This window comes from Euprymna scolopes, chromosome 19, assembly GCF_053919585.1.
Source record: "Euprymna scolopes isolate OS-2025 chromosome 19, ASM5391958v1, whole genome shotgun sequence".
In the NCBI taxonomy this organism is placed as follows: Eukaryota; Metazoa; Mollusca; class Cephalopoda; order Sepiida; family Sepiolidae; genus Euprymna; species Euprymna scolopes.
Window position 1 is genome coordinate 36,042,430 of NC_136500.1, and position 138,181 is coordinate 36,180,610.

General features: G+C 36.5%; 3 protein-coding genes across 4 annotated transcripts in view; 1 reads left to right on the plus strand and 2 right to left on the minus strand.

Moving 5' to 3' along the window:
- The window catches only part of LOC145303524 (uncharacterized), a 96,585-nt gene extending 89,968 nt beyond the window's left edge, over positions 1-6,617 (minus strand). The window contains exon 1 of one of the 2 annotated variants that reach the window (XM_080144976.1): positions 6,387-6,617. In XM_080144976.1, the coding sequence (XP_080001102.1) occupies positions 6,387-6,447 (61 nt within the window). In that variant the 5' untranslated portion in view covers positions 6,448-6,617. The remainder of the gene's footprint in view (positions 1-6,386) is intronic. The other variant, XM_080144977.1, reaches the window with a different exon arrangement.
- Positions 6,618-32,315: 25,698 nt separating this feature from the next.
- LOC145303525 (metaxin-1-like) lies at positions 32,316-103,689 on the plus strand. Its single transcript, XM_080144978.1, has 8 exons — positions 32,316-32,469; positions 54,669-54,738; positions 61,585-61,661; positions 64,154-64,246; positions 70,980-71,156; positions 75,540-75,616; positions 82,621-82,778; positions 102,971-103,689. Exons 1-8 carry the CDS (start codon positions 32,389-32,391, stop codon positions 103,255-103,257), a joined length of 1,020 nt encoding a protein of 339 aa, XP_080001104.1. The 5' UTR covers positions 32,316-32,388; the 3' UTR covers positions 103,258-103,689.
- Positions 103,690-132,012: 28,323 nt separating this feature from the next.
- The window catches only part of LOC145303526 (QRFP-like peptide receptor), a 103,415-nt gene continuing 97,246 nt past the window's right edge, over positions 132,013-138,181 (minus strand). The window contains exon 3 of the mRNA XM_080144979.1: positions 132,013-133,385. Coding sequence (XP_080001105.1) covers positions 132,685-133,385 — 701 coding nt within the window. The 3' untranslated portion in view covers positions 132,013-132,684. The remainder of the gene's footprint in view (positions 133,386-138,181) is intronic.

The following is a 138,181-nucleotide window of genomic DNA, read 5'->3' on the forward strand; positions in this document are numbered from 1 at the left end:
TAAAAAGAAACGTAACGTTCCTTTTGCAGGAGTAGAAAAAAAGTAACGAAGAATTTGATAGATTGGAAAAAATCGGAATTATATCGAAAGTAGAAACCAATTCGTGGGCTGATCTGATTGTGTACATCAAAAAGAAATCAAACCAAATCAGTCTGCACTGACTTTTCGACAGGTTTGAACTCGGTGATTAATGATTACAATTACCCGTTGCCGAGTCCAGAGGATAGTTTTAACAAGCTAAATGGCGGATATATATTTTTAAAAATCGACTTATCGGACGTCCATCTCCAAATTCCCGCCAAAGAGGAATGTTTGAAGTCACTAGGGATAAACACCCATAGAGGGTTATTCAAATTCAACAAACTTCCGTTGAATGATTTGGACCCACTTAGACAAGATCATAGTAAGGAACGTAACAGTCGACGAACATCTAGAGCATCTCATTCAAGTATTCAAAAATGTTCGGGACTTTGGGTTTAAAGTCAAAGAGTCAAAGTGTGAATTTGGTTTGGAAGAAATTAAATATTTAGCACACATAATCAAAAAGAATAGCAGACTTCTAGATCCGGACAGGTCCATTGCAATTAGAGACATGCCAGCGCCCACTAATGTGGCAACTCTACAATGTTTTCTCAGGCTCGCTAATTACTATCAAGCATTCATTAAAGAAATGCACAATCTTGGAGCTCCATTGAATGACTTCTTGAAACAAGACAAGGCATGGGAATGGACAGTATAGTGTCAGAAGCCTTTGATGAAATCAAGAAAATGCTTCCAACCTCTTTTTAACCCATTACAATCCAAAACTGGATATTGTAGTGGCAAGTGACGCCAGTTCATATGGTGTAGGAGCGTGTATCCAACACATAATGCCAGATGGTTCAAAACTAATTGCACACGCTTCTAGAACACTACTTCCAGCAGAGAGAAGTTATTTACAGATCGAAAAAGAGGCTCTGAGTATCATTTTCGCCAAAATGAAATTTCATAGATACATTTATTGTAGGCACCTTATGCTAGAAACGGATCATAAACTTCTGATCACAATCTTTGCGTCGAAGAAAGGTTTACCCGTTTATACGGCAAATCGATTGTTGAGATGTGGTACCATTCTTCTCAATTATAACTTTCACATAAAGCATCTATCATCTAAAAACATAGCAGCAAAGGTATACAAACCATAGCCCAAGACGGATCATCCGTGGATACGAGTACACATCGATTTCACTGGTCCAGCAGAAGAATATTACTACTTAATAGTAGTAGATAGTTTTACAAAATGGCAAAATGAACTCTTTGCTCTGTTCGGTGTGCCAGAGTGTATTGTGAGTGGCAATTCACTTCTGAGTTTAAGGATTTCTGTGAATTATACCAAATTAACCACATAACAACCGCCGTATCATCCGAGATCCAACAAGCTCGCAGAAAATTTTTTCGACATCTTAAAGCGCGTTCTGAAAAAAGGCTCAGGAGTTCCAATGGACAAGGCACTCCAGCAGTTCCTACAAGTGTACAGGATTACACTGAACCAGAGAACACTCTTAAACCTGTTACCAACTGAACTAATGTTCGCCAGAAAAGTTAAGTCAGTGTTTGACAAACTCTTGCCGAAACAGAGTATAGTAAGGAATACTAGGCATACATCTAGAAAACGATTCATCTCTGGAGAGAAGGTACTTTTCAAGTGCTACAAAAACAATGTTGCGTTCTGGGAGCGAGGCATAGTGGATAAGAGAATCGGGGACCTGCTTTACATAATTAAAGTGCCGCAAAATACTCATAAAAAGCGCAAGAACCAACCGAAAAATGTTACTTACAAGAGCATGAAGAGAGTATACCAGATGAGGACGAAGATCCCATAGAATTAATTTATAAAACTTTCGTATAAAGTATGCAAATGGGACCTATGACAAAAATATTCCATAATCATCATCCCATATATGAAGCCATTTTGAAATCCAAAAGGGACTCCAAGGCTTGGGAGGAGGGGGGGTGTTCTGGTAGGATCCACTTAATTAACATACGTGGAGTGTCAACCATATAAATATGGATGGTACCATAAAGACGGAAGAAACCCAACGAGAGACTCAACGAGAGACTCAAAGAGACAACAAGATCGAGAGTCGACGACTATCCAGCTGGCACCTTCTCTAGGGACGGTCTCCCCATGACTATACCAATGGACGCTATGTAAATACGGTATTTACTTTTTTGCTCTCAATATATCTGTTCTATTTTACTTTTGTGTTGTAGTTATTTATTTCTATGTGTTCAGTCGAGTTTCAACAGTTGTGCAGAAACAAGTTTAGATATTTTGATTTTGGATACAAAGTGTCCAAAATTAAACATTGGCGCTAAACATTGTAAACATTGGTGCTACAGAAGCAAGAGTTACACAGCTGCCGAAAGTAAACCAAAGATCCATGGTCTTATTTCACAATAAAATATTATCATTTTAAAATCTATTGGACGTCTGTGCAACTTTACTTTAGAAGCCGCTTTTTAACTCTTAAATTAATTAGATTTTAATGGCCGGCATTTTATTAAAAAGTTGTGTGAATATTATTGCAATCAGTGTAAAGTTAACATTGACTGTATTTTATAAGTGTAAAAAAAGTAATAGTGTACCATGTAAATAAATGAATTTGTCAGTATTTAAAAGGTTTTTTTTTTTTTTATTATTTGGATTATTATTATTATTATTATTATTATTATTATTATTATTATTATTATTATATTGAATGTTATTTGCACAACATTTCAGTTGATGTAACTTCTGACCTTCTTCGACCTTCTTGTGGAACTCAGAAATTTTTTTGCCAAACTCAGGAATCTGCGCGGAATTTCGAACAGAACCCTTTATTAATCCACAAAAATGTGTGGCATAGTAGTAAAAGGTAAAATGCAGTTGTAAGTTACACTCTTCTGGAGGTTGAAAGTTCAATCCTTAGTGTGGGTGACACTCAAAAATACAATTGCAAATTATTAAGGACCTCTACCCAGTCATGGCTGATAGAACGAGTACATACTACCACTGTGCATTAAATACAAGGTTCTGTTTTAAATTCCATGCAGATTTCTGAGTTTGGCAGAAAGATTTCCGAGTTTGATAAGATACACCTGATGAAGACAGGAGGTTACATTGACTGAAACATTGTGAGAATAACATTCAAGACAAGAACAGTAGTCTGAATAATCCAAATAATATGAATTATCAGTCCTCGTCTGAGAAATTCAGAAAAATAAAAGCTTTTGTATTTAAATTTAGACATTGAATGAATTCCCTGGCTTTTTGTAGAGTTATAATTCGATAAATTATGCAGATAGTAAATAGGTGCATCTAATAATTTTATAAATAGACATTAAAACAACATTATCTAAACAGAATTATAATTTTACAACAAATTGGTTCAATTAATAATAATAATAATAATAATAATAATAATAATAATAATAATAATAACCACAATGACAACAATAATAATAAAATTAGAAATCTTGGGAGATTGTTGTCATCCAGATTTTAGGGAACACCACCGGTTGTTGTCAGTGAGTAATCTCTGATGATGACCTGTGTGAGAACTCCTGGTGAGTGCATATAATTATCGCAGGAGAACTAGGAATAGTTTTGAAAAACATGAAAAAAGGCTATGAGAAATAGAAACTAAAGGGAAGATTGAAACTATATAGTCGATAGCAATAATGAAAACAGCTGAAATCTTAAAGAAAATCCTTGAATGTGAAAACTAACTCACATAAGCCACAGATAATAACCAGTGACAGGGACATTGTAGCAGTAATAAAATAAATACAAGGAAGGAACACCACATGAAACCAAGGAAATTGAAACTGATATAAATATTATAAACTGTGACCCTACCCCTCTCAATCCCCAAAATGATTTCAGTCAAGGCTGACATCACACAAAATAAGCGTGAATTATCAAGGAGGATGGAAAGACCAAGAAGAAAGAGCGCTAACCAGACCTCTACTGGATGAGTGTAGAGAGTACTGGGACCCTGAAAGGCTTATTACCATCCAAATCCCAGAAAAGACCAACCATCATTGTCATAGAGAAATCAATGGTAAGCGACTGTTGCGATGATGTAAAGTCGTTTTCAATAGTTATCGAAAGATGGTGTGAGTATTGGAAATCTGGAGAGACTTGTTGTCACACAGACTCCAGGGAACACCACCGGTTATAATCAATGAGTAATCACTGATGATGACTTGTTTGATAACTCCTGGTGAATCATCATCATCATCATCATCATCATCATAGTTGTCATTGTCATAATTGGAGTCTTTAAAGAATCGACTACCAAACTGTCTTATCTCTGGCAAGGTCTTTGTTTATCCCTTTTTCTCCCAATTCCATCCTTATCACTTTCTCTCATGTTTTCCTTTGTCTTCTCCTGCCAACTGACCCTACTACCTCAACTGTTCTACATTTACTAACTGAAGAACTCTCATCTGATATGCAGGTTTGAATGTAACATAAACGAATATCTTGTTAATCTTTCCTAAACATGGCCCCCAAACAGTAGCCCCTTACGTTCAAGTGGTGATATGCTTGGCAGGGGGGGAACATGAGTATAAAAAAAAAACCCAAAATACACTCTCATCCAATCTTTTAATCCTAACCCTAATCAATGAAGCATCCTTTGCACACTTCTCCCTTTACTGTTAGATTTTATCTTCCTTTGAGATCATCAGATCAAAAACACCTTAATCTATAAAATAAAACAGTAAATGCATGTGTGTGTGTGTAAATATTTAACTGATAAACTCTTAAACTACTGGTTACATAACACTGAAATTCCATAAAGTTAGGTACAAGTGTATGTTGATATATTTCTCTGTATAGAATTATTTCTAAACTAATTAACCGATCATCATGAACTTTGAAACACAGTTCCTAGGCGTAAGGGTGGGTAATGTGGGCTGTAAGTTAGTTCAGTTTAGGTTTATCCAAAGAGAGTAAATAAGGAGCGGAAGCTCTACATAAAAATTCAATTTCGATTTTTGTGAACTTTTAATAATAGGTATTAGGCATCAACTGATAAATGTTCCATGAATTTCAGTCTCTTTGGAATATTTTAAAGAATTTTAGAAGGGAATAGTATGAACACATCCTCCTATTCGAAAATTCAAATATTTCAGATTTGCATTAAATTTCACCCAGAGTTATTAGACGCCAATTGAGTAAGATTTCCTGAATTTTGATTTTTTTCTTGAAATCCCTTCAAATTTTAGGCATTATTTAGAATCAAAAATCATGTTATGGATTTTGATCAAAATTAGAATGAAGATTCTAAACGTAAGGTTTAGTATCATTATGTCTTGATTTTATTCTTTTTCGGGGGACATAAAAATCATGCAAAACCGTACTATTCAAGAAATTAATTTTACCCGTTCTGGGACGGGTATTCTTCTAGTTACGTGATAATATTATGCATGTTAAATATTTTTTAAATGACGTCAGCGTAAACTATTTTTTGCTTCGTACGCCTAAACTTTAATAAACTAAAATATTCTGGACGTTTTGTACTGTCATAGTTTCCCAGACACAAACAAAATGGTGGCAGCTACTATGTAGTAACTAGACTTTTTAATCCATTAAAAACCGGCAAAAGTTATACTCCATTGTTAGTATGAGTGCTTTATGGTTGAATATGGTAAAAATTGTGCTCATTTTTGCATTAAATACTAACCCCTAGTAATCCCTATTTATCTGTGCATCGAATGGATACCACAATACTTAGTTTGCTGCACCTTATCATAAGAAGAATCCATACAAAATTTCAGCCAGATTGATTTAGTAGTTTCTGAGAAAAAGTGGAACAGATAGACGGATAAACTGACAGACTAACAAACTAAGAAGAATAAAATATAGCCTGGGTAAATTTTTTAATATATTTTTATATATTGAAATCATTTATTTACTATCGAAATAGCCGTGGGTTTTAAAAGTTTGTGACTAATGTAGTAACCGTTATCCTTCCACTCCTACCCCATTCACCCTCCATAATGAATTATTTAAAAATGAGACATCTTTTTCATAGCAGAATTTCTATTTGTTTGTCTCCCCACGAGGGTAGAGATAGACATAAGACCAGTTTTTAATATGGGTAAAATCCAAATCTCCAAAAAGAGACACTTTGGATTGGGATAAAAATTAAAATTACCTCAGTCTAGAAGAATCTCTCCCACACTGATCGATGACAAAACTGATGAACTATAGTATCAAAACAGATACTACCCTTTATTTCTAGCCAAAGAAACAGATAGTATTCTGTTCATGTTTTTTTTTTTTTTAATTTTCCAAATTTAAATGAGGGAAGCACATTCTGTAGAGTGAATAGATAAATAAATTAATCGCTTACCGGTCAATGCCATTCCAATTGCTGCCCAAAGTAATGTTAATCTCAGGGCATTGCCAAACATTGTTGCTTCTCTGTCAGGTCAGCAGTCCATAGAAAACCAAAGAATTTTTTTTTTTTTTTTTTTGTTACAAAAACAAGTGCTCTAGTCAGTGAGTGAGTATGGTTTGCAGCTATGCTGGGCGTTGCTGACAAAATGGCTTCGTCTGTTGACGAGAAAAGAGTCAAGTGGATGACGGCCACTAGTTGGACATTTGAAAAGGAAGGGAAGAAAAGATGACCCTAATTTAAAGAGAGGAAGCATTTTTATATTGTTTCCTTTTTACTTCGATATGTCTTCAAGAGTACCTGCTTGCTTGGTGCGACATTCACTGTGAGCAGATTGATTTGATTTCCTCCGAAGGAATAAGTTTCTTTGGAATATTAGATCCATAAGAAATCATCGGTTGCATGCATGTCTCAGTCAGGAGAAATCATTTTGACTATAATTCTTACAGTTTTACTTTATAACTCAAACAAATATGGAAAATACTATTAGAGTAGAAGGCTTTTCGGCATCTAGGGACTCCAACAGTGAAGAGGAGGGATTTTGTTGCTTATCGGTTTAATTGGAAGTATGTACGTCGGGAGGGGGCACAAGTAGTATGAGTTCGTTGGTACACATTCCACTAAAATACTTGTAAAACACAGATATGCAACATTGCAACAGGGGTTGGAGCTTGGCCGATAGTGCAGAACCTGTTAGATTTGAGACTCTTTTTTGAACCCTGTCTAAAAGTGTAAGACTAATGGTAGATTCCCAGCCAGATGTGGCAAAGATGCATGGAGTAATTATGATTTTGTAAAGGTATAGGATACTCTCTGGTATAAGTAATTTTCTAGCATTATAAGGGGAGCCCATCTTCTTTGCAGCAACTTTGTTCAAATTCGTATTGGATAGGTTCTCGGGTACAGTGTTATTTGTTATGGCAGTCAGTGATTGAGAAGGTTTTATATTTGTTAAAGAAAAAAAGCTAAGTCTAGGTAGCATTAAATGTTACGGTGCCATTACACGGAACACAGAAGGTCATTTTCTAGGGTTTCTGCTATTACCTTGTATATGTATACATTCGTTTTGCCCTCATGTCTGTCATAGAGTGTGGTGTCATCAACAAATATATCCATCTCGGCCACAATCATATCATAGAGGCCATTTATGAATATCAGGAATAATAAAGGTTCAGATTGAACTCTGAGGCACATCTGCATTAATATCATGTTTAGATGTGTTTAAAACGATCAAAAAGAGAAGAATGATCTCGTCTGTGTTAGTTAATGAAAGATTTGGAGTGTGAACAGACTCATGGTATGAGAGCCGTTCCAAAAGTAATGCCTCCCATTTTTTATTCCGCCTGAATGTATCAGAGAGGATTTTAAATTGCATTGTTATGATGATTTAACTTATGCATTCGTGACTTGAAAGTTTCATCTCTCTATTGAAGATATTGACAGTGTGAGACTCTAAAAAAAGCAATCCCTAGCATGAACGTTCGTCAGAAGCAGAGATGCGTCATTGTCGCACTATTTTATTAATATGGAGATATATATGAGGGGCGTTTTAAAAGTAATACCTCCTATTTTTTTTATTCCGCCTGAATGGATCCGAAGGGATTGCAAATTGCATTGTTATGATGACTGAACTTATGTATTTATGACCTGAAAGTTTCATCTCTCTATTGCAGATACTGACAGTGTTAGACTCTAAAAAACAATACCCTGTCATGGACGTGTGTCTGCTGAAGTAGAGATGAAATAGCTCTTTTTTTAACATTGTAGAGGCATATATTTTTTTACACTTCTGATTAGCTGATATAATGTATTTATATTAAGATTTTTATTCAATAACAACTCAATAAATTCTACAATGTTACGTAATAATCTGTATAATATAGAGTATCACCCCTTCAAATTACTCATCTACTAAGTTTTGAAACTTAGTAGATGAGTAATTTGAAGGGGTGATAAATATTCAACAGTCTTTGCTTTATCATCGTTCAATGATAAACACACTTGGATACAACTTACAAAATACACTCATGAGAAAAGTGTAGCATCTGTTCTGATATTATATTTCATTTTTTCTATCCTTGGTCAGTGAATGGAGAAATCCTTTTAGACTGAGTTACTTTTTATTTTTGTTCCAATCCAGAGTGCATGTTTTTGGGGAGCTAGATCTTCCCCACATTTAAAACAGATCTTGAATCTAACTTTGCTCTTGTGGGAAGCAAGTAAATAGGAATTATGACACACTCGTCTCTTGGCATTGCTCTGATTTTAATTTTGATGTTCTTTTTTCAGTTTATGAATAGTTTGGGATGTGCTTTGAGATAATCTCACAGTTAAGAATTTGAAGTTAGTCGTCAGGGTCCAGTTAGTGTGAAGCCTACTCAAAATTATATATCATCTTATTGATAAGATGATCACCAGCGTGTCCCTGCATATCACTGAGGCAATAAAATCAACACTGTTGGACAATTCTGACTGAAACTTGGTGGACAAACCAAGTATGCAATGAAGTTTATTTGTAAAAAATATGATTGAATAACTGTGTGTATGTTGATGTGTGTGTGTGTGTGTGTGAGTCCGTTCCCTATGGACTCTGAAATGGCTAGGCTTTTTTTTTTTTTTAATTTCATTTAAATGTACTTTATGCACCTGGGAGTGTTCTTAAAGAGGTTTTGTACAGATTCCAATAAATATCGAAAATTGAAAAACTCCGATTAAAGAAGGAACAGTTCGCTTTTGACAAAAGTTAACACCTTATACAGCCTAACATCACTAATGCATTTGAGGAGCTTTTTTACTGCATAAGCATAAGGGCCTGGCATATAAAATTAACAGTAGGTTATTTGAAAAGACATGGATACGTTTGAAATGAATGTTTCTGTTTAGAGCACAATTGAACTATGATACTTGACTTTTGTAATTTAAACTTTCAAGCCAATATATGAAAATAATTTTATAAGATTAATAGTAGGTTCTCTGCAGTGCAATATAGATTACAACTTATTGTAGAGTAAGTCACTACAAAGAGACATCTGAAGCTTCCTCCCGGTGCCCCATGACTACAGTAGATAATCAATCGATCTGATTGAAAAATGGGTGATTTCACCGATTTCGATGACAATAAAAGTATTAGAAGTATGGAACATATGTTGATCCTCATTCAATTCCGGGCAACATCAGGTCTCCTTGTTAGTTTTATGTAGTATTAATGGAGATTTTGTATCTGTCTGTCCGAAGCAAAAACTATACTATAACTTCTATATTTGAGGCTGAAACTATACTATTACAATCCGTCAGTGCTCAATTCAAGGAGGGAGGTTGTGAAGTATCTGTTTTGTTGTCAGGATACTATTCTTCCAAGCATTACTCTCTCCGTTTTTTAGGGGTAAGAGCTGGCAGTGTAGTATCTGTTATATGGTCATGATATAATACACTTAGGGATTATCTCGTTCTTTTTAAGGAAGGTTATAGTGTAATATCCTCCCAAACATTACCTTCTTCTTAAAAAACAACTGTGGAAATTTCTTAGGATCCTGCTAATAATCATAATAGTCCAGAAAACACTATTGGCATTTCCAGTGACAACTTAATGGCAAACAGCTGGCGCGAGAATGCAAAGCAAGTGGAAATGAAGACTGAAAGAAACAAAAAGTACTCAAATTCTGGTAAATCTGGATCACTCAGACTCCAGGAACCATCAACTGTTTTTACATTTGGTGATGACTCATATAAGAACTCTTAATGAATAATAAATAATCTAACATAAAAAGTTATTGTCGAATTCTTATTTTCTGACTAGAATATAGCATTGCATTTGTCAGATCGATATTTGTCTGGCCAGTGAATTACCAAAATTTTATAATCTGTATTATTCACATAATGAAGCAGTAATTCCAATCTATTTCATCGACTACATAGTCTATCTACTCTGTGGAAAATTCATCATTTATTTTCATTGAAAAGGCAACAGATATGCATGTGTGTGTGTGTGCGCGCGCATGTGCATGTGTGTGTGTGTGTGTGTGTTTGGTTTGATTTTATTTTTCTCACTTATCAATAGTTTAATGGCGAAATGCAATTATCAATGATTCTTTGTATATGATTTATTGAACACATGTTTCTATTTTAACAATGAAGGCAGGATTGTGGACCTATGCTTTCCCCAACAGTATTAGTGCAACACAAGTAGACACAATAGATTCAGTAGGATTTGTATTTACATTGACTGATTTCATTGTTTCCACTAGTATCTATTAGATACTCATGTATCCAGCGTATATATTTGTGGACACACACACACACACACACACACACACACACACACACACACACACACACACACGCACACACACACACACACACACACACATATATATATATATATATATATAATATTAAAGCTGAGTTAATTAACATTTGTTTCCATAAGGCTTTCTTCCAATATATTTAACCACACAAAATACATATTAGAATATTCATCTTTGTGACTGAGTAAAGATTTTTTTAAATTTCCATTGTTAACTGTTCTAATTAGCCGTATTTTTGCAAGTAAGCGAGCCATCTCTTACGAACTTTCTATCTATCACTTTCAACCTCTCTCAATGTATGTTGTTCATCACCTGCTCTTATTCTACACATCCTCTATCCCTCCCGTTTCCACCATTCTCCCACACTTTATTAACAGTTAGTAACAGAACGTAATAATGAGAGGAAAGAGTGTAAAGACAGGAATAGTACAAAAGTGAATATCACCACTAGCAGTAATACTATTTAACCCATAGTTGGAGGGGGAAAGAGACAAAGAGGGTGATGGAGGTGGTGGATGAGTTTTGATATCTTTTTTTTTTTTTTATATTTTACTGGTTTTGTCAACTTACTTTTTCCTGAATCAAACAATTACACCAGAGCTCAATGGATAACCAAACGGGTCATGCCTTTTTTTTTTTTCTCTTCTAGTATCTCAATTAAATTTTAATTTTGGTCCTTAAAATGGTTATATTGTGTCGAGAAGTCTTTCAAGTGTTTAATGTGTCATGTTCAATTGGGTTGAAAGTTTGCCAGTATCAGATGACAAACTGTCGGAAAGATAGTAGGCAGAAAGTTACACTAATGATGTAGGAAGCGGATATAAAAGGGGGGGGGACCCATATGCACTAAAATATTGTTTTGCGTAGCGTTGAAGTGATTTAATGACGGAGAAACAGATAAACAAATAATAGGTAGAAAATACTTATATTGCTTAACAGACATCACAATAAGTGGAGAATCAAAAAACTTTAAGGTGTATGAAATTAATGTTTATATGTTTAGACGGTTAGAGTGATCATGGTCTTTTTTTTTTTTTCTACATGGGGGTCACCACTTATCAAGGCCCGAAGGCCACTCAGGGATAAGGGTTATTGCGTGTACAGTAATCAATGAGATAGTATTGTAGTAATCATGTGTTGGGGGTTTTGATAGAGTGTCTTACTTAAGGGGGCAGTTTGTCAGGAGTTTGTTTATGTTGGACTTGAAGACGTCCAAGTTGTAGTCAGGTGGGAAACAGGCAAGCGGCAGAGAGTTCGACTGGCGTGCAGTTCTAAGAAAGAAGCTTTGCTCATGGTATCTACGTTTGGATTTAGGCACAGATACGGAGTGCGCATGCGAGCTTAATTAACCGACTTTAATTTAATTTTAGAGTGCTCAACTATAAGAACCGAGTTCTTAAAAGGGCTAACATAATTATTACAATAATTATTTTTTTGTAACAGAAGGGGTTAAATGTATTATCAGATGTATCGATGAGAACGTTCAGAAAGGGAATTTTGTGACTGACGTTGGATTCAATCGTGAATTTGAGAATTAAGTTATTTTGGAAGAGGTCCTTAAGAATTTTTTTTAACAATCATATCGGCTTTTATCACGACTTTTATCGGTAGCCACACTTTTATGACCTCTGCTTTTAGTAGATCTCGTAGGACTGGGTGTGTGGTGATTTTATTTGCTGTTTTAAATTTGGTTATATTTTCATAAAGTAGTTTTATTTCTGCTTGTTTTGTTTTTGCCATCTAACTGATGGAATAGGTGGCAATTGGGCCCGAGGTTTTGTAGCAGACGAAAATCACAACAAACACAAGCACAAGCAAATTCTTGTGGCTGGAAATTTTGAATCCACTTTCTTTCAGTCTTATCCAAGCAGAAGCCAGCCCTCGGTCACGTGACCGAGTGTATAAAACGTTAAACCAGCAATACCCTCTCTCTTTCTTCCCAGATCTTCGACGGACAACTCCAAGAATTTACCCAGGCTACGGGCTTGGGTTTCAACTATGACATGAAAACAAACAAGCATACATGGCTATCTACGCATGCGGTACACACACTCTCTTTTTACTATAGGACTCTTTATTAATATTTTGCCCCCGTCCATACATGAACGCACGCTCCTGCTACTATCTTTTAGGAGACAAATAATCCATCCTGGCTACGAGCCATAACTTCAACACATTCACACATCAACATTTTTCTCTTTCAAAAGACCTGCCTAATCTTTAATCTACGTCTTTACACAGGAACACTTTCAATGACTTGCCCTTTTTCTGTACAACCCGTTTCCTTATTCTTAATAACGAATATGGCCGTTTTTAAATGTTAGAATCAGACTCTCGTCTTCTTAATTTTTACCGTTTATATAGTAATTTCAAGGCTACAAGGAGTTTATGAAGCATAAAAACGATGTTGCTGGGTTTTTTTTTTTAATATTTTATTTTTTTATATTTCCGCTACATTTTGTGATTAAGAGCGGAGGCTCAGGATCGCTTGAAATATAAAAAAAAGTAAAACATCTATAAATATAAAAGCGAAAATGTATGCATGTATGTATGTATGTATGTATGTTTGTCTGTGTGTTCGCTTTTTCTGTATGTCTACAAAAGGCTTCTTTCAGAGAAGCGGTCGCTCGCTTCACAACTTTTTAAAACTTTTTGTATCACATATAAATCATAATATCTCACAGTTAACAGTGAAGCTCGCCTGTCTATTTAATTTGCTCGATTTCGGGAAGATAAATATTCAGCATTTGTCGCTCGCCGCATGTGGGTTAGTCTTTTTCCTATAACATCTTGGGAAAATAAAAATCCCGCAGTCAAACTTGACCTCATTAACTCATTAAAACGGGCACCTGCCAAATCCAAGTAATTAAATAAATTCAAACGTGTTTCTGCTAGCATCTCGCGGTGGGGCAATGGTTAACGTCGCACGCTTTTTTTTTTTAACACTTTAATTTACAACTTTGCCTCAAGGGTTCGGGTTTGATCCTCATACTTACCTACCAAAACATTTTTTTTAACCCCCCCCCCCACGGAGCTTCCACACACACCTCCAAACACCCGGGCAACGCCGGGTACTCCTCGCTAGTCTATAAATATAAAAGCGAAAATGTATGCATGTATTATGTGTGTTCGCTTTTTCTCTATGTCTACAAAAGGCTTCTTTCAGAGAAGAGGTCGCTCGCTTCACAACTTTTTAAAACTTTTTATATCACATATAAATCGTAATATCTCACAGTTAACAACGAAGCTCGTCTGTCTATTTAATTTGCTCGATTTCGGGAAGATAAATATTCAACACATGTCGCTCGCCGCATGTGGGTTAGTCTTTTTCCTATAACATCTTGGGTGAAAAAAAAAAAAAAAAAAAAAAGCGTTCAGCAGTAAATGAAGGTACTATCCTTAGCCCACAAGTAGAAAAGAAGCAAATTAGTTTTGAACAGAATATTAGAAAAAAAAAAAAAAGTAAATAGAATATCAATTGAATAAAATAAAAATTAATAAAAATATTAATGAAAATATTTTTAACTCAAAAACTAAAATGTTGAAGAACTACAAGGACAGGAGTGCTACCATTAAAACAAGCGACTTTTTGTGTTTAAGAATTTATTTTGCTACATAGTCACCATCATTCTCAATCAATACACTTTTACCAACCTCTTTTGATGGTTTGGTCGTAAAAGTTTGGAGCATGCTTTGTCACCCACATCTTAGTTACCACTCTGAAATCGCCGAAACTATCTCCTAATTGTGCTAAGATCAACTGCATCGACTTCATAAACATTCAACAGGCGCTGGTGGATGTTGATTGGTTCAATTTTTTCTGCGTGGAGGAATTCAATGACGCATCTCTGCTCCCCATGCACATCTATAACAGGGGTTGTTTTTTTTAGAATCTCACATGTCAATATCTGCAACAGAGAGATTAAGCTTTTAGGTCATGAATGCATTTCAGTCATCATAACAATGCAATTTGCAATCATCTCTGATCCATTCGGGCAGAATAAAAATAGGAGGAATTATTTTTGGAACATTCCTTGTAAATTGAGTGATGAGAGTCCAACTTGAGAACCTTGTGGAATGCAGACAGATTCCCTGATTATAATTACTCTCACGTCTACTTTGTCACTATCAATATCCCATCTATGCATTAAATAGAATCTCAGCTTTCCAAGAACAGGAATAGGGTGATCAGAAGCTGAAGATCCCAGTGGAGACAGAACCGAAGATGAGCATAGCTCAGGGCAAGTTGTGAGGAAAAGGTCTAGGAGACTTACATATTGACCATCAGCATCAGGCACACGGATGGGTTCATGAATAATCTGAGTTAGGTCATAAGCAATGGAGGAATCGTGACGGAACCTCCCCTCATCATCTGCCTTGTTTGATTGGGCTAACCATTCTACATTGTGAACATTGAAGTCTCCACAGACGTGAATGTTAGCCGAAGAATGAACAGACAGGATGTGGTCAATTTTCTCAGATATGCTCTTAAATATACTAACTCCACTGTTATGGGGGTGATAGAGGGCAAATATAAACGCAGTAGTGTGAGCAAGTGCAATCCAAAAGCACATATAGGGCAATTTAGGGTCTTCTCTGGAGATATCCCTACCACATGGAAAGCCATCTCTAATGTAGGCACATATCCTAGCCCATATCGATTTTGTGGGCCAGATTTGGATTTTAAATTAGAATATCCTTTAATTACAAACTCATCTAGGGAAATAGTCGGTCCAATGCCAGTTTCGTTTAGGAAGAATAGGTCAGATTTGGTCTCCTGTAATTGGATTTCAACATCTGGAAGGTTGGAACGTAGACCCCTGATATTAGAGAAGGAGACATAATAGTGGGGGTCTATGTTGGAAGTTGGAGTTCTGGGTTTAATTGTGTATTTTTTCTGGAGATTTTTATGATGGTGTTTTAGGATTTATGGAATAGGTCGACAGACTTGGTTAGAGCAACCCAGAGAGGGAAACTAAAGGAAGAAAAAGAAGTGAAGAAATATTTTTTGTTTGTAGACCATGATAAGGTAAAGCCTTAACAATTACCCACTAATATGGCATCAAGAAGCCCCACCAGAAGCTACTGCATGGTCCAGAATCCATTCACTAAATGCTGGAGAGTATGGTGGATAAGGCAAAATTTCGTAGCCCAATTTGTTCAACTTCTGCATGGTTGGTTTAGCTGGTTTCTGATTGAACATGCCAGGAAGAAAGTGTATTTCAAAATCTCCAGCTGTGAGAATTCTCTCCTGCTTATGTTTGTTGAAAATTTGTCTGCTACACCATCTTGTATTCAACATTGTGAAAAGAAGATATAATTATTTTAAAACAACAGTAATTTAAACGATTAAAGAGAGCGAAACATACTCTTTAAAATAATATATAAAGTAAAGGTATTATAACGAAAATTTATTTGAAAATACATAATTTGAAATAAAAATTTTTTCTTGATTTAATAGTTTTATTTTTGACTAAAATGAATAACAATACAATCTTAACAACTGGAATAAAAATATATTTTTGTTTATGTGTTTTTTTCTTATTTTTGTTGCAAACATGGCTTTTCTTACATGTCCTTCATTATTTCATTGTCTTCTGACATGACGCTGGGCGTTGGGTAAATCACAAAGGAAATCTCATTTTGAATGGTTGGCCTCGAAGATGTGCCACCCTCTTCATATTTCCTGTTTGTTTCTTTATTTAGCCTTACTTACTGCTGTTTATCAAATTCAGAAGGAACACACACACGAATTCACACAAGCACGAATGCACGTCCCCCCCACCTCCACACAACAATAACAGATAATTAAAAGAGGCATGCCTTAATATCTATTATTATAATTATCTATTATTGTGATAAAGATCTATCTGAAACAGGATTAAGTTGCTTGTGTGTAGATAAGATCTGCTGTCTTAAATCAGATCTGTTCCGATTCCTTGAAGTTCATTTTCTTGTGTCTAGAATCCTTATTCCAATTTTGATCTAAAGTGATTTGGATTATAGAAATTGTCTAAAATTTTTATCTGTAAGTCTTTAAGAAATTTCATTTCGCTTAATTGGAGCCTAATGACTATGGATCAAATTTGATGGGAATCTGAAACATTCGAATTTTCAAATAGGAGATTGTGTAACCGATATTGTGCCCCCTAAAAACCTTTTAAAATACTCCAAAGAAAGTTAAATCTGGGGAATATTTATTAATTGATGACTAATACCGATTGTTAAAATTAAAAAAAAATCAAAGGTATCTGAATTTTCATGAAGTACTTCCACGTTTTACTTTCTTTACATGAAATTAAACTAGATATAGCCCACCACATTTAAACCTAGCAGCTATGTTGCAAAATTCATAATGATCTGTTAATTAGTTTAAGAGTGAATCTTGTACGAACACACACACACACACACACACACACACACACACACACACACACACACACACACACACACACATAGGAGAATGAGGAATGGTAATTCACTTAAAGAATTGTTTGTAAATAAGTATGTGGAAGGCTGATAGCAATGCTGAAAACAGGCATAGTGAAAGAGAGAATAAACAAAAACAAACAATGGAAAACAATTTTTGCAGTATTAATCTTTACAATTACCTATAAACTAGCGGGCCACCAGGTGTTGCCCTGTCGTAAATTATGTTTAAATATGATATTTTAATTTATGCAGATTTCGTATTTATTATTATAGAGCCAATTCTATATTGATTATTATATTGTACCCAATATATAGTAGTTATTTAAAAAAAACAAGTTTTAAAAAAATTACTTGCATGCAATCAGCTAGAATCGAAACCAAAACATCTAGCACTCCAGTGTTATTTATTACCATCTGAGCTAAGTCCATATATATATTAAAAATTTAAAAATGAACGTAGTTAAACATATAAATGTGCATTAGTGCGTGCATAGAAATGCACGTTTAGTCAACTTACACTTGCCAAGTTACAATTTTTCCATTTTAATTCCTTGGCAGTTATTTTTACCAAATAAAAACCAAATCAAATTTGTTCCATGGGTTCAAATATGTATATCATAGTTTCAAGTTTAAAGACCAAAAATTGACAGAGTAGTTAAGTAGACCGTTATTCACACATACAAATAAGGTTACTTGTATATATATATATATATATATATATATATATATATATATATATATATATTAGCAGCAGGCCGGTTGGCATTACCTTGTCATAAAATACACTTAATATATTTTAATTCATGCAGTTTTCGTATTTATTATTATAAATCCAAATACTTTATTGATTATTATATTGCACCCAATATATAGTAGGGATTTTAGAATTAAAAAAATATATATAACTTGGGATGCCATCAGCTAGAACTGAAACAAAAACATATAGTTATCCAGCCTTATCTGTTATTTTTTATTTTTTTACAAAAGAGTCACCACTTATCAAGGCCCAGAGATCACTCGAGGATAAGGGTTAATGAGTATACTGTAGTCAATGGGACAATATCGTAGTAATCGTTAGTAGTGACAATTTGGTAAATTGGATTACTTAAGGGGATGGCTCATCAAGAACTTGCCACATTTGACTTTGAAGACAACCATATTTTAGTCAGTTGGAAAGCAGGAAAACAGGACAGAGTTCCACAGGCATTCAGTTCTAAGAGAGAAGCTTTGTTTATGGAATCTATGTTTAGATTTAGGCACAGATAAACTGTGGGGGAAATTATTGATAGTGGTTTCAGCTAGACGAGTGTTTTTCATGAAAGGAGGAACCATAGTTTGGAGCATAAGCAATGGGGGAGGGACCATAGATTGGAGCCCAGACGAGCATTTACCATGAAAATAACGATTAAGCAGAGACAGGCTCACAACGTCTCTTCTGTGGGAAAGAGGTTGCAGGGAAGAGAAAAGGACATCCCCACTAGGCTACAAAGTCTGTTTTGAACTCTATCAAGGCAGGATAAGCTACTTCTAGCAGCTCCTGCCCATACTCCATCCTTGGACGTACTTGGCTCTTATACAGATAGAGAATTGCATCAACAGTGAGATATCTACTGGAGCAGTAAAATGATCCCAACAATTTTACCAGTAGCCTTACTTTTTCGCCCTTGACTTTCATGTCGATCTTGTCCAACATGCACTTTTCTTCTCTCTCGACCATGTGGAGTATTTTTCTCTCCTTTTCTAATGATGCAAGCTCATCCACACTCGCTAATTTACATACATGCTTTAATGGCTGCTGCTGCTGCTAATATTTTCATTAACCAGCTATCTTTTGGCTCCTGCTGATATTTTCACACATGCCCATATGCGCTCTGTTACAAAAGCTCAAAAATTCACAAACTAAAATACTCACCTTGACAGTTAGACAGTTCAAGTTTTGTATTTGCAAAAACATTTATGAGTTTAAGTGAGCTTCCAGATCTGTTAGGGGCCGCTGGTAGATCCTCCTTCAACTGTGACAAGTTCGAGGTTCCATAGTTTAGCGATTTCTCTTATCATAAAGACTTCAAAAGTTAAACAAGTTCTTGGCATATAAATATCATCCATTGTGCAATGTTCCCGAACAGAGAGAAATATCAAGGTCCTTCTAGATTGAGGAATGAAGGAAGTTTAAATTTTGAAGGATCACAAATTTATTATCACAGCAAGTTGAACATAAATCAAGGTCCAAATATGTTTTCCAAATGGAAATATTTATACAGATCCCATCTTAAGGTTTAGTAGGGGAAGCTTTGAGTTCCTTGAAGCTTACTGCTAAATATGGTCGAATTAATTTGAGATGAGGTTTGACGTGACCTTTGCTGTTAAAGGATTTTCGTTGAAACAATTCCAATACGTCTCATAGGATTCAGATTCAAACAGGAACTGAGAAAATAACACAACTCAAATTCCTGCCTTCATCGTTAAGTTTCATTTTTAAATGACAAAAATGTTTTTATATAATTCCCAGCATGCAACAGGAAGCATTTTAGCAGTGAATTTTCAACACACTTCTCCAAAAAAGGAGCAAAAAGCAATAAATATTCCTTACTTTTGTTTTTGTTTATTTTAATGTTTGCACAAGATGTCTCTCCATCTGTAAATTCTACAAGTTAAACCTTCTAAAGATTTTTTTTTTTTTTAAATTCAATTTTAACCCCAAACAGGCACAGTACCACTTTGAAACAGGGGGCTACTATCGGGGACATAAGTTGCAGGGGTATTATGAAGGGAGATGAGTAGCAAGATGTCTGTTCATATTACACTTGAACTTCTGCATGTCAGTACAGTTTGGAAAGCAGAATCCCGGAAGGGAGCTCTAAAGTCTAGCAGTTCTGGGGAAGGAACTATTGGGGTAGAAGACTTTTTAAATTAATGTTCAATTTTAAGTAATGCTACTAAAGCAAGACTAGTACATATTTATAGAAAAATACTAAGCACAATTTTATAAGATTTACAAGTAATGACTAATTGATTGTTTTGTTGTATTTTAACTCAACGTTATATAAGAATTAAAGAATTGATTGCTATTTATTATTATTATTTTTTAGTCTTTACGAATATCTTTATTTATCCTAAATAAGACAAGTAAGATTCATTGCAGGTGCTTTACATATTAGCATTTGCTGGAGAAGGCCCTTTTTCCCCTCGGGGAAGCTGCCCCCCCCTTTTTCTCCACATTAAAAAACGGCCTTGTACCTAATTTGCTCAGTGGGAAAGCAAATAAATAAAAGGCCTTTGAACCTTACAATCTGAATAAAGTTAATCTCCACAAGACTCTTCCTCAGAGACTTCCACACATCCAAATTGGTACCATCTGCTGCATTCATCGCAACATATCATTGGGGAAGAACCATCATTTTTAACAGAACAAGAAAAGCAGAAATGAAGTCCGTCTACCTTCTTCAAATACAATCTCTGCATGATCTGCAGAAGAGACTTCCTAATTTCTAAGGGATACAAATGTTTTAAGGAATTGATTTGTTGACAACCATCCTTTAAAACACAGCTGGAACTTAATGCATCTAAAACCAAGCTTCTATCTCCATACCATCTATGCTCTGATGCCAATCTGGCATCGATTGAAATGAATGGCTCTCATCTTGGGGAGACTTCATGTTTTGACAAGCTTCTGGGCTCGACCTTTACTCCTGACCTGAAATAGAACATGTATATCAAATCCATTGCTAAGGTCACTGGAAAAATGATGGGATTTTTCTACCACTCCAGTAGATATCTCACTCCTGATGCAATTCTTTACCTATATAAAAGTCAGGTATGGCCAACGATGGAATACTGTTGCCACATCTGCGCAGGAGCTGCTAGAAGCAGCTTATCCTGCAAAATAGCCTTTGTAGCTTAGTGGGGGATGCCCTTTTCTCTTCCCTGCAACCTCTTTCCCACAGAAGAGACATTGCGAGCCTGTCTCTGCTTTATCATTATTTTCATGGCAAGTGCTCAGCTGAGCTTCAGTCTATGGTCTCCCCTTGCCAAACTTTCATGAAAAACACTCGTCTAGCCAAAACCACTATCAATAATTTCCCACACTCTTTATCTGTGCCTAAACTTAAATGTAGATTCCATGAACAAAGCTTCTTTCTTAGAACTGCACATGCGTGGAACTCTCTTCTGATTGCCTGCTTTCCAGCTGACTACAATCTGATTGTCTTCCAGTCCAACGTAAACAAGTTCTTCATGAACCGCCCCCCCTAAGTAATCCAATTTACAAAATTTTAACTACTTATGTTTACTATGCTATAATCACATTGACTAATGTATACCCATTAACCCTTATCCTCAAGTGGCCTCTGGGCCTTGATAAGTGGTGAGTCCTGTGTAAAAAACAAAAACAAAAAAAAACAAAAAAACTCATATATCCTTCTGACAAATGAGACGAAGTACTCTACCAAGATTCTAGAATGGTTTGGTTTGGCGACTTTACTAAAACGATGTCTCCTGTTGCAATTTTCTCAGTACAACGATTCATCATATTTTTTTCTTTTCTCTCACAAAGTTCAACGAGGATCAGAACAGAGGTTATCAATCTCATTGTCTCCCACCAATAAACGTGGGTTATAATCAGTTTATATGAAATGATTTTGGGTCAAAATGTTTAGATCTGTTCCAGAAGAATCAATATAAATGAGTAGTTTGTCATTGACAGCCTTTTTTCACATCAGAAATGATAAGGAATCAAAATATTCCAATTCCTTTCTTCCAATTTCTTTCTTCAAATTAACTTGTTCAAACATTATTTAACCGCCTGTATCATTCTTTCTCACACACCTTCGTGCCAAACGGAATAAAGAGAAATGGTGACAGGAGTGATTGATATCAATCTAAAGTGTTCCATAAATTTGTCGGAAACAAATACTTCCGACCATATAATTCCTGCTGTTAAAAAGGTCTTAGCATTATCTAAATAAACATATGTAAGCACACTAAATAATTTTGTGAACCTGAACAAATATCAGTAAAAAATGATCGAGTACTCATGTCGAGCAGTAACTCCAAGTTTGGAGACTTGTACAAGTAAATAACAAGATGTACATTTTGGTTTCTCCTCCATTAAGCTTTACCCAATAGCAACCAGTAAAATCTACACCCACTTGTAAGAAGATACGAACAAAATTAACTCTGTGCGTAGGCAACTGAGAGCCTGTTGGCACTTCAAAAGGTAAAGAATGTATCCTTTTACATACAGGACAAGGTTGGATTACAGCCTTTACTGATTGTCTTCCTTGGGGAACCCAGAATCCCATTAACCTTAATTTTGTTGCGTTTGTGCCCGTGTGACAACAATTTAGATATGTTTCATTAATGATTAATTTCATCAGCTGATGACGCTTTTCCCAATAGGATTGGGTGTTTCACTAGATAAGGATAGATATTCGAACCCGGAATACAACCTGAAGATCAAATCAAACCTTTGTCATCCAAAAACATGCCAAGACTGGCTCCTATTAACAGCACAGTTCTTACACGTTTTATTTAAATATTGAAGCTTCTTTGAGAACTCTTCTCTTTGCATATTTGCCAATAGCAACTATTTCGCCATTTTGGAGGTATCTGATTGTTGGCGCTTCAATTTGTCAATGGATTCCAAAACTTTTTTTAATACATTAATCACCTTAGTTATTGAAAAAGACTTAGAAATCTCTAAAGGCACGAGTTTTTCAATAGAGGCATCATCTGCATACAAGCATGAGATCATTTTCTTATTCATGTCATTAAGACACAGAAGGAGGACTGTCGGCCATTTAATACTGACCTGCCTTATCCAATTAGGACCACGGATCCATAAATCAAGAGACTGCAGAAGAGGAAATGCTCTGAGTAAGTAGGTCTGCATGATTCTCCAATCTTTGAACATATTTGTAAAGAACTGGAGTGTTACATTCATTCTTCAATTCTTCCACCATTTTTTTTAACATCCTTAATGCGGTTTTCAACAAATATATTGCCCATTGTTGAAAGTCCAACAACTCCCATCTTATGATTATCTCTCTTTGATTGTAAATATCCCATAATTCCTTTTTCTTTGTTCTCAATAAAATTTTCTTCTTTCGATCTGTACACATGTGCTATTTTTCCTCCTTAGAATTTCTGCTTGTTTTTAACCTCTTCCATTCATGATGCAATTCTCAGCAGGTTATGCAGCCAGTAGAGACAGTAGAAACCGCTGGAGTAGAGATGAAGCAAAATACGAAATTTGAGAAGTTAAATTCTTAGGCCATCTTTGTATGCTTGGTCTAAAAGACTCCATTTTAGACGTAAACCCTATTAGAGACGAACATGATAACACAAGAACTAAAGAAGCCTATGGGGAGCTCATACAGTTCCTAGATGACAAAAGCCTATCTATGATAATGAGCGAAGCTACTAATAATGGAAGAAAAGCCCTCGGAATATTACGCGAATACTATGCAGAAAAAGGAAAGCCGAGAGTTATTTCTTTATATATCCAACTGACATCCCTTAAAAAGGAAATTGATGAAAACGTCACGAACTATATAATAAGAACAGAAACCGTTTTAACAGCTCTCGGAAATGGCAGACAAACAGTGATGGATGATGCCTTAATAATCACAATGATACTAAAAGGATTACCGAGCCAGTTCGACCCTTTTTCTATTTATGTCACCCACAGCAACAAAGAACTAATGTTTAAAATCGAACTTCACAGCTTTGAAGAATCGTTGAAACACAAAGACAAGTTGAGTAGTGACGACGTGATGAAATCGATTTTTTCTTTTTTTTTTTGAGAAAAAAAATAATAAGAATAAAAACAATAGCCGTGACAAGCGACCCACCTCGTGTTTCACATGTGGTTGGAAGGGACATATATCCAAAGACTGTCCCAACAACAACAACAACAAACGAAAAACTTGCTGTAACTACAGTAAAAGCACTGCTCACAAGAGAGAATCTTGTTGATATAAATGAAGGGATACCATGAAAAAGGTGACAGATAGCACAGAAGCTACATTCGCATTCAAAATGGAGGACTATTGCACACGAATGCTGATATCACCCATGGGCTTACTAGTCGATGCAGGAGCAATCTCCCATACGATTAGAAACAAAAATGAATTTAAAAATTTTGACCCCATGTTTCAGTCAGAAAACTACTATATGGAGTTCGCAGACAAAATGAAAACTAGCGGCATAGCACTAAAAAGAGGAGATACCGAAGTACGCTGACTAGGCAGGAATGGAAGCTACGTCACTGTTACCCTAAATATGGCATTACTTATACCCTCCTACCCACAGGACATTTTCTATAAAAAAACGCTACTAAAAAAGAAGATGAAAATGTACTCAAACATAAAAAGAGTATAAAGTGTAAAATATATGTACATAAAAGACTGTACTATTTAATGACTGCAGAGGATGAAAGTACCAAAGACAGCTAGCATCAATGCTACGATGTCCACATGTGGCATAAAATACTCGGTCACTGTAACTACGACGATGTAGTAAAACCATCTACTGTAGTTTGTGGGATGAAAATAAAAAATAACAAAGCTAAAATTGAGTCAGCAACCCCAAAAAGTAAAAGTTGTTCGCCATCTTTTAAGAGTTCATCAACTTCTAAACCTTCAACACGATGTAAGTCTTCATCTATCATGATAAATGGCGATGAGGCTTCAAAAGATTTGAATTCTCCTAATTCCAAAAATTCTGATGCTGTGAAGACCCCACCAATTTCTCGGCTTAGATCGCCATCGCCAGGTGCTTTGCTGCAAAAATCTTAGTCAGATTTGCTGAAGAAAATTGATTTCAAAACTCTGATTCTGATTGTATCAAAGAAAAGCAAATAATCTCTCAAGAAAACTGATGAGAATGTACAGAAAGAAAATAAGAATAAGCCATCCCATAATTTGTCGCTGTCTATAGTAAAATCAAATCAAACTCCAGATTCTGTCCATAACTCATCTGTTAAAAGGAGTCCACAATTTGAAAGCCCAAAAAGTGCCAAACTTATTGGTAGAGCCTTGTCACCTATGCCTAATGATAGAAGTTTTACAGCCAAGCAACTTAATGGAGAAGCTGAAGACATGTTGATGAAACCCATTACAAACAACTCGCCCCCACGGCAGAGAAGTTGGTCTGTTCATTGGACAGTGAGAAGAAAATAAAGTTTCCAGTCAAAACTTCACCCACAAAAGAATGTCAGAGTCGATCAACTATTTCCAATTCAGTAAAGTTAAATCGAAACAAGCTCGTTAAAAATAACCACAGCCCTTTAAGTCTAAAAGATGACCCATCGTAGCGTTATCCATATGCAAAGCTAAATACATGACATTAGCAAAGACCATGCAAGAAGGTATGTACCTCATCCAGCTACTCACAGAAATGGATCAATATCAAGAATATACCCCCATTAAGATATTTGAGGACAATCAAAGTGCTATAACACTTTCCAAGCTGACATCATGAAAAAACCTCCAACCCAAGCAAAACTAGCAAAATTTCAAGGACTTTTATTCAGACTTTAAATTCATTTACCTATATGATACTTTTACACACTTAAAAATAAGAATAAAAATAAATAGATAAATAAATAAATAAAAACAACATAACATTTTAAGAGCAAGCGAGGGTGTTGAAGTCCAACAACTCCTATCTTATGATTATCTCCCTTTGATTGTAAATATCCCATAATTCCGTTTTCTTCTCTCGATCTGTCCACATGTGCTATTTTTCCTCCTTAGGATTTCTACTTGTTTTTAATCTCTTCCACTCATGATGCAACTCTCAACACCTGTAAAGGATTTTATGTTAAGGACCCAAGATAAAACAACCAGTAATGAGATACAGTCACTCAATGACAACTGGAGTCATAGATTTCAAAACATTGGGAATTATCTTACAGGCATAAAATAGATACCTATTAGCCACAGTTTGTGCCCAGACTATAAGTGATCTATGTTAACTAGCAAACTACATTTCTTTCACTTAGATGGGAAACATACTGGTGATTATCTTTACATGAAAACTAACACCAAACCGCATTTCGAAACACATACTATAATTTTCCAATTAGTCATTAATCCAAAAACCATATTTGATCTTTTTGTTCCTAGTAGAAATTAATTTCAAATCTACAACCCATACTCATACATAACTCCTTTTAAAACGTAACCACATCTTCCAATATAAACCCTATTCTGAGGAGTGTAACTTCAAAGCAGATACTAATTCTTTGATACTATTAATCCTAACTATCCATGTGGGGGGATAGTGATACCTGGCCTTGAAACCAGGCGCAGGGAAAACCCTCTCGGTGCTGATAGACCTGTAGATCTGGTCAGGTCATCCATCTAAGAGAAGGAAAACTCTGATTTGTAAAGCTGTGCCACTGACCTCATACGTCTTGGCACAAAACGGGGGAGGGAGGCCTCCTCAGTTCTGGACGACAACTTCCCTAGAGTTGATGGCTTGATCAAATCACCGGTTTGCAAACCAAAACTGCTTAAGGAGTAGATAGGCTCTGCCTATCGCCCGGCTTCCATACTCCTTCTTTATCTATTAGCCAGGAGCAGAGGTGCAGGTGCAGGAACTCATTAGAGATGCCCAGTGCTTAGCCTTGTTTCCTGACTAAGGCAATAAATGCCGTCCCCCACATTTGCCTTATTCCCTTCCCCTACACCTGAGTATCTTGGGAGTGCTTGTTTACCATATATGATTGAGGGTACCGGTTTAACAGTTGCTGGTTGCTGTTTCTGACTGACAGTACAGGAGCCCTAACTTTTTGGTATTGCTTAGAACGGCTGCTCTATCATCAGTTGTATAATATCGGGATGTTTGTAGTGCCGTGTCGTGCATGGAAAGGGACCCTGCACTCATCTCTGGCGAGTATTCCCGAGGCCACATTCCTGTGGATGAGGAGCTGGTTGATGGTCTACTCATGTTGCATGATGGAGGCTATGCACATCCGTTTTGCCTAGCACCTCACCCTAGATCTGAAACTATGAAATAAAATGAAATAACAGCTCCATCCCAAAAAACGTTCAAACCAGACACACACTCAAACAATTCACCTCCTCCCTTGAGGCTTGCATTTACAAATATCCGAGGACTTAGAACTTAGATGATATAGAATCATTTCTCCTAGCAAACTCCCCAGATATATTAGCACTAAGTGAAACTAACTTGTACTCCTCCATCTCATCTAACATCTTTAACATGTCTGGTTACCTTCCACTTTGTCGTAAGGACTCTGACAGACACATGCACAGACTTGGAGTCTATATTCGTAACACCCTCCCCATGTCTAGGGAATCTAAATTAGAACCAGGTGACCAACCCTTCATGTGCTTTAAACTAATATTACAACATAACGTTAGCTTCCTGTATGTTCTTTATCGTTCTCCATCAACCCAGGACTGTACTATAATCAATCATGTCTCTGACAGCATACATGTAACACCCTTCCTTGACACTAGCACCCAAATACATATATTTGGTGACTTTTACGCCCACCGCAGAAATTGGCTTGGTTTCTCTAACTACACTGACACAGCTGGTAGCATCATCCATAACTTTGCTAGATCTCATTCCTTGACACAGACAGTAACATTCCCGACCCGTCTCCCAGATCGCCAGGACCAGCAAGCCTCACTTTTGGATCTATTTATGACAACTATTCCTGATGATTGTGTAACAAATGTTCATTGTCCACTTGGGAATGCTGATCATACTGTGATAATGATAGACATTATTCTAACCCTCGACCCCAAGTTGAAGAGCCATTGCTCAAAACAATAAGGTACTGGGATGCCATTAGAGATCACATCAGAGACTGCCCATGGGGAAATATCTTTTCTCTTCCAGCAGAACAGTGCGCAAATGGGACTACTGAATGGTTCAAAGCAGCAATTGAAGCACATGTTCATACACAGAAGTTCTATAGTAAACCCCACTCTCCCCAATGGTTTACTCCTACATGTGCAGCTGCCATTCCTCAGAGGCGACATGCATACTGTAGATTTATCCAGCATGAGTCCTGCACAAACAGACAAAAGTATATAGAAGCCAATAATAATTGTAAGAAAGAAGTAGCAACAGCTAAGAGTAAATATACTGAAACCACCAGAAACGCATTGAAGCGCAAAAATTAGGAACTCGTGATTTCTGGAAAATCTACAATAGTGTAGTAAATAATGGGCAATCAACAATACCCCACTATCAAACAATCATGAGGTTGTTTGCACAGCAACTGAGAAAGCTAACATGCTTGCCCATCAGTTTGCCTCAAACTCTACCTTGGATCCAGCAAGTCTTTCCCTCCCTGATTTTCCTCTGCGGACAGAAACCACGCTAGATGATCTGAAGATCATGCCTTCCCAAGTACATGATATTATAAAAAACCTAGGCACCTCAAAAGCATGTGGACCTGACCTCATCCCGGCTGTGCTATTAAAAAAATGCTCTGCTGAGGTCGCTCCTGTTCTCTCTAAACTCTTTAACAAATGCCTTAACGAATGCTTTCCTGGCTGCTGGAATTGACCCATTAAATTATCGCCCAATTAGCTTCCTTCCTATTTTCGCCAAAATATTTGAGTCCTTAATTAATCAAGCTCTAGTCCACCACCTCACAGCTGCTAAACTTCTGTCAGGCCACCAATATGGATTTAGGCAAGCCCGTTCTACTGCAGATATTCTAACTGTAATCTCTGAACGTTTATACCAAGCACTGGATAACGCAAGAGAGGTGAGGGCAGTAGCCCTAGATATATCTAAGGCTTTTGACAGGGTATGGCACGATGGTCTTCTGATGAAAATAAAATCCTATGGTATTACTAGACGAATGCTTAACATGATTAGCTCCTTCTTAAATGAGAGAAGGATCCAGGTTGTCCTCGATAGGTGTACGTCCAAAAAATTTGATATAAATGCAGGTATGCCTCAGGGATCGATCCTTGGACCCTTGTTATTTCTGATATTCATAAATGACTTACCTGATGAAATTGTCTCTGAGATGGGTATATTTGCCGAAGACACCACACTCTATAGCAGGCCAGTACGGAAAACTAATGAGCACATATCTAAGGTAATGGCCGAAACCCTTCAGTCTGTAGTGGAATGGGATCAAAAATGGATGGTAACATTCAACGCTGCCATGACAAAGTTCTTTTCCTTTAATAATTATGTGAAACCTTACCAACCATCAATAGCTATGGCTAGAGATACTTTACCTGAGAGCACTTTGTTCAAGCTTAACGTTCACAGGAAACATGAGTTGGAATAGATACATCGAGATTATTGCTAAGGCTGCTGCAAAGAAAGTGGGCTCTCTCTATCGTGCTAGAAAGTTATTTACGCCTGAAAGTATCCTGTACCTCTACAAAGTCACCATTCACCCATGTATGGAGTACTGCTGTCACATTTGGCTGCTACTAGTCTCTCACTCCTGGACAGAGTCCAAAAGAGATTTGCCAACCTAATAGGTGCCGAACTATTCTCTACACTTCAGCCCCTGTCCCACCGACGAAATGTTGCATCCCTCTGCTTGTTTTATAAGTATTTTAATGGTGGATGCTCTGACGAACTACAAGCCCTTGTACCCCCTTGATGAAAATACCCCCGACAAACCCGACAAGCAGTGAAGTCCCACCCCTACACAGTTGGGATCTCTAGATGTAAGAAAGCCTTTTACTCTAATAGCTTCTTCCCCAAAACTGCAGGACTTTGGAATTTTCTTCTGGTTTCCTGCTTCCCCAACTGTACTGACATGCAGAAGTTCAAGTGTAATTGCTACTAAACTCCTTACATAGTACCCCCGCAACTTAGGTCCCTGATAATAGCCCCCTACACCAAAGTGGCAACGTGCCTTGTTTGGGGTGAAAATGTAATAATAAAAAAAGAAAGAACATACGTCCAAAAGGAATGACACCATTTGCAGTTTGCCAGATAAATCCATTTAGATATTTAATAAATTAAACTTCTTTAAATGGTGGATCAGATCTAAACCTACTATACCATCCAGTGTGGAATGGTTCAAATTGTTATAACCTGGAAACCTGGACGTAGGCGGAATCCTGCCTCTTTTATATTATATAATATATTAGTTATAATCTCATCAAAGCAAGGAATATTCCCAATGGTGAATAATGCATCAAAGTAAAAAGGTTTTTGAGATCCCAACTTTAGGGATATTTCCAGTTGGTGAAGATTTATAGTTTTAGTACCTATAAAGGTACTTATGGGCATATTAACAGGTTTTGAGTACATACTCTCTTGAGAACCCAATTTTTCGTAGGAGCTAGATGAAGAAAGAATGTTGGCTACCAGTGTTCATCAGACTATTTAAATTTATAGGTGATCCTTTCTTTTCGTTTATTGACACATACAGTACTGGACATATTCATAAATCATGAGCCAACAGTAAAGAAGTCTTTCCCCACAAAGGATTGAGAGAATCTTGAGCACATCGCTGAAAAATGCAAACGGGTAGGGAAATTCCCCTTATCCTTGGGCAATTTTTACTTTCTGGGAACTCAAGTAGTTTTTACACAAATTGAGCTAATCCTAATCCTGTTACAAAAGAAAAATAATGAAACGAATGGAATGGAGGAAACAAAGACTCAATTGCTGGAATAGATAAATGTGTCATTTATTTACTGTTGAAAGAATGAATGTTTTAGATATAACACGTGTTCATGTCCGCGCGGGTGTAACCATCGTTTGTTGCAGGATTGGTAGTATAGAAGGAAAAAGGAAATGTGTGTTCATCTCACGTTCGTTTGTTCGCGCGTAGGAAGAGAAGTGAGTGATGTAGTGGAAAATGGGAATGATAGTCCAGCGTGTAGACAAAGAAAAAGATAGAGGGTTGACATGAGTTAAACTGTGCACCATGTTAGCCGTCAGCTACGCGGTGGTGTTCTCTGGCACAAGTAGTAGATAGAGAGAGAAAGAGTGAGAATGTCAATCCAGTTCATGGAGAGAGAAAGCGTATAAAGTGTACGTACGGTCTGTTAGCTTTTTGTCCCACATAGTAGCAAGTGGCGTGAGGCACGCGCGTGTGTGCGCATTGTCGAAAAGTCATGCTGTCAGTCTGTAGACTGCCCAGCTCGGAAGCTGGTCTAAAAAGGGCTGGAAACAGCTTGTCTCTTGCTTTTATAATTGTTTCCAGTGGTCTTTTGCGCATGTGTGGATTTCCTTTGAAAGGGAAGTGACATCGTCCATCTGTGCATACATGTGCGTACGTTAGCGTGTGTGTGTGTATACATGTGAATGTGAGTGTATGTACGCGAACGTGAATATATGTACGTGTGTGGACGTACGCACGTATGTTTGTGTGCGCGTATGTATATGACAAGTAATATAGCTTGAGATGTGAACGCATGTTTTTGTGTGAGACTAGAAAAGGCTCGCGCAAAGGTATGAATCTAGAGCAATCTTTCGCTCTATATTCTAATTTATTGCAATTTACATATACCAAAGGAACTTAGTTGGGAACATCCCAGTCAAATGCACCAACCAAGAAAAGATAATGATATAATTGTATCAGAGGCAAGCAAATCAGAAGTACCATAATCAACATACAAAACTGTAAACAGGACAACCTGCGCATATTTTACATAAAGAGGAAAGTGAGCGGTTTTCTAAACTTGTCACACAATTGAGCAGAGAACCTAGGTTATACATAGTACAGACCCTTCTGGAAAAACTAGAACCACATCAAGTCCTGAGGTACACCCAACTGAAATTGTGTGGTGGTGAGTAAGTATAAGAAATACTACTACCGCTACTAGATCAATCGACATTTCTTGTCTTTGCGATAATTACTTTCGTTTTTGCTAAATCCTTGCATCACGCCTTGTCTGGAGAAACTTTCATTAAAAAGAAAATTACCCACCTTCGTTTGATAAAATATGTATATATCTTCCTTCCATTTAGAATGATTAAGCAATATAACAAATCAACTTATAAAATATAAAGTATTTAATTATCTAGTCACTGAAGGTGAAAAGAAAATAACAAAAGATAGAAAAAAAAAATCAAATATTAATGCGAAGTATACTTGTGAAAAAATACAATTACCAATAAGGGCAAAAGTTTTATTTCGCCCTTATAATAATGGTTGCTGATTGATCACGTGACACTTCGTCGTTCAAAGTGATTTGCCGCGTAGTGATACGAAAGCAGCAAGGTCATCGCGGTTGTTGGACAAGATGGAAGACAACATAGAGTTGGATATTTGGCACGGGGATTGGGGCTTACCTACAGTGGAACCTAAATGTTTAGCAGTCCTGGTAAAATGGATTTTAATTTACCTTTTTTCATGCTTTCGTAACTTTTTAACCCCAAGGTGCCATCATCCTTTTTAAAAGCATCACGTTTAACAAGTCGCTCGAATTATCGATTCTGTCACACCGGCTTTTCAAACTAACTGAGACTATTATTATTATTATTATTATTATTATTTTAACCTGCTTAATTTGACTCGCTTGTTTGTTTATTTGTAACTGTGTTCTTTCTATTGAAATGCAGTATAGACGAAAGAAATTGACCGAAGAGAGTTGATTGTAACAACCTTTAAAAAGTGTACTTATTTTTCGCATGCTTTGTTAAACGAAAGGTTCTTACTTACAATTATTACTTTTATTAGTTTTTCTTTATAAGTAAGGATGTCCATCAGTGTAATAATCTTGTTGACAAAGTTTGATGCTTATGTAGTTATGTTAACGTCGTGCTGTTATATATAGTATTTTAAAGTGAAGTTCAAGTTTTACGATATCTCTCTTTTTTTTTAGATTGTAAGTTGAAAAGTACAAAATGATTACAAAATCCCCTGTCCTCCCACGTTAAGAATGGCATTCTAAATAATGTTATTTCAGCACGGTAACATAAGTGCCCAAAGTTTATTTCCTTCTGACTGTTTGATAGTGAATTAAATTATTGGACGTTTAGAATTAATTTAAAACAAAGATCCAGAAAAATCTTTATAATGTACGTACTCGTCACAAAACATTCCCAAATTAATTTTTTTTTCTTTTTTAATTGAAAAAATCAAATTTTACAATCTTTAGCGATTAATAATAAAAGAATAAAATATCACCGTCCGTAAATCTCTGTAGTCGAATGGAGTTGTCGGCCTTTGAATATAAACACATTCGAAAACAATATGGCTCTTTCCTTCCTTCCTCATAAAATTTGATTTTATTGAAAATAAAAAATTTACCAAATTTACGTGATTATTGGAATATGAAATCTTCGTTCCGTGACGAGTACGTACAATATTTATCTGTGTGTGTATATATATATATATATATATATATATATATTTTTTTTTAAATACGTAATTCTAAATAAAAACCAATTTAAGTAAATATTAAAATTGAAAATCTGAGAAGCTGTAACAAGTATGAGATAGGATTATGTTTTCATTTCGTGTTGCATTTTTAATTTTCACTTTAATTAGCATCTCGATACATGCACTTGTACCGCGCCTTTTTCTTTTTTTTTCTTTTAATAATATTTTCAAGTTTTACGATATCTTTTATTAAATTAAGTGTAAGTACAGAATAGTTACAAAACACTTTTCCTCCCCATGTTAAGAATGGTTTTCGAAATAACGTTATTGTTTTAGCACGGTACAATAAGTGCATAAGTACCCGTATTTGAATGATTTTTTGGTTTTTCCGATTAAAGTATTGGTCGTCTGAGCATCCGTACCGAAAAACAAACAAACTTTATTTGTCATAGGTGTGTGTGTTCTACAGTACACTCATTTCAGCAGCAGCGTCTAAGTTTGATAAGCTACAAACGAAAAATATATATAAATAAAGAATAAATAATGCTTTTTTTTTTAATTTTTTTCTCGAGTGCTCAGTCAGTTTGAATTATTTTTTCTCGAGTGCTCAGTTTGTCACGTAACGATGAAATTTTCAATTAAAAATGGTGCTAATGCAGAGAGTGATCCGCGCTATTTTTTTAAAATCGTATTTCCACGTTTAATTAAAGTTTGATATGTTTTTTTTTTATTCAATTATACAGAATAGGTACAAAACACCTTCGCCTCCCCATGTTAAGAATGGCTTTTTAAATAACGTTATTATTTCAGCACGGGTCAGTCACTACTCTCTGCATGAGGAGTACCAAAAATAGTGAGGACTGGCCGTACCTTGAAAGTTGTTGAATATTTCAATTATCCTTTTTTTTTTTATATTTCGTTTCCTTCAAGTATTTACTAAATACTATTGTCCGAACTGTTTCCTAAGTGTTTTTTCCTATGTAAAAAGAAAAGGTACATTTTTTACTTGGTTTCCACCTGAACATTTTCCTTTAAAATGACGCCCTTTATGTTTTTGGCTATGCTGAAAACGAATATCGTATTTAAATTTTCCGCAAATAAGTAGTTTTCCGGATATCAAGCAATGTAATTTCTAATGTTATGTGGTGGTCATTGTTGTATGCGTAAATCTTTTTTCGTAAAAGTATGCGCGTACAAGCACCATCACATAACATTAGGAATTACATTACTTAATGTCTGGAAAACTACTTATTTGCGGAAAATTCAAATGCGATATTCGTTTTCAGCATACCCGAAAATCTTTAAAAGTTGTCATTTTAAAGAAAAATGGAAATGGTAAACCAAGTAAAAATTTTCTAAAAAATAATAATAATAATAAAATCATTATCTTCTCAACATCGTGTTAGTATTAAAGCAAATATAAACTTCATTATTACGGCTATAGTTTTTTTTTTTTTTTATAAATAACCTTGCAATGTCGCGACCGTGTTTTGAGAATGAATCTGTAAAATCACACTGATATGATATTATGATCTGGTTTTCTCAAAAAAACCCTACCTTCGGTTCGGTCACTCTCCCAGGCATTATATCCTACTTGAGTATTTTTTTTCTCTCACCTATCAAGGCCCAAAAACCAGACGAGGACAAAGATTGTCAGTTAGCGATATGAACAACAATATATTGAGAAAATTGCAAACGATGGCTGAAATGGCCAGACTTTAATTCTTCAAAACGATCATGCTTGATTTGTTGCCTGATTATTGACCAGATTTCTTGCTTGTTCAGAATAAGGACGAAAATCAAAATATTGGATTTTAATTAAAAGCGATGGTATCTAATTGTGTGGAAATGAGTAAAATATCCCAAATTTACGAGAAATTATAAGGTTAATAAAAATAGGGATACACTACAACAAAACACCGACCACTCTAATTTGTTTTTTTTAGAGGTAATCGAGGTCACTGACAACAAATCTGATAATCAAACCCATCGCAAATTTACCATTTGCATGGTATTAACCCCTGAACCCAGAGACTATTTTCCGCCATTTTACAGCTTCTGTTTACGCTACGCGCGGTAACAAAAACGACGGAAGGTGAGTGTGCCTTCACGTAGCAAACTGCCTTTTCACATGGCGTACGAATCTTTTGTGGAACATTTAAAATTATATGAAAAAGAAGAAAAGCACTCTAAGTGAGAGGGGGTGTCGGAAAAACATTTTTTTTTTTTTTTTTTTTTTTTTTCTTGGCGGATAATTTCAAATCGGAAGAAAAAAATTGTCTAAAACAAAATTTTAAAATACATTATAGTACGTTTTGGGGGCATTTTTTTTTTTTTTTTTTTTTTTTTGTCTTGCGTAGTTTTTAATGCATTTTAGACAAAGTTTTCACGAGCGGTTTGCAAAAGCCATTTTTATGTTTTTCATTCTTTTTTTTGGGGGGGAGGTAATTATAATACTTGTGTGCTTATTGTGCTTACAGTTTAATTAACCGTTTTTTCGTAAGTAACGCGCCGACATTTACTGATTAGAACACCATTTAACATTTTTAGGAGATTTTACTGTTTACATTGGGGGTGGGGAGTAGCGTTTGGGCGCCCCCCGCCCCCAATGTAAACTGTAAAATGTCCTAAAAATGTTAAATGGTGTTCTAATCGGTAAATGTCGACGCGTTATTTATGGAAAAACGGTTAACAGTAAAATCGCCTAAAAAAAAAAAATGTTAAAATGTATTCTAATCTGTAAATGGCGATGCATGCGTTACTTACGAAAAAACGTTTAATTAAACTGCAGAAGCATCTGTTAAGCCACACAAGTTCTATAATTGAATCCCCCCCCCAAAAAAAAAGAACGAAATACAAAAATATTTTGTGTTTGTTTTTGTAAACCGCATTAAAAAACTACGTAAGACAAAAAAAGAAAGAAAAGAATACCCAAAAAACTTTGCTAGTAAGTGGACAGTTGATTCACTTCAGGAAGTTGTTGAAAGAAAAAAAAAATCCCCCCCAAAAAGTACTATAATGTATTTTTTTTAAATTTTGTTTTAGACAATTTTTTTCTTCGAATTTTAAATTATCTGCCTATGAAAAAAAAAAAAAATTTTTTAATTCTGTTCTGAACATTACCAACATTACCCCCCTCCACTTGGAGTGCTTTTCTTTTTTATATAATTTTTAATTTTCTACAAAAGATTCGTACACTATATGAACAGGCAGTTTGCTACGTGAAGGTATACTCAACTGCCGTCTTTTCCGTTACGTGTAGCGTAAACGGAAGCTGTAAAATGGCAGGAAATAGTTCCTGGGTTCAGGGGTTAATACCATGCAAACGGTAATTTTGCGACGGGTTTGATTATCAGATTCATTGTCAGCGACCTCGATTGCCCCTAAAAAAATCAAATTAGAGTGGTCAATGTTCTGTTGTAGCGTATCCCTATATTTGCCAAAAAATAGTTTTGTTTTCAAACTTTGAATTACTTTTTTTTTTTTTTTTTTACACAGTGATCACTTATCAAGGCCCGGAAGCCACTCAGGGATAAGGGTTATTGCAAGTACATTACGTTAGTGTGGAGATTTGAAGTGTTTACTTAAGGGGGCGGTTCATTAGGAATTTGTTAACATTGGACTTGAAGACATCCAAGTTGTAGTCCGGTGGGAAGCAGGCAGACGGAACAGAGTTCCACAGGCGTGCAGTCCTAAGAAAGAAGCTTTGTTCATGGAATCCGCGTTTTGATTTAGGCACAGATATAGAGTGAGGGAAATTTTTCACAGTGGATTCAGCTAGACGGGTGTTTTTCGTGAAAGATTGGCGAGGGGAGACCAGAGATTGGAGTTCAGACGAGCACCTGCCATGGAAATAACGATAAAACAAGGATAGGCTCGCAACGTCTCTCCTGTGGGAGAGAGGTTGCAGGGTAGAGAAAAGGGCATCCCCCACTAAGCCACGAAGTCTATTTTGTACTCTATCAAGGCAGACAGTTAAAGTTTCATTTAAAAAAAATAATGGCAGATCAATGGATCGGCCAATGGTCTGCAGAATTTTTTTTTTTTTTTTTTTTTTTTTTTTTTTACAAAGGCAACACCACATTATCAAGGCCCAGAGGCCACTCAAGGATAAGGGTTAAAGAGTGTACAGTAGAAGTTGGTCAATATAGTAATCATTAGTAATGAAAATTTGGTAAATTTAATAACTTATATGGAACGGCTCACCAAGAACTTATTTACTTTAGACTTGAACAAAACCATATTGTAGTCAGCCGGAAAGCAGGAAAACGGAAGACAATTCCACAGGCGTGCAGTTCTAAGAAAGAAGCTTTGTTCATGGAATCTACGTTTAGGTTTAGGCACAGATAAAGAGTGGGGGAAATTATTGATAGTGTTTACAGCTAGACGAGTGTTTCTTGTGAAAGTTTGGCGAGGGGGGACCATAGATTGAAGCTCAGTTGAACACTTTCCATGAAAATAACGATACATCAGAGACAAACTCGCAACATCTCTTCTGTGAGATAGAGGTTGCAAGGAGGAGAAAAGGACATCTCCTACGAGGCTACGAAGTCTATTTTGAACTCTATCAAGGCAGGACAAGTTCTTTCTAGCAGCTCCTGCCCAGATGTGGCAACAGTATTCCATCCTTGGACGTACCTGGCTCTTATATAGATAGAGAATAGCATCAGCAGTGAGATATCTACTGGATCGATAGAAAGATCCCACCATTTTTCCAGCGGCCTTGGCAACAGATTTGATATACGTGTTCCATTTAAGATCAGGAGTAATGGTCAAGCCCAGAAGCTTGTCAAAACTTGAGGCCTCCTGAAGACGAGAGCCATTCATTTCAATTGATGACAAATGTGGATTAGAATGTTGATGATGTAAAGAGAGAAGCTTGGTTTTAGATGCATTAAAAGTAACCAGCCACTCCTTTCCCCATTGTACTACGTGCTCAAGATCAGAGGAGAGAGAATTGGAGAGAACTTGCTCGTTTACTGTCTTAGATGTGGTACCATAAATGGTAGTGTCGTCAGCATAAATGTCTACAAATGATGTAAGGATATGATTTGGAAGATCATTAATGTAGATCAGGAAAAGAGTTGGGCCCAGGATGGATCCCTGAGGGACACCGGCATTAATATTGTGAGCTTCTGATTTTTGCCCCTCAACTACTACTCTTATGAATCTATCAGAAAGAAATGATTTAATAATTGAGAAGACTTTTCCAGCTATACCATAGCTAGCGATCTTATGAAGTAAACCTTTATGCCATACCCTATCAAAGGCTTTAGATATGTCAAGAGCAATTGCCCTAGAAAGATTGCCACCGTCGAGAGATTTGCTAATCCTATGAGATATAACTGTAAGGACATCTGCTGTAGATCTAGCAGAACGGAAACCATATTGAGTGTCACTAAGAAGGTTATTTTTGTTGAGATGTTTGATTACTTCTGTATTTAATACAGATTCTAGCAACTTACTCATGACGCACAGGAGACTTATTGGCCTGTACTGAGAGGGGGATGAGCGATCACCTGAATTCTTAAATACAGGGCATACTGATGAGATTTTCCAGGGAGATGGGAAACTATTCTCCTTAAGACAACGTTTAAACAGTTTTGTAAGTATGGGCGCTAGTTCAGGTTGAAGTTTTTTGAGTACTATGATTGGAATACCATCAGGGCCAGTTGCTTTACTGGAATCAAGGTTTTTGATTAGTTTGGCAACATCACGTACAGATATACGTATATCACATAGCGTGTTTTCTGATACAAGAGGAAATATTGGGGGTTGGCGGTCTTGGTCGCAAAGGGTAGAATTAGCTGCAAAGTTCTTGACAAAGAGTTTGGCTTTGTCTGATGCTGACGAGATTACCTCAGATCCATTGATAATAGTTGGGATGGAGCACACGCTTCTGTTCAGGATTCTGTTTGCTATTTGCCAAAACTGGTGGGAACCAAGCCGCTGCTCAGCTACTTTGGACTTAACAGATTGAGCATACAACTTTCTTGCGTTCCTTATTACTTTCTTACAATGGTTGCTGGCAGTCCTGAAAACGGCTTTAGTTTCCATACATCTATTACGTTTGAAGCAGTGGAAAAAGTGATTTCTGTGCGCAATGGCAGCAGCACATTCTGGAGAGAACCATGGCTGGCTGTTAGGTTTTTGCTGAAACTTTTTAGAGGGTATGAAATGGTCAATGCCTACAATTAACCATTCAGTTAGGTCTAATACTATAGAGGACACATCCTTTTTAAACATGGAATGCAGAGGTAGATCAGATATAAATGTACGGAAGCTATCCCAGTCAGCCTTAGTGTATCGATATACTGTACGATGAAGAGGTACGTCTGGGGACTTATTACATTTCATTTTTATCTTAATTGATACAACAGAGTGGTCGGAAGATCCAAGAGGCGACAGAACAGAAACTGAACATAGTTCAGGGCAAGTTGTGAGAAAAAGGTCTAGTAGGCTCGCATACTGGCCGTCATTATCGGGCACACGGGTAGGTTCCTGAACAATCTGAGTGAGGTCATAGGCAATGGAGAAATCATGACAGAACCTCCCCTCATCATCGGTCTTGTTTGAGTGGGTCAACCATTCGACGTTGTGAACATTGAAGTCTCCACATACGTGAATGTTAGCTGCAGGATAAGTAGAAAGGACTTGGTCAATTTTCTCAGATATGCTTTGAAAGATAGTAACTCCGCTGTTGTGGGGGCGATAGAGAGTAAATATAAATGCAGTAGTGTGAGCTAAAGCAACCCGGAAGCACATATAAGGTAAGTTAGGATCTTCCCTGGAGATGTCCCTCCCACATGGAAAGCTATCTTTAATATAGGCACATATTCCATGCCCATGGCGATCTTGGGGGTCAGATTTAGAAGTTAAGTTAGAGTATCCTGTAATTGCAAACTCATCAAGGGAAATAGCCTGTCCAATGCCAGTTTCACTTAAAAATAAAAGGTCTGGTTTAGTCTCCTGTAATTGAGTTTCAACCTCTGGAAGGTTAGAACGTAGACCCCTGATGTTGGAGAAGGAGACATGGTAGTAGGGGTCTACGTTGGAAGTTGGAGAACCGGGTTTAATCGTGTATTTTTTCTTGAAACTTGTCATGATGAAATTTTGGAATTTGTGGACTAGGTCGACAGATTTACTTAGAGCAGGACAGAGAGGGGAAACTAAGAGAGAAAAAGAAACGAAGAATTTTTTTTTTTTTGTACCACATGATAAGGTAAAGCCGTAACAATTACCCACTAGTATGGCATCGAGAGGCCCCACCAGAAGCTACTGCATGGTCCAGATTCCATTCACCAAATGGCAATACAGCAGCCCCAGTACTTTGCACCTGCTGATAGGACAGCCTCCTTAGTGGTTAATCCAAGGTTCGGGTCCCTGACTATCAGGCGGATAACGTCAGCCCAGACAAAACGTTTACCTCCAGCACCCTTACTAGTGACATGGCTACAAGGATAGACATAGAAACAGAAAATTTCCACCAACTCTGCCAACTGTTCGCGCAAAAATACTGCCAACCTAGAAAACAGCTTTTTCTTCTCCCTTTGTCAGAAAAATCACTCATTTAAAAATGAGGACTGAGGGACAAATAAGAAGAAGCGAGAGTAACAGGAGCTGCCGATAACGCATCCACAATGCGTTTTCTACTCTCCATTAAAAAAAAAAAATAAATAAATAAATAAAAAATAAAAAAATAACCATTAAGTATTGTACTTAAAAGTCCAACGGACCTGTTTAAGGGAAAGTATGGTGATAGATTCCCCTCCCACGAACTAAAAATGAGTACAATTAGGTAATCTATTTTTGCAATCAACTCGGTAGATAAATAAACATTTATGGACGAGAAAAAAAAAAAAAAAAAAAAAAATTAAAGCTAGCATTTAATACAACAGAAATACATAAATTAAATACTGAAATAAAATGTAGTTATTAATATTTGAATCTTAAAATAAAAAGTGCGAATTAATAGAGAAAATCACTTATCACAACAACGCATTCCGTCTCCAAACTAGTGAAGAATTTAACTTTTAATAGCGTTCAGAAGATTTTTTTTTTTAAATTAACCGTTAAGAGAAAGCGTGATTTTATTCTGAACTTTAACTAATCACGTTTTAAGCAACTTATGATATAAAACAAAATCGGATGGGGGGGGGGTTCTTCCGAAGTTACTTGGTGACGATTATAAGTAATTGCGAGATAAGATGGGAGCCAGAAATTAGGGGTGGGGGACTGAAAATGATAATATAATGGATTGATTATACAATATTTAAGATCAACTTGGTAGATAAACATTTATGGACGAGAAAAAAAAAAAAAAAAAAAAAAAATTAAAGCTAGCATTTAATACAACAGAAATACATAAATTAAATACTGAAATAAAATGTAGTTATTAATATTTGAATCTTAAAATAAAAAGTGCGAATTAATAGAGAAAATCACTTATCACAACAACGCATTCCGTCTCCAAACTAGTGAAGAATTTAACTTTTAATAGCGTTCAGAAGATTTTTTTTTTTAAATTAACCGTTAAGAGAAAGCGTGATTTTATTCTGAACTTTAACTAATCACGTTTTAAGCAACTTATGATATAAAACAAAATCGGATGGGGGGGGGTTCTTCCGAAGTTAGTTGGTGACGATTATAAGTAATTGCGAGATAAGATGGGAGCCAGAAATTAGGGGTGGGGGACTGAAAATGATAATATAATGGATTGATTATACAATATTTAAGATCAACTTGGTAGATAAACATTTATGGACGAGAAAAAAAAAAAAAAAAAAAATTAAAGCTAGCATTTAATACAACAGAAATACATAAATTAAATACTGAAATAAAATGTAGTTATTAATATTTGAATCTTAAAATAAAAAGTGCGAATTAATAGAGAAAATCACTTATCACAACAACGCATTCCGTCTCCAAACTAGTGAAGAATTTAACTTTTAATAGCGTTCAGAAGATTTTTTTTTTTAAATTAACCGTTAAGAGAAAGCGTGATTTTATTCTGAACTTTAACTAATCACGTTTTAAGCAACTTATGATATAAAACAAAATCGGATGGGGGGGGTTCTTCCGAAGTTAGTTGGTGACGATTATAAGTAATTGCGAGATAAGATGGGAGCCAGAAATTAGGGGTGGGGGACTGAAAATGATAATATAATGGATTGATTATACAATATTTAAGATCAACTTGGTAGATAAACATTTATGGACGAGAAAAAAAAAAAAAAAAAAAAAAAAATTAAAGCTAGCATTTAATACAACAGAAATACATAAATTAAATACTGAAATAAAATGTAGTTATTAATATTTGAATCTTAAAATAAAAAGTGCGAATTAATAGAGAAAATCACTTATCACAACAACGCATTCCGTCTCCAAACTAGTGAAGAATTTAACTTTTAATAGCGTTCAGAAGATTTTTTTTTTTAAATTAACCGTTAAGAGAAAGCGTGATTTTATTCTGAACTTTAACTAATCACGTTTTAAGCAACTTATGATATAAAACAAAATCGGATGGGGGGGGGTTCTTCCGAAGTTAGTTGGTGACGATTATAAGTAATTGCGAGATAAGATGGGAGCCAGAAATTAGGGGTGGGGGACTCAAATTGATAATATAATGGATTGATTATACAATATTTAAGATCAACTTGGTAGATAAACATTTATGGACGAGAAAAAAAAAAAAAAAAAATTAAAGCTAGCATTTAATACAACAGAAATACATAAATTAAATACTGAAATAAAATGTAGTTATTAATATTTGAATCTTAAAATAAAAAGTGCGAATTAATAGAGAAAATCACTTATCACAACAACGCATTCCGTCTCCAAACTAGTGAAGAATTTAACTTTTAATAGCGTTCAGAAGATTTTTTTTTTTAAATTAACCGTTAAGAGAAAGCGTGATTTTATTCTGAACTTTAACTAATCACGTTTTAAGCAACTTATGATATAAAACAAAATCGGATGGGGGGGGTTCTTCCGAAGTTAGTTGGTGACGATTATAAGTAATTGCGAGATAAGATGGGAGCCAGAAATTAGGGGTGGGGGACTGAAAATGATAATATAATGGATTGATTATACAATATTTAAGATCAACTTGGTAGATAAACATTTATGGACGAGAAAAAAAAAAAAAAAAAAAAAATTAAAGCTAGCATTTAATACAACAGAAATACATAAATTAAATACTGAAATAAAATGTAGTTATTAATATTTGAATCTTAAAATAAAAAGTGCGAATTAATAGAGAAAATCACTTATCACAACAACGCATTCCGTCTCCAAACTAGTGAAGAATTTAACTTTTAATAGCGTTCAGAAGATTTTTTTTTTTAAATTAACCGTTAAGAGAAAGCGTGATTTTATTCTGAACTTTAACTAATCACGTTTTAAGCAACTTATGATATAAAACAAAATCGGATGGGGGGGGGGGGTTCTTCCGAAGTTAGTTGGTGACGATTATAAGTAATTGCGAGATAAGATGGGAGCCAGAAATTAGGGGTGGGGGACTGAAAATGATAATATAATGGATTGATTATACAATATTTAAGATCAACTTGGTAGATAAACATTTATGGACGAGAAAAAAAAAAAAAAAAAAAAAAAATTAAAGCTAGCATTTAATACAACAGAAATACATAAATTAAATACTGAAATAAAATGTAGTTATTAATATTTGAATCTTAAAATAAAAAGTGCGAATTAATAGAGAAAATCACTTATCACAACAACGCATTCCGTCTCCAAACTAGTGAAGAATTTAACTTTTAATAGCGTTCAGAAGATTTTTTTTTTTTAAATTAACCGTTAAGAGAAAGCGTGATTTTATTCTGAACTTTAACTAATCACGTTTTAAGCAACTTATGATATAAAACAAAATCGGATGGGGGGGGGTTCTTCCGAAGTTAGTTGGTGACGATTATAAGTAATTGCGAGATAAGATGGGAGCCAGAAATTAGGGGTGGGGGACTGAAAATGATAATATAATGGATTGATTATACAATATTTAAGATCAACTTGGTAGATAAACATTTATGGACGAGAAAAAAAAAAAAAAAAAAAAAAATTAAAGCTAGCATTTAATACAACAGAAATACATAAATTAAATACTGAAATAAAATGTAGTTATTAATATTTGAATCTTAAAATAAAAAGTGCGAATTAATAGAGAAAATCACTTATCACAACAACGCATTCCGTCTCCAAACTAGTGAAGAATTTAACTTTTAATAGCGTTCAGAAGATTTTTTTTTTTAAATTAACCGTTAAGAGAAAGCGTGATTTTATTCTGAACTTTAACTAATCACGTTTTAAGCAACTTATGATATAATTAGGCATTAAAGGGTTACCATTGAAACGCAGTAGCTTCAGAAGTTGGTCCATTTTGGATTAGATTCTATATGAATAAATTGTGATAATTTGGAATATGGAAGATGAAGGAAAACCGGTTAATAAGGCTTTATTTATCCAGAATCACTGGTATGCTTAAATAGAATAATGAAAATTTGCTAAAATTTTACACAAAGTAACAATCCTAATATGACAAAGTACGTAAATTAAGACTTAAATAAAACCATTAAAAAAAGCTATTTTGTAGTTCACATTATTAGACTCAATGTCCAAAAATAACACAACATCAGAGGGAATAATTGTCAGTTATAATCCTTAGCATAACGAGAAACAAGTCCTCATTGCGAAAGTCATTGCGAAAAATAAATTCATGGAGATAGGATGGGAAAAGATCGCAACTTTCGTTTAACACGCATCCACATGTTCTTGACGTGTTCGATGTGGATGTCTGGATTGTCCGGGTTCACAAAATGTTGCTGATGAACAACAAATGAGTGAAGGTAGATTTCGCCTCCAACCTGGTCAATGTTTGCATTTGCTGACCCAACCATTGGATATTATATAGGAACCAAGCAAGATATGATGACAAATGAGTGGTTCTAGTGTAGCTGCCAAACGGTCAGGTACCTCAATAAGAATTGTCCTCTCTAGACTCTCTCCTGTGATATTTTCTGGGAAAATACCTTCATTATTCAATTTTAACAACCAATGGGTCTTGATTGGTATCTATGTCACCAATTTTAATTTACACACCTAAAATGCACTTTTACCCCACTTGTATTATTTTATTGAATACTAGCAGGCCGCTCAGCATTGCCCAGTTGTAAAATACACATAAATATCCTATTTCTTATTTATTATAAACAAAAATACCATAAGTATTAAATGTAACGTTAAATTCCTTTTAAAAACATGAAGTAAAAAATGGAAAGAAACTGAGATATGTGCATGCAAGTATGTTTTTCTAAACAGTTCACTTATTGGAAGTAAAAAAAAAAAAAAAATCACAGATCGAAACCAAAATCTAAAGGCAATGAGTCAAGTACGATAACCATAAGGCCAGCTTGACACATTTTTTAAAAAGTGTTTTCAAACCTACTTATTCTTAACATAAATGATCTGTCATTTGAACGATTCACGCAAGTGCATTTGTGAAACAGTTTACAAACAGATGAAAATCCGATCTCCATGTTCCAATTTTTCAATTTTGACCCCTTAGCAGCCATTTTTTTTTTTTTTTTTTTTTTTTTTTTTTTTGAAAACGGGTTAAAAAGTTTTCCACATGTGATTACCTTATATACCCAGTTTCAAGTCTGTAGATCAAAAATTTGTTGAGTATATAGGTCGAGAAGTGGTCCTCTCACTCACACATATACACACATATATAGAGTGTAGATTTTCTGTTAAAATATTAATAATGCCATCAAATAAAAAAAATCAAAATTTACTAATAGATAATGAAATTTTGTATAATAATCAGGTACACCGCAACTCCTCAAAAGGGTATGTATAGTACATAAATATGTATATAAATACAGGATAAATGTATAATTATCAAAGAAAATGAGTCATGATGTGTATGCAGGGGAGCATCAGGTGTGATTTGGGGGAATTTCAAGGAGCATTGAAGGTTTCAAAGGATACAATGTCTCTGTAACCAACAACTGATGTAAGCAGTTTGTTTCATGCTTCAGCAATTCTGACTGTGAGGTAATGTTTCTGAAAGTCATGGAAGCTGTGCTGTTTTCTGACTTTGTAGGCATATCCACATGTGTCAGACATATGAAAATCAAAAATACACTACAGATTACCGTTGACAAGATGGTTAATAATTTTGTGAGTGTTTACCAAGCCAGTTGGTTGATCATGAAATCAAGAATTTGTTTTTTTGTTATTTGTGGTTAAATGATGATCAAGTAGGTTTTTTTTTTTCCCCCCCTTTATTTTTTAAAGGGACGTTTTGGGTTTTGTTTACATTTAACGTCTCTGATTCTTTTGCACCCCAAAGGCACGCTGATATGACATTTTAAAGTATTTGGATAGATCTTTAAATCGCAGGGCGTCCATGTTCTTTGTTTTAATAAGATGTTTGAACTAAAGTTGAACACGTATCAGAGAAAGATAAATGCACGTAAAATATATCGTACAGAATTTCCATCGGATCACACTGGCACAAATAAGAATATAACACAATATCATAAAGAGTATTAAATAGTATTATATATTAAATATACTAAATTAAGTATTAAATATACAAGTATTAAAAAAACATTAACAAAAAACGAATATGCATATTCCCATTCCACCCTTACGTCCTGATTTGCTTCAGTTTGTGTCAATCCGTCACACCTCTGCATTGTATTGTCTTATGTAAAGTACCTTTATATACACAGTAAACAATGCTTTAAGCAAACTACATTAACCTCTTATTCTTTTGTTACTTCATCATTTATGGTGTAGTAAAGAATCTCTTCCCAGTGTCTTCAATCAATGTTTTAGTGAATGACATCATTCCTTTGTGACGTCATCCTCATATTTTTGGAATCTTATGAAGGATTTACCAACTCTGTTTAAGTGAGTGACATCATCCCTTTGTAACATCACCCATTATGCACAAAGGCAAACATATAGGACTAGCCTGGGTGTTTGGAGGTGTGTATTGAGCAAAAAAAAAAAAAAAAGAAAAGAAAAAGTGGTAGTAGGTAGGCTCGAACCCATACTGAAAAGGAGGAAAAGAATGTGGGGAAAAAAAAAAAAAAAAGTGACGTCTTTGCTATTGTGCCCATCGCCAAACCGGAAGTTGCGAAGGTTTAAATTAAGGCTAGTCAATCAAAGAGGGGATGCCTTTCAAAAACATCGGCAAAGAAAAAAAAGCGACTCTCTCCCTGTAGAAAAGTTCCTAGTTAAGGGCGAAGGAATTAATGTTTTTAGCCAATTTTTGATATTTCTCGTCTGAAGGGTTGAGCTTAAAAATGATACAAATCTTGTGAAAATCTGTCGCTTCTGTCAAAAGTTTAAGACATACATACATACATGCATGCATTTAAACAGACAAGTGAGATCTATATTATGGATAACAAGTAGCATCCATAGCATTTTAGTAGCATGCTAGCAGAGAGACTCAACGTTGCCCGGGATTGAATGAGGATCAACAAATGTTCCACCTTACCATATTTTTATTGTCATTAAAATCGGTGAAATCACCCATTTTTCAATCAAATTGATTGATTGTCTGCTCTATTTGGGGACCCACTGCAGTACACTGGGAGGAAACTTTACACGCTTTCCCACAGTGACTTGGTCCGCAATACATTGTAGTCTACATTGCACTGTACCATTGATCTTATCAAATTATTTTTTCATGATATAATGGCTTGAATTAAAGTTTAAAATTTAAAAGTCAAATATCATGTTTCATTTGTGCTCGAAAAAGAAACCTTCATTTTGAGCCTGCCCCTGTCTCATCAAAGAACCTATTGATTTTATATGCTGGGCTCTTCTGCTTGTGCAGTGATAAAATTTCTCAAATGCACTTGTGACGTTAGTCTTTATAATGTGTTAACTTTGTTCAAAATCGGACTGTTTGATTAACGCTTTCTCAATACTTATCTGAAGTATTCAGATACAAAACCTATCTAAGAACACTCCCAAACACAAAGTATTTTTGTGAAATTTCATATAAATGCAGCCAAACTGTTTCGGAGTCCATAGGGAACAGACCCGCACGCACGCACACACACACACACACAGTGCCTTTTATATATATATATATCTATATCTATATATAGATATTTATCAATATAGATAACAAATAGGTCTTGGCTGATCTAGACTATGATTTTGAATTCTAATGAATATTTTCATTAATTGAAATGTCTCTAAAATTCTTCTATTGGTAGGATATATAGTTGTTAGAATTCAACATTTCTAAAGTGTTTATGAATCCTTATCTAAAAAATTCAGAAACATATGAAATCTGTACATACCCAAATGAATTTGAAAATGGAAACATTTGAATATTCCAAATGATACACATTTTTAATAATCTAACATTAGTTTGTTGAATATGCATTCCAATTATGGCTATAATTACGTGATGTCTTTATTTTTAGTTGAAAATCTTCCTTTCAGTATTTGTCTTCAATTTTTCCTTTTTTTGCATTTTCATCTCAAACCGTGTACAGTGCCACTTTGATGTAGGGGCTACTATCTGGGGCATAAATTGCAGGGATACTATGTAGGGATTTGAGCAACAAGATGTCTGTTTACATTACACTTGAACTTCTGCATGTCAGTACAGTCAGGGAAGCAGGAACCTGGAAGTGAATTTCCAAAGTCTAGCAATCCTGAGGAAGAAACTATTAGAGTAGAAGGCTTTCTGACATCTGGAAATCTGTGTGTGGATGTGATTTTGCTGCTTGTTGAATTTATTTATGTTGAGGGGAGGGTACAAGGGTTTGTAGTTCGTTGAAACACCTACCATTAAAATATTTGTAAAAAAGGCAGATGGATGCAACATTCCGTCGATGGGAAAGAGATTGAAGCCTAGCTGACAGTTTGAGACCATTTAGATTGGTGACTTTTGAACCTTGTCCAGGAGTGAAACGTTAGTAGCAGATGCACCAGCCCAAATGTGACAACAATATTCCATCCATGGGTAAATTGTGGCCTTACAGAGATACAGGATACTTTCAGGTATAAGTAACTTTTTAGCATGGTAGAGAGAGCCCACCTTCCTTGCAGCAGCCCTTGCAATGCCCTCGATCTGTTCCAACTCCTATTCCCTGTGAACGTTAAGCCGAGGAGTTTGAATGAAGTACTTTCAGGTAATGTATCTTTAGCCAGAGCTATTGGTGGTTGAGAAGGTTTCTTGTAATTATTGAAGGAAACAGGCTTAGTCTTGGCAGCATTAAATGTTACCATCCATTTTTCTCCCCATTCCACTACAGACTAGAGGTTTTCCACCATTGCCTTAAATATGTGTTCATTTGTTTTCCCCTCGGGCCTTTTATAGAGCATGGTGTTGTCAGCAAATATACCCATCTCAGAGACAATTTTATCAGGGAGGTAATTTATGAATATCAAGAATAATAAAGGTTCAAGGATTAACTCCTGAGGTACACCCGCACTTATATCATATTGTTTAGACATACTACCATCGAGAACAACCTGGATTCTTCTCTTATTTAAGAAAGATTTAATTATGTTAAGGATTTGTCCAGTAATACCATAGGATCTGATTTTCATGAGAAGACCATGTTGCCATACTCTGTTAAAAGCTTTAGATATACAAGGTGTGCAAAAAGTCACTGAATGGTTTTAAACATTGTCTGAGAAGCTCCATGGTGTCTCTCGTCATATGTGCCTTTGTCCCATCTTGTTATAACCATAATCCAGGTCTATTTTCAATTTGTGGGCACAGGATGTTAGAAAATGCTGTCACTGTTACTGGAGAGAGATAACGAACTATGAAGGCCCAGTATCTCTTTCCAGTAATAGTGACAGCATTTTCATCTCGATCTTCAAAGAATAAGGTGCGATAATCTTGTCCATTACTGCAAACCATACAATGCACTTTATGGGATGCAACTGCTTTTGATGAATTGCCCTTAGATTTTCAGAGCCCCAAAATCTGTAATTTCGGTTAACAAATCCATTCAAATGAAAATGGGCTTCCATCTGACATAATAAACTTTTGCAGAAAATTGGAGGTTATTTTGAACTGTATACTGAACCCTTGTTTGAAAATTTTCAGGCTTCAAGTGTTGAACAAGCTGCACTTTATAAGGAAAGAGTTTTAAACTGTGCAGAATATTGTATCGTGAGCTTCGACATATCTCAAGTTGTGTGGAATGTTGTCGAATCGCGGTTTCAGGATGCTGTTCCACATTCTCTTACACTCTTTCCCTATTTTCATTTGTGACGACTTTTCAAGGTCTGCCAGCTTGCGGAAGATGAAGTACAGCCTCTTGGTCTTCAAATCGGCGAACAATGTTTCAAATTGTGTTGTGACTTGGGCTATCTCTTACATGAAAATGCTGTCGATAAGCTCTGAGTCAAATAATTGACCTCTGTTTTTGATAAAACAATTTCACAACTTGTGTATGGTGTTGAATGCTGTACTTATCCATAATTAATTTCCAAAATATTATTTATAAAATATCTGAAATAGAGAAAAAAATAATCTACAAAAATTTTCCACCCTTCAGTAACTTTTTGAACACCCTGTTTCTAGAGCTAAGACCCTACCCTCCTCTTATCCAGTGCATGGTATATACGTTCAGAAGAGATTAAAGTTGGGATATCTGCTGTAGAATTATAAAAATAGGTAATGATTGCTCGTCAACATTAGAACGTTCAAAAATATTTTCAAATGATCCCTTCCAACCAGTTTTTTATTTATTTATTTATTTATTTATTTTATTTTTATTATTTTTTTTTTTAAATAATTGATACATGAGAAAGAAAGGCATGAATGCAGGTGGATGACATATAATGCAATCACTTCAACTACTTTTTATGCCTAAATAATGTGGCCAAACTCTCACCTCTTGGTTGATGAGTTGATTTACTACTATTTCTCTGTTGCCAGGCATGCATGAAATGGCCTCTTGGTTACCAAGTGTGCGTGTGTGCAGTCACTCCCTTCGCTGACTGGCATCCATGCAGCTGCCTCTCGCTGTGCAATCATAAATACTTTCTTTAGAATTCTTCATAAAGTTCTCTCTTATAAACCAACTAGCGGTCGTGCCTGGTGTTGCCCAGGTGTTTGTAGGTGTGTATGGAAGGAAAAAAAAAAAAATGTGATAGTATGACAGGTAGGCAGGCTCGAACCTGAACAGCGAAGGAGGAAAAGAACGTGAAAAAAAGTGTAGTAGGCAGAAGCCTTGAGGTGAAGGTGAAAAAGAAAGTGAAAGAAAACGTGAGATTTTACCGTTGTGCCATGATGTGAGAGGAAGTGAAAAGCATTGGAATTTAGCGATGTTTATCAAAACGTTGAGATGCAGAAAGCAGAAATGAAATCACGCACTTAAGTTTGGCTGTAGGCCAGTTAAGTTTTCAGCTTTCCGTCTGCCGTATTTGTTTCCCCACGATGTTGGGTACAACCAGCTCCTCACAAAAGGGAAGTGTCTAAATGAAAGCAATTGTCTGATATGAAGGATTTGACCCACAGTGATTAAAGCTAATTGCGTGGAAGTGTGTGTGTAAGGGTGTTGGTTGAGCAAAAAAAAAAAAAAAAAGTGGTAGTAGGCAGGCAGGCTTGAACCCATACTGCGAAAAAGGAGGAAAAGAACGTTAAAAAAAAAATGTGACGCGTTAGCTGCTGTGCTCATCATCAAACCTGAAGTGACGTAGATTCCAATTAAGGATAGACAATCGAAAAGAGGCGGTAACTTTAAAAATGTTGGAAAAAAAAAAAATGACTGCATTCCTGTAGAAAAGTTCCCAGTTGAGGGTGAAGGAATTAATGTTTTTGGCCAATTTTCCGATATTTGTCGTACGAAGGGTCGAGCTTCAAAATGATACCGATCTCATGAAAATCCGTCGCCTCTGTTGAAAGTTTTTGCGAGACATACATACATACATTTAAACAGACAGGTGAGATTTATATTATAGGTGTACCAAGAAAATATTAAGTAATTATTTTTGGTCCCCCGACAAAGGAGGGATTAGACCTAGTAATTCACTCCTGTTTGTCTGTTTGTTTTTCAATAACAATACCTTGGATTTTTTGGAAATTTTGCACAAACATTAGTCATAGTGGCAGTAAATTTTTTCCAAAATGGATTTTCTGGATTAACTCTAGTTGCCCCCACCTCTCTATGAGCATTATAGGGATAAAATTGCCCCCGAAATTGTTCATCCATTTGTTTGTTTGCATTTTTCTCAATAATTGCACTTTGGATTTTTTGGAAATTTTACACAAACGTTAGTCATGGGGCAATTTTTGCCAGAACGGATTTTCTGGGATAACTTTGGTTGCTCCCCTAGGGGCCATTATAGGAGTAAAATTGTCCCAAAATCGTTCGTCCATTCGTTTGTTCACACATTTCTCAATAACCACGTCTTGGATTTATTGAAAATTTTGCACAAACATTAATCATTGTGAAAGTAAATTTTTAACTCATGAAGGGGGACCTTGCATGCTCAACTTGTTTTATTTATTTATTTTATTTTATTTTTTTAAGAATATCTTGACCTTCAGGCTGGGATCAAAGTTTTGCATCCTCTGATCTGGCGATTGGCATATAATGTGTCACCCTTCAATGGAGTGTGAATTCAGTTCAAGCAAAAATGTCTGATTGTCTTCATTTTGACACAACTGCAGAAAAAAAAACTACCCAGCACACCTCCTTCAGATACTCCCAGAACTGCTTCAGTTTGAAATCTGTCAAAAAAATTAACAGTTCACAATTAATCCCGTGTGGCCTTTATTGATAAAGACATGCTTGCTTTCTTCAAGCATCAGCTTATGGTTAAAATCCGATGCAATACAGCATTATATTCTATGGAATTTAACAAAAGGTGGATGCAAGTTGTATGCTTGTGTGTACGAAATGCAATCAAGTATGATCATGTTTTCCCTGCCTGAGTATAGCAAGTGCAGTTGCTAGTTATGTTGGCCCCTAGCTCAAGTAAGTTAGTATCTTAGCTAGTTGGGTGAATTAATCTTATTCCTGTGTCTTACTATTTTGATAATAGAGCTTGTCCAACATGCCTGCTCTTCACTTTTATTTTACCCCACCCCCCCTTTCCGAATTAAATCTATCTTGAAAGATCACCATTCACTCTCAAACTTTAGCTATATTTCATTTCCTCTCACTCCTTAGAGAGCACCTTGCTTTTTTTCAGTTTTAAACAAATTGGTAAACAGTGTGCAGTCTAATATTAACCTTCTTTTTCTTTTAGTTTGTTTTTGTCTCTCCTCCCCTCGTCTATCGAAAATTTAATCCCTATGAAATCTTCTATTATAATAAATCTCACCTGTCTGTTTAAATGTATGTATGTATTTTTGCTTAAAACTTTCGACATAAGCGACGGATTTTCACGAGATCGGTATCTTTCGGGTGACAAATATTGAAAAATTAGTTAAAAGCATTAATTCCTTCACTCTCAACCAAGCACTTTTCTACAGGGAGGGGTCGTTTTTGTTGCCAATATTTTCGAAAGTCATCCCCTCTTTTCGATTTACTAGCCTTAATTTAAACATTCGTCACTTCCGGTTTGGCGATGGTTGCAACAGCAAAGATGTCACTATTTTTTTTTTTTATTCATTTATTTATTTTTTTTTTCACATTCTTTTCCTCCTTCATGGTACGGGTTCGAGCCTGCCTGCCCACTAAATTTATTTTTTGCTCAACGCACACCTCCAAACATCCGGGCAATATCGGGCACTCAGGCTAGTATATTTATAAACAAATTTCAACTATCATATAGAGTAAACGTGGTTTTGTCGTTATTGAAAGTGATGAACAAATGGCAAAAAGATGAAAGAAACAATGTTCGGATGAATAGGTCAAAAATACAGATGGCCACTGATCCCCTTCTCTGCTTATCACACTTGATGACCTTGTATCTAATTTCTAAGTTAAAGTTATTTGCGAATAAACAAGTTAAAGTGTAGTAACTATTCAGTGTTCAATCAGACTGAAGCAATTTTTATTTTATTTTTTAGCTCAATCTAAAATACCTCCTTTTGGGAAGCTGGATTTTCTCCATAATAAAAACTAACCTCTTGTGTTTAACTCTGCCCTTTAGGGGGGGGGCAAGTAAATAGATACTTTCTTTAATCTGTTTTTTAATACTTTTCTTTCTTTTTTTTAATTTTTATTTTAGACGTATTGTAAATTCTCTGGAGTTCCAGTAAATGTTAGAAAAACAGGAAATCCTTTCAAATCTCCTTCTGGTAAGAATTATTTTTTTCTTTTTTATTTAAATAAACGATCTTTACACTTCAGGGCTTTACAGATAAATTTATCTTTAATTGACCTTTTACAAGTAAATAATATTTCATTTATTAGCCAAATAGAAAAGTTACTAGCCAAACCCATGTGAGTTTTGGAATATGACACCTTCATTCTGTGACGAGTATATACATCATAAAGATTTTTTTTTTTTTTTTTATATTTTTTTTCTTAGTAAACCTAATTCTAAATAAGCACCTAATTTTATGTTGAGGCGATGGTATAAACATTTGAAATTCTTCAGATGTTTTTAAACAACCTTCATTAAAAAAAATAAATAAATAAATAAATAAAAAAATATATATATTGTTCTATTAAACCTTTATTGTTTAACTAATTTGACTTTGCTTGTTTTATTTTTAAAAAAATAATGGTTAAAAAAACATTTTTCACTCGGTAATTAGCTTTGGAAGATTGTCGGTGGAAAAAAAAACACGATTGCCAAGAGATAAGCATTTTATTATTTCTAGTTGCTACTTGGAAAAAAATCACTCGCAAATCTGACTGTTTCATTTGCAATGTAAAGCCATGCACTTTGCATTCTAAGTAGACTTTTTTCATGGTAGATTTTTTTGTTTACATTTAAATTTAAAACCTTATATATTTTATAAACTATCACATTTTCATTTCTAAATGGACAGGTAGTGTTTAAAATTTGTCCAGCTCTGCCTCTCGTACTCCATACGTTGACTTGCACTCCTTTGTGAAGAAGAACTCAGTCAAAAGGAGAACTCCAATGTGATAAGTATTTAATAGCGAAATTCTATTAGGATCGATTATAACAGCCAAATAAACAATTATTGGTTACTTGTCAGTTAATACATGTCTTGCATAGATTACTAAAATGTAGTACAAAGTCTAGTGGGTTGCAGTTGGGCAAGCTGGTAGGTCAGATATTGGATGCAGTGAGGTTCACCAAGTTCTTTGACAGCCAGGCTTGTATCTTCCAGCTAGTATGAAAGGATGTTGAGTCTTGTTGTCATGTGTATAAGATAAGGGTTAATGAGTGAACGGTAGTCACAGAGACAACAGCATATTAATGGTTAGTGGTGGAAATGGGGTAGAAATGGATTATTTAGGGGTGGTCAGCTCAACGAAAATTTGTTTACATTGAACTGTAGTCAACTGGAAAGCAGGCCAGAGGAACGAAGTTCCACAGGCGGGCAGTTCTAAGAAAGAAGCTTTGTTCATGGAATTTGTTTAGTTCTAGGCACAGAAATTGGGAAAAACTGTTGATAGTTGCTGTAGCTAGACGAGTGTTTTTTTTGTTTGTTTTTTTGTCAAAGTTTGGCAAGGAGGGACCATAGATTGAAGCTCAGACGAGCACTTGCCATGAAAATAATGATAATTACCTGGTAAATCCAGAGATTCACTCCATTATCAGAATGCAAATATAGCCATCAGTATTTATCCTGGAGCTTTTGCCGAGTTCTATCTTTTGAACCTGACAGCGACAAACCCCAATGTTCTTACAGCATCAGATTGTTGATTATGCATTTATCTCTGACATCATACCTACAACTACCTAGTGGATCCAAGATTTAACTACCTAGCTTAATATGCAGCTCTAGATGTTGGTGCTGAGCCTGAGGCCCTCATAATAGCATGACTTCACCATCACTGCTGATGATGGTATCAGATTGTTGATCATGCATTTTTTTTTCTCTCTCTCTCTGATGTCACTTGAATTTTACAATGCCTTTTTGATCTTTTCTATCCTCTGAAATCTCCTTATTTGTCCTTCCAGCACAAATCCCAAGAAGAATTTTTCGTCTCTTCCACAAAAATCATCCACATTGTGTATTTTAAATTTGTGAGATTATTTGTATTTTTTTCTTCTCTGAAATTGCTCCAGACAAGACATGAAGCCACTTGATGTAAGGAGCTTAAAAAAAAAAAAATAGAATACTATTTCAATGTCAAAAACTTGCCAACAATAAGTGTTATATAGAATAGATTTTGGCACAGAAAACAGCAATTCTTCCTTTGTCGGAAACCTTGCTCGTAAAATGTGAGGACTAAAGGACAAAATCATGGAAGTGATATTGATATGTGGCTGCCAAATGGCATTCATGTACTTCTAATTAGCTTAGTAGTGGTTGTCCTCCAACAATTCTCTGAGAATATTATCGAGTGGTTATGCTAGATTAGGGGTCAGCAATCTTTTGAAGAACAAGAACCAATGTAATGCTGTTGAGGAGGGCTATGTTATTAAATAATAAGCATACTTACCTGGCATTGTCTGGGACTATATTTTCATTTTGTTGTTTCTTTATTTTTTAAACCCAATTATATTTTTGTAGGATTATGAAAGTAAAATGTAATTATAACAGTAAAATTTGATCATTAAATTATTAATTGAACCAAATTGTTATAAATCTGTAACTCATTTTGTTAGTTGTTTGTAAGATTTTGTTTGTTGTTTGTAAGATGAAACTCTGATAATTTATTTTGTTTGTTGTTTGTAAGATGAAACTCTAATAATTTAAACTCGATAGATAACAACAAACTTACACCTATTTATATGGGAGGGGAGATTATCATCAAAAGTGTCCTAAATTTTTAACTTAGCACCGGACTTACTACTTAGATATTAAGTAAGTCCTGAATTTTTAACTTAGCACCGGACTTACTACTTAGATATTAAGTAAGTCACTTTTCCCCATTCCCCTCCCCCCTTTTTTTTTTTTTTTTTTTAATGGAGAGTAGATAATACAGTGGATGTGTTATCGGCAGCTCCAGTAACTCTCGCTTCTCCTATTTTGTCATCCAGTCCTCATTCAATGGGTGATTTTTCTGACAAAGGGTGAAGAAAAAGCTGCTTAAAGATCGGTAGTACTTGGTGACCAGTAGTCTGAGATGTCGGAAATTTTTCTGTCTCTATCTGTCCTTGTGGCCATGTCACTAGTAAGGGTGCTGGAGGTAAACGTTTGTCTGGGCTGACGTTATCCGCCTGATAGTCAGGGACCCGAACCTTGGATTAACCACTAAGGAGGCTGTCCTATCAGCAGGCGCAAAGTACTGGGACTGCTGTATTGCCATTTGGTGAGTGGATCTGGACCATGCAGTAGTCTCTGGTGGGGCCTCTCGATGCCATACTAGTGGGTAATTGTTACGGCTTTACCTTTTCGTGTGCTACAAAAAATAAATTTCCTGTCTTTTTCTCTCTTACTTTCCCTTTCTGTACTGCTCTAACCAAGTATGCCGACCTATTCCACAAATCCCCAAACCTCAACATGAAATATCTCCAGAATAAAAACTCGATTAAACCTAGAACCCCATCTTCCAACGTAGACCCCTACTACCAGGTCTCCTTCTCCAACATCAGGGGTCTACGTTCCAACCTTCCAGAGGTTGAAACCCAATTATAGGAGACGAAACCGGACATATTATTTCTAAGTGAAACTGGAATAGGGCCGACCACTTCCCTAGATGAGTTCATAATTAACGGATACTCAAATTTAACAGCTAAATCTGACCCCCAAGATCGCCATGGGCATGGAATATGTGCCTACATTAAGGATGGCTTCCCGTGTGGCAGGGATATCTCTAGAGAAGATCCTAATTTACCCTATATGTGCTTCAGGGTTGCACTTGCTAACACCACTGCATTTATATTTGCCCTCTATAGGCCCCACAACAGCGGAGTTACTATCTTTAAGAGCATATCTGAGAAAATAGACCACATACTGTCTTCACATCCCTCGACTAACATCCACATATGTGGTGACTTCAACGTCCATAACGTGGAATGACTGACCCATTCAAATAAGACAGACGATGAGGGGAGGTTTTGTCATGATTTTGCCATTGCTTATGATCTCACTCAGATTGTTCGCGAACCCACCCGTGTGCCCGATACACCCGGTCAATATGCAAGCCTCTTAGACCTTTTTCTCTCAACTTCCCCTGAGCTATGTTCATATTCCGTTCATTCTCCTCTAGGATCCTCCGACCACTCCGTCGTATCAGTTAAGATAAAAACGAAATGTAAGAAGCCCCCAGACGTACCCCTCCACCGTACTGTATACCGATACTCTATGGCCGACTGGGATAGCTTCCGTACATTCATATCTGATTTACCTCTGCACTCCATGTTTAAAAAGGATGTGTCCTCTATAGTATCAGATCTGACCGAATGGTTAATTGCAGGCATAGACCAATTCATACCATCTAAAAAATTCCAACAAAAACCTAACAGCCAGCCATGGTTCTCCCCAGAATGTGCTGCTGCTATCGCGCACAGAAATCACTTTTTCCATAGCTACCAACGTAATAGATGCACTGAGACTAAAGCTGCTTTTAGGTCTGCCAGCAACCACTGTAAAAGAGTAATAAAAAATGCAAGAGAGCTATATGCCCAGTCTGTTAAATCTAAGATAGCTGATCAGCGGCTTGGATCCCACCAGTTTTGGCAAATAATAAATAGGATCCTGAACAGAAGTGTGCGTTCTATCCCAACCATTATCAATGGACCAGAGGTCATCTCATCAGTATCAGACAAGGCCAAACTATTTGCAAAGAACTTTGCAGCTAATTCTACCCTATGCGACGAAGGCCATCAACTCCCCATATTTCCTCCTATAACACAGAACAAGCTAGGTAACATACAAATATCCGTGCATGAGGTCGCCAAGCTAATAAAGAACCTAGATTCCAGTAAAGCAACTGGCCCTGATGGCATCCCAATTATAGTGTTAAAAAAGCTTCAACCAGAACTTGCTCCCATACTTACGAAACTATTTAAGCGCTGCCTTAAGGAGAAGTGCTTTCCGACTCCCTGGAAGACCTCATCAGTTTGCCCTGTATTTAAGAATTCAGGTGATAAGTCATCTCCCTCTCAATACAGACCAATAAGTCTCCTGTGTGTTATGAGTAAGTTGCTGGAATCCATATTAAATAGAGAAGTAGTCAACCACCTCAGCAGGAATAACCTTCTTAGTGACACACAATATTGTTTCCGCTCTGCAAGATCTACCGCAGATGTGCTGACGGTTATATCCCACAGGATTAGTGAATCTCTTGACAAAGGCTTCCTTTCTAGGGCAATTGCTCTCGACATATCAAAGGCCTTCGACAAGGTATGGCATAAGGGTCTACTTCACAAGATTTCCAGCTACGGTATAACTGGAAATGTTTTCTCAATCATTAAATCATTTCTCTCCGATAGGCTCATAAGAGTAGTAGTAGATGGACAAAAATCGGAGGCCTGCAATATAAATGCTGGAGTCCCTCAGGGGTCAATCCTGGGCCCAACTCTCTTCCTGATCTACATCAATGACCTCCCTAAACACATACTTAAATCATTCGTTGACATCTATGCTGATGACACGACCATCTACGGCAACACATCAAACGCTGTAAATGACAAAGTTCTCTCTGATTCTCTCTCCTCTGATCTCGAGTGTGTGGTTCAGTGAGGGAAGAGGTGGCTGGTTACCTTTAATACATCCAAAACCAAACTGCTATCCTTACATCATCAACGCTCTGATCCCCATCTGGCATCAATTGTGATGGATGGCTCTCGTCTGGGTGAGGTCCCGTGTTTTGACAAGCTTCTGGGTTTGACCTTTACTCCTGATCTGAAATGGAACACGTACATCAAGTCTGTTGCCAAGGTCGCTGGAAAGATGGTGGGATCCTTCTACCGCTCCAGAAGATATCTCACTACGGATGCAATTCTCTATCTATATAAAAGCCAAGTACGTCCAAGGATGGAATACTGTTGCCATATCTGGGCAGGAGCTGCTAAAAACAGCCTATCCTGCCTTGACAGAGTACAAAATAGACTTCGTGGCTTAGTGGGGGATGCCCTTTTCTCTACCCTGCAACCTCTCTCCCACAGAAGAGACGTTGCGAGCCTGTCCTTGTTTTATCGTTATTTCCATGGCAGATGCTCGTCTGAACTCCAATCTCTGGTCCCCCCTCGCCAATCTTTCACGAAAAACACCCGTCTAGCTGAATCCACTGTGAAAAATTTCCCCCACTCTATATCTGTGCCTAAATCAAAACGCAGATTCCATGAACAAAGCTTCTTTGTTAGAACTGCACGCCTGTGGAACTCTGTTCCGTCTGCCTGCTTCCCTCCGGACTACAACTTGGATGTCTTCAAGTCCAATGTTAACAAATTCCTAATGAACCGCCCCCTTAAGTAAACATTTCAGCAAATCTCCTCACTAACGTAATGTACTTGCAATAACCCTTATCCCTGAGTGGCTTCTGGGCCTTGATAAGTGGTGATCACTGTGTAAAAAAAAAAAAAAAAAAAAAAAAAGGCTTGATGTAGTTTGAATCCTGCAATTTTCTCTCTGATGTCACCTTATAGTTGAACCCTGAATCTTTCAATTTCTCTGCCCTTTTCTACTATTCTTCTGCTGATGCTAAGGAAACCTGAAATTTCCCTATTCATCCTTTCTTTCCTTCCTTCCGAATTTCAAGGAGTAATCTTTGTCTATTCCAGAAATATGGTGGTTTAAAATTGTCAATCAATCAATTATTCTGGAAAAACAAAAATGGAAATATAGTCACCGTTTCCTTAGAGTCAAGATTGACAATAAGTTAAAAAAAAAAAAAAAAAAAAGAAAAAAAAAGGGGGTATGCATAAAATTAGCAGTTGAAAATTAAGAACAGAAATCTATGCCGTGTATATTCTAAATATCTGATTTATTATTTTTTCAATGTTAGTTGTGTCAATTCAGTTTGTTTGTTTTAAATCTATAATCATGTTTATTAATCATTTCATCTTTTTTTTATTTCTAATAATTCCAAAATGATTATTTCTTTTACAGGAGAACTTCCATTACTTCGACATGGGAAGGAAGTCCAGAGTACGACGGATGATATTTTAAAGTACTTACGGCAGCATGTAAGTTTTTTTTCATTTGGTGTTCACCACTTATCAAAGCCCGGATGCCACTCTAGGATAAGGATTAAGTGTTATGGAGATGGTGAGACAATGTGATCAGTAATGGTGGAACTTAGGTAGAGCTATGTCTATACCATTTTTTTTTTTTTTTTTTTTTAAACAAATTCTGAGTTAAAAGTAACTCCCTATAATTCAGTACTTGTAATTTATTATATAATTGCTATAAGAAATGAATATTAGAATTCAATATGGCTGCCATAAATTTGTAAAAATGTTTTTATTAATATAATTGCTTTTGCCTTCTTCAATCGTAATATACAAAATATCAATTTCTTGAAGGCTTCATCATTGCTTATAAAAAGTTCAGTCATTGGGTTGAAAAAAAAAACACAGGTATAGACATACTATGATTTGAACATTCAAATGAAAAATGAGGCATAAGCAGATATTTTTCCATGAATAATATGATCAGCAAATAGAAAATATATTAAAAAAAAATAGTATATATAAAAATAATAAGTAAATGAATATTGAATGCACATCATTCAGGGTTCTACGGACTAACTTATCTTTAGTTGACCTTTGACAAGTAAATATTTTCGTTTACTAGCCAAATAGAAAAGTTACTAGCCAAACCCACATAATTTTTAGAATATGATGCTTTTTTATTTTATTTATTTATTTTTTTTTTTACATTGAGGTTGCCACTTATCAAGGCCCAGAAGCCACTTGAGGATAAGGGTTTTAGTTCTCTGACGAGTATGTACATCATAAAGATTTTTTTGTGTGTGTTGTCTTTTAATAAGTGTAATTCTAAATATACAACAAATTTTATATTGATACTTGAAGGTATGAATATTCTAATTTCTTCAGATATTTTTAAAACAGCCTTTGTTAAAAAAAAAAAGATCCTATTAAACTTTTATTGTTTAAATAATTTAACTTTGTTCGTTTTATATAAAAAAAAAAAAAAGTTGAAAAGATATTTTTCATTCAGTAGTGAGCTTTGGAAGATTGTCGGAAGAAATACAATTGCCCAAAGATAAGTGTTTCATTATTTCTAGTCACCACTTTGAACAATCACTCGCAAATGCAACTGTTTCACTCGCAATGTAGAATCCTGTCATTTTTTTGTTTCTTTTTTATCTTCATGAGTAAACATTTTATAAAGCTTCCTTGAAAAAATATTTTGTATATCGCGAAAATGTATATCGTTAAGGAAAGCAGAAACCATTGTATGCTGATAAAAACTATTTTTATGAATTTATGGGAATTTGTTCTCTGCTTTACTAAGGTTTACATGACATTAAATTGAATTAGAGCTCTAGTTTTCTAGTACTACACTATTCATTGAGCTATAACTTTAATCTTTGTTCTAATAAAAAAAAAATAAATATAAAATTATATGTAAATATATACATATATTACTATATGTTACAGATCTTCAATTAGATCTTGCAAAAATTCCATATTTAAGCACCTATTAATGCAAAAAAGACAACCACCTAATTTATTGGCTATCCTCACTATATGCCCTCCCGCCAAGTATTTATACAACAGCAAGGTAGTTGTACTATATCTTTAGTTTGTCAACATTTATTCGTAGATTCCTTCTTCAGTCACAAATATTTGCATCCAAATGCAGACATCACATCTTAGTTGTGATAACTCTAATGTTATATATTACATCTTTTGTATAAAATGTCTAAACAGTATACATAGGTGAAACAAAAGCACCTTTCAAAGATAGATTCAATAATCACAAACTTAGTACCAAAAATCACTTACTACCAAAAATCTAAATATTTTAATCTGATATAAAGTAAATAACATTAAATGATCATTTTTGCTGGCCTAGAATAATGGTATCATAGCAATAGACATATACTACATTACTCCCCTTTTCCTTCCATGAAAAGTTAATGCCTGGTAGGATGGTTTTATAAGACAACAGAACAGATACTAAACTGCACCCCAACGCCAAGAAGGAGGTAATGCCTGAGAGAATAGTATGAGGAGCAAATATATACTACACTAACTTCCCCACCCCTAAAGGAGGAGTTAATAACTGGAAGAATGGTCTTGTAACAACAGAACAGATACTAGACTGCACCCCACTACTAAGGAGGAAGTAATGTCTGGGAGGATGGTATCATGACAAATGTTTACTACAGTACTCCTTCCTCATGAAGGATGTAATATCTAAGAGTATAGTTACATTGCAGAATAGATAAAAATTCGTTCCCTACTGAATTGAGCATTGGAAGAGAGTACAATATTAATGAGGTAATATAGTTTCGATTTCAGACAAATACCAAATCTCTATTAATAATAGATATTTAGTCTTTTTGTATGTACATGTTTTTGAAAGTAAAGCTGTCATTTAAATGTTGATTTCATTACATTTTTTTATCTGATATAAATTGTCTGTTTTAATAAAAAAAAAATGTGTAATGTAGTTTATTTTTTATTTCCTGTCTCTGTCTTTGCAGCAATGGGGTTGTGATAATGAATTGTCTAATATTCAGTGTGCTGACACGATAGCGTTCAGTTCCCTTTTGGAAGAAAAACTGCTACCTGCAATTGTAAGCCATTTTCTTTTGTTTGGAAATCAGAACATACCAAAATAACACATATATATATGAGGGCATTAAAGAAATATTGAAGGATTCTTTAAATGGAGACTTATCAGGATATAAAAAAGTTCAACATGTGGGCTGGAGCATAACCATATAAAGAAAATTATAGACAAGATAAAATATATATGGGTGTATATGAATTTATTTGCCTGTTCAATGAGGAAAAACCTCAATGCTCTTTATACTTAGGCATTTCAAATCCTAATGCTTCTTATCGGAAAAGGAGAAAGGAGTTAGGTTACAAATATAGGGAAATGTGACATCTAACTTAGGATACATTAGGAAGGAAATGTTAAAATACATGAGATAAAATGGAGATAATAGAAGAGGAGTAGGAAAGGGATCAGGGGGATTTTTGATATAAGGAAGGGGGGATATATTGAAGTCAAATATGAAAATTAAATTTTCTTATAAAATATAATAAACATTTAATTATCTACATATGTATACATTTCATCTTTGCAGAATCATGAGATATCTGTTCAAACTGGCCACAAAATTCAAACAGAACAAGAGTAACCTTTTAACTTGATTCTGAACTCTCTAACCAATGAGGCCAATTCCATTTGCCACACAATGTGATGAGAAATGTTATTTATGGTAAACAGGCGAACAACTATAGATGGACATCCTAACAGTGTTCAGCAGAAAAGAATTTGCATTTATAGCTTAGACGGCTTGCATTATTCCTTATTGAAGGGCTCACCAGAAAAAGGACTACAAATGTTCCTATTTACTTGCCTTCCATGAGGGTAGAGTTAGACACAAGTCGGTTTTTAATGTGGAGAAAATCCAGCTTCCCCCAAAAAAAAGGCATTTTGGATAGAAATAAAAATTGTTTCAGTCATGAAGGATTTCTTCCCCACTTACCGAGGACAGAAAAGGTGAAGTGTAGCATCAGAACAGATACTACACTGTGATCTTGGCTGAAGGACTACAAATGTTTGTACCTGTGATCCATTGTGTTACTATCACTATTCTACTTTGATTTAATTTAAAAATTCAGTGTTTATTTAGAATTACACTGATAAAAAAAAAGAAAAATACAGAAAAATCTTTGATCTACATACCCGTAGATGTCATATTCCAAAAATCACGTGCAGTGATCAAGTAGCTTCTTTTTTTTTTTAACTAAGATAATCAAATTTTGTGAAGAAGTGAGACGGGGGTCTGGGAGCCGCTATTTTGTTTTAAAATTCAATTCAGCTACCGAAATTTTGTTTATATTCAAAATAATTAAAACTTTTTAATTCCTAAAAGCCGTAAATTTTGATTTTCTTATTTAAAAAAAAACAAAACTACTTGATCAATTTACATGATTTTTGGAATATGACTTCTTTGTTCTATGACAACCATCTAATTCATATATGTATTTATGGTGGATGCAGACGACATGTATTTAAATTAGCTGAAGATTCACATTTCTGTAAATGTTAAAAGAAATGTTAAGAAATATTAAAATGGTTGAATCAAGATAGTGAAAAGGGCCTGGTTTTTAAAGTAGTATTTTTTTTTTTTTACTCATTAGATCAAGTGGCTTTATGCTTTGTATAGTTCGATTTTCATAAAAAAATCGAACTTTAAGTCATTTTTATTGTGGTGTAAATAAGAGAAAGTTTTAGTAAATAAAAAAAAAAACCCAATGAGTATGGACAAAGATGATAGACTAGAACGTCCATGTAATGATAAATGTGTCCTGTTAATAGAAAATAGTTTATCTATGAAGGAATATTTTCATATACACAGCTATTGAAGCCAAGCTGTATCTATCTAGGCATGTGTGTGTGTGGGATACATTTAAAAAAAAAAATATGCAAATTGCTCCAGACAAGGCATGAAACCATTTGATGTAAAGAGTTAAAAAAAATAAAAAGATTGAAAACTTGCCAACGACAAGTGATAGATGGAATAGATTTTGACTCAGAAAACAGCATTCTCCCCTTTTTGTCAGAAACACCATTCATGAAATGTGAGGACTAAAGAACAAAAATAAAAGAAAATGAGTTACAAGGCTGCCGAAAGTAAACCTAAGTCAAAATATGTGACAGTATCCATGTTGGATTCTTAGGTTTTCTTGTTGAAGTCAAACTCAGTGTTCAAATGGCTTGGAATGTTTTGGTTGCATTTCAAGAGAGAATTTTTTGTGTTGGCTCGAGCAATATGATATTGACAGTGCTTGTCTCGTGGGTAAGAAATACTTTTTATTATCTTGTCACATGCTCAGCTCACCTGTGAAATAACCTCTGATTGAGCAAGCCAGAAAGGAAGTTAAATGTTTGCAGCAATCGGTGGTGAGCTTAAAAATGAAGCCTACATTAAAAATTCTTAACCACAAGATGTTGTTGCTGTTTGTTTATTGAGCATCATTCATGATGATGATCATCGTTTTTGTTGGCATTTGTTTCCCAAGTATCATTCTATTACAAATTCTTTCCAGAAAGATATCGGCTACGAACTCCTGAAGGTTGCTAAGTAAAAGTTCTGTGGAATGAACTGGGTTTGAACTTAGCATACCCAGGTTGCCAGTCTGCATCGGTAACCACTGAGCCATTATCACTTCTCTGCTGCAGTGTATATAGATAAGTCTAAATTCATATGTAACTAAGGGAGATAATGGAAAAAAAAATGTTTTACTGTAAATAATGGTTGCATCAAGTAATATATTTTAACTTTTCTTTTCTATTAGGATTAGTTATTTTATACTAAATTTATTAATAATTCATAAAATCATTATTTGTTTCTAATCTTTGAAGCAATTGTCTGAAGGAAAAATCATTTCCAAAATATTTAAGAATTGTCATCTTTTAAAATGTATGTTCAACAAAGCTTGTAGTATTGTTTCATTTTTGCATCTCATTATCCAATAACTGGTTCTAAATTAATGAACTACATTTTGCATAAGTGACTTTTTTTACTCTTATAGCCTGAGGTGATTACAGTAGATAGAACACTATCAGTAATTCTTGATTAAAAGAAGAAAAATAAAATAACAAGTATAAATGACAACTAATCTCTCTCCTTATATAAATAAAAATTACCTTGTCTGTCTGTCTGAGGAACGGTCTCTACCAAATTCCTCTGTCAATTTTTGATCTACAAACTTGAAACTTCAGGCTCTATGGACGAATTTATCCTTAGTTGACCTTTGATAACTAAATATTTTCATTTACTGGCCAAATAGAAAAGTTACTAGCCAAAACCACATGATTTTTAGAATATGACATCTTAGTTCTGTGACGAGTATGTACATCATAAAGATTTTTCTGTATATTTTTTAAATAAGTGTAATTCTAAATATACAACAAAGTTAATACTTCAAGGTATAAACATTCTGATTTCTTCAGATGTTTTTTTTAAATAACCTTCATTAAAAAAATGAGTATATTGTTCTATTAAACTTTTATTGTTTAAATAATTTAAATTTGTTCGTTTTATAAACAATAAAGTTGAAAAAATATTTTTCACTCAGGAGTGAGCTTTGGAAGATTGTTAGTGAAAGAAATGCACTCGCCAAAAGATAAGCACTTCATTATTTCTAGTCGCTACTTGGAAAAATCACTCGCAAATGTGACTTGCAATGTAGAGCCCTGAAGGGGATTTAGGCTTATGGAATGAATTCAATTTGTTTCTTTTTCCAGTAAAAAATAGTTACTAAGAAATCAAATTTGAAAAAAAATCGTAACTTGGCAGGCATAAGTCGAATTAAAGCGCTTTTTATTTTTTTTGACTCGAGTGTGTGTCCATTGATATCTTATGCTTTTATATAGTGATGTGGTTCTCAGTTGATTAACTGTGTCGGATATATACTCGAGAGTCAAAACAAAGAAAAGAATATGCTGTTGTCATAGCCCAAGTCAGAAAATTCTGCAAGACTAGCTGTGATTGAAATGCATTTCGCCATTACTTCCAATTAATCTATTTGTTTTTACTTAAAACCAGGTTTTAACACAAATTGGTGAATAAAACTGCCAATATCAGAAAAATATAACATTAGATTCCATGACAAGTTTTCGCATACTTCCCAGATCGTAATGTCTTGCATTCACAAACGGACATCCTTTCTTTTTCTTTTTTTTTTTTTTTTAACACCTCTCTCCACTCTGTTGTTCCCATCACCCCAGGGTTGCTTTTTATTCCCACCTTTACTACACCATCGCAACACACCTGAGCAACGCCGGGTACCCCCGCTTGTAAAATATGGGAGATAAAAGATTTCTCAAGTTCATGGAAACAAGTAACAGTCATACCGATACCCAAATTAGGAAAAGATATATCAAACCCAGAAAACTACGGACCAGTAATTCTCGCAAATTGCCTATGCAAAACATTTGAAAGAATAATCAACTACCATCTCGTATGGTATTTAGATAACAACAAAATAATTTCAAAAACTTAATGTGGGTACCAAAAAAATTAAGGATGTATAAACCACATCACTAGCTTTTAAAATTACATCAGAGAAGCTTTCATTAATAAAGAACATGTAACATTTGTTTTTTTTGATATTAAGAAAACATACAAAACTACTTGGAAACACAGCATCATAAAAGATCTCCACAACATTGAACTAAAAGGCAGACTGTCTGAATTCATAAAAACTTCCAAACAGGCAGATTTTTCAAAGTTTGCCTCAAGGCAGCATATTGTCAACAACTCTCTTCAACATCAAAATTAATATTATAAAAGAACTCTCTCCTGATATACATAGCTCCTTATACATAGATGACTGCTCAATCAGCTACAGATCAAAATACATTCACACTATCGAAAGAAAATTACAACACAACATAAATAAAAGCAATAAATGGGTAACAGGAAATGGTTTCAAATTTTTCAAAACTGAAGCAAAAAGTATCCATTTCTGTAATCAACGTAGACTCCACTCTGACCCAACCCTACAGATTGAAGGTGAAAAAATTCCGTTCGTAAATGAACACAAGCATCTAGGAGTCATTTTTGACAAAAAATTAAACTTCATTCAACACATCAATTATGCTAAAACCAAATGCAATAAAACACTACAACTCCTACAAGTGTCGCCTATACAGATTGGAGAGCCAACAAGAACACGCTACTCAAACTATATAGAACTCTAATCAGATCTAAAATAGATTATGGCAGCTTTATATATCAATCCACCAGAAAGTCGTATCTAAAAATCCTCAACACAATATACCACTCCGGACTAAGATTAACACTAGAAGCATTTCAAATCTCCCCTGTAGAAAGCCTATAGCCAGAAGCGCATGAAACCTGCTCCAATGCTTAGAAACCAAAACCGTGGTCTGAAGTACTGCACAAGATTAACAGCCAACCCCATAAACTCAGCACACAATAGCATTTTAAACCCAAATCGTAAACACCTTTTTGACCAAAAACAAAATACAATCAAAACTTTTGGACTCCGAATAAAACCAATCTCCAAAGAAGCAAATCTGCACATAACCAAAATCCATGAAACTTTCTCACTCAAAACCTCTCCCTGGAAAATCGTAACCCCCCCCCCCAATATCGATGTAAGTTTAAGTAAACATGAAAAGAAACATACCCATTCAATAACTTACCATGATGATCTCAATAAAGTCAAAGAAAAGTATCCAAACCACACACACATCTATACAAATGGGTCTTAACAAAATAACACAACAGCCAGTGCAGCAATACTCAACAAATCAATCAAAAAGCAAGCAAATCTCCCAAGAGAAACATCAATTTTTAGTACTGAAATACATGCTCTCTAATCCTAGCTCTCAGTTTAGCCTCCAATAATAAAGAATCCAAATTTGTAATCTTTTCATACTCCCAATCTACTTTAAAATCTATCAAAAATAAAAACACAGACAACCCCAATTGCAAAATTACTCCACAAATTGAATCAAACAATCAAAAAGAAATCAGTGTCTGTTGGATACCAAGCCATTCTGGTATCAAAAGTAATGAAATAGCAGATTCAGCAGCCAAAACTGCCTTAAATCTCTCAATTAATGCAAATTTTAAAGTTCCATACACAGATCTCAAGACATAAACACATACACAACAGAGAAATGGCAAACTTACTGGAATGAACATCCTAGCAACAAACTTCACAAAATAATGCTAAAAATTAAAAAAAAAAAAAACAACAAAATACAGAACTAAACAGAAGTCAAACTAACAAGAATAAAAATAGGTCATACACATTTAACCCACTCATATTTCCTAAAAAAAAAAAAAAGAAAGCCAACTCCTCTGTATACCTTGTCAAACACAACTCACTATAAAACATGTACTACTTGAATGCACTGATTTTGTAACGAGGAATAATTTCTAAAAAGAAAACAATATTAAGGATTCATACTTTCCAATCTTAAAAAAAATTAGCCTTTATAAAAAAAGTGTAAAAATAACCCATTATATAACAGCTAGAGTAGAGGGCAAAAGGCTCCCTGAACCCATGGACACTCGGTATAAAATAACCCAAAGAGTTGACATGCCGTAAAACTCAACAAAACAAACAACCATACCCCTCCCCCCATTTCTTTTTTAAAGGAAACTTGAGAATAGGGTGACCCAACAAACTTAAATTGCTTAGTCAGGATCAGTGCACTGATTATGACCTTGTGTCAAACTTCGTCTTCTGTTTAAAACTGAAATATCATAAAAGTGAATTTAAAAGAAATTACATTTTTTTAATTTTCAGCTCCATTTATGGTGGATTGATGGCAAGAATTACATTGATATCACCCGACCAGGTTTTGCGAAGGCATCCCCATTTCCTTTGAACTTTATCCTGCCAGGAAACATGCGCCGTAAAGCAAGGCTAAGAATATACTCCAAAAGTAGTGAAAATGTTACAGATGTGGAAGTTGATTTGAGAGTAAGTTCATATCACTTTTGTTGCATGTTTTTTTTTTTTTTTTGTTTTTTACAATACAGATAATCGCCCTTCCCTACAAAAAACTTGGAGGAGAAATAACTTAAAACAGTTGACCTACTCCCTAACATTATCCCTTGCTTTATCTACTCTGCATTTAGTCCTTTGTTTCTTCCTACCACTACTCTAACTTTATGTATATCTGCTTTGACTCTGTTCAATAAATAGATTTCTTGACAAAGTTTTATAAAATAAAAGTAATATCAAATTTAAATTTATGGTGTACTGATAGTAAGAATTGACGTTGATATCACTTGATCAGATTTCCTAAAGCATCACCATTTCCTTTGAACTTTATCCTGCCAAGAAACGTGCTGTAAAAATTTAAATTCAAATCTTACTGCAGAAAATAGAAAAACCCAATTTTTTATTTAGGTTAGTTCAATGGAAAAAATAAATGTCTTAACAAACGAAATAAAACATTTTTATATAAGTAAGCCATGACATATCAAGAGAGTGTTAACTGCTATGGATGAAAAGAAGAGTTAATAAGGCATATATATATATATATATATATATATATAGTTGGGGCCTGTTTTTTTTTTTTTTTGGTCACCCTGTGTGTGTGTGTGTGTGTGTGTGTGTGTGTGACCCCCCCCCCCAAAAAAAAGAAATGGGCCCCAACTCTAATTAGGCCCTGTTTCTTAGTGTTTTGTCCGAATGAAATGAAACCTTTGTCATAACTAGTTTATTATATTCAAAACATCACATCAAAACACTAGGGTCTTTGGCTTTTTTTCTCCATTCTACAGCATATGTTCTAGATGGCCTCCATTTAGCTTTTGTTTTTTTGGGTCACTCTGTGTGTGTGTGTGTGTGATATATATATATATATATATATATATATATATATATATATATATATATACTGTAAGGATGCCTGAAAGTGAAACTTAACCAGTTGGATATTTGGCAGCTGCCTTGGAATGACGTCAGAGGAAAGTTGGTCAAATCTTGAATCCAAGTGCCCCGGGAATGATGTCAAAGAAGTCAAAATCGGGGACGTAGAATCCCCAAAGGGTAGGTCAGCAAGACTGAGCGACATTTCAAGACTATGCATGGTGGAATGTTTTGACGTCCTCTGTGCTAATAAAATAAAAGGGCAAACAACAGGGAGAACTGAGAGTGGCGATGACAGGCAAGACAAGCGACACATTTTTCTCCACTGTCAGGCTATGTGTGCCTTCTCTTTTGTCATAACTGTCATTTTAAAATTGAAAAGGTTGATCTGAATAAACAAAATATTTTATAACCAGCTGTGTGTATTTTATTTCGCTGCTAGGTGTATATATCAAGATAATGACAAAAGTTGATTTTTAGAAATTATATAGACTGAAAAACACAATCGACGACCCGCCGCAACAAATATAAAGCACAGTGAGGCTTAAAGAGAAATGATATGATGAACGCATAATGTTTGTTTTAAAGACAGGCCTGGATCTGATGATCTCAGAGCAAGATAAATCTGTGCAGTTTTTGGAAATGTAAGAAGACTTTCCAAAATTTATTTCATGAAGAATACAGTCTATAAAGACTGAAGTAAATTATGCACAAAGCCATTTGAAAGTGTTGGAAGGTGTGTGTGTGTGTGTGTGGGGGGAGTCTATGGTCATCCTTGCCATTGTACTTAATATTTGTTTATCATTTTCCTAACTAGAATTGTCAATTACCATAATACCAGATTTACTCCAGGAGTCATCTTGCTTAAAATTCCCAAATTAATATTTTTATTTTTTATTTTATTTTATTTTTTTTTTTTTTATATATATGCACGCACACAAGGGGAAACGATAAAATTATTACCTTAGAAAAGATTGCATGATTCCATTTCCATTTGATGAAAGCCGGTTTTCTTTTTTTGTTGCAGACCATCTACTAGTTGACCAGTTGTGTAAAAATCCCAAGAGCGATAGGAGCCTTCTATCATGTCTTAAAGTGACACAATGTTCAACGAGTGAGATCAGAGATGCACCGCAGTATAACTCGTATTCTCTACCGATCCAAGTTGTGACAACAAGATTGCTAGCACCTGCAAAATGCAAATCCAAACTTGAGGGAACATGATTATAGTTTCAAGTGAGGGCCACATCATGCCACCTCACATCTTCAAAGTCACCTTAAAAGTCTACACTAAAATGTATCTGGATGTGCTAAACGGTGTCATGATCTGGTATAATCAAGTGGCCGCTGGCAGACCCTGGGTGTGGCAGCAGGACTCTGCGTTGGCCCACAAGTTCAAAGGGACCCAGGCTTTGCTTCAGAAGAAGTGCTATGACTTTGTACTCTTTTCTCACTGGGCCCAGACCTGAACCCATTGGACTACTTTGTTTGATCATACATCGAGAACATCACCAATATGACCTCCCACAACACCAAAGCCAGTCAGTGATTGAGACTGAAGGCAGCTATGTTCTACTACATAATCAAGTTACCTGAATTGATTTTTTTTTTTCAATAAAAGTTTAAAAATAAATCTGTAGTGTTTTCTTTAGGGCGACAATTTTAATGGTTCTACTCTGTGTGTGTGTGTGTGTGTGTGTGTGTGTGTGTGTGTGTGTGTGTGTGTGGAAATATAGTCAGAGTAATGCTTTCCATGTTAGATGCGTTGATTAAATTTGAATTTTAAATTGAAACCTGTATGAAATGTTTGAAAGCCAAATTACAATGCAGTATTATGAAGATAAACAAATATTTACTCGTTTGAAATTAATATATTTCAGATTTATACTCCTTCATCAGAATTTTATATTTTTTCTTTTTTCCTAACCATGGTGTTAAATTGAAGAAAAAGTTTTTTCAATTATATTTCACCTTTTATTTATACCAATCCTTTAATTTATTAAGTTCAATGTAATTACAGAGCATATAACATAAATGACAAAAGTCTATATTCCAAATTTCAAAATGTTGACGATCTTACAATTTATTCCTTTAAGTACGTTGACATGTACAATTCTTGATCTGTTTCGTAGTGCAAAAACATTCATTTAATTATATCAATCAATGAATCTATTCTGCCCTTAACTCCTCAGAAGAAAAAGCATCTATCAATTCATTAAAAGAAAATAAAATGCATATGGGCATGATTAAAAAAAAATGAAAATTGGGAGAGAAGTTGAAGTTATCTTTTATTTTTTATTTTATTATACTATGTTTGAATTTTCAAGTAAAGTCACTAAAATTTAAATTCCTGGAGAGTTAAGGATAGAATAGATTCATTGATTGATATGATTCATTGATTAATAAAGATAAATTAATGATTTTGCGCTATGAAACAGGTGCTCTCAAGAATTGTGCATTTCAACGTACTTAAAGGAATAAATTGTAAGATCGTCAACATCTTGACATTTGGAAAATAGACTTTTGTCAATTATATATATATATATATATATATATATATATATATATGGTGGGCCAAAATAAGGGTCCTATCTTTAAATTTGAATAACTTCTACAAAATAAAAGTTAAACTCACCAAACTTTGTGTGTGTAGACTGACCCTTCCGAGATTTTTTTGAAATAAACAAAACAAATTTTGGCCGAAAAACACTTCTTAAAACTTACATGAATTTATGAATTTTTAAAAATAGGACCCTTATTTTGGCCCACCCTGTATAATAGAAAGTCGTTTATTTATAATAATTTCATTGATATAGCATGAGGAAAAAGTAAAAAAAGAATAAAAAAACAACAACAAAAAAAAAAACAGGTATTAGTAAGACTCTCCCTACTCTTTTTAAATGGTAAACTGCTCACCGTTTTCCAGTTGCTCGGAACCGACAACAAGCAGGCCAATCTCTAAGTGAGGTGAAATCTAAATGGAAAAAAGAAAAAAAATTGGGGTTGGATAGTTGAGGATTGTGGTGTTCTACCAAGATGAATGGCCATGCTGAAAGAATAGATGAGTTCTTGCATTAGATGTAGAACGTGAAAGAAAAAACTTGAGAGAAAGAGGAACAAATCAATGTCTGGCCAGAGGTAGGTTAGTTTGGAAGTCAATTTCTAAAAAATCATTCCGATATGTCACCATGCAGAATGGATCTTAATCTCAAGGTTTCAGTTTCAATCGTCGGTCATGGCATCTTCCACTTTATTTATTGGAAATTTATCATTTAGTATTGATGTAATTTTATCTCTTTTTAAACGAAGGTAAGATATTTCTATATTGAAATGAGACAAGTTCTGCAATGTATTTCTTATATTTACAAAAACTCACACACACACACACACACACACACACACACACTGAGAAAATCTCTCACATAATATGAATAGATTTATTTTGTTTATTTGCTATCATAAAATTTTCTATAATTTTTTTCTCAGATTTACAAAGAAGCGAAACAGTGTCTAAATCTGCTATCAAAGAAATTAGGAGACGCTCCATATTTTTTTGGTGACAGGTGAGTTTTCTTTATCTCGCTTGATGTTGGTCTTTTTTTCCCTTCAAGATGGAAGTTAGTATTAGTTGAATAGTAATTGTAAGGTTTCTTGATTCTTCTTTCGTCACACGTTATGTAGCATCTTGTTGCAGATGTTCTAGAAAAAGTTAAAACATCTGAAGATGTTTTTACTTTTCATAATGTGAATTTTTTCGTCGCTACTTGGCTGGATTTTATTTATTTCTTTCTCGTTTGTTGTTTTTCACCTTTTTTCTGTCTTCCTATTACTACTATTTCTTTCTTTCTCTCTTTTCTGTTTCTTTTCCATATTACTGCCTTGCTTTCCTTTTTTTTCTCTGAATTTTTCATGCTGTGAAGACTAAGACTTAGGGGAGTTATGACTTTTATTCCATGAAAGAATAATTTCCTGTCCTCTTTCTCCAACATGCAAACTCTGTTTTTTTTTTGTTTTTTCTTGACTTTGTTAATTCAAACTCCTTTCAGGTTTTTTGCAAAAATAAAAAAAAAAAAAAATGTGAAAATTGATCTTTCAATTAAACTGATGATTAACTTGATCCACAGTGAAAATGACGTGAATGAATAAATAGGAAAAAGCGGCATAATGTCTTCAGTGGTTCAATTATTGAACAATGCACACAATTAGAAAAATATGTGTCATTGGCAGGCCGCCTGGTATTACCAGTTGTAAAATGTGCTTAAATATAATATTTTAATTAATGCAGATTTCATATTTAGAGCTAATTCTCTATTGATTATATTGTTCCCAACATATAGTAGTGATTTCAAAAGTTTAAAAAAAAAAAATGATTTTGGTGCCATCAGCTAGAATTGAAACCCGAACATTTAGCTCTCTAGCCTTATTCCTTACTCTTTGAACCACATCTATATGCATATAAAAAGTTAAAAAATAATGTTGTTTAACTTAGAAATGTGTATTTACGCATGTGTAGAAGAGCATTTTAAATCGACTTGCACTTGCTAAGTTACAATTTTTTGCAATTTGGACCCCTTAGCAGCTATTTTTACCAGCTAAAAACCAAATCAAATTTGTTTCATAGGTCTCAATCTCCTATATATCAAGTTTCAAGCATGTAAGCCGAAATCTCTCAGCATTTTATAAAGACCGTTCCTCACACAGGCAAGGTCAGTTATATAACATGTGTATTGCTTTAAAGAAAATAGCCAGCCACACCCGAGGGGCTCCTTTCCTAACAAACTGCTGCCACATTTGGGCAGGAGCTGCTAAAAACAGGCTATCCTGCCTTGACAGAGTACAAAATAGACTTTGTAGCTTAGTGGGGGATGCCCTTTTCTCTTCCCTGCAACCTCTCTCCCACATAAAAGACATTGCAAACCTGTCTTTATTTTATCCTTACTTCCATGGCAAGTATTCGTCCAAGCTCCCATCTCTGGTCCCCCCTTGCCAATCTTTTTCAAAAAACACCCGACTAGCTGAAACCACTGTCAATAATTTTCCCCACTCTTTATCTGTCTGAATCAAAACGTAGATTCCATGACCAAAGAGTCTTTCTTAGAAGTGCACGCCTGTGGAACTCTCTTCCGTTTGCCTGTTTCCCACCTGACTACAACTTGGATGTCTTCAAGTCCAACATAAACAAATTCCTGATGAATCGCCCCCCCCTCCCTCAGTAAGACACTTTATCAAATCTCCAATACTAACGATTACTACGATACTATCCCATTGATTACTGTACACACAATAACCCTTATCCTCGAGTCGCTTTCGGGCCTTGATAAGCGGTGACTACCATGTAAAAAAAAAAAAAAAAAAACTCCTCAGGAGTTAATCGTTGGCCTGTGCAAAAAATTAAATAAAAATATCATGTAAGAGTAGAGACTTAATGGGGTGTGCGTGTAAATTTTATTGAAGGAGAAAAAAAAAAAAGAAACCGGTGGGAACACAAATAAAATAAAATATTTACATTTACGAAAAATATATGTATAAGTGTGGACAAAGGGAAGAGTTAAAATATATCCCCAAATAAGTCTAATTACTTAACAAATTCTTTCTGTCGACAGAAAGAGGGCCTACGTGAGAGAATGGAGAGACTCCAAAATCCGCAAGTGATTCAGCCCAGTGTAAAAACGCTCCATTTTATACACATTGGCACATGCTGGATTTTCATGAAAGTGTTGGTCAATGACAGATTCTAAGGTAGAAGAGAAGGGGTAAGAGCGACAAGGCTTGCCCAATCTTATTTTTGATGGAATATGTTGGTTAATTAGAGTCTGCAAATTTAAGGAGGTTTGACCCACATAGTCAGCAACACTGACAATTGAATTCGTAAAGTACATTACTTTTTGTGATGTAAGGTAAACCATCCTTAACAACTAGGGGAAATGCAGACTTTACACAAAAGAACCAAATGCAAAGCAATGGACGGATAGCAATTTGACACGGATTTAATTATTTGTCTACCCAAACACTGACCGGTATCTCCAATCTAAGGAATTTTTAAGTAAACAGGATACTTGGAGGAACCAAAGACTGTAGGAGAATTGAATTTTTAAACTTTATTTTTAATAATTAAATTCTTCGGATAACCGGTGCAAATGAAAATGTCTTTGATGGTTTTCAATTCGCATTCTAGTTTACCAGAAGAACAAATTCTAAGGGCTCTATACACTAACATCTGAATAAGTCCAACTTTCCTGGAAGTAAGCACAAATGAATGCCAGTTCATGTATAGGCCGGTAAATGTTGACTTGCAGCAGACTGTTGTAAGAAAAAAATTCTTACTGCATTCAACTAAAACGCCCAGGAAAGGCGATCAACCGTCATTCTCGTTCTCCATAGTAAATAATAACGTTGTATGGAGAGAATTAAGCTTGTTGAAAAATATTTTAGCCTCATTTTCAGGGGCAAAAGCTGCAAAGGTGTCTTCGACATATCTGAAGTATATTGATGGCTTCGATACTTCATTAAACAACACCAACACATAAAATCCCACAAAAAATGTCAGCTAATGCAAGAGCAAAGGGACTTCCCATCTGACATCGATCTGACTACATAACATTATTCCTGATCAAACTTTAGTATAAAATGTTAATGTTAAAAGTAATAAGATACACATCATCCCTACTACTAACCTTAAGTCTGGTGTTAATTAAAAAATAAACTGATTGCATGTGATTTTATGACTTTGCCAGTTGACCTTAGGAATACTTGCAAAAAAGTTTAGTTAACTGCCTTAAAATGTCTGAATGGTCTGAAATGAGGGGATCTTTTTATGTTAAATTTATATCTGCAGCTAACTCCTCACTCTAAATTCTAAAATAAATGTTTGTTTTATACATAATAACTTAAAAAAAAAATAGGATCTTGGTTGTTGTTTTTTTTTTGGGGGGGGGCTTTCTAATCTAGATATAATTTCTTTTTTTAATTTGACAAACAATGTATTATACCCAATAATTTTATAAACTCATGAGATTTTCATCTGTAGTTTTCACTTGTGCTAAATAAAAAAAAAAAAAAATGCATAACATTAATTATTTTAGAGGATATAACCAAAGTTGGGTGCCAGAAAAAAAAAAAAAACTTTTACAAAGATTTAAAATCTTAATATTAAATATACACTTGGCAAAAACTGAACTCTGAGAGACATAGACTTTTAACAAATAGGTGCAAAAAGAATTTCAAAAGGGTTTGATATGGGTATAGACAAGTGAACTTTGGAATATTTACTTTGCTTACAATAATCTCCTAATAAAAATTAAACTTGACTCCTTAGAGTCAATGTTATATTTGGAAATGGGATTCCTCATCTGCACTCTTTGACCATTGGTCTCATGTTGTAAATTAACAATCTTCTAATAAAATGTGTTTTAGTGTCAAAAAGTAGAATCATTTATGAAATTGGAAATTAGTATCAAATTTTCCCGATACCAGTTTGATACCCCAAGGTGTTCCAGTTCTCCAGATTCCCAATTTTGATTAATTGTCCTAATATTAATATATATATATATATATATATTTCAAGTGACAAATCTATATATATAAAAATGTAAGTGTTGGTTCGTTCGGAATTAATTGTCTAAAAAACCACTGGACGGATGGCTTCCACGTTTTGGGATAATATGTTTACTATATCCATGTGTGTTTTTATATATTTCTTTTTAATTATAACATTATACTTAATTTTTCTATGATAAATAGGTGGATTTCTTTGTACCGAGAGGCCATTTTTTTTATTTAGGGACAATTATTTATTACCGCTTCCTGTCACATGACCAGTGTTACAATTTAGCGGTTTTCCTGCTATATTTGGAGATTTCATTTACAATCTAGTGGGAAATTCTAGAAAATCTGGAGGTATTTGGCACCCACACACCCGCATTAGATTATTAAAAAATAAAGAAAAGTGTTTCAAAATACTTTAAAACATAAAATAAACTCATTCATGTAAGTAAAAAAAAGTAGCATTTATTGCCTTTGGTAACAATTATTTATTGATTATTTGTTCTGTTTTTCACCTTTTTTTCGACTAACAATTCTTAAATCTCACTATAAAATCGATTTTTCCAAGTACATTTTAGGTGGGTGGGGGGGATTCCAACCTCCGAAGTTTAGTTTAAAATACGATCTAAAAGTGTAAAAAGCAAGAAACAACAGCAAAAAAAAAAACAAAAAAAAAACGGGTTTGTATTACTGTACACATAGATTCGAAAAAGTTGTCAAAAAACAAATATATAACAAATAAATGTTATCAAAGGCAAGATAAGTTACTTTTCTGCCAAACTGGATATATTTTTCATGTTTTTATTCAATGTAACATATATATTCAGCTCGAAAAACATACAGTGTTTACCGATGTATTTGAAAATTCAAGATGGCGTCTCACACCCTCTTTAACACCGTAAGTTTGGAAAAAGGTGTTATAAATAAAAAACTATACAAAATACTATTAAAAACCCGCCGAATATATGTCAACCTATGTCACAGTAACATGTATTGAGCGAGTTTTTAACAGTATTTTATCCGGTGTTTTATTTATAACATCTTTTCCCAAACTTACCGTGTTAAAGAGAGAATCAGACTCCATCTTGAATGTTCCAATACATCGGTAAACACTGTATGGTTTTCGAGCTGAATAAACATGTTACATTGAATAAAAACACGAAAAATATATCCGGTTAGGTAGAAAAGTAACTTATCTTGCCTTTGATAACATTTATTTGTTATATATTTGTTTTTTTGACAACTTTTTCGAATCTATGTGTACAGTAATACAAACCCATGTAACCATGTGATTGAACTTTAATTTAAATTAACCACACGTGGTCGCAAAATGAATGCCGACGCTCAAAGTGTATACACATTTTGACTCCTCCCTTTACTTACTAATTCACCAAAAATCAGGAACTTAACGATGTGATGTTGGGGCGCGCGTGTATTTGGATATTTACCTTTTTTTTTCTTGCTTAAAAAAATAGCATTAATACAGTAAGTTAGGTAAACTGACATTTTCGTTTAAAAATGGAATTATTTCCCTTTTGTTATTAACTTTTAAATTATTTTTTTTAATAAATATTTTGTGTTTTATATACATAAAGTACAATTGTTGAATGTTACTGTTTTGATTATATTCGTTTGGGGGGGCACAATTAAAAAATTAAGAAAGATTAAAAGGAAGCGAAATTTAAGTTTCCGTTCCATTTTTACAACAACCGTAAAACAGTGCATACTCAGCAAGTTTTATCGTAATTTATAAGCATATTGAAACACTAAATCAACATTTTATTTATTTTTTTGCATAATTAATAATGGAAGTATTTTTCTGTTTATTTTCTTAACATCTGTTAAAAAAAAAAAATAATTTGTACATTCTCTTGAAAAAAAGAATCAAACTTTTCTCTACTTTCACATGTGTTCCATTTTAACAAACTGAGCCATAGCAACGCGTGGCCGGGTACAGCTAGTATGTGTGTGTGTGTATATATATATATATATATATATATATATATATAGTTACAAGAGCAGCTCCTTTAGGATAATAACAAAGGGTTGTAACAATTATAAAAATAAAGAAAAGGTCTCTTGAGGTTTGATATACAATAAGATGAAAGATGAAAACTTTTCCAGATCTGTGAATTGTGAAATAAACAAAAGAAAATGCAGTGAAAAGAAAAACAAGCACAAATTTTGAAATTCTGAAACAAACTTTATTTGCAGAAAAATTCAGAGCAAAACAACTTATGACAACAGGAAAATTTATCAATATGCAAAGAGATGTATTAATTTAAACAAAAATAAGTTCATCAGTCTGTGTGTAAGAGAGAAAGAAAGGGGGTAAACTCACAGTTCCTTTCATTTTATATATGTGGGGTTTTAACTGTTAATTCTTTCTTTGATATTAGCTATGCTTCCATTTGCATTGATGAATTTTCACTTCTGCATTCATATCCTTCTTGTCTACCATATTATCGGGATGTAGCAGAAATAGCTATTTGTCCCACTACATTATTGTTGTTAACCGAAAAATATTTTTTTTTCTTTCTTTTCCTTTATTTCTTCATTATTTGTTTGTCTCGCTTAGAAACATAGCAAAATTTGCAGTTTTCTTCCTTGGCCTGCCGTCCGCCTACTGCCTTTTTTCGCATATTTTTAATGTGTACATGTTGCTTATGTATCCTTCTTTTTCTCTATATATAGATTCTCTCCCTTTACATTTATTTTTTTTTTCACACGCGTGCTGACCAATTTACTCTCGTCCTCTTTTGTTTGCCTTCTTTACAGATTATATATATCTCTTTACATAGACAAGACTCTCCCTTGGTTTAAAATAAAAAAATTTCCTTTATTTACTTATTTATTTCCCCTTTAAATACATAATCTGATTTGGGGATTATGTGACAAAATATATATATATATATATATATATATATAACTTTTGCCTTAATCTTTTTCCACTACAATGCCTTTAAAAATTTAGATTTTACCAAGTTATTTAGTATTCACTTTTTTCCCTTCTCTTTTCATATAGACCTTCAGCTTTTGATGCCTTTGTTTTTGGATATTTGGCTCCAATCATGAAGGCACCAATGAACAACAATCAATTACAGAACTATTTAATTGCCTGTCCAAATCTCACTCATTTCTGTAAACGGATATTAAAAGATTATTTCCCAAATGATGTACATGGTAAGTATTTTTCAGATAATTATCTTCTTTTCTAATTGAACAAGTCTACTAAGACTTTGGTACTGACATTGGACATTTTTTTTGTTCGGTACTGTAAACATTCGAAAGGTGCCAAAGCACTTAGTCAATCAGCAGGCTCGAGAAGCGGAGAACAATTTTAGTTCTTTAAAGTATATTACTCCATAGAGAAGAAGAGTTTATGGGTGACAGTACACACTAGGAACACTGAAACCCTTCATCCTACGTCTGAACTAACTAAAAAAAAAAAAAAAAAATTTTTTTTAGTTTTTGAACCAGACAAAATCCAAACCTTTTTTCTCCTAACTGTAAATTTATCTTAAACTAGCCCAAACCTAATCAGTTTGTGTCCAGTTTGAAAGCTATACTAGTAAAAAAAATCTCCAAATTCTGTAAAAATCTTCGTTTCATTGATTATGTTCTTCACAATCTTTAGTTTATTCATAAAAAAAAAAACAATTTATCAAAAATGTTAATCTTTGCTACCGGGGTGGGGGGCACCATGTCTGCTTCTTTTGGTTTGTTCTTTTTTGGCTGTTTACATATTTTTGTGTTGGCAAAAGTCAAGTTTTGTCTAGTTCAAAAGATTTACCAGTATCACCCCACCCCCTCAGTTGTCACAAGCTTATTTATTTATTTTTTATTTTTTGTATAACTTGGCAATGCTGGGTGCCAATTTAATTTTTAATTTTTTTTATTTCTAGTTTAATCTAAAGCAAATTCAATTAATTTATCATTTACCATATTCCTACAAAATCAATATTTAATCCTGGTTTGTCAGTTTTTCATATGAATCATTGCAGTATGTTACCAAGAATTAAATGTAATTCAATTTAATCCTTTTCAGAAAATACTTTGTCTAGATCAGAATTATTTTCAAATGCCCACTATCTTTTATATATATATTTTTTTAAGGAACTTAATTCTGTATGGATGACTAGTTATTTTTTTACATTGATAAGCTGAAGCTCCCTATTTTTAAGATTTGAAGCCTCTAAAAAGAAATGGGAAATGAAAGTGAATCCAGGAAAATGCAAACTTATTTCCTCTTCTGGCGATATCTCAATAGGCAACAAAATGGTTGAAAAAGAAAGAAAATGAAAATTTTGTATTGCTCTAAACAAATATAATAATAATAAAAAGACAATTTCTCTTTTGTATGTGGAAATGGTTTATCATTTCTTGTATTTTCCTCGGCCTTCCACTGCCAATTAACCTTCCTACCTCAACAGTTCTATATCTACTTACTGAAGCTCTATCCTCCATATTTTCAATTTGATCAAACCAACAAAGTCTCCTATTTTATCCACATCTCCTTATCTGATCTCGAAGTATGTCTCTAAGACTCTTATTACACATTTGTATCATTCTCGTATCTTTTCTCTCCATGCAGCACATATCCTCAACCCTCACTGGCCAGGTTCAACTTCCATAAATCATCACACTGTACACACATACCTTATAGATTCTTCTATTGGTCGACACTGATAACAGTGATTTTAAAAACAAAAAAAAGAATGTTTACATAGTAAAAAGTTATTTCTTTTTTTTTATCATGAAACAGTTAACTGCATTTCAAGTAATATTCTAGTATTTATGGATATCTGTTTTGGAGTAAATAAATCTATTAAAATGTCCTTATTTACTTTTTCTCTCCACGAAGGCATGGGTAGACCCAAGGTCAGGAATGTGGGGAAAATCTATCTCCCCTAAAAAAGGTTAATTCTGGATGGGAACAAAAATTAAAATTGCCACAGTCTAGAACGGTTTCTATTTCACTGCTTGAGACTATAAAACGGGGGTGTAGTATCAGAACAGATACTGCACTTTGCTCTTAGTTTAAAGGCTGTCAATTTGTAAAAGTATTAACTATGTTTGGTTATAACAGACACAAGGTGAAAACGAATGAACCCATATCTAAAGAAATGATTGGAACCTTAGAGGAAGACTTGCAGTCTATAGTGAAATAGAAACTTAAATGGATGGTAATATTCAATACTGCCAAGACGGTTATTTTCTTTCACAGTTACAAGAAACCTTCTCAACCATTGAGTAATATGACAAATAATACATTGCCTGAAAGGTATTTGTTCAAACGTTCATAGGCAACATGATTGGAACAAATGCAATGAAAACATTGCCAAGATTGCTGCAAAGGTGGGCTCTCTCTACCGTGCTAGAAAATTATTCACACCTGAGAGTATCCTATATCTCTACAAAGTTACTATTCACCCATGCATGGAGTATTGTTGTCACATCCGAGCTGGCACATCTGCCACTAGTATCTTGCTCTTAGACAGGGTGCAAAAAAAGGTCTCCAACCTAATTGGTCCTGTATTAGCAACTAAAATCCAACTTATGTTGCATCCCTCTTCATGTTTTACAAGTATTTTAATGAAATGTGTTCCGACGAATGAAGCACTTGTATCTTCTCAACATAAAAACCTCTGACCAACCAGACAACCAGCAAAATCCTGCCCCTAATCCCTAGATGTCCAAAAGTCTTATACTCTAATAGTTTCTTCCTTCAAACTGCTAGACTTCGGAATTCCCTCTCAGAGCTCCTGCTTCCCCAACTCATACGTAGAAGTTCAAGTGTAATGTGAGCAAACAACCCTAACCCTAGCCCCCTACATAGTGTCCCTGTAAATTTGGCCCCAAATAGTAGCTCCTTACATCTAAGTAGCCCTGTGCCGTGTTTGAGGTGAAAAAATAGTAATGATAATAAAAAAAATAAGATATAGTAAAAATAGTTACAATAGTTGTCCGATAAAGATTCTGGAATAATTGCTGTAATGGTTATAGTGATTGTGAAATATTAAAATGTATGGAAGCCCAACAGAGGATACAATTGTTTTATGTATAGCATTTAAAGCAATATCATAATTTTCTTTTTAATTTAAAGTAAATGACCTATGTTTTATATTGCACAAAATGTACTTGACAAAACTTTAAATTTTCTGTTGATATGCCTTTTAGGCATTTAGGATGCTTTTCTTATAACGGTTAATTTAAAAAAAAAAAAAAATCCTTGGAACGCTGATGTTTTTAAAGCTAAAACTCTTTTCAATAGTTTGCATTCTGGAGATGGAAGTCTTTTCGAGATAAGTGACTTCTATATTAACCTTTTATCTTTAGATTCAAATATTAATAACTACATTTTATTTCAGTATTTAATTTATATATTTATTTTCTGATTGTTTTATTTAATGCTAGCATTTTCTCGTCTATAAATGTTTATTTATCTACCAAGTCGATCTTAAAGATAGCTTAGATTTAACCATTGTATTTTTCTTTTCAGACCCCACCCCTCAATCCTGCTTTCATTTTATCTCGCAATTACTTATAGCGTCACCAGATGACTTTTGGAAGATCCTCCCACCTCGCTTTTCTTTTATATCACAAATTTCTTAAAATGTCATTAGCTAAAATCCAGAATATGATCATGCTTTTCTTATAACGGTTAATTTAAAAAAAAAATCTTTGGAATGCTGATGTTTTTAAAGCTAAAACTCTTTTCAACAGTTTGCATTCTGGAGACAGAAGTCTTTTTTCAAGATAAGTGACTTCTGTATTAATCTTTTTATCTTTAGATTCAAATATTAACTACATTTTATTTCAGTATTTAATTTATATTTTTATTTTCTGATTGTTTCATTTAATGCTAGCGTTTTCTAGTCCATAAATGTTTATTACATCTCCCAAGCTGATTGCAAAAATAGATTAGGAAATTGTATTCATTTTTAGTTTTTGAGAAGGGAATTTATTACCATACTTTCCTTTAAACACGCCAGTTGGACTTTTAATAATTTTTTAATGGAGAGTAGAAAACGTATTGTGGATGCGTTATCGGCAGCTCCTGTTACTCTCGCTTCTCTTTATTTGTCCCTCAGTCCTCATTTTTTAATGAGTGATTTTTCTGACAAAGAGAGAAGAAAAAGCTGTATTCTAGGTTGGCAGTATTTTGCGCAAACAGTTGGCAGAGGTGGCAGAAATTTTCTGTTTCTATGTTTATCCTTGTAGCCATGTCACTAGTAAGGGTGCTGGAGGTAAACGTTTTACCTGGGCTGATGTTATCCGCTTGATAGTCAGGGACCCAAACCTTGGATTAACCACTAAGGAGGCTGTCAAAGTACTGAGGCTGCTGTATTGCCATTTGGTGAATGGATTCTGGACCATGCAGTAGCTTCTGGTGGGGCCTCTCGATGCCATATTAGTGGGTAATTGTTACAGCTTTACCTTATGTTCTATAAAAAAAAAAAGTTTCTTCATTTCTTTTTTTTCTCTTAGTGTCCCCTCTCTGTCCTGCTCCAAGAAAGTCTGACGACCTAGTCCACAAACTCCAAAATTCCATCATGACAAGTTTCAATAAAAAATACACGGTTAAACCTGGATCTCCAACTTCCAACACAGACCCTCACTACCATGTCTCCTTCTCCAACATTAGGGGTCTATGTTCTAACCTTCCAGAGGTTGAAACCCAATTACAGGAGACTAAGCCTGACCTTTTATTTTTAAGCGAAACTGGCATTGGACAGGCTATTTCCCTAGATGAGTTCGTAATTAAAGGATATTCTAACTTAACTTCTATATCTGACCCCAAGATCCCCATGGGCATGGAATATGTGTTTATATTAAAGATGGCTTTCCATGTGGTAGGGACATCTTCAGAGAAGATCCTAACTTGCCCTATATGTGCTTCCATGTTGCACTAGCTCACACTAATGCATTTATATTTACTTTCTATCGCCCCCCCCCCCCCCACAACAGCGGAGTTACTATCTTTAAAAGCATATCTGAGAAAATTGACCCAAGTCTTATCTGCTTATCCTTCAGCTAACATTCACGTATGTGGAGACTTTAATGTTCACAATGTGGAATGGTTGACCCACTCAAACAAGACCGATGATGAGGGGAGGTTCTGTCATGATTTCTCCATTGCTTATGACCTCACTCAGATTGTTCACGAACCCACCCGTGTGCCCGACAGTATGCAAGTCTACTAGACCTTTTTCTCACAACTTACCCTGAACTGTGTTCAGTTTCTGTTCTGTCTTCTCTTGGATCTTCCGACCACTCTGTTGTATCAATTGGGATAAAATTGAAATATAATAAGTCCCCAGACGTACCTCTCCATTGTACAGTATATCGATACACTATGGCTGACTGGGATAGCTTCCGTACATTTATATCAGATCTACCTCTGCATTCCATGTTTAAAAAGGATGTGTCCTCTATAGTATCAGACCTGACAGAATGGTTAATTGTTGATATAGACCGTTTCATACCCTCAAAAAAGTTCCAGCAAAAACCTAACAGCCAGCCATGGTTCTCTCCAGAATGTGCTGCTGCCATTGCGCACAGAAATCACTTTTTCCACTGCTTCCAACGTAATAGATGTATGGAAACTAAAGCCGCTTCCAGGACTGCCAGCAACCATTGTAAGAAAGTAATAAAGAATGCAAGAGAGTTATATGCTCAGTCTGTCAAGTCCAAAGTAGCTGAGCAGCGGCTTGGTTCCCACCAGTTGTGGCAAATAGCAAACAGGATCCTGAACAGAAGCATGTACTCTATCCCAACTATCATAATCATATCAATGGACCTGAGGTAATCTCATCAGCATCAGACAAAGCCAAACTCTTTGCCAAGAACTTTGCAGCTAATTCTACCCTTTGCGACCAAGGCCGCCAACCCCCAATATTTCCTTCTGTATCAGAAAACACGCTATGTGATATACATATATCTGTACATGATGTTGCCAAGCTAATCAAAAACCTTGATTCCAGTAAAGCAACTGGCCCTGACGGTATTCCAATTACAGTACTCAAAAAAAACTTCAACCAGAACTAGCGCCCATACTTACAAAACTGTTTAAACGTTGTCTTAAGGAGAATTGCTTCTCATCACCCTGGAAAATCTCATCAGTATGTCCTGTATTTAAGAATTCAGGTGATCGCTCATCCCTCTCTCAGTACAGGCCAATAAGTCTCCTGTGCATCATAAGTAAGTTGCTGGAATCTGTGTTAAATACAGAAGTAATCAATCATCTCAGCAAAAATAACCTTCTTAGTGACACATAATATGGTTTCCGTTCTGCTAGATCTACAGCAGATGTCCTTACAGTTATATCTCATAGGATTAGCAAATCTCTCTACAGAGGCAACCTTTCTAGGGCAATTGCTCTTGACATATCAAAGGCCTTTGATAGGGTATGGCAAGATCTCTAGGTCTGGTATAGCTGGAAATGTCTTCTCAATTATTAAATCATTTCTTTCTGACAGGTTCATAAGAGTAGTATTTGATGGGCAAAAATCAGAAGCTCACAGTATTAATGCTGGAGTCCCTCAGGGGTCCATCCTGGGCCCAACTCTTTTCCTGATCTACATTAATAATCTTCCAAATCACATCCTTACATCATTTGTAGACATTTATGCGGATGGCACTACCATCTATGATAGCACATCTGTCATTAAACGACCAATTCTCTCCGATTCTCTTCTCTGATCTTGAGCACGTGGTATAATGGGGAAAGGAGTGTTTGGTTACTTTTAATGCATCTAAAACCAAGCTTCTCTCTTTACATCATCAACGTTCTGATCCCCATCTAGCATCAGTTGAAATGAATGTCTCTCTATCGTGAGGCCTCAAGTTTTGACAAGCTTCTGGACTTGACCTTTACTTCTGATCTTAAATGGAACACGTACATCAAATCTGTTGCCAAGGCTGCTGGAAAAATGGTGGGATCCTTCTATCAATCCAGTAGATATCTCACTGCTGATGCAATTCTCTATCTATATAAGAGCCAGGTACGTCCAAGGATGGAGTACTGTTGCCACATTTGGGCAGGAGCTGCTAGAAAGGACTTGTCCTGCCTTGATACAGTTCAAAATAGACTTTGTAGCCTCGTAGATGTCCTTTTCTCTTCTCTGCAACACAGAAGAGATGTTGCAAGTTTGTCTCTGCTGTATCGTTATTTTCATGGAAAGTGTTCGACTGAGCTTCAATCTATGGTCCCCCCTTGCCAAACTTTCACAAGAAATACTCGTCTAGCTGAAAACACTATCAATAATTCCCCCACTCGTTATCTGTGCCTAAACCTAAACGTAGATTCCATGAACAAAGCTTCTTTCTTAGAAGTGCACGCCTGCTTTCCAGCTGACTACAATATGGTTGTCTTCAAGTCTAACGTAAACAAGTTCTTGAAGAGCTGTCCCACTTGTTAACAAATTTACCGAATTTCCATTACTAATGATTACTGTATTGTCCAATTTTTACTGTATGCTCTTTAACCCTTATCCTCGAGTGGCCTCTTGGCCTTGATAAGTGGTGATGCCTATGTAAAAAAAAAAAAAAAAAAAAAAAAAAAGGATGTGGTTTAGTGGTCAAGTGGCACGGACTAATGACCTGGATGCCTTAAGTTCTAATCTACTTCATTCTACAAAAATTACTTTCACTTAACATAATGACAACCTGCACGCGGTTGTTCCCGTAACAAATAATTCTGACTAGAAAAATATCGGGGGAAACCAATGCCACCAAAAAAATCTTCAAATTCATACAATATGATACTGATCTTGCTTTTAAAAAACCTGTACAAATACAAAAGTTGTTGAAGAGCTTCATGCATAACGATGATCTATAATTATTTCGTAGTATATTCTGCCACCTACACACAATGAGTAAAACTATTTTGTAGTAGCGAGAGGTAAACATAATTTTGACATTGCTTTCAATCAATGCTACATTTTCCTCTGTCTTGTTTCCATTCATGAAAATACTGCTATTCCCCCCCCCCTCGTCTTGTTGTCTCTGTTTTTTCATTGGCTGACGGGCCCTGGAATCTGGATTAATATTAAACTGATGGCACTCCGCCTCTGTCTTATCTGCAGACGCATATATTGACCCCGATCATAGATGAAAAGACTGTGCTTGCGCTCCCATTGTATTAGCAAGCTGCATAAGTAGCAAATGTATGCATGGATAGTTGACTCCTTTTATGGTAAAAATATCACGCCTCATATAATTGGGTAGCTTTTTATTTATTTATTATTTATTTTATTTTTATTTTATATTTTTTGCAAAGACTATTCTCTCACCCCTTCTTTCTCTACCTCTCTTTTAATTTCTTTGCCATTCTTTGTGTGCTGTTTATCATCTCAACAATCTCTTCATTTCCTTACATTACAATGAAATAATCTTGCATCACTTTTCCATCTTTTCATCTGCATCTCCTGTTGATTCCCCCACCCAACATATTTTACTCTTACTGATTCTAAAGTTTGTTTCACTCACATTTGATTGTACCTGGTTTTTTTTTTTCGTTGCTCTCTTGAAATGCCGATTTTTTTCTATTCATCTTTGTCCTTTTCTATCTGTCTCTTTTTACATCTCTTTATTTCTATGCTCAAGTTTCTCTCTCCTGCATGTCGCTCTCTCTCTCTCTCTTCTGCGTGTCGCTCTCTCTCTCTCTCTCTATGATCTGCGTGTCGCTCTCTCTCTCTCTTCTGCGTGTCGCTCTCTCTCTCTCTTCTGCGTGTCGCTCTCTCTCTCTCTCCTGCGTGTCGCTCTCTCTCTCTCTTCTGCGTGTCGCTCTCTCTCTCTCTCCTGCGTGTCGCTCTCTCTCTCTCTCCTGCGTGTCGCTCTCTCTCTCTCTCCTGCGTGTCGCTCTCTCTCTCTCTCCTGCGTGTCGCTCTCTCTCTCTCTCCTGCGTGTCGCTCTCTCTCTCTCTCTCCTGCGTGTCGCTCTCTCTCTCTCCTGCGTGTCGCTCTCTCTCTCTCCTGCGTGTCGCTCTCTCTCTCTCCTGCGTGTCGCTCTCTCTCTCTCCTGCGTGTCGCTCTCTCTCTCTCCTGCGTGTCGCTCTCTCTCTCTCCTGCGTGTCGCTCTCTCTCTCTCTCCTGCGTGTCGCTCTCTCTCTCTCCTGCGTGTCGCTCTCTCTCTCTCCTGCGTGTCGCTCTCTCTCTCTCCTGCGTGTCGCTCTCTCTCTCTCCTGCGTGTCGCTCTCTCTCTCTCCTGCGTGTCGCTCTCTCTCTCTCTCCTGCGTGTCGCTCTCTCTCTCTCTCCTGCGTGTCGCTCTCTCTCTCTCTCCTGCGTGTCGCTCTCTCTCTCTCTCCTGCGTGTCGCTCTCTCTCTCTCTCTCCTGCGTGTCGCTCTCTCTCTCTCTCCTGCGTGTCGCTCTCTCTCTCTCTCCTGCGTGTCGCTCTCTCTCTCTCTCCTGCGTGTCGCTCTCTCTCTCTCTCCTGCGTGTCGCTCTCTCTCTCTCTCCTGCGTGTCGCTCTCTCTCTCTCTCCTGCGTGTCGCTCTCTCTCTCTCTCCTGCGTGTCGCTCTCTCTCTCTCTCCTGCGTGTCGCTCTCTCTCTCTCTCCTGCGTGTCGCTCTCTCTCTCTCTCCTGCGTGTCGCTCTCTCTCTCTCTCCTGCGTGTCGCTCTCTCTCTCTCTCCTGCGTGTCGCTCTCTCTCTCTCTCCTGCGTGTCGCTCTCTCTCTCTCTCCTGCGTGTCGCTCTCTCTCTCTCTCCTGCGTGTCGCTCTCTCTCTCTCTCCTGCGTGTCGCTCTCTCTCTCTCTCTCTCTCCTGCGTGTCGCTCTCTCTCTCTCTCTCTCTCCTGCGTGTCGCTCTCTCTCTCTCTCTCCTGCGTGTCGCTCTCTCTCTCTCTCCTGCGTGTCGCTCTCTCTCTCTCTCCTGCGTGTCGCTCTCTCTCTCTCTCTCCTGCGTGTCGCTCTCTCTCTCTCTCCTGCGTGTCGCTCTCTCTCTCTCTCCTGCGTGTCGCTCTCTCTCTCTCTCCTGCGTGTCGCTCTCTCTCTCTCTCCTGCGTGTCGCTCTCTCTCTCTCTCCTGCGTGTCGCTCTCTCTCTCTCTCCTGCGTGTCGCTCTCTCTCTCTCTCCTGCGTGTCGCTCTCTCTCTCTCTCCTGCGTGTCGCTCTCTCTCTCTCTCCTGCGTGTCGCTCTCTCTCTCTCTCCTGCGTGTCGCTCTCTCTCTCTCTCCTGCGTGTCGCTCTCTCTCTCTCTCCTGCGTGTCGCTCTCTCTCTCTCTCCTGCGTGTCGCTCTCTCTCTCTCTCCTGCGTGTCGCTCTCTCTCTCTCTCCTGCGTGTCGCTCTCTCTCTCTCTCCTGCGTGTCGCTCTCTCTCTCTCTCCTGCGTGTCGCTCTCTCTCTCTCTCTCCTGCGTGTCGCTCTCTCTCTCTCTCCTGCGTGTCGCTCTCTCTCTCTCTCCTGCGTGTCGCTCTCTCTCTCTCTCCTGCGTGTCGCTCTCTCTCTCTCTCCTGCGTGTCGCTCTCTCTCTCTCTCCTGCGTGTCGCTCTCTCTCTCTCTCTCCTGCGTGTCGCTCTCTCTCTCTCTCTCCTGCGTGTCGCTCTCTCTCTCTCTCTCCTGCGTGTCGCTCTCTCTCTCTCTCTCCTGCGTGTCGCTCTCTCTCTCTCTCTCCTGCGTGTCGCTCTCTCTCTCTCTCTCCTGCGTGTCGCTCTCTCTGTCTCTCTCTCCTGCGTGTCGCTCTCTCTGTCTCTCTCTCCTGCGTGTCGCTCTCTCTCTCCTGCATGTCGCTCGCTCTGGCTCTCTCTCTCTCTCTTTCTCTGTCTCTCTCTCCTGCGTGGCGCTCTCTCTATCTCTTTCTCCGTGTCGCTCTCTCTCCTGCGTGATGCTCTCTCTTTCTCCTGCGCCCCCACCCGCGTCCCCCACCCTCTACGTGCCGCGCTCTCTCTCTTTCATCCCTCATCTCTTATTATTTGCTGTTATTTTCTCCTCCTCCTCTTCTCTTCTCTTTCTTCTCACTTTCCATTGCTTTTTCCCTCTCCTCTCCCCTCTTTGTCCCTCTCTCTCTCTCCTGCGTGTCGCTCTCTCTCTCTCTCCTGCGTGTCGCTCTCTCTCTCTCTCCTGCGTGTCGCTCTCTCTCTCTCTCCTGCGTGTCGCTCTCTCTCTCTCTCTCCTGCGTGTCGCTCTCTCTCTCTCTCCTGCGTGTCGCTCTCTCTCTCTCTCCTGCGTGTCGCTCTCTCTGTCTCTCCTGCGTGTCGCTCTCTCTCTCTGTCTCTCCTGCGTGTCGCTCTCTCTCTCTGTCTCTCCTGCGTGTCGCTCTCTCTCTCCTGCATGTCGCTCGCTCTGGCTCTCTCTCGCTCTCTCTCTCTTTTTCTCTGTCTCTCTCTCCTGCGTGTCGCTCTCTCTCTCCTGCATGTCGCTCGCTCTGGCTTTCTCTCTCTCTCTTTCTCTGTCTCTCTCTCCTGCGTGGCGCTCTCTCTATCTCTTTCTCCGTGTCGCTCTCTCTCCTGCGTGATGCTCTCTCTTTCTCCTGCGCCCCCACCCGCGTCCCCCACCCTCTACGTGCCGCGCTCTCTCTCTTTCATCCCTCATCTCTTATTATTTGCTGTTATTTTCTCCTCCTCCTCTTCTCTTCTCTTTCTTCTCACTTTCCATTGCTTTTTCCCTCTCCTCTCCCCTCTTTGTCCCTCTCTCTCTCTCCTGCGTGTCGCTCTCTCTCTCTCTCTCCTGCGTGTCGCTCTCTCTGTCTCTCTCTCCTGCGTGTCACTCTCGCTGTCTCTCTCTCCTGCGTGTCACTCTCGCTGTCTCTCTCTCCTGCGTGTCGCTCTCTCTGTCTCTCTCTCCTGCGTGTCGCTCTCTCTGTCTCTCTCTCCTGCGTGTCGCTCTCTCTGTCTCTCTCTCCTGCGTGTCGCTCTCTCTGTCTCTCCTGCGTGTCGCTCTCTCTGTCTCTCCTGCGTGTCGCTCTCTCTGTCTCTCTCTCCTGCGTGTCGCTCTCTCTGTCTCTCTCTCCTGCGTGTCGCTCTCTCTGTCTCTCTCTCCTGCGTGTCGCTCTCTCTGTCTCTCTCTCCTGCGTGTCGCTCTCTCTGTCTCTCTCTCCTGCGTGTCGCTCTCTCTGTCTCTCTCTCCTGCGTGTCGCTCTCTCTGTCTCTCTCTCCTGCGTGTCGCTCTCTCTGTCTCTCTCTCCTGCGTGTCGCTCTCTCTGTCTCTCTCTCCTGCGTGTCGCTCTCTCTGTCTCTCCTGCGTGTCGCTCTCTCTGTCTCTCCTGCGTGTCGCTCTCTCTGTCTCTCTCTCCTGCGTGTCGCTCTCTCTGTCTCTCTCTCCTGCGTGTCGCTCTCTCTGTCTCTCTCTCCTGCGTGTCGCTCTCTCTGTCTCTCTCTCCTGCGTGTCGCTCTCTCTGTCTCTCTCTCCTGCGTGTCGCTCTCTCTGTCTCTCTCTCCTGCGTGTCGCTCTCTCTGTCTCTCTCTCCTGCGTGTCGCTCTCTCTGTCTCTCTCTCCTGCGTGTCGCTCTCTCTGTCTCTCTCTCCTGCGTGTCGCTCTCTCTGTCTCTCTCTCCTGCGTGTCGCTCTCTCTGTCTCTCTCTCCTGCGTGTCGCTCTCTCTGTCTCTCTCTCCTGCGTGTCGCTCTCTCTGTCTCTCTCTCCTGCGTGTCGCTCTCTCTGTCTCTCTCTCCTGCGTGTCGCTCTCTCTGTCTCTCTCTCCTGCGTGTCGCTCTCTCTGTCTCTCTCTCCTGCGTGTCGCTCTCTCTGTCTCTCTCTCCTGCGTGTCGCTCTCTCTGTCTCTCTCTCCTGCGTGTCGCTCTCTCTGTCTCTCTCTCCTGCGTGTCGCTCTCTCTGTCTCTCTCTCCTGCGTGTCGCTCTCTCTGTCTCTCTCTCTCCTGCGTGTCGCTCTCTCTGTCTCTCTCTCTCCTGCGTGTCGCTCTCTCTGTCTCTCTCTCCTGCGTGTCGCTCTCTCTGTCTCTCCTGCGTGTCGCTCTCTCTGTCTCTCTCTCCTGCGTGTCGCTCTCTCTGTCTCTCTCTCCTGCGTGTCGCTCTCTCTGTCTCTCTCTCCTGCGTGTCGCTCTCTCTGTCTCTCTCTCCTGCGTGTCGCTCTCTCTGTCTCTCTCTCCTGCGTGTCGCTCTCTCTGTCTCTCTCTCCTGCGTGTCGCTCTCTCTGTCTCTCTCTCCTGCGTGTCGCTCTCTCTGTCTCTCTCTCCTGCGTGTCGCTCTCTCTGTCTCTCTCTCCTGCGTGTCGCTCTCTCTGTCTCTCTCTCCTGCGTGTCGCTCTCTCTGTCTCTCTCTCCTGCGTGTCGCTCTCTCTGTCTCTCTCTCCTGCGTGTCGCTCTCTCTGTCTCTCTCTCCTGCGTGTCGCTCTCTCTGTCTCTCTCTCCTGCGTGTCGCTCTCTCTCTCTGTCTCTCCTGCGTGTCGCTCTCTCTCTCTGTCTCTCCTGCGTGTCGCTCTCTCTCTCCTGCATGTCGCTCGCTCTGGCTCTCTCTCTCTCTCTCTCTCTCTTTCTCTGTCTCTCTCTCCTGCGTGTCGCTCTCTCTGTCTCTCTCTCTCCTGCGTGTCGCTCTCTCTGTCTCTCTCTCTCCTGCGTGTCGCTCTCTCTGTCTCTCTCTCTCCTGCGTGTCGCTCTCTCTGTCTCTCTCTCCTGCGTGTCGCTCTCTCTGTCTCTCTCTCTCCTGCGTGTCGCTCTGTCTGTCTCTCTCTCTCCTGCGTGTCGCTCTGTCTGTCTCTCTCTCACCTGCGTGTCGCTCTCTCTGTCTCTCTCTCTCCTGCGTGTCGCTCTCTCTGTCTCTCTCTCTCTCCTGCGTGTCGCTCTCTCTGTCTCTCTCTCTCTCCTGCGTGTCGCTCTCTCTGTCTCTCTCTCTCCTGCGTGTCGCTCTCTCTGTCTCTCTCTCTCTCCTGCGTGTCGCTCTCTCTGTCTCTCTCTCTCTCCTGCGTGTCGCTCTCTCTCTCTCTCCTGCGTGTCGCTCTCTCTCTCTCTCCTGCGTGTCGCTCTCTCTCTCTCTCTCCTGCGTGTCGCTCTCTCTCTCTCTCTCCTGCGTGTCGCTCTCTCTCTCTCCTGCGTGTCGCTCTCTCTGTCTCTCTCTCTCCTGCGTGTCGCTCTCTCTGTCTCTCTCTCTCCTGCGTGTCGCTCTCTCTGTCTCTCTCTCTCCTGCGTGTCGCTCTCTCTGTCGCTCTCTCTCCTGCGTGTCGCTCTCTCTGTCGCTCTCTCTCCTGCGTGTCGCTCTCTCTGTCGCTCTCTCTCCTGCGTGTCGCTCTCTCTGTCGCTCTCTCTCCTGCGTGTCGCTCTCTCTGTCGCTCTCTCTCCTGCGTGTCGCTCTCTCTGTCGCTCTCTCTCCTGCGTGTCGCTCTCTCTGTCTCTCTCTCTCTCCTGCGTGTCGCTCTCTCTCTCTCTCTCCTGCGTGTCGCTCTCTCTCTCTCTCTCCTGCGTGTCGCTCTCTCTCTCTCTCCTGCGTGTCGCTCTCTCTCTCTCTCCTGCGTGTCGCTCTCTCTCTCTCTCCTGCGTGTCGCTCTCTCTCTCTCTCTCCTGCGTGTCGCTCTCTCTCTCTCTCTCCTGCGTGTCGCTCTCTCTGTCTCTCTCTCCTGCGTGTCGCTCTCTCTGTCTCTCTCTCCTGCGTGTCGCTCTCTCTGTCTCTCTCTCACCTGCGTGTCGCTCTCTCTGTCTCTCTCTCTCCTGCGTGTCGCTCTCTCTGTCTCTCTCTCTCCTGCGTGTCGCTCTCTCTGTCTCTCTCTCTCCTGCGTGTCGCTCTCTCTGTCTCTCTCTCTCCTGCGTGTCGCTCTCTCTGTCTCTCTCTCTCCTGCGTGTCGCTCTCTCTCCTGCGTGTCGCTCTCTCTGTCTCTCTCTCTCCTGCGTGTCGCTCTCTCTGTCTCTCTCTCTCTCCTGCGTGTCGCTCTCTCTCTCTCTCCTGCGTGTCGCTCTCTCTCTCTCTCTCCTGCGTGTCGCTCTCTCTCTCTCTCTCCTGCGTGTCGCTCTCTCTCTCTCTCTCCTGCGTGTCGCTCTCTCTCTCTCCTGCGTGTCGCTCTCTCTCTCTCTCTCTCTCCTGCGTGTCGCTCTCTCTCTCTCTCTCTCTCCTGCGTGTCGCTCTCTCTGTCTCTCTCTCCTGCGTGTCGCTCTCTCTGTCTCTCTCTCCTGCGTGTCGCTCTCTCTGTCTCTCTCTCCTGCGTGTCGCTCTCTCTGTCTCTCTCTCTCCTGCGTGTCGCTCTCTCTGTCTCTCTCTCTCCTGCGTGTCGCTCTCTCTGTCTCTCTCTCTCCTGCGTGTCGCTCTCTCTGTCGCTCTCTCTCCTGCGTGTCGCTCTCTCTGTCGCTCTCTCTCCTGCGTGTCGCTCTCTCTGTCGCTCTCTCTCCTGCGTGTCGCTCTCTCTGTCGCTCTCTCTCCTGCGTGTCACTCTCGCTGTCTCTCTCTCCTGCGTGTCACTCTCGCTGTCTCTCTCTCCTGCGTGTCGCTCTCTCTGTCTCTCTCTCCTGCGTGTCGCTCTCTCTGTCTCTCTCTCCTGCGTGTCGCTCTCTCTGTCTCTCTCTCCTGCGTGTCGCTCTCTCTGTCTCTCCTGCGTGTCGCTCTCTCTGTCTCTCCTGCGTGTCGCTCTCTCTGTCTCTCTCTCCTGCGTGTCGCTCTCTCTGTCTCTCTCTCCTGCGTGTCGCTCTCTCTGTCTCTCTCTCCTGCGTGTCGCTCTCTCTGTCTCTCTCTCCTGCGTGTCGCTCTCTCTGTCTCTCTCTCCTGCGTGTCGCTCTCTCTGTCTCTCTCTCCTGCGTGTCGCTCTCTCTGTCTCTCTCTCCTGCGTGTCGCTCTCTCTGTCTCTCTCTCCTGCGTGTCGCTCTCTCTGTCTCTCTCTCCTGCGTGTCGCTCTCTCTGTCTCTCCTGCGTGTCGCTCTCTCTGTCTCTCCTGCGTGTCGCTCTCTCTGTCTCTCTCTCCTGCGTGTCGCTCTCTCTGTCTCTCTCTCCTGCGTGTCGCTCTCTCTGTCTCTCTCTCCTGCGTGTCGCTCTCTCTGTCTCTCTCTCCTGCGTGTCGCTCTCTCTGTCTCTCTCTCCTGCGTGTCGCTCTCTCTGTCTCTCTCTCCTGCGTGTCGCTCTCTCTGTCTCTCTCTCCTGCGTGTCGCTCTCTCTGTCTCTCTCTCCTGCGTGTCGCTCTCTCTGTCTCTCTCTCCTGCGTGTCGCTCTCTCTGTCTCTCTCTCCTGCGTGTCGCTCTCTCTGTCTCTCTCTCCTGCGTGTCGCTCTCTCTGTCTCTCTCTCCTGCGTGTCGCTCTCTCTGTCTCTCTCTCCTGCGTGTCGCTCTCTCTGTCTCTCTCTCCTGCGTGTCGCTCTCTCTGTCTCTCTCTCCTGCGTGTCGCTCTCTCTGTCTCTCTCTCCTGCGTGTCGCTCTCTCTGTCTCTCTCTCCTGCGTGTCGCTCTCTCTGTCTCTCTCTCCTGCGTGTCGCTCTCTCTGTCTCTCTCTCCTGCGTGTCGCTCTCTCTGTCTCTCTCTCCTGCGTGTCGCTCTCTCTGTCTCTCTCTCCTGCGTGTCGCTCTCTCTGTCTCTCTCTCTCCTGCGTGTCGCTCTCTCTGTCTCTCTCTCTCCTGCGTGTCGCTCTCTCTGTCTCTCTCTCCTGCGTGTCGCTCTCTCTGTCTCTCCTGCGTGTCGCTCTCTCTGTCTCTCTCTCCTGCGTGTCGCTCTCTCTGTCTCTCTCTCCTGCGTGTCGCTCTCTCTGTCTCTCTCTCCTGCGTGTCGCTCTCTCTGTCTCTCTCTCCTGCGTGTCGCTCTCTCTGTCTCTCTCTCCTGCGTGTCGCTCTCTCTGTCTCTCTCTCCTGCGTGTCGCTCTCTCTGTCTCTCTCTCCTGCGTGTCGCTCTCTCTGTCTCTCTCTCCTGCGTGTCGCTCTCTCTGTCTCTCTCTCCTGCGTGTCGCTCTCTCTGTCTCTCTCTCCTGCGTGTCGCTCTCTCTGTCTCTCTCTCCTGCGTGTCGCTCTCTCTGTCTCTCTCTCCTGCGTGTCGCTCTCTCTGTCTCTCTCTCCTGCGTGTCGCTCTCTCTGTCTCTCTCTCCTGCGTGTCGCTCTCTCTGTCTCTCTCTCCTGCGTGTCGCTCTCTCTGTCTCTCTCTCCTGCGTGTCGCTCTCTCTCTCTGTCTCTCCTGCGTGTCGCTCTCTCTCTCCTGCATGTCGCTCGCTCTGGCTCTCTCTCTCTCTCTCTCTCTCTTTCTCTGTCTCTCTCTCCTGCGTGTCGCTCTCTCTGTCTCTCTCTCTCCTGCGTGTCGCTCTCTCTGTCTCTCTCTCTCCTGCGTGTCGCTCTCTCTGTCTCTCTCTCTCCTGCGTGTCGCTCTCTCTGTCTCTCTCTCCTGCGTGTCGCTCTCTCTGTCTCTCTCTCTCCTGCGTGTCGCTCTGTCTGTCTCTCTCTCTCCTGCGTGTCGCTCTGTCTGTCTCTCTCTCACCTGCGTGTCGCTCTCTCTGTCTCTCTCTCTCCTGCGTGTCGCTCTCTCTGTCTCTCTCTCTCTCCTGCGTGTCGCTCTCTCTGTCTCTCTCTCTCTCCTGCGTGTCGCTCTCTCTGTCTCTCTCTCTCCTGCGTGTCGCTCTCTCTGTCTCTCTCTCTCTCCTGCGTGTCGCTCTCTCTGTCTCTCTCTCTCTCCTGCGTGTCGCTCTCTCTCTCTCTCCTGCGTGTCGCTCTCTCTCTCTCTCCTGCGTGTCGCTCTCTCTCTCTCTCCTGCGTGTCGCTCTCTCTCTCTCTCTCCTGCGTGTCGCTCTCTCTCTCTCTCTCCTGCGTGTCGCTCTCTCTCTCTCTCTCCTGCGTGTCGCTCTCTCTCTCTCTCTCCTGCGTGTCGCTCTCTCTCTCTCCTGCGTGTCGCTCTCTCTGTCTCTCTCTCTCCTGCGTGTCGCTCTCTCTGTCTCTCTCTCTCCTGCGTGTCGCTCTCTCTGTCGCTCTCTCTCCTGCGTGTCGCTCTCTCTGTCGCTCTCTCTCCTGCGTGTCGCTCTCTCTGTCGCTCTCTCTCCTGCGTGTCGCTCTCTCTGTCGCTCTCTCTCCTGCGTGTCGCTCTCTCTGTCGCTCTCTCTCCTGCGTGTCGCTCTCTCTGTCGCTCTCTCTCCTGCGTGTCGCTCTCTCTGTCGCTCTCTCTCCTGCGTGTCGCTCTCTCTGTCTCTCTCTCTCTCCTGCGTGTCGCTCTCTCTCTCTCTCTCCTGCGTGTCGCTCTCTCTCTCTCTCTCTCCTGCGTGTCGCTCTCTCTCTCTCTCCTGCGTGTCGCTCTCTCTCTCTCTCCTGCGTGTCGCTCTCTCTCTCTCTCCTGCGTGTCGCTCTCTCTCTCTCTCTCCTGCGTGTCGCTCTCTCTCTCTCTCTCCTGCGTGTCGCTCTCTCTGTCTCTCTCTCCTGCGTGTCGCTCTCTCTGTCTCTCTCTCCTGCGTGTCGCTCTCTCTGTCTCTCTCTCACCTGCGTGTCGCTCTCTCTGTCTCTCTCTCTCCTGCGTGTCGCTCTCTCTGTCTCTCTCTCTCCTGCGTGTCGCTCTCTCTGTCTCTCTCTCTCCTGCGTGTCGCTCTCTCTGTCTCTCTCTCTCCTGCGTGTCGCTCTCTCTGTCTCTCTCTCTCCTGCGTGTCGCTCTCTCTCCTGCGTGTCGCTCTCTCTGTCTCTCTCTCTCCTGCGTGTCGCTCTCTCTGTCTCTCTCTCTCTCCTGCGTGTCGCTCTCTCTCTCTCTCCTGCGTGTCGCTCTCTCTCTCTCTCTCCTGCGTGTCGCTCTCTCTCTCTCTCTCCTGCGTGTCGCTCTCTCTCTCTCTCTCCTGCGTGTCGCTCTCTCTCTCTCTCTCCTGCGTGTCGCTCTCTCTCTCTCCTGCGTGTCGCTCTCTCTCTCTCTCTCTCTCCTGCGTGTCGCTCTCTCTCTCTCTCTCTCTCCTGCGTGTCGCTCTCTCTGTCTCTCTCTCCTGCGTGTCGCTCTCTCTGTCTCTCTCTCCTGCGTGTCGCTCTCTCTGTCTCTCTCTCCTGCGTGTCGCTCTCTCTGTCTCTCTCTCTCCTGCGTGTCGCTCTCTCTGTCTCTCTCTCTCCTGCGTGTCGCTCTCTCTGTCTCTCTCTCTCCTGCGTGTCGCTCTCTCTGTCGCTCTCTCTCCTGCGTGTCGCTCTCTCTGTCGCTCTCTCTCCTGCGTGTCGCTCTCTCTGTCGCTCTCTCTCCTGCGTGTCGCTCTCTCTGTCGCTCTCTCTCCTGCGTGTCGCTCTCTCTGTCTCTCTCTCTCTCCTGCGTGTCGCTCTCTCTGTCTCTCTCTCTCTCCTGCGTGTCGCTCTCTCTGTCTCTCTCCTGCGTGTCGCTCTCTCTCTCTCTCTCCTGCGTGTCGCTCTCTCTCTCTCTCCTGCGTGTCGCTCTCTCTGTCTCTCTCTCCTGCGTGTCGCTCTCTCTGTCTCTCTCTCTCCTGCGTGTCGCTCTCTCTGTCTCTCTCTCTCCTGCGTGTCGCTCTCTCTGTCTCTCTCTCTCCTGCGTGTCGCTCTCTCTGTCTCTCTCTCTCCTGCGTGTCGCTCTCTCTGTCTCTCTCTCTCCTGCGTGTCGCTCTCTCTGTCTCTCTCTCTCCTGCGTGTCGCTCTCTCTGTCTCTCTCTCTCCTGCGTGTCGCTCTCTCTCTCTCCTGCGTGTCGCTCTCTCTCTCTCCTGCGTGTCGCTCTCTCTCTCTCCTGCGTGTCACTCTCTCTCTCTGTCTCCTGCGTGTCTCTCTCTCTCCTGCGTGTCGCTCTCTCTCTCTCCTGCGTGTCGCTCTCTCTCTCTCCTGCGTGTCGCTCTCTCTCTCTGTCTCTCTCTCCTGCGTGTCGCTCTCTCTGTCTCTCTCTCCTGCGTGTCGCTCTCTCTGTCTCTCTCTCCTGCGTGTCGCTCTCTCTCTCCTGCATGTCGCTCGCTCTGGCTCTCTCTCTCTCTCTTTCTCTGTCTCTCTCTCCTGCGTGGCGCTCTCTCTATCTCTTTCTCCATGTCGCTCTCTCTCCTGCGTGATGCTCTCTCTTTCTCCTGCGCCCCCACCCGCGTCCCCCACCCTCTACGTGCCGCGCTCTCTCTCTTTCCTCCCTCATCTCTTATTATTTGCTGTTATGTTCTCCTCCTCCTCTTCTCTTCTCTTTCTTCTCACTTTCCATTGCTTTTTCCCTCTCCTCTCCCCTCTTTGTCCCTCTCTTCTTACCCCCCCTCTTTTTCCCCTCTCCTCCCCCCTTTCCCCCTCTTCCCCCCCCCCTCTCTTCCCCTCTCTTCCCCCCCTTTTTCCTTCTCTTCCCCCCCCCCTCATTTTCCCCCTCTTTTCCCCCTTTCCCCCTCTTTTTCCCTCTTTTCCCCTCTCTCTACCCCCCTCTTTTTCTCCTCTCTCTACCCCCTCTCTTCCCCCTCTTTTTCCCCTCTCTTCCCCCCTCTTTCCCCCTCCTCATCTAATTCGTAATAAAACTTCTGAACAATCTATAATTACAAGACTAGATTTTTTTTTTTATTTCATTTTATTTTTTTAATATTTTTCTATTATTTAATTAATTTGTTTTCTTTTTCTAGAGAATGAAAGAAAAAAGAAAGAAAATGCCAAAAAACAAATGGATGGTTTTGTCGACGAGAATCAAAACAAAATGAGAAACATGATACTGGCTGGCATCTTTGCCATCACAGCAATGGTGGGTTACGCATTTGCAATTGGCCTCATTCAAATTGAACTTGCCGACAAGGAAGACGAAAACAATGCAGATCTGAACAAATCACAGCCAGAAACGGACAAACTTCACGATAGCCAACCAACCTACGAGCAATTTGAACCTCTTTTTGAAGAGTCAGGGAGTGAGGAATGAATGGCTAGGGTGGGTGTGACATATATGCAATATTATTGTAAACATTATTGTAGCAAAGCATCAGCAGTTATTACATGCTACATTGTTAGAGAATATTGTCTGCTCAATATTGCCAACTTCGATAATGTGTATGTAATATAACTTCATTTGAAGTTTCTATCATTATCATGGTTTTGTTCCTTATTTAAATAACTTACATTTTAGTGTTTCTGCAATGTATGTAAGAGACGTCATGAAGAAGCCTCTTGGACTTGGAATTGGTTCTTCCTATTTCAGGAAAACCCTGAATTCCATAACCAGCCGGTGATTAAAAATGTGTCATTCCTCCCATATAGATAAACGCTTGAATCAGGTCTTCTAATCAAGGACAAATTCTCTTTTTATCATTTTTTTTTTTTTTTCTAAGTAAAATAAATAAATAAAAAAAAATAATTTAATTTTTTTTTTTTTTTTTCTAATCATGGAAAGTAATATACAGTAAATTTATATTTCGGTATGCCACTCCCTTCATTTGCTTCTCCTAAAAAAAAAAAAAAGGTCCAGCAAATGCCCATACAATTCAAATCAAATTCATTCGGCCAAAAAAATAGCAAAGTTCAACAAGCCATGTTAAGAGACAGATAGAAGCAGATGAAGACAGATACCAAATTTCTATTAGTAAAAGATTTGAAATCATTTTCACAAATAAAAAATTTAATTTTTTTTTATTAATATAAGGCAAAATATTTTCTAAGTAAAGAAAAAAAAATTCATGATGAATTTTGTGTAAACTTGTACATTTTTGCTACTTTTTTTCAGTTTTTGTCTTTTTTTTTTTTTTTTTTTTCCAGTGTCTGTTTATTCGTCCATATGTTTTATTTCTTTTCTTTCTATCTTTCCCGTAAAAACAACTTGGCTGTCGATCACGTTTTTTCTTCACTATTCAAATCAAATCAAATCAGCCAAAAAAAAAAAAAAAGTGCAACAAGCCATGTAAAGTGACAGGTAAAAACTATTTACATCCACATACAATCTGAATTTTTGTTTAAAGCTACTTTAAATTTGGATATATTAGTTATCGTCACAACTTTCTCTGGCAGGCTGTACCACTAAATAGAAGATGGACAGGGAATGCCGCCTTCCTTCTATTGAGCTGAAAACTGCGGTTGCTGGGGTCAGGGTCAGGTTTAGGTGATACATTTTTGTGGATTCTTGTAGAGACTATGACTTGACACTCATCATTGATATTTTCTGAATTTTTGTCTAAGGCCGCTTTGACAGAATATATGGCATATTTCTTTCCTCTTCCTTGCCTTCCTTGAAAAAAATACCTGTGCATGTTAATATACATTTTCTTGAATTAAAATATTTATTTTCATAAAAGGTTAACATAATAAATGGAAATGGTATAAAATTAGGTAGACACTTGGATCAATTTCTGATTTTTATCATATTAAAGTGTTCACGTGTTCCTTTATTGTAATTTAATTTCTAACTCGGCTTAAGTCTGAACTATCTTAAAGCAAAAGTTATCTGTATATGTGCAGGGTGCAGACGATATTTGCTTGAAAGATGAAAAAAAGATAAGATGGTAAAATTAATTTCTCCAATTTGAGTCACTTTATCTTCATGTTGATTTCATTTAACTAATATGCCTGTGGTTTTCATAGCACTCTGAGCGGCCTCGAAACCGGTTACAAACCTTTTGTCACTGTCTCTTGCTTTCTCTAGTGATCCTGGCTTTTAGCTCGTCATTTGGGTGTTTATTTTTATTTAAATTTAAAGCGAAATATGACAGTTCAACTAAAATAGGAAAGCTAATGAATATCAGTAAAAAATATTAGTATGCATTACTAAAAAATAGAGTAGAATTTTAATTTAAAAAAAAAAATTAATTTACTATTCTGAGTCCACAAACTTGGAACAATAATCCTGAGTGTTTAATTTAGAAAAGAGATAATCTTCTACAGCTGATTAGCTTGATGCAAATATCATTCGGGGTTCATAGATTCCGGATGATAAATTAATTTTATTTATTATTTAAATTCTACTCTTATTTCTGTAACTTTTGGTGTACACTGATATTTTTTACTGAGAAGTGAACAGTCATTTTGAATAGGCATATTTTGTTTGAGTCTTGATTTGAATAATCACCCCCCCCCTTCCAATGTTGCTTTTTTATCTAAACACAAGAGATGCCTACGAGTCCTACAATCTTATTTCAAAGTAAGCATCTTGAGACCGCCCACATATTCCCCCTGCAGATATTTGAAGACTTAGATGACATCTGCTCTCATTCGATGGAATTGGAAAATTCAGTTGCTTCAGTCGTTCCTTGTAGGATAGCTCATGCAAATCTGAAACCAAAAAACTATCTTTTTCTACCTCTGTGGTTGCTAAAGAAGTTGTGCCCATCATGTACTCGTACAAATCCATTCGTTTCTTGCCGAGATGTAGTATATGGCATTTGTTTGGGTGGAAAATTAACTACCATTGTTGTCACCACTGAAGTAGATTGACAATATTTTGCTGAAATTGCAGGCAGTCTGTGATTGAGTCAATCTTGCATTATTCATCGGACTACTGTTCTCATCTTGAGTGTGATTTTCACGTTTCGGTCGATATAACCTCCGAGCTTATATCGACCGAAACTTTGTGGAAATCACACTCAAGATGAGAACCGTAGTCCGATGAATAATAATACAAATAACCAATCCTCATCTAAAAGATTTAGATGAGTCAATCTTGGTGTACTATCATCACATCCCCCTGCGGATTTTATATATATATATATATATATATATATATATATATATATGCGTGTTTTATTACAGCTGCTAAGATCCTGTCATTTTATATCTCTACAATGTTACTGAGCAATATTTCTTTTTAGCATGTTTCAAGCCATATGTAATGTTGCATAGAAACACACCCGTGCCATTGGTTGGCTTCAACTTTTAAACTTTTTTTTTCACATTTTGAATAGATGAAAATATTTTAATCTGACATGTAATTTTTTCTTTTTTTTTTTTTTTTTTTTTTTAAACAATAAAAGTGTTGTTTCCATCTTAATTGTTATTGCTGCATTTCAATCATCATTACCCCCCACCTCACCACCACCACTAGAATTGGTTTAATTTATGTTCACCATAACTTAGCATTCGTAAGCGTGAATAATAGAATGTGATTAATATTAACCTTATAGATTTAGCAAAGGAATTGGTCTCAAATTGCTAGAATTTTGCTTAGTATCACATATAACGAAAACTAGGGAATCATGTACTTTGACTGAAAACTGACAGTTACAATTAAATGTGTTTTTTTTTTTTTTTTTTTTTTTTTTTTTTTTTTTTTTTTACTGAAATAAATCTTTGCTCCACGAAGGCAGAGTTGTAAAATGGTTAGTTTTTATTAGGAAGGGGGAAGTCCAGCTCCCAAACGAGGAGTCACTCTGGATTAGAACAACAATGAAAATTGTCTCAGCCGAGAAGGACTTCTCATGACTAAGGACAGAAACTACACTTTGTTGCTATCCAAAAGATCTTTTATATATTTTTTTAGTGATTTTCTCCCAGATTTCTTTCTCTTTTCCACTGGATTTTAAAACATCTATGTTAATCCATTTCATGTTCACATTTAAAAAAAATAAGATTGTCCAGTTAGCAAAGATAATCATCATCATAGTTTCACTAAGTCTCAAGGTCCATCATCAGCTAGTGTTCGGGGCCTCCCTCAGGTCCATATCAGAGCTTAGGAGACAGTCCGTGAGGATGTGTGCGATTGTCTGCACATCGGTGCTACAGGGAGACAGAGCATCCTGTACATAGTCGCACTTGTGCAGGTTGTTCCGTGTTTTGACAACATTCTAGCAAACTTGTATTACTCAAAGATAGTGCTTTTTGATTAATCTGATGTCGCTAAGGTTTAAAGCGGTACAATTTATAATGGATAAATTTTAAAAAGTTGCATCCATTTTATTGATTTGAAGAATATTTAGGTGACAATTATTTCTCCACTAAGAAAACCTTGTTTTGAAAAGAGTTAAATATTTTTTTAAAAAAGACTTTTTTTTTTTTTCTAAATATTTACCTGACACTGCCAATTATTTTTACAGAAACTATAAAAGATTTTGATTGAACGATATTCGAAAAGAAAGTGCTTGCTAAGCTTTACGATAGATTCTTGAACTCAATAAGAAATGAAGATGTCTTTGATAGTATAAGTTTGTGCAGTTTTTTGGAGGGGGATCATTATCAAGGCTCGAAGGACACTCAAGGATAAGGGTTAATGAATGTAAGGTGGTGGTGTAGTAATTGTTAATGGTGTAAATTGGGTAGAATTTGATTATTTATGGGGACAGCTCAACCAGAATTTGTTTACATTTGATTTGAAGGCTACCATGTTGTATTCAACCAGGAAGCAGGCTAATGGAACAGTGTTCCACAGGTAGGCAGTTCTAGGAAAGAAGCTTTGTTTGTGGAATCTGCATTTAGATTTAGGCACATATAGAAAATTGTTGGTAGTTGAGTGTTTTTGTGAAAGTTTGGCAAGGAGGAACGATAGATTTGAGTTCAGTCAAGCACTTGCCATGAAAATAATAAAAGAGCAGAGACAGGCTTGCAATGTCTTTTATGCAGGGAAGAGAAAAGGACATCACCTACTAGGTTTCAAAGCCAGTTTTGAATTCTATCAAGGCAAGATAGGGCGTGGCGAGCAGCTCCTGTCCAGATGTGGCAACAGTACTCCATGTTAGGACGTACCTGGCTCTTATACCAAAAGAGGATTGCATCGACAGTGAGATAGAGTGATCCAACCATTTTTCCAGTTATCTTGGCAACAGATTTAATGTATGTGTTCCATTTCAGATAAGGAGTTAAGGTCAGTTCCAGAAGCTTGTCAAGACATGGAGCTTTCCCAAAACGAGAGGCATTCATTTCAATTGGGGCATGAAGGGGGTCAGAGCGATTATGATGAAAGGAGAGAAGCTTGGATTTTGATGCATTAAAATTAACCAGCTACCCTTTTCCGCATTGCCACACGTTCTCAAGATCAAAAGAGAGAGAATGAGAAAAATTTTGGTTATTGTTGGCCTTTGAAGTGTTGCCAAAGATTGTGATTTTTGCCTGCATAAATGTCTGAGAATGTGGTTTGGGAGATATCACTGATAAAATTCAGGAAACGAGTTGGGCCCAGGGTGGAACTTTGAGGGACGTCAGCAATCATACTATAAGTTTGTGATTTCTGCCCATCAATGACCACTCATAAGCCTGTCAGATAGAAAGGATTTAATAATTGAGGACATTTCCAGCTATTTCATACTTAGCGATCTTGTGAAGTAGACCTTAATGCCATACTCTATCAAAAGTCTTTGATATGTCAAGAGCTATTGCTCTAGAAATTAAGCCCCTGCAGAGAATTTCACTCCTATGTGATATAACAGTATATCAGCTATAGATCTCACAGAACAGAAACCATATTGCATGTCATTGATCAGGTTATTTTTGCTGAGGTGGTTGACCACTTTTTTTGTTTATCACACATTCCAATAACTTACTTATGATGCACAGGAGACTAATTGGTCTGTACTGAGGGGGGGATGACTGATCTCCAGAATGTTTAAATATAGTGCAGACTGATGAAGTTTCCTAGGGTGTTGGGAAGCATTTCTCCTTAAGACAACGTTTAAACAGCTTATTAAGCATGGGAGCTAGTTCCGGTCGAAGCTTTTTGAGCACTATGACTGGAATGCTGTCAGGGCCAATTGCTTTACTGAAATCAAGGTTTTTGATAAGCTTGGTAACACTACGTACAGATATTTGTATGTTGCATAGTCACTGGAGGAAATACGGATGGGTAGACGACCCTGATCGCAAAGGGTAGAATTTGCTGCAAAGTTCTTAGCAAAGAATTTTGCTTTGTCAGATGCTGACAAAATTACTATTGATGATGGTATGGATAGAGGACATGCTTCTGTTCAGGACCCTGTTTGTTATTTGCCAAAACTGGTGGGAACCAAGACCCTGCTCAGCTACTTGACATACTGAGCACACGAATCTCTTGCATTCTTTATTACTCTTTTATAATGTGTGCTGGTAGTCCTAACATCTAAACATCTAACATTTATTACATTGGAAGCAATGGAAACAGTGATTTCTGTGCGCAATGGCAGTGGCACGTTCTGGGGTGAAGCACAGCTGGCTGTTGAGCTTTTGCTGGAACTTCTTGGAGGGTATGAAGCAGTCCATGCCAGCAATTAACGCTTCAGTCACGTTAGATACTGTAGAGGAGACATTCCGAGCAACCCTGTGATTGGCCTTGTTTCTTAACTAGGCATTGAACGCCGTCTCTCTATCCCCAACTTTCTTTTTCTCACAAACTGAGCAAATTGGGTTTGCTTGTATGCCACTTGTGCTCACTTGGCTGGTCTGGGTTGATCTTTTCTGGAAGATTGAGGGTACCTGATTAGCAGTTTTTCTAGCTGTTGTTTCCGACTGACAGTACAGGAGCCCCAACTCTTTGGGAGCACTTGGAGTGGCAGCTCTATCATCAGTTGTATAATATCGGGATAGTTGCAGTGCTATGTTGCGCATGGAAAGAGACCCTGCTACTATCTCTGGTGGGCTTTCAAGAGGCCTCAACTTCCTAGGCAGGACTCGGCTAATGAACCTCTTGCATGTGTATACTTGGCATCAAAATTGACCCACTTTGCCCAACTCTCTAACCTGAAATTAAAAACGTAATGAAATGACAACCCTAACAAATATTTCAATCAAACCAGACAACCACCTAAACAAAACCAATTTGCCTCCTCTCTTGAGGCTTGCATTCACAAATATGAGTTTAGAAGTAATCTAGATAATGTAGAGTCTTACCTCTTAGTAAACTCCCCGGATATTTTACCACTTAGTGAAACAAACCTACACTCCTCTGTCCTCTCTAACTACACTAATATGAAAAATAACTAAAATCTCCTCTAACTACTAACATGATAGGATACCTCTCTCTCTCTCTGCCATAAGATATATATATATATAATATAAAGCTGAACGTGTGTGTGTCTAGTCACGAATAGGTTCCTATGTGGTTGACTATTATAGAAAACTGATCACATATAATGATAGAAGATGTATCGAGACACAGGAATGGGTATGTTTGATCTGGCAGAACGGTGGTTCATTAAAATTGTGGGGTCTGCGTTCGCACCTGGTCCACAAAGTATGGAAATAAAAAATTTTAAAATGAAAAAAAAAAACGTTTACAAATGTTTTTGATATAGATGTACATAATAATACTTTGATAAGTATGTTTTAACATAAATAGGGATGGCATAATAAAATTGTGGGGTCTGCGTTCACGCCTGGCCTCCATAGAATGGAAATAGACACAAACTTTAATAAAGACTTTTCATATCTATCTGCGTAAGTTTAATAATTATGTTTCAGTTTGAAGAAATATGGTATAATAAAATTATGGGGTGTTCATTCGCGCCTGACCTCCAAAGAATGTAAATATGTCACAAAGTTTAACAAGGTTTTTTAATATAGATCCACAGAATATTGTGATAAGTGTTTCAGTGTGAACAGGTATGGTATAATAAATTATGGGGTTTATCTATTTTCTTTTTACTTTCATCATATTTTACTTTGGTTTCGATACCCCCAAATTCGAAGCTATCTCTTTACAACCCTTCCTTTTCATAACCTATCATACTTTCATAAATCAGTCCATTTTCTGCAGGCTGTTTTTGAACCCAGTCAACGACATGTACTTTTACTAGTATATATATATATATATATATATATATATATATATCTAGAGATCAACATCTGGTATTGGATGACCACGTTTTTATGTGTTTTCGACTAGCCCTTCATCACTGCGTTAGTTACTTATATTTTCTTTACCAGTCTTCCTCAAATAAGAACTCTACTCTACTCGATCATGTCCCTGATAGTAAAGATGCAGCACTCTCCTTAGATAGTAATGCCCAAACACATGTGTTTGGTGACTTTAATGTCCACCATAAAAAATGGCTTGGTTTCTCAGGTTGCACAGATGCAGCTGGGCACTGCACTTATAGTTTCTGTAAAGCCCATTTCCTCACACATTCAATCATATTCCCAACCCACCTCCCAGATCCTGACCATCAGCAAGCTTCACTTCTAGACCTATTCCTTACCACAGTACCTGAGGATTGTGTGTTCACTTGGAAACGCAGACCACTTAGTGGTATCAGTAGGCATCACACTTCAATCCCAACCCCAAAATGAGGAACCATTGCTCAAAACGACAAGGTACTACAAAAGGGTTAACTGGGAAGCCATCAGAGAACACATCAGAGATTCTCCATGGACCAATATCTCTTCTCTTCCTGCTGAACAGTGTGCCAATGAGATAACTGAATGGTGCAAAGGAGGCATTGAAGCACACATTCCCACGCAGTAGTATTATAGCAAGCCCCACTCAACCCTATGGTTCATTATAGATTGTGCAGCTGTCATTGCACAAAGGTAGCATGCATTCCACCGGTTCGTACATCATAAGTCAATACAAATAGACAAAAATTTAAAGATGCTGGAAATCATTGTAAGCAAGAAATAGCCATGGCCAAAAGAAGGCATGCTGAAATAACCAGGGAATGCATAGAATCGCAGAAGATAGGAACTTGTGATTTATGGGAAATTTATGATAATGTAGTGAATAAAGGGCCATCAGTAATTCCCCCACTATCCGACAATCATAAGGTTGCATGCATGGCAACCGAGAAAGCAGAACCGCTTGCTCACCAATTTGCCTCCAACTCAACTTTAGAGCCAACAAACCATTCTCTCCCAAATTTCCCTATGCAGATGGGAGCCACAATTGATGATCTGAAAATCACTCCTTCTCATGTCCGCAATATCATAAAAAACTTGGACACCTTCAAGGCATGTGGGCCCGATCTCATTCCTGTTATACTAATTAAGAAATGCTCAGCTGAGATAACCCTTGTACTTTCCAAACTTCACCACAAATGCCTTGCTGAGTCTTACTTCCCTAATAACTGGAAGATGGCCTCTCTGATACCAAGGTGCAAGAGTTCTGGTGAAAGAACCAACCCTCTCAATTATTGCCTCCTCTTTGCTAAAATCTTTAAGATGCTATTTAACCAAGCACTAGTCAACTACTTTGCAAAAGCTAATCTTCTCACTGACAAACAGTACAGATTTAGGCAATGTCATTTTACTGCATACATTTTAACAGTCATCTCTGAACACATATACCAAGCACTGGATAAGGCGGGCGAAGCCAGAGCTGTAACCCTCGATATATCCAAGGCTTTCAACAAAGGCTGGCATGAAGGGCTGCTAATGAAAATTAAACCGTACAGTATAACTGGATGAATACTAAATATAATTAGATCCGTCTTAGACAATAAGACCATCCAGGTTGTCATTGATGGACGGTCATCCAAACAGCATAACATTAATGTGGGAATGCCTTGGGTCGATCCTTGAATCACTATTATTCCTGATATTCATTAACGACCTCCCTGATAATATTGTGTCTGAAATGATTATATTTGCTGATGATGTAATGCTCTATAACATGCATGAGGGAAGAACAGAGGTACACAAATCTAAAACAATGGCTGAATCTTTAGAAAATGACCTCCAGACTGTAGTGGAATGGGCCCATAAATGCTAGTAGGACTAAACTGCTCTCCCTTAACAGTTACAAGAAGCCTCTCCAACCATCGATATCCATGACAAATAACTCCCTATTTGAGAATTCTTTCTTCAAGCTCCTCAGCTTAATATTCACAGGAAATATGAACTGGGACAAATACATTGAGGACACTGAGAAAGATGTTGCAAGTAAGGTGGGCTCCCTTTATCATGATAGAAAACTTAGAGTATAGTGCATGGAGTATTGTTGCCACATCTGGGCTGGTGCATCTACGACTAGTCTCTCCCTCTTGGATAGGATCCCAAAAAAGGTCCCCAATCTAATAGGTCCCAATTTGTCAATTAAGCTCCAACACTTGTCCCATGACCAAAATATTGCATCCCTGTGCCTGTTTTACAAGTATTTTAATGAAATGTGCTCTGATGAACTCGTTGCACTTGTGCCCCCTCGATGTACATATCCCCAACAAACCCGCTTAGCAAAAAAATCACCCCCTTTCACTGTTGCAGTCCCTAAATCCCAGAAAGCTTTCTACTCTTAATAGTTTCTTCCCTCGAACAACTAGACTTTGGAATTCCTATCCTGCTACCTGCTTCCATGACTGTACTGACATGCAGAAGTTCAAATGTAATGTAAACCAACATCTTATTAATCTTTCTTAGGCGTGGTCCCAATAAGCCCCTTACATCCAATGGCGATATGCCTTGTTTGGGGTGAAGGTGAGTAAAAAAAAAAAAAAAAAAAAAAGGCGAGAGTTATGGGGCTGCCAAGAAAAAAAAAAGCGAGAGTTTTGGGGCTGCCAAGAACGCATTCACAATGCATTTTCTACTCTCCAAAATGTTCAAGATTCTATTGTAAAAAAAACATAAAATCATATTTTTACCCAAATATTACATTGTGACCATCCAACATATGTATACTTTTTTATCATTGTAGACATTGCAATTGAAGGAAAGCAAACAGGAAGACACCCTATTAAAAGTACAGCAATTTTAAATTCATTTTAAACCAGCAAGCACCTTCATGATTTTCTAAAAGTAAATAAGAATTTTTGGTTCACACATATTTTGATGTACTATTTTTTGTTTTTTCTGCTGTAAATAGACAAGTTTACCACAGAGTAGTTCGCCCATTGGCTAAGAATGATTTTAATGTAAGAATATAGAAATTTGTTGGACTACTTTTACATACAAGTTATTTCATGCCTAAGCAGTTGGAGTTCTAATATCATAATAGTGAGACGCATGTCCCAATTCACCAGTGACATGATAAAGTCTATCAAGATGTGTGGTATTCTTTTGTAAAGATTGACTATTAGCTGTTTTTAATTTCTTTTCAGCACATCCCAAAAGTCTATCTGACTACAAAGATGAATAGAGTAGATGACACTGAAAGTTAAAGTTTTTTATTAGGAGGGGGGGGGGGCTGAAAAGGAATTAAAAACAAAGATCCATTCTCCATCATAATTATAGTTGACTGAATTGAACTATAATTATAATTATAATGGAGAATAGATTCCATTTTTTAGTTATAGGCAGCTATTGGAAGCGGTGACAAGATAAAATCATGTACATGTACTCTTTCTTTCTTTCTTTTTTAACGTTTTCTTTTTTTAACGTTTTTTTTATTTAATAGTCATTGAAAAGTTTTTTGGTCTTATTTTAATTAAGAATTATTGAAATTATTTTTTCTTTTTAACGTTTTTTTTTTATTTAATAATCATTGAAAAGTTTTTCGGTCTCATTTTAATTAAGAATTATTGAAATTATTTATTTATTTATTTATTTTTTGTAGAGAATTATTGAAAACAATTTTTTTAAAATCTTTTTTACATAATGAACTATTTAGTTTATGAAATAATGCTAGCCACGGGACTGTCTTATAGAATTTCAAATAAAATAAAAACTTATTTTTTTTATTAAATTTTTTTTTATTAAAAGTGCAAATAAAGACTAGTTATGTTATTTTGATCTGTATAATTTTGTTGATTGTTATTGTATACTTTTCAGTAATGCCCTTCTCTTATATTTCATTTCAATAAATCGCTTCACAATAGAAATACAAGAAATAGTGAATAATTCCACCCCGTCTTTCCAAGCTTATAACTCCTCGAAAAATGTAATTCAAGCCCTAATTTTTTTTTCAATTAAAGAAGCAAGGACCAAGGTTTCATTAAAAAAACAAAACAAAAAAACAAACAACGTGGGTTTTTTTAAAAAAAAAAGAAGGTTTTAAACTTCGGACTTTACAGGTAAATTTCTAAAAAACACTACTTTTTTTGTTTTAAATTTGAATATATTATTTATTGACCTTTTCTCTTCAATTTGTGATATATAACACTTTGGTGAGTAAATTAATTATTTACTTTTTAATAGACACTTGAAAATGGGGGGGGCGTGAATAAAAAAAAACGTTTGTCTAAAATATTATATTCGGTTTATTGGAAAGAGCATAAAATTTCACATTGACCCTGAAAATATCGTAAAAATAGAATCAATAGAAAAATTTTGATAGATTTTTAAAGTTTAAAAATTGAAAAATATTGAGTTCGTAAAATTCATTACTGTTCTTTAAAAAATAAAAAAAATATTTCTATTACTTTTAAAACAACTTTAATAGTTTATTTTGGAAGTATAATCCATAAAGAAAATAAACCACCCACTTTTAAAAGAGAAATTACGAGTTTTTTATATTTTATTCGCAGTTTCGTGTTAGGGGTGTCAAAAATTCCTACAAAAATTCTGATACACGTAGCGCTACACTGGAAATTAGAAAATATGTTAGCTGACTATAACATTTTTTAATAGCATGATTTATTACTTGCAAAGTAATATTACTAACATTAAATTTTACAGCCTCATGTAGGGAACAAAATTTCTACGGTGCCCCATTATTCTGTATCATAATTCTTTTATTTGACCACATATAGCCTTCACCTACATTTTTAATTACATAGAAAAATGCGAGCATGAAAAGTAATATAGTTAAGATTAAACTTAGAAAAGTAAATAGTCTTAAAACTGGAAAAGAAAAAGACAAGATATTCTAGTAAAAAATATAATAAATTTATAACTGAAAATATTGCAGCATTAAGAATTTTTTTTAAAGAATTCAATTTAACATTATGTAATCAATTCTTAATCTTGCAATATTTTAAGTTTTCTAATTTATTTATATTATAGTTGGTTAGCTTTCTGCTATTGATTGATTTATTTATTTTAAACTAAGGAGTCACTACTTATTAAGACCAAAAGCCACTCAAGGATAGATAGATTGTCACTTAATGAATGAAGAATTTTATGAGAGAACTGAAAATGATTAATGAATTGAACAAAGTTTGTTCACTTATGGGAACAATTTATGTGGCAAGCATTTTTTGACATTGGAAAACGACCATGTTGTAGTTTGCAGGGAAGTATTCCTGTGTTGATATGCTCTGTGGATGGGAAACGTTATGGAAATTTTTTTTTCATGCTAAGCACACAAGGGGGAAAAACGAAAGGTTTTTGGGATGATTGCAGAAAGACAAATTCTTACTGTAAATGTCTTACAAGGAGGAACCAAAAATTGGAGCTCGATCAAGCATCGTCTGTAGAAATAATGATGGTGAAAAAAATAAACAATGTCTGTAGAAAACAAGAGCTAGTGCAATAGTGAAGTCGATAATTTTGCGCTCTTTTAACACAAGGAAAAAATACTCTGTCACCTCTCCAGATGCAGCAACACTACTCCATCTTAGGACATATATAGGTAAAGGATTGTATGCTGAAAGAAAAACTAGAAATTCATTGATAGATCTTATATAAATGGTAAATGTATGTATGTCCAGCTAAAACTTGAAAAATATACAACAAATATCCACAAAGTTAATTTTTTTTAATCGGCATAGCCCCAGATGTGGCAACAGTACCCCATCTTAGGACATATATATATATATGTAAAGTTTCAGGGTTGGGGTACTTTCTGGAGTGGTAGAATGATCCAACCATTTTTCTAGCAAACAGATTGGATGTGGGTCTTCCATTTTATATTCAACTGTAAATTAAGTTTATGATCTACTTAGTTCCCTTCCATACGATCAGTTTCTTTATATCTTTTTTTTTTATATATACCCTCGACAGCATGGAATTATGTAATTGTACCACTGGTCAGATCATTCGAACTCTGGATCCAAGTTTTATAAACCTCTTCTTACCATCAGGCTGTCATGATGATCACACTGTGAAATGCAAGAGAAATACACCTTGTATTTAAAATGTAAAAACAAGTAATGAACTACTAACGGGGTTGTGTTCTAATACTAGTCGATCGTTAGACATTTATTATTCTGATTTTCATAAACAACCTCTGATGCAATTGCGTCTGAGATGGGTGCATTTGTTAATGACACCAGCCTCTATTCTGGATATGTGAGTAAAATGAATGCACAATAATTGAGGTATTGGCTGAATCCTTAGAAAATGATCCACAGTTTGTAGTGGAATGGACCATCGATGGATGGTTGCATTCAATGCTACTAAGACAAAACTCCTTTCCTTTAACAATTATATGAAACCTTTCTGATCAACAATTGTCATGGCTAATAGTACACTACCTAGGAGTCCAGCATTCAAACTCCACTGCCTAACCATAACAGTTAATATGAATTGGAACAAATGCAATGAAGATACTGCCAAGTCTGCTGCCAAGAAGGTGGGCTCCCTCTACGATGCTAGAAATCTTCTTGTACCTGCCAGTATCCTATATCTACACAGCCATCATTTACCTAGGCATGGAATATTGTTGTCACATCTGGGCTGGTGCACCAGCTACTAGTCTCTCCCTCCTAAGCCCCCCCCCTCCCGCCCCAAAGAGTCTCTAATCCAATAGGTATCACACTGTCTACCAACTCCAACCCCTGTCCCATAGCTTCAATGTGACATCCTTGTGTTTGTTTTTTAAATACTTCAATGGAATGTGCTCTGATGAACTTGTTGCATTGGTGCCCCTCAAAGTAAATAGTTCCAACAATCAGCAAAATCCTTCATTGTAGAGATCCCCCAGATACCGGAATGCTTTCTACTCTCATAGCTTCTTTCCGTGAATTGCTTGTCGTTTGAATTCCCTCCCTGTTTCTCTGACTGTACTAGCATGCAAAAATTTAAATGTAATATGTACAAATATCCTGCCACACAACTCTCCACTTAGAATGCCCCTAATTCACAGTAGCCCTTTATGTCCCATCGCTCGCCCCCCCCCCTCGCTGGGGCACCTTTGTGGCCTTTGAGCCAAGATCAAAGTGTAGTATCTTTCTGGCAGATGCTGCAATCAAAGACCATTGCCCTTGCGGCAATCTTCTGGTCCATGTAGGGCAACCCTACATACCAGTGTGCAAATCACTATCCAGCTCCCATTTCCCACCTCTCAGGAGCTGGTCCCCTTTTCCCTTCCCCTCCCCTTCTCTCTCCACATTAAAAAACGGCCTTATGCCTAATTTGCTCAGTGGGAAAGCAAATGAATACAGCCCCTTATGTCCAAATGGTAATGTGCCTAGTTAGGGGTGAAAATAAGTAAATTCATGAATTAATTCCATAAAATAAAAATCAATCCAGATAAATGGCTAGATGTGAATATTTTTGAAAGAGTTGCTCACAACTCATCATAAATCATGCATCTTCACCGCACTAGTCCTCACATTCCATGAGCATGTTTCTAGCAAAGGGAGAAGAATTGTTGTTTTCTGGATAAGAATCTATTCCATCTAATACTTATCTTTGGTTAGTGTTTGATCTTTTTTTATATATACATCAAGTGGCTGCATGCCTTGTCCGGAGCAATTTCCATAAAAAAAAAAGTTTATGCATCCTGCATCCATTACTACATTTTGAGAACGGATGAAAATTGGAATCAACTCTGGTATCTTCTGCAATGACAGACTTTCCTCCTTTGCATCTGTTCGTATGATCAGTTTCCTTTTTAAAGAGGATTCATGTCGGGCTGAATATATCTAATTGTGATTCACGGAACAAGCCAGAAATAAACAAAACAGTTTACGATTTGAAAGCTGAAAAAAAAAAATGACTGACAACATTAACAGTTGCATTTTTTTCCCAATAAATTCTAAGTCGTTAGGATTCTCAAGTGGTGACTGTATAACTTTGTGTAGTTTCTGTATTCTTAAATATATACCAAAAGTTGTGCTTGCAACAATTCGGATTTTAATTCAGATCTGTCAAATAAAGACAATTCCTGGGTGCACAAACCTCTTGAGTGTTAAGTCATCCTTGAAATAGAGAAATGTAGTTCAAAGCAAAAAAAAAAAAAAAAAAAAAAAAAGAATAACAGCAATGATCTGGTTAGAGACGCTTTTCCAGACAAAGAATTAATTTAGTATCCAAAAACATAGCGGTCTTCTCGCTTTGATATGGAAATGTGAGAGAATTCAACAATATTTAGTTGTTTTATAAAGTTGTTCTGGCGTCTGATTGATTTGTTCTTATCACACATGGTAACAAATACAATCGTTCAAATTTAAAATTTCCCTTGTACAGTACAAGCATCATCGGATAATGAGACAACATAGCTCTCTCCTTAATATGTGTGTGTGTGTGTGTGTGTGTGTGTGTGTGTGTGTGTGTGTGGAGAGAGAGAAAGAGAGCGTATTCAAGTGACCAAGATTTTATATTTTAATGATCATTTAAACAAGTTTCAAATCAAAAGTTCAATTGATTTCAGTTAAGACAAGGTTAAAAAAATACCCTGTGAAGGCTTGTATTCACAGTAATACGGCCATTTCATTACCATCAATATACAATCAAACAAAGTTAGATTGTGATAAAACAACTGTAATATCTCATCTCAAACTTCTATATTCTTTTCTTCTATAGTTATAAAATAAAGGTGATTTTTCCCCTCTAGAAAAACACATTATAGCAATGCAAACATAGATGCCACATATAATTACAATATGGTTACACTACCTGCCAATATTACAAAAAATATTGCAACTTCTCGAAAACAAAGTCGAAAAAAACTTCCTCATATGAAAACAAAAATGGTTAAGTAATTCTACCGCTCCAGTAAAGAATCTCACTGCCAATGCAATTCTTTGGGCAGAAGCTGCTCGCCGTGCCCTATCCTACCTTGATAGAGTTCAAAACTGGCTTTGAAACCTAGTAGGTGATGCCCTTTTCTCTTTATCTGCAGCCTCTTTCAACAGAAAAAACGTTGCAAGCCTAGCTCTGCTCTATCTTTATTTTCATGGAAAGTGCTCCAATCTATGGTCAAACTTTCACAAAAAAAACACTCAACTAGCTAAAACTTTCTGTGCCTAAATCTAAATGCAGATTCCACAAAAAAAAGCTTCTTTCCTAGAATTGCCCACCTGTAGAACATTGTTCCATTGACCTGTTTCCCGACTGACTACAAAATGTAGCCTTCAAGTCTAATGTAAACAAGTTCTTGTTTAACCGTCCCTTAAATAATCAAACTCTTCCCAACTTAGACCATTAACGATTACTACACTACCACTTAACATTCATTAACCCTCATAAGTGGTGATCCCCTTATAAAAAAAAAACAAAAAAACTTTAGTAAGAAAATTATTTAATTTAAACTTATTCATAATAACAAGTGACGGAGATGGTGTTTCCTATAATATTAGTATAATAGAACCCTGGGATATGGTGGCCCTAGGATTTTTTTTTTTTGGGGGGGGGGGGTACGATGTGGAATACAATGTTTTTCTGGCCATTGGTTATGGTACTTGCCCCACTTTACGGTGTTATTTATAATGTTATTTGATTATGTGTTAAGTTAATGTTATTTGATTATGTGTTAGTTAATGTGTATTATATACTGTATTGTATTTTTTTTTTTACTAATTTTTAATGCTGTATCCCAGAGTTCTACTGTATTAAATGAATGTTCAGTAACATTCTGCCTGATCCATAAATTGCAATTGAAAACATATGAGTCCTCTCCTATAGAAGTACCCAGCTTTCTGTAGATAAATAAACAAATTATTTTGTATATAAATGTAATTTATAAAAAGGCAATCCAATGCAGAGGTGTAACAGATAGACACAAACAAAGCAAATTAAGAAATAAGGTTGGAACAAGCTATGCAGATTCACTTTTAAGTATCAATACAATATATATTTATTTATTCTTAGGTCAATAATTTACTTGAAACCTACTCGGTTTGTATTTACCAATCGTATTGGATTAAAAAATCTTTCTCAAAGTTTCTTTCTAATAAAAAGCAAATTTTTACCTATAAATTTTGGAAAAAAGTCAAAACTCAATGAATGCCCTTTTATTGGGTTCCAGTGTAGTATAATAATTCTCCAAGTTCCAAATATCAAGTTTTCTCAGTTGGGCATTTACTACTTTTCAAAAGGTATCCATTATAATATTGTTTTGTATTGCAACTAACAAGTCTGCAAAATTATGTTATTGCTGCATGTTTAGTCGCATACTCATCAAATGTTTACCTTAAAAAAAAAAACTTATAAAAACACATTATTTCGGACAACTTACATCGTGCTATATATGCTTTTATAACATTGTATCATATTCTGTTCTTACTTGGAAGTTTTGTGTGGTATAATATTTCGGGAACATTCCCTTCATCAGGTATGTGTTCAGCTTTAGATTAAATGTGCATAAATTATTTTCAAATTATAGATTTTGTTAATTTTAAGGTATATGAAGTTTCTATTGTATCTCTTAAAAGTGTATTCTTTATAAAGTCAATTTGCAACGTTACCCACATTTACATACGGGACCCACATGTTGTATGCAATCTATATTGCAAAGGAGATCAAGACAAAGAACAACTTTACTCCTTTTTTTTTTTTTTTTTGTAACAATGACATTTATTTCCTCATTCTCCTGCCATGTGACTTCTTGTGACGTCTCTCACATAATCGTCTTCTTTAACATGCTCTCTCTCTCCTTTTTATAGTCTTTCTTTTTCCTTACCATGACGTCATTTTGCACACGGTTCGGTATTTGCATATAGCCACGATACGTGCTCTGTTACAAACTGAAAAGAAGATAGTTGCATTTAAATAAAAGACACTTTTTTTTTCTGCATGACAATGCTCCAACTTCATACTGTTGATTCCAGAGTAAATTTAGTTTTAAAAACTCGATGTGGTTTAGTCTCCCCCCCCCCCCGGATGTAGATCGCAGCTGGAACGCTTGGATTATTGTTGCGAGGTTAGGGTTATTAGATGAACAAAACACGGAAACAAAAAGAAGTTTGATCAGTTTTATTAATATTTGCACTCATTCAAGTTAAAGCAATTTATATCGCCACGTGTCTGCGTCTCATACACACGTCATAAACTGTTAAGGATAAAACGTGCACTGGCAATCTGCACACACATGTGTGCACACCCGTACGGTCCAGATTTATGTTTCTTTTATGCCCAAGACTTACACATAAGCGCATTTGATGATTTCACTTTGTACAAAATCACAAATATATATGTTTACGTATATACATGAAACAACGCATTGATATTTACAGAGAAACGAACATGTAGATATTTTCATATCTATCATTTAAGAAACACTTGTGCGATTACAGATGAAATAACAGGCAAAACAGATTGATCCGTACAAACTTGATATGATAGTTCTGTATAAAAAAAATGTGATATAACATTTTCGAATGAATATACAGTAAATGAAAGAAAAAAATAATGACTCTAATGTAAGTACGACTGTCGTTCCAAAGGTAAAGCCTCCTATCTTTTTTTTTTTTTTTTTTTTAATTAAAAAAATGTTGTTGATGTTTTGTTTATGAGATATCAAGCATGAACTTTTCACCATGCGTCCATAAGCAACATTTCCATTTTCTAGTCATCAGGCGTAGGGTTTGAAGGAAAGGGTAAAAGTACACGGGCGGATTATTATGGGGGAGTCATTTTGGGGTTTCATAATTGAGCCAATATTGGTTAGCTCATAGTTGGATTTAGCGTACGATCTAGCAGTAAGTTCAAAATGATGCTTTTGCATGACAACCAATCGCTTATTGCTCATTTCTCTCTGAAAGAAAATAAGCAATGGACGGTTCTTTCATACAACAGTAGCGCGTGGAGAAATTAACAAGTTACTTTAAGTTTGAAGTTCAATAGCAAAGGTAAAAAGAATTAATTTTCTCACGCTTCTGTCATATCAAAGAACCAAAATTTCTAATTTTCTTTTCTTAGTCATTGCACTTTAAAGCTTCAGTTAAGTCACCCCGAATTTTAAATGCTTTTGTTTTGAAGATATTACATGAGTAAATGTCGCTTCGTTTCGTTAGTATCCAACTTTTGAATCCACCAATATTTTCTCATAGGCAGAAATGTACTTTCAATGAATTAAGAGAAACAAAACAGGCTCGTCAAACAATGAATGAGATATGATGTAACATTCGTGATAACAACGTTTGCATAACAACATTTAATAAATCACACAACGTGGTCAGATCTGTTCTGGAACGGAAAGCTAAAAGAATAAAAATATTTTTCAATCATTTTCGCTTACTGAACAAGGCTTAGCAATTATTTCGGTGGGCTCAAAATTTTGGAATGTGTCATGCATAGAAAACAAGAAGAATGAAAAGACAGTATTTGTAATTGATTGAAGAATTTGGCATAGATAAAAGAATAGAACACATCGGATAATGAGACAACACAGCTCTCTCCTTTATATATATATATATATATATATATATATATATATATATATGGGGGCAGTATTCAAGTGACCAAGATTTTATATTTTAATGATCATTTAAAAAAATTCAAATCAAGACTTCAATTGATTTCAGTTAAGACAAGGTTAAAAAAATACCCTGTGAAGGCTTGTATTCACAGTAATACGGCCATTTCATTACCATCAATATACAATTAAAACAAAGTTAGATTGTGATAAAACAACTGTAATATCTCATCTCAAAGTTCTATATTCTTTTCCTCTATATTTATAAAATAAAGGTGACTTTCCCCCTCTAGAAAAACACATTATAGCAATGCAAACAGACGCTACATATAATTTCAATATGGTTACACTACCTGCCAATATCTGCTGCATGTTTTCCCAATATTATCACTTGATTTTTATTCAATATCATAAATTCCTACATTATTTCTGAGAAGAGTCACTCTCCCTGTAATAGTGTACGTTTACACACGTATTAACATGTAGAAACCCAACACGTTGTAGACTCTGTCACAAGGAACATAAGAAAGGAAGAGAAAAGAAATTGATCTTGCTGTTTCAGATTTTAGCAAAAGACCTTTATTCCTCCTTCTCTGGCCATGCATGGCTTCTTGTCTCGGCTGTGACGTCACCCACATGATCATCTGTCCGTGCACACATTCTTCTTTCTATAATCTTTTTCCTTGCCATGACATTATCTCGCACAGGGCACGTTCATTTGCATTGTGTCAATCATCTCAAACAAGTCATATTTACAGGTGGTAGGCTAATTTACATGATGCAATTATTTTAGACTTGTCCAAAACGAAATAAATTTATAATTGCTTTGGAATTAAGTATTAGAACCTTTGGATATAGTAAGTATATCTTATCTGTATGCATGTGTATATGCAGAACAGTCTCTACCAACTACTTTGTCAATTTTTTGTCTACAGGCTTGATACTTGAAATATATATATATATATATATATATATATATATATATATATATATATATATAGGAGATTCAGACCTACTTGTTTTTTAACCGGTAAAAATAGCCATTAAAGTGTCGAAATTGAAAAATTGGAATTTGACAGGCGTAAGTCGCCTCAAAGTGCTCTTCTATCCATGCACAAATATACATTTATATGTTGAACTGCGTTAATTTTAAGTTTTGATATCCATGTGTCTTTAGGTTATATGGTAGTGATTAAACTCCACCTAAGTCCTGTGGCGCAGTGGATAAAGGCGTTGAATCTCTATAGTTCCAGGTGAGCTGAAGATATTGGTTTCAATCCTACCAAAGCAGACCAGAGGTTTAGTTGGCCAAAACGTGGAGAAACAACTATGGAAGGCAGTAATTACTGGGGATACAGTTATGAGACTCAGCATTCCTATCCTGTCACGGTTAATCACCTGAAGAAGACCAGAGGATGAGTTGGCCGAAACGTGGTAAAACAGCAACAACTATAAAGATGAGGATAACAGTTCACAAATAAATAATTGAGAAAGGTTGATATTTTTTTAATTATAACCACAGATAAACCCATTTTTGTTTGTATACTTTAATTATAGCCAGAAATTAACTACTAATTGACAATTGAAGGTTCTAAAATCATATTCGAACACAACGTTCTGGTTTAGTAGCATGTTGTTAAGAAGAAGAAAATGTAATTTGATTTAATTTCTTTCCAGAAAATACTTTGTCTGGATTGGAATTTTCAAATAACTGACAAATTAAAGAAAAACAATAAAGAAACTGTACATACATATCACATATAATATTATACAGTTAAGATATATTATTTCTGTATTGATTCATAAAGAATTACGTCCCTTTAATTGGGAAAAAATGAAAATCTGGTATTGGTTTAAAAAAAGCAAAGGAAACCAAATTGCAGAAGTCTAGTCTATAAAAGCTAGTTCTTTTAGACAATCGAGCTAATATAACTAATTGAAAAGGTTTGGTTTGGTTTGGTTGTTTTATTTTACAACACGCCAACCTTTTTCAGGTTAATTAATGCCAAATCCAATAATTTTAGAAAAAAGTTTTTTATGATTCAAGTTCTCGACATCTCCAAATATTTATTCATAGAGCTTGATGCCCTAACAGGTATTACACTACTCAAGGTCAAAGTGGACCTGGGAGCAATGGTAACCAAGGGACAAACCCACATTTCCTACAGCCCCCAAATGAGGCCTCACCTCTAGATGTCTTTTAAAGTCATACCCAAGACCTCCTCTCTACCCCCAAAATGGTTTTAACTCGATATGGATCCTGCTAGCACTAACTTCATGTGGACTCTTAAAGCTCAATTTCATCCGAGAGATATGAAAGTAGACATAGACTTGCTGCCAATAAAATAATAGTTTATAATGACTTAATGTCTACTTTTTACTTGTCTCCTTTTTGCTTTTTTTTATTCAGCTTAAATCTTCTTTATATATTAAATAATCACAGTTAATTCTTTTTAACCAATAAAAATGGTTTAATTTGGTCTACACTATATCAACCATCTGTGGGTTATTAATACCGAATAAAGGTTCATGGGGTCATGCCAACCTTTTTCAAACACATTATAGCAATACAAACATAGATGCCACATATAATTTCAATATGGTTACACTACCTGTTAACATCTGCTGCTCTCAATATTATCACTCGATTTTATTCAATATCGTAATTGCCAAATCTGGTCATTTTGGATAAACGGTTTTACGCTTTAAGTCTTTTATATCTTCAAATATTTATTCATAAAGTTTAGTTAGATTGTTTTGTTTTTTGGTATATCAACTGTTTTGGGGTTATTTAATGCCAAATCTGGTAATTTTGAAAAAAAAAAAATTTTATGTTTCAAGTTCAAATATTTATTCATGGTGTTTAGTTTTAGCCAGGATGAACTAATCGAAAGGGAAGATGGCTTCAACACAAGATTAGTTATTTGAAACAAACAATTGAAATTAAAATCAAACTCGTTTAAGAAGGCAGTCCATAGTGAAATGTGGGGAAGAAAGACGTTGGTTGTTCACAAAGTGTATAAAATTGTCTGCGAATATAAAAGAAGAGGGACGGTTTAAAAAGAAAAAAAAAAAAAAAAAAAAAAAAAGAAAAAACATATTGCTAGATCATGGAAAATATCGGGTATGTTTTACAATCCACAGTGATTCAATAAAATGGTAAAAAAAAATCAAATATACAACAAATAAATGTTATCATAACCAATAGAAGTTACTTTGCAACCTACCTGCATCATTTTTTGGTGTTATAAGTAGTTTTAAATGCTTTTATATTTCATCTTAAATATTAACTCTTTACGACTTTTAAATTTTCAACCAAGATGGCTGCCGTTTTTTTTTTTTTTGTTTTAGTCCAGCCTCGTTTTGAAGTTTGCCAATTTTTTTTTTTTTTTTTTTTTTTTTTTTAGTGATGCGTGGGTCACGGAACAAAAATAGCATCTTCCAAAAATTACGTAATTTAATTAAATAATTTATTTTTTATTTAAGAAAATCAAATTTTATGATTTGCTCGATGAAAGAAAAACCAGTTATCGCATTTGATTAAATTCAAAATTCATCACTGATTACTTCCCCTTTAACAACCTCTCCAGAAGTTAGAGCTCACAATGGCTGCTAAAAATACTTAATCGCTAAAAATCGTAAAACTTGATTTTCTACTTTGAAACAACTTAATCAATTTTTGTGATTTTTGGAATATAACATCTTTATGCCGTGACAAGTAGGTACACCTTAAAGATTATTCTGTATTTTTGTTTTCCTGAATAAGTGCAAATCTAAATAAGCACCAATTCGTCACAAAATGACAGAATTCAGCGGAATCAGCTAAATGAAATACGTTTCACACACGGAAAAGACTAACAAAAACCGGAACTAAAACACAAACAGATGAACAAGAGATCAATATGGACTAGCGTACGGAAGATTGGGTGAAGAAAAATATATTCAGTGATGGATAAAGTGGTGTTCATACTGAAACGTGAATCTACCACTATTTAAATGATACAGATGTCATAAAAAAAAAATGTGCATTTCCTGGTAAACGTTAAAGGTAAACGACAATGAAGAACGTGAGAAAAAAATCTGTATAGGTTATGGGTTTTATATTGTTTTTGCCATCATTTTTTAAAAACTTTTCTCCATTCCAAACAAGGCATATTGCCACTTTAAATGTTATCATTTAGATTTGGGATCATGTTTAACAGAGGACTGTGGGGAGTTGAGCATCGAGATGCCTGTTTCCATTGCATCTAAATTCATGCAGTTTAGTATAGTCAGGGAAGCAGGGACCCGGAAGGGAATTCCAAAGTCTGGGAGTTCTAGGGAAGAAACTATTTCAGTAGAAGGCCTTCCGGTATCTAGGGATCTCTTCGGTGTAGGGGTGGAATTTTGCTGCTTGTCGTGTTAGTCACGGTTATATATTACTAAATTAGAAATTATTTCCATTTAAAATCCATTTAGTATTATGCAGGTAAAATTGAGAAAAGCATGCTTAAAATGTGTCAACGTTATGTGAATAAGCTAAATCAAAACAAAATGGTCACCAGTTTTGACCTGATGCCGGGTTTATCTAAAACCGAAACTCGAATTTTAATTCGAAATGATTTCTCATTTAATAATAATAATAATAATAATAATAATAATAATAATAATAATTCATAATATTAAAAAAAAAAAAAAATGAAACCATTTTTAACGCTGAGACTGAATTTTCTTTTTTGCATTCTTCTCTGGCCGCGACCTTTAACGTTTACCCATTTCCTAAGTTATTCATAATATAGAATTGTACATCATTTAAAGTAGCAGTCGCCAACTGGTGAACCACGTGCAACTGGTGGACCAATGGCCTGTGCAAAACTTTTGATGCTCCACAGAAAAAACTGGGGCATTATTTCAATCTTTATGAAGCTCCAGGTTAAAAAAAAAAATATGGCAAATAATAAAAGGTATTATGGATGGCACACATATGTTAAAATAAATTCGTGTACACAAATAGGACACCCTCCAGCCATAATATAACCTAGCATGGTTTTAAAAGTCGTGTTTAATGCTGGAGAAAGAAAGAGATATGATGCAATTTTACCATTGATTTCCCGGTGGCAACGGCATTTGGCTTTCTCTGAAATCTTAATCCCCTCAAGATTCCAACACACACACACACACACACACACACACACACACACACACACACCCGCTTTAACCCCTCAAGACCATCAGCTGATGTTACCCTTTTTGTTTAGGGGGCGGCAATTATGGAATTTCAGTTTCCTTAGTTTCTTGTAACACTTTTCTATATTTTTGGGGTGCTTGTTCAAATTGGCACTTATGGCGGTTATTATAAAGAAAATACAGAAAATTCGTATGCTGTACGTACTCGTTACAGAACGAATATCTCATATTCTAAAAATTACCTAATTCGATCAAGTAGTTTTTTTTTTTATTTTATTTTAATAATAATGTAAAATAATAAATAATAAAAATACAAATTTTACGATTTTGACTGATTTTACTACAAAGGCTGATTTTTTACTTCGGCACTTAGAATTGAGTTGTTTCTTATTCCATTAGATTTTCTCATGCCCGACGAAAATACTACGACTCATAAAATTTGATTTTCTTGAATAAAAAAAAAACAACTTGATCAATTACGTAACTTTTGGAATATGCCATCTTCGTTCTGTAACGAGTACGTACATCATACAGAATTTTCTGTATTTTCTTTACTTTTAAGTGTCTTATATTATGTTTTATAAGCGTTGTTTTTTATTCTGTTTCTATTTCAACTAACTTATTATTATTAAAACAACGTTTTTATTTGACTCACGAGAACTTCTCGCACAAATCATTAGAAGTAACTGGTAACGGCAGAGAGTGTTCTTGGAGACTAAGTAAAAACAATTATCGCCAGATCTCCAGTATTCTCTGCTTCTTTTGATTAACCGTTACAAAATCACCTTACGTTCTCACATCGTATTCTCTTTAACAAGTTTCTGGCCTTCTCTGGAATTTGAGTGGCAATGGAGCCTCCTCAAGATTCCAGTATCCCTTGTGTTCTTGAAATGGGTGGGTGGGTAGGGGGTCTGGATGATGTTATCTCCCTTTTTGGTTGTTCTATTTTCACTGACTATTCAAGATATTTTTGTGGTAGTGGGGGAGCTGTCATATTATTATTATCATCCTTTTTTTCATATCTACTATAGCAGTTTTAGTTCTTGTAAATTTGCGTAATATTTCTAGTTTCGTTCATAAATTATGATAATTAATTAATTAATCATAGTTTATACCATTGAACGGTGTTGGTACAGTATCTGAGTTTGTAGAATTCCATCTCTACATAGCTTTCACCGTTTTATAAATTATATTTTGAAGCAAAAAATAATTCGCATTGATCTAATGAATACTCTTCGTCTACCTTTCTTACAACTTATGTGTAATATATATATATGAATATATATATACTAGCAGGGGTGCCCGGCGTTGCTCGGGTGTTTGGAGGTGTATGCTGTGCAAAAAAACAAAAAATGGTTAATTTTTTAAAACTTTGACCCCTATTATGACCCCTTAAAATTTATAGTTTCGGGCTCAAATCACTTTATTAAGTTAGATCCAGGTTCAAGGAACCTATATCTAAAATTTCAAGTGTCTAGACCCAAAATTGTTGGAGGAGTTTGGTAGAGTTCTTAAAGGTCAAATCGTTGAAATTTGACCCCTTAACAGCCAAATTTCTGGCTGACACCCGTCACATCGATTTTCCCAAATCTCAGTACCCGGTATTTCAAATTTCGAGTCTATAGACTAAAAATTGACAGAGTTATTGCGTAGGGAAATGTACACAGACAGACAGACACACAGACAGACAGACAGACGCGTTCACTTTTATATATATATATATGTATATATATATATATGTATATATATATGTATGTATATATATATATAAATATATATATATATATATATATATAAATATATATATATATATATATATATATATATATATATATATATATATATATATATATATAAACTTACTTAGTTTTAAAAATATTTCTGTAATGTTTTTTATGTTCTTATATTATGTTAATTCTAAATTCATAAAAACGTATCCATTTAAAAGAAAACAAAACAAAAATAATGATAAATAAAAATCTTACGAGAGATTCTAGCTCGGGCATGACAAGTCCAAAAAAAAAAAAATTAAATAAAAAATAATGTAAAAAAACAATTTAAATAAAAAATAATGTAAAAAAAAAAACAAAAAAACAACTATTTAATTTTCCGTGTCTTGACATCGTAAAAACTACTGCCTGTTCCTTCTTTACACTGATCTTGGTAAAGAAGGAACAGGCAAGAAATATGTGATCTGTCAGATCACATATTTCTTGTTGCATAACAGACAAACACTAAAACACCATAACTTTTATATTGTATAGCGTTTTTGGAGTCTGTTCGTATATAGATTATTATTTTATTTTTACTGTTACTTCTTCTTTTGCATGGTATTATGATTATTGTTACTGATGTATAGTGTTGTAAAAATAAGGTTTTGATGAGCTTTCCCATTTAGTTTTAGTCTCAACAAATCATGTCCATGCTCACCTTTCACTTTTACGGAAACACTCTGCATAAAATATGTATCTTTTTCTTTGGATTTCTCGTTTCTTGTGCGTTTAATTTTCTTTGATTTTCAGTCTTTCCTTTTTGTTTACGTATTGTGGCAAAAATGACAATTTGGTGTGTGTGTGTGTGTGGGGGGGGCTTGTATAGATTTGTAATCTTTTAATCCAACGTATTTCAGGTGAACATATTATTACGCACTTACGTGTCATACCGAAATTAGTATAAATTTAAAAAAAAAATTGCTGAAAATGATCCAGAAAATGATGTGCCAGATATATTTTAAAAAATCATCACAATTACATTCTGAGGTTGTGTGTTTAAACATGGCGGATCCTTAATTTAAGTCACTTCAAGTCTAGGAAAATAAGTCAGTCTATCATACTGAATTAGTCGTACAACTCTTCTACGTTGAAACATAGGATAAAACTTGATGATTCAATAAATTCTATTTTTACTTGTAATTATTTTTCTACTGGATCTTTTTTTTTTTTTTTTTTTGTAATTTTTGGAATTTGTTCTAATTTCAATATGACATGTAAGTATGTAATAGTGTTTTCACCTAAAATGCGTTGGTTAAAAAGATCATCAACCTACATAAACACCTATTTTTCTTCCAGTTATCTGCCCTTGTTAAGATTAAATCGCCATGTTTGTTTTGTATCTTGTGTGCGTGATTTTTTTTTGTTTTTGTTTTCTTAATAGAATAAAACTTAAATTGACCAAAGCTCTCGGCTTCAGTCTTTTCATTCGCATTTTTCTTTTCTTTACTTTTTTTTTGCTTTCTTTTCTTTCTTTTTTTTTTTTTTTTTTTTGCTTTATTCTCGAAACTTGAAAAAATTCCTTACTTTTTTCTTTCTGTTTCTTTTGTTTAATGCACACACCCCAAAAAGAACAGAAAAGGCGCATTATCTCTCAATGTTTTTTTTGGAATTTGGCCTTACGCATTTTTTCGGCGCTTGTTCAGACCCCCCCCTTCATATGAAAAAAAAAAAAAGAAAGAAAAATCTGTATGATGATGTACATATCCGTGTCAGAAAAAATAACGTAAATTGATTAAGTAGTTTCATCTTTATAAAGAAAATAATTTTAAACGAATTTTAATTTTTTTTTATGACCTCTCTTAATGTCAAGAATCTCGACTTTGAATTATCTCCCTTGTTTACTGGAGGCGTTTCCAAAATGGCGTTGCGCGACAGTCGCTCCTTGTTTAGCCATAAAATTTGATTTTCTTATTTAAAAATGAAACTATTTGGCAAATTTGCGTAATTTTTTGAATACTACATTTTCTTTCCGTCACGGATGCGTAATCATACACATTTTTCTTTATCTTTGTTTTTTTCATATCGGAGGAACTTTGGACAAGCACCCATTTTTCTGTTGAATACTTACATTTCCCCCCTTTTTCTTTCACATTTTGTTATTTCTTTCCAGACTTGTCTATAAAGATTTAAAAAGCAAAAATGATCATACGTATTTAGGAGTTGGCAGACTCATAAACCCGGCACAATTGTGCGACTTGCCACAGCTTCGTGTGCGTCGAAACATTTTCCGTACTTCAAGTCGGAATCGTTTATTTAACAGCCAGTACATCAATGGGTTAATGGCGCTATGAGAGTGGCCCAACCACAAGGCGTAATGCAAAAGGTCGAGTTGGTTCCACGTCGTTCCCCATACATCTGTAACCAATGAGACGATATTGTACGGCAACCAACAGACCATGAAAACGATAACGAGTATAATAAGCATGCGCGCAGCTTTCTTCCTGCTCACGAGTCGTTTGGTACTCCCGTCTGAATTCTCTCTCTGTAACTCCTGTTGACAGAGATACTTACCCACCCGAACGTAGCACATAAACAACGTAGTGGCCGGTATGATATACACCACGAAGAACAAGAACACCGCATAAGCCTCTCTGTCAGTGTTCTGTGGCCAGTTCTCTATGCAGAAAGTCATTGGAGCAAGCGTTGGAAGAATCAAGACGTCTGTCTCGCGGATGAAGAGCAACGGGCCCATGATTAAAGACGCCAGTACCCAGATTGTGATGACGATTATTACCGCTTGTTGAGGTGTGGTCGATCTTTGTGTGCTCTGGGCGTATTGTAACGATAGATAGCGGTCGACAGACATTACCATCAAGGTGAAAATGCTGTTAGTCACTGCTACACCTGCAAATAAAACGAATGACGTAAATGAACGAGGGGCAAAACGAAGCATATTCAGAGAGAGAGAGAGAGAGAGAGAGAGAGAGAGAGAGAGAGAGAGAGAGAGAGAGAGAGAGAGAGAGAGAGAGAGAGAAATATGATAAACACACTTTTAAAAAAAAGGACAAAAATAACAATACCTTTATAGAATACAAATCGGGAGGTCATCAATGTGTAGGATGTGTTTTCGAATTCACGGCGAAGTCACCAATTTATAGGATTGATTTTCGGGAATATATTTTAGCAGTACCATTAAAGGTAAAATTAATGGGGTCATCAATCTATAGAGCAGGTTACCAACTTACAGTCCATAATAAAGAAATAAAAATGAATTCAGAAAAAAACAAAAAACAAAACCGGCACTCAACAAAAACACGAAATCGCAGTATTAACATAAAATAAACAGCATTTATTTACGGGTTAAGAATATTAGTTTAATTTGTTCAAGCATAAGTGTCTTCTTGTCTTGTCTGGAATGTTCAAAGTGAAAATTTTGTGATAATAGCACGAGGTTTGAAATTACTGATTTTTGTATGATAAGTGTGCCGAAAACGGGCTTTAAGCACGACTATCGTAATAGGTGGCCTATTAACTAACGTAATTTAGTCTGCTGACGTCATGAACCTTAGTCCTGTGAAATCTGGTTACGCGTCTCACGGCTTAACCAGAAATAGGTGTATATATATATATATATATATATATATATATATATATATATATATATATATATATATATATATATATATACAGGAACATAGAAAAATAATTAAATTAAAAAATGCAAAAATTAATATAAATGTTCAAAAAAGGAATGTACGGATGCGCGACTGGGCGGAAAAAAAAGAACTTCCTCCCTTTTAATTACATGACGTCATTTTCACAGTCTTTCGACTGTCTGAAATGTTGGGCCTTCGTAATTTTCGTGTTTATAAAATTTTAGTTTGTTGTGTTTTGCGAACGCCAGAATCACTCGGTTTTTTTGGGCTAATTAATTTATGTTTTGTACAAACAAGGTGTTTTTTTTTTATTTATTTAATTCAATATCTTAGGACTTTACTAATTATCTTTGAAATAGACCTAGAAAGCTAATATTTATCTTTTAAAGGAGTTTTTACAATGAATTTATTTAACTTCAAAATTTAGCTGCATTGGGTAGCTCGCCGTGGAAACATTTTCATAACATTTTTTTTTTCACGTGTATAAATATTTTTTCCTTTTGGAGATTAAGTTTAGTCCTTAATCTTTCAAATACAATAAAAAAAGTTGTCGGAAACCTACAAAAAAAATATGATAAATCGGCTTTCAAAACTAGGTCCCCCATTTTTGTCCGTCCATTTTTGCCCGTACCTATTTATTAGTCATGGTCATATTTGTTTATTGTATTTTTTTTTTTAACTTTTGTTCGTTTGCTGGCTTCTTTGCAATATATCAATTCAGTTCAAATGATAAGACAAACCAAATAATAATCTGATTAAAATACTACTTAAAAAAGTACACGCGAATTCATTCATAATTGTGAAATTATTCAAAAATAAAGCACAAGCGCAACTGAATTTTTTTTTAAATAATTACACAACTCTTCAAATTTTTGTTTATTAAATTGTTAGGTGAAAGTACGGAATAGTTACAATACACCAGCGCTTGCCCGGTAACATGTGCATAAGTACAAAAAAAAACAAAAAAAAAAACGATTTTTAATATCGTATTCAGCTAAATCCATAATAAGCGGCACTTGAATTAATAGTTTATTTTATTGATGCTACACCGTAATCACATGATTAAAATTTTAGCAGACGAAACATTGGAGTCAAAAGAGTAAAGAGTTCCGAAAAATGTTTCCAACATGGGGAGTGGAATGTGTTGTAAATATTCTGTACTTTCACCTAAGAATTTAATAAAAACGATATCGTGAAACTTAAATTCCCTTATAAACAATTTTTGTCGCAAAGAGAATGACAATGCAATATGAAGAAGTTAACTGAATTAAAATCATAATTTTTAATCTCAATTTGAATTTTCAAAAATAATCATATCAGGTTAATAAATTTAACTGAATTAAAAAAAAATATTGTAATTATAAAATTGTCGAAGTTAAGATTATGTTTATTGGATTAACTTGTTATTCATTGTTTATCCAACCGTTTTATTAATTAAATTGTATTGGGAAAAAAAGTAATGAATATCCATTACTTTTTCCTCTCCTCCTTGGCAGTATGTGAGAAATTCCATAACCATTTTGTTTGTCCGCCTAACTAGACGGTCTTTGATTGGTTCAATTTGAACGCGCCAGTTTGGCGCCAATTTTGTATTATATGTGCGTTATTTTTCAGTCTGACAAATGAACAGTAAAGACTCACACAGCGGTGCTCTATTATATATATGTCCCATGAGTTTATCTGTATTGGACACTATGCAGTGGATGGACGAAGGACATTTCTCTAAATACAGAGACAATATAATTGCTGGACTTATTTTACCCAATGAGGATATTCTACCATGTTCGGCTTGATATATTTGATTATGGGAAATTATTCCTATTTCTTCCAGAGACTTGAGGCCCCAAAATATGCCATATAAGGCGACAACATTCACGCCATGTACAACATGGAAATCCTTCTAAGGAAACCCCGAACTAACATTCCCACAGAGGAATCATAACTACCGGCTCCATTGCAATGGATAGCAAATTCAGCCACTGTTTTTGCAAGGACTTACCGTGACCAAAGAACTTTCATTTCTGATACGACTTGAATAAAATTTGAGTTAAACGTATGGTTTTGTTTGTGGAGTTTCATGTGCTATCTGCAGGGAGGAAATTGGGTATGTAAGGAAGAAATTTCTTACAAATATTGGTTTAAAAAATATCAGAAAAAAAAAACAACCTTTTAATTATATTCTACAACAGATTTTTGTAATGTTTTAATATTTAATGTTTGAAATATTTCTGCGTTAGTAACTTTGTTTATACTGTGGAAACTTTCTCCACTGAAAGGTAGAGGTTAACAAGGATTTTGCAACAATGGTTTGTTGCGACCTGTGACTAGGTAAAAATTGTAGAACCTTTTCGGTCTGGTAATAAGGGTAACGATTCAATTTCCTTCAACTCCAATCCCAAACTGAAATCACAACCAAAATTCAGTTCACTCCATCCCTCTTATAATCCAGTTAGCCAATCAAATAAGTTAAACGTAACAACTACCAATATAAAAAGAGTCATCACCCACACAAAAAGTTTTTGCTGCCACTCTTCCTGAGAGTCGCAGGTAAGTGCTTCAAGTTTTCTCAACAATACTAACATTATTTGTTTGAATTTAATTTTTATTTTGTTCTCGTTCGTTTTTCAATTAAACAAATTTATCATTCGTTTTTCAGTTTTGATTTTTAAAAATATTGTTGTTCACTTTGATTTAAAAAATATTATTTTTCACTTTGATTTAAAAAATATTATTTTTCATTTTGATTTAAAAAATATCTTTTGTTCATTTTGATTAAAAGTATTTATTGTTCGTTTTAATTTAAAAAATAATATCGTCTAATTTTAATGTTTGTTCATTGCCTTAATTCATAGTTCATGTTTTACAACATTTGATTGTCTTCTGCTTCAAACTTACATAATAATGTACATGCGTAATTTTTATTTATGTATATTGAATAAACTTCAGTTTCACTACAAATCAAATCGTGTTCCTTCCTTTTAAAAAATATGTAAATTCATAAGTAAATAAAGAACGTAATCTAATCTTTAAAATCCATAATACAACGAAATGTTCAATTGCTTTTAACGCATAAACACAGTGGCGTAGCAACGGGGGGGGGCGGTTCGCCCCAGGCGATACGTGCCTGGGAGTGGCATTTTGAGAGGGTAAAAAAAATAAATGAAAGCTAACAAACAATCAGACATTTTATGCCAAAAAGTTATAAAACCTCGGGACTTTTAGAGATATCGGAATCAGAAAAATGTGTCCCTATTTTATGCGCGGCATTAGGTGTATCAGAATGGGGGGGGGGGGATTTTTGACATCCCTAATACGAACTGCGAATAAAATATAAAAAACTCGTAATTTCTCTTTTAAAAGTGGGTTGTTTATTTTCTTTATGGAATATACTTTCAAAATAAACCATTAAAGTTGTTATAATAATAAAAATATTATTTTTTATTTAAAAAAAAAACAGTGTTTACAAAGTGCCGGCGCGCCTTCATGCAGCCATTTTATTTACGTAATGAAATCAATTGAATTTTACGAGTTAATTTTTTTCCAATTTTTAAACTTTCAAAATCTATCAAAATTTTTCTATTTGTTAAATTTTTACGATATTTTCAGGGTCAATGTGAATTTTATGCTCTTTCCAATAAATTGAATATAATAGTTTAGACAAACGCTTTTTTTTAATTCACCTCCCACCATTTTGAAATGTCTATTAAAATTTTAATAATTAATTTACTCACCAAAGTTTTATATATCACAAATTGAAGATAAAAAAAATAATATATTGTAAATTAAAACCCAAAAAAAGAAATGTCTATTTCATTCAATGTTTTCTTTTTTTTTTAGATAAATATCTAAAAAAAAGAAAACATTGAATGAAATAAAAAATTCACTCGATAAAGAATTATTAAAATATAATAAATTAAAAATTTATGTATGTTTTTGAGAAAAGAAAAAAAAATCCTCGACTGTTTTTTTTAGACAAAAACTTATAAGTAAAATTTGACTATTTTAAAACTATGAGAATACATAATCTTCACGCACAAGGCTAGA

Bases quoted from the DNA above. Each gene is read 5' to 3' on its own strand.
- LOC145303525 (XM_080144978.1), top strand. From the start codon at position 32,389: ATGGAAGACAACATAGAGTTGGATATTTGGCACGGGGATTGGGGCTTA. The intron at 61,662-64,153 runs GTAAGTTTTTTT...CTGTCTTTGCAG, and splicing joins TAAAGTACTTACGGCAGCAT to CAATGGGGTTGTGATAATGA. The intron at 82,779-102,970 runs GTAAGTATTTTT...TTCTTTTTCTAG, and splicing joins TTTCCCAAATGATGTACATG to AGAATGAAAGAAAAAAGAAA.